We start from the raw sequence: 144,179 nt of genomic DNA, 5'->3' as shown, positions 1-144,179 counted from the left end.
AATATAGCGAGGTAAGGATATTACAACATTACAATGTGTCGAGGTACATAGTTTTGGGTTTTACATGCACACAATATGTTTAAGAGCATGGTTTTGGCTGTTACATGTGGACAGTATGTCGAAGTGCATGCTTTTGAGTTTTACATGAATACAATTTGTCAATGCGCATAGTTTTTTGTATTACATGAGTACAATATGTCGTGGTGCAGGGTTTATGAGTATTGCTCAAGCATAATATAGCGAGGTGCAGGGTTATGAATATTGCATAATTACAATATAGCGAGGTAAGGGTATTACAACAGTACAATATGTCGAGGTGCATGGTCTGTTGTATTATATGAATACGATATGTTGAGGTGCACGGTTTTAGGTATTACATGTGCACAAATGTCGATGTACATGGTTATGGGCATTACATGCGTTCAATTTGTTAAGGTGCATGGGTTTCAGTACTACATGTGCATAATGCATAATATGTTGAGGTGCATGGTTTTGTGTGTTACATGAGTACAATATGTTTGAGGTGCATGGTTTTGTGTGTTACATGAGTACAATATGTTGAGGTGCATGGTTTTGTGTGTTACATGAGTACAATATGTTGAGGTGCATGGTTTTGTGTGTTACATGAGTACAGTATGTTGAGGTGCATGGTTTTGTGTGTTACATGAGTACAATATGTTGAGGTGCATGGTTTTGTGTGTTACATGAGTACAATATGTTGAGGTACATGGTTTTATGTGTTACATGAGTAAAATATGTTGATGTGCATGGTTTTGGGTATTAGATTAATGCAATATGTTGAGGGCATGGCTTTGGGTATTACATGTGCACAATATATCGAGGTGCATGGTTTTGAATTGTACATGATTACAATTTGTAGATGTGCATATTTCTGGGTAATACATGAGTACAGTATGTCAACTTGCATGGTTTGGGGCATAACAATAGTACGATGTCTAGAGGTGCATGCTTTTGGGAATGACATGAGCTAATTATAGCGATTGCCAGGTTTATGGGTATCACAATTAATCAAGAAAGATGGATACATGCTGTTTTCGACCAAATGTTATTCTTACGATGTATTACGATACATGTAATATTTCATATATATTTAGCTATAATACAGCAGGAATATGAGCAAGTATATAAAGAACATGTATGTTTAAACATGTATATCAACGCGTGTACCTATCTAGTTCTCCTAGAAACGAAAGAGAAAATAGGCATCAAATATGCATCAAAATGATTTTTCTTAACCAAATGAAAACAAGTTCTGGTGCAACGCCATTCGAATCATATAACAGAGAGGCTGAATTTGGATGTTTGTGTACTGACATTTGGCCCAATTACATTTAAGGCAGTGGTATATTAAAAACAATGGTTTATTTGGAAACATTCACTGGCAAGCGTGTACGAATAGATTCGTGCGTGTATTTAGTCGTGGCAGTTGCGAAAATAAGTTTGAACTAGCTGTTATATACACATGGTGTTACATCGGTAAATAAATGCATTACATGCAGAAGAACTGCACCTAAGATATATGACCCCCTCCCAACTTTATTTCTACTCATCCTCTGTTTCTGCTACGAATTAATCCCTTCACAAGTATATTCATATTTAAAAATTATGGAGAAATACCAGATATATGCGTGTTGACTGTACCCGACATGAAATTAAATGACGTTCAAAATCCGTGTATATATTTCCTTACCGAATAAGACTGCAAGCGTGCGAATGTCACACAATACAATAATGAATGCATCAACAAGAAAGCTTGCCATAGTCACAACACGTGATTTAATGCAGAAAGAAGCAAACTTACAAGGCCTTATAATACACGATTGAAAGCAGAAATAAACAAGCGTTCCATGTCACATAATGCACAACTGAACACCGAAATAAGCTAATTTACCAAGGTCACACAGTACACGATTTAATGCAGAAGTAAACAAGATTGCCAAGGTCATACAATAAACGATCTTGTACTAAGACGGTCTTAAACTCCGAGATTTCAATTTAATAAAAGATTATCTCAGACCTCCATGTGCCACATGAGCCATCTCTGATGATTGTTCTTATGATGCTATGATGCGACAGCATTGTAAACTTATCATAAAATCATGCAAACATTACGTTAACATTGTTAGTTCTAATGCTGACAGCCGTTAGTATAATACTTGAACTTAAATTGATTAGTTGAACAGAGACGGGACATATATTTAGTCTAAAAAATCCATTACTGTCAAAAGTTATTATAAGTCCCTTAGCAATATCAAGCATTCTTATTTAAGAGTCTTGCACTATATAGGTTTGACATGGAAACCGGCCGAAACAAATACATCCGACAGGCATATGGGAACTTAAGCACGATTCATAGCATGGTTGCGGATATCCCAATGGCTCGAGTCCTTTTAGCATGTTGACCTCTAATCTACTGGCGAGTAACAATTCCATTCACAGTTAGGTATGTAGGTGGCTAGTTTTCTTGCTAGTATATGAATAGATGCATGTAATTAGATTTACTGAGGTTTAAAATTGGTTACTTTTTGTGACCCGTGTTGATACATGTCAAGCCACATTACTGTAGAACCCTCCCATCCACCCACCCTTAATATTAGTTGGGACAAAATAAAAGATGATTCTGTATCAAACAATGTTGGCATAGATAGTGACAAAAGCATTAGACTGAAAGAAGCTAGTGTACCACCAAACTCGTTAAGACAATGTACACACAAGTTTCTTGAATGTCTTTATTTTACACTGTGATCAGAATCTGATTGTCACGTCTTATGACAACTAGCCACCGAAACGTTATCTGGTATTTTCAACTGCATGTTTTGACAGTGCTACGCTTGGTCTATTGTGTACTCTGATATTTAACCAGATATATATTGTCAAACGTTATAAGGTGTACTTGATTCAGGATTGGTCTCCAGAGTCCAAAGTTATAAGCTTATTGAATTCAGGCTTGGACTTCAGAGAGTCCATTTGAAGGTGTAGATTTATTGCTCATCTCATAGTAAATATCATTTTTTTGTTATGAAGGTAAGATGATTCATTTTCAATATAATGAATGTCTTTGGTTTTTATATAGGCTTGGGTAGTAATTAAAGTTTTGAACATTTACTTTCAATTCACACTGTGGAAGTGAGTCCCGTACTTATCATGCATATCATTTTGAAAGGTCATATGACCCATTTTCAACATCTTCAGGAATGTTACTTTTAGTCCATATGTAAATGAGTTCCGTACACAACTGCATTGTGTATGATTATGCTGATATTGTATAAAGGCATTTTATTCCTTTTAAAGGACATACTTACGAAGACATGAAACTGAAGAAAAAACAATTTCCGCAATATCAAGCTTCCACCTCACGCTTTGTATCTATCACTATAATCTAGTTATCTTTCTTGCACACGTAGTGGGCATCCTCTTCCTTGCACTTTGTATATATCACTATGATCGAGATATATTTATACAACACGTAATGGCAATCGTTTACTATACATTCTAGATGAGCACTAATTGTATTATCAAGTCCAGTGTGAGGAAGATGCATTGTGAACAATGTATATTTCTTTTTAATGGACAAAGCCTATACATACTACTGACAATGCATATATATATATATATATATATATATATATATATATATATATATATATATATTTAATATATTGATAGAAAAGTTTTTCTAAATCCTCACTACTGGTTTTACGCCACTGAGCTACGTCTGATAGCTTGTTTCCCCCATATCATTTTGTTGTAATAATGTTTGTCTAACCACTTCTAATAATAATTTTGCAAATTGTAACATAATTTCTTTAATGTTCAACTCAGTATAACATCCGGGTGAGTGTTTGGGCGGGCTGGTCCAATTTAAGTCATCCTGTGCATCAGTAGTATCGCCTTGTTAGCTACATGCCAAGGTTTTTTTTTATTCGCAGGTCCGGGAAACTTCATTTCACCTTTGTTTCGATCTGAAATATTACAAAAATTAAATATGGATAGAAATCATTATTTTATTATAGCCTGAAAGTCAAGCCATATCATAATCACTATACATTAAAATATTTGTATCATTTGTTCTCCTATTGTGATCAAGCAGAGTTTCAAAGGAAATTCATTACTATGTTCATTAGTATAGATATGCTATCTGATCATTTAATAGAAATTCTGTATTACATACACAATTTTTTAAATAATTTCATATGCAGGTTCTGAATGGAATTTAGCTGGCATGAGATACATCATATATCTGATATAACAAAAGATCAGCTGAGTCCATATCCTTAAGATAAAAAGTGCAGAGAATATGAGAAAACAATACAAAGATTTTCATTTTAATGCTGGAAATGTGCAACGTGGTGTAAATTAGTTGTGTATCTCACCCTGGGCCTAAATCCTATATTTATTACGTATGGATGACCTGAAATCTATAGTTATTACTTATTTGCTGGCCCGAATTATATAGTTCTTATTTGTTTGAATACCTTCTATAGTTATTGCTTTTTGATGGCCTGCATTTTATAATTATTATGTATTTGATTGCCTTACTTCCATAGTTATTATTTATTTGATTAGCTTAATGCAATAGTTATTGCTTATTTGATGGCCTGAAATCTATAGTTATTACTTATTCGATGACGAGAATTCAATACTTATTACTAATTAGATCGCCTGAATCATATGTTATTACTTATTTGATGGAATGAATGCAATGATTATTATTTATTTGATCCCCTAAATTCTGTAGTTATTACTAAGTTGATTCCCTAAGATTTTTTTTTTTAATGACCATAAAGACAGGTCACAATAGTATTTTTCCATTTAATCATATCACCTAGCTATCTCAGTCATCCTATTTTGGTAAAAAATATACATACCAGTACCGTCGAACAGAATCCAGAAAGATTTGAACATCATTTGAGAGAGATTTATCCAGAAAAAGAGAAAGTAACAGGCATTTTCATATTATCATCATTGGATTTGTATTATTTTGCACATATTGTGCTGTCTTGATGATAGGCTCCTCTTTAATCAGGGTGATAATATAAGTATTAACTGTAAGTGATTAGCTACTCGGAAAAGAGTGAATCATTGTAATGATTCCAGTGAATTATTCCAGCACTTATCATTAGGCATTTTGATTTGTTTGAAATAGACAATTTACTAATTATTCATTTGTGTAAACGAAATTGGAGTCGAAGCACCTGTACCATTTGAATATGATTTATTAGTCTTGTATTGGCACCTCTAGACCAATATCTACTTTCACTGACCCACATATACGTCGAATGAACAATATCCAGTTATTTACAGGCCAGCACAAACACCTACTAAGTAAGCATAGTAAAGGGTAGAGATATGCACACTTTACCCACAACAAAATGTATAGACTTTTATAAACACAATGGTATTAGTGATCACGCATATCCTAATGTACTATCATCCATGAATAATGTATATGTACTGGTACATACACAAACATCCTATATCAATGAAAATGACATGAGTGCTCACACATACACAGATATAATGTCACCATTTGAAGAAAGTATTGATTGGCAAGAATGGGTAGTAGTTATCATACCCTAACAGAGCGTACCCATTGTACATTTTCTTTATCGCAAATGCAGGTGCTGAATTGTAAATGTAAGCGGGCGTTGGGTTGTATTTGTCAGTGTCCATCTTTATAGATGTGTAATGGTCAATGCCATGTCCTGTTAGTCACTTACATATGAATTTGTATAGCTGGGTGTTGGACCGTAACTAATGTGCGTTGTGCGATTAAGACTTGTGATGGTTAATAAGGGGGGCGTTGGATTGTATAAAATTGTGCGTTATTGACCATTACATACCCTGAACCATCCTTCATTGCTTGGTTTGTAGTGCTGGTTAGATCACCAAGGATATGTGCTGCTCTGTGAAGTTTGATGCTTGTCTGTCATTAGATGGATGTCTGTTTACTTCTGTTTTATACCCATACACGATTATCGTGAAATCATTCATGTTCAGATTTCAACAGCAGGCTAAGACTACCTAAGAATTACTGAAGTTCAAAATATAACAGGAGATGAAATGGTGAGATATGTTAAGACACAAATGAAAATTGAAAAACTAAGACAAATACACGAAGAAGATGAGAATGAGAAGTGAAGAAAGAAGCAGTGAAAGAAACAAGTTAGAAATATGGATGTCTAGTATAGGAAAAGCAAGAAGTGTGAATCCGAGAAACAGGAATAACAGATAATAGCAAATTAGGAATTAAGCAATGTCCCCAGACATTAATACCAACAAATTAGTCAACACCAATGTCAGCTTGATTGATTGTGATAGATTTACAGATCTGTTCGATCAAAGCTATTGTGGCATCACTGCAGATAACGAGGATGTGCGTTCCTTTCTATATTATTTTCTTCAGTCTGCGTGCAATTGATAAACGTGTTCGTTCTTCTCTATACGTTCATATATAATTGAACGTGTAGTTTTGTCCAACAGATCTGATAAGTTTACGTGCTTACAAAAGCTGACATACTCCACACAAAAACATTATTCATATTTATTTGGATATACTAAAAGTGCAGCTCCAAACTGCATGCGGAAACTATGTCAGATACACCCAGTAGATAAGAATCGCTACGAATGTGACTATATATCTCAGCCCGTATAATACGCATCACATTCAGACGTGGTCAGTTACAGATTCGCAACATAAAAAGTTCATTATGAAATCAGGACAGACTTAGTCGGTCCCTACTACCAAAACAATGTCGGGTTCGGCGAAATGTTTGCTGGTTTTATGTGTTCCTTACATTTGGTCTTGCATCATTATAATCGTAACACTCATTGTTACTGAAACAATATATATTTATTATCAAGATGATATTTGCTAATAAAGTAATTAATAATTATGCAAACATTTGTTCAAAACAAATATAATATATAAGGCATTTCTTAGTATCATCAGTGTGATTTAGTATTTTGAACTAATTTGTGTTCTCATGGTGACACATTCCCTAACGATCAGATTCATAATATATGTATTAAAAACTATAGGCCATTAGCTTCCGTTTAGGTAAAAGTAGAATTACTCTTGAATACAAGTAAATTAATGTAACAATTCCAGTCAATAATTCCAGCACTTACTAATAGACACTTTGGATTTTTTTTTAAAGAGACATATTTACTAGTTGTTCAAACATACCAATAAAATAGGGGTCTAAATACTTGTACCTTTGAAATACTAAGTATTAGTCATATACGGGCACCTCTAGACATCTGAAATGATAAATCAAGTTCGTGCTTTTACATTTAGTTTCCACGTTTCACACCCCAAATGTAGTACATTAAATTTACTCCGACACAAATATTTTGGTAATAATGAGGAGGACCTCGCTTAAAAAGTGTAACCATTCAAAACAGAAATAGTATGTCACAAGGATGAAGGTGTAAATTAAGAATGCCAAATAGTACACACTGAATTAATATTTTATATGTACACAAATACAATGCAAGTAAATATATACTCTGTAACATGGATTCGAAAACAGAAAAACATTCATTCATATATTGATAAAACTGTAACCTGAGCAGATAAATGGAATTATAAGTGATTGGAGATTTTGGTAATAAGAAGGATCACCTTGCCTAAAAAGTGAAGCCATTCAAAACAGAAATAGTATAAATCACAGGGATGAAGGTGTAAATTAAGAATACCAAATAGTACACGATGAATAAATATTTTATATGAACACAAATGGAATGAAATTAAATATATAATCTGTAACATGGATTATAAACATAAAAACATTAATTCATCTAATCTGCAATATGGGTTCCACAACATGAAAGCATTCATTCATATATTGATGAAACATTAACCTGAGCAGATAAATGGAATTTGAAGTGATTGGAGATGTATAGAATCATATGTAAAATGGAATATTACAAGGACTTGCATAATACTCTACTGATACAGTCGACATCAGAAGCACAGAAACCCACCCTCCTCTTCCTTTCTCTCTTTCTCTCTCTCTCTCTCTCTTTCTCTCTCTCAGTGGACTGCACTGACAAAATGATTTGCAATATCGATACAGTTGGTGACGCAGGAGGTACTGGTTTACGTCACATTGTCAAACGTGCAAAGTGATGAAAAACGCCATGAAAGACAACATAGAACTAGCACTATGAAATTGGATTCAAATTAGTTTAATACCAATCAACATATTTTAATATTTTATTTGGATACTTGTAATTAATCAGTTGTTCAGAAGTAGTTCTCTTTTCACTATTGCTAGACCTGTACGACGCCTTGAATGAAAATAAGGATGGTAGCCGATTCACGGTTTAATTTAAATGAAGCTAAGGTTGGTGGTTAATTCAAGGGGTAATGTAAATGAAGCTAAGTAGGGTAGTTGACTCATTATTTAATTTAGATAAAGCAAAAGATAGTAATTGATTCAAGGTTTAATTTAAATAAAGCTACGGATAGTAATTGATTCAAGGCTTAATTTAAATGAAGCTAATCAGGTAATTGATCCATGATTCGATTTAAATGAGGCAAATAGGGTTGTTGATTTAAGATTTAATTAAGATGAAGATAAGGCTGGTAGTTGATTCAAGATTTACTTTAAATGAAGCTAAGGTTGGTAGTTTGTCTAAGATTCGATATAAATGAGGGAAAAGAGGGTAGTTAATTCAAGATTTAATTTAATTGAAGCTAAGGCGGGTAGTTGATATAAGACTTACCTAAACTGAAGGTACGTGCGGGGGGTAGTTGATTTAAGATTTAATTTAAATTAACCTAAGGCGGGTAGTTGATTCTAGGCTTAATTTAATGAAGCCAAGGCGGGTAGTTGAGTCAAGATTTACTTTAAATTAAGCTAATTCCGTTAGTTGATTCATGACTTGCTTTAAATGAAGCTATGGCGCGTGGTTGATACAAGATTGAACTTAAATGAAGCTAAGGCGGGTAGTTGATTCAATATTTAATTTAAACGAGGGAAAGATGGGTTGTTGATTCAATATTTACTCTAAATGACGCTTAGGTGGGTAGTTGATTCAAGATTTACTTTAAATGAAACTAAGGCCGGTAGTTGATTCAAGATTGATTTAAATGAATCTAAGGCAGATAGTTTATCTTAGTTGATTCAAGATTTACTTTAAATGAAGCTAAGGTTGGTAGTTTGTCTAAGATTCGATATAAATGATGGAAAAGAGGGTAATTTATTCAATATTTAATTTAAATGAAGCTAAGGCGCGTAGTAGATCCAAGATTTAATTTAAATGAAGCTAACGCGGGTAGTTCAGTCAAATTTACTTTAAATGAAGCTAAGGCGGGTAGTTGATTTAAGATTACTTTCAATAAAGCTACGGGGGTAGTTATGTCAAGATTTAATATAAATGAACGCAAGATGGGTAGTTGATTTAACATTTAAGTGAAGCTAAGGCGGCTAGTTCATTCAAGGTTTAATATAAAAAGCCTTAGGCGCGTAGTTGATCCAAGATTTAATTTAAATGAAACTAAAGCTGCTATTTGATTCAAGATTTACTTTTCATGAAGCTAAGGAGGGTAGTTGATATAATACTTAATTTAAATGAAACTATGGAGGGTAGTTGATTCAAGATTTACATTAATGAAACTAAGGTGGATAGTTGATTTATGATTCGATAAAACTGAAGTTTAAATGAAGCTGAGACGTCTAGTTGATCCGATATTTAATTGAAATGAGGCCAAGGAATGTAATTGATTCAAGGTTTAATCTAAATAAAGCCAATTCGGGATGCTGATTAAAGATTTACTTTTAATGAAGCTAAGACGGGTAGTTGATTGAGGACATGCTTTAAATGAAGCTAAGGCGCGTAGCTGATTCAAGATTTAATTTAAAGGAGGGTAGGATGGGTAGTTGATTCAAGATTTGCTTTAAATGAAGCTAAGGCGGCTTTTTGTATTTAATATTTAATTTAAATAAAGCTAATGTGGGTAGTTGATTCAAGATTTACTTTAAATTAAACTAAGGCGGGTAGTTGATCTATTATTCGATATAAATCAGGGCAAAGATGGTGGGTGATTCAAGGTTTAATTTAAATGAAGGTAAGAATTGTAGTTGTTTCAAGCTTTACTTTAATTGAAGCTAAGGAGGATAGTTGATGAAAGACTCGATATAAATCAGGGAAAAGAGGGGTAGCTGATTCAAGGTGCAATTTAGATCAAGCTAAGACGCGTAGCTGATCCAAGATTTTAGTTAAATGAAGCTAAGGCGGGTAGTTGATTCAAGATTTAATTTAAAAGAAATAAGGCGGGTAGTTGATCTAAGATTTAATTTAAATGAAGGCAAAGAGGATAGATGACTCCAGATTTAATTTGAATGACGGCAAAGAGGGTATTTATTTAAAAAGACTCATTTTCTGAAAGTTTTAAAATCGCAAGAATTATAAATCATATGTTTGTAGAGTTTACATATAGTACATTAAAATATATTTAAATATCAATTTGAAACATTTTCAAATACAAGTTGTGTCCGAGATTGGTATGTCTTCTAAAATGCATTCACGCTGAAAGTTGTGGTTATGTATCTTTAGTCTACTGAGCAACTGCAGGGATTTATTAAATATACCATACCAATGTTATAGCTGTTGATCATAATGACATTGATTAAGTCCTTAATGATTAGTCAACATGAAATTTTAAATCCTTATAATTTTTAAGCTACGCAGCATCTATAATATCAACGAGAAAATTCGGTAACGCCTTTCATGGTTTATAATATCACCAATTATGAAGCAAATAGTTTCGACAGCATTTAAGAATTCAAAGTTTAAAACAATTTTGAATTTCTTCAGGCAATTTCACTCGCTTTTATAATAAATTATCTATAAAGGGATTACGCACAGTCTCCTGATGGAGGTGTGCTTTTTTTTTTCTTCAGGAGTTACAAAAATGCCTAGTTTTGTATTTATATTTGTTATCAAGAAAACCTTGTAAAATAAATACAAATGAGGCATGTCTCGTCTGATGTTTATGGTACAACAGACACAGTCCCTATTTTACAAAGAGAGAATGACCCCACATTATCGTCTTAATATGTATATTTTAAATGTTGAAAACGAATTATCATCGAATATAAGAATAATAAATACATATGTAGTCTAATGAAGTCATCCGCACATCCCTATAAAAATGATACCGAATGTCATTTGTTTACATTTAGTGGTTTGTATCCTGTCGTCATCATTGTGTTTGTAGCAATAAAATTATATTCCAAATATTATTGACAAATGTAGTAAACTAATTAAAAAATTACATGCAGTTTTTATAAATTTTTCATAATTATTAATTTTCTAAATGAACTTAACAGCTTGAGCCAAAATGGATATATGATATAACAATCATAACCAGTTAAATCTATATTTTACAAAACAAACAAGCATAGAGGATATAGAAAACAATTGCAAAGAGTTTGGTATAAATGTTGTAGATATGAGACTTGGTGTATAGTAGTTGCTGTATCTCTCCCAAGGCTTGACTAAAGTTATTACTTATATGATGGCCTGAATCATATAGTTAGCCTATATTTAATGGACAGAATTAAATGTGTATCATTTACTGGATGGTCAGAATTCAATAGTTATATTAGTCGATGGCTTTACCTTTACCATTATTACTTATTAAATGGCATGTACTTATATAACGGGTATAGGTAATGCAGGAAGACCAGTTGAACGATTTTCGTATAAATGTTGTTAATGTTTCACTGATGTGTTGTTGTTGTATTTCTCACTAGGCTTGAATTATATGTTATTATTTATTTGATGGCTTAAATTATGTAGTTATTACTTATTTGATGGCCCCTGTTATACTGCAATTACCTATTTGGTGGCTTAGAAAGTATAAAGAATTTACTTACGTGATAGCTTGAAGTCTAAAGTTATTACCCATTATTTGGTCTGATTTTATTGTTATTATGTATGTTATGGCCTACAAAATAAAACATACAGCATGCCATACTGACTGGCCTCGTCTCTTTACATAGTATTATGGTGTAGAGTATCAGAGTGGATGATGTCAGTAATCTGAAGAATTTAATAGTGTTATTTGTTATAAATATTTGTTGTACTTGTCTAGACCAGACTCTTTCCTTACTTTTCAACATTATGCATGTTTATGGTAACTTTATAGATGAAGTTAATAGTGACAGAGTTGTTGGCATAGAATTCAAATTTCCTGATATGCAAAATGTATATATTTTTTGTGTATATATGCCGACCCTATTATATGGCATAGATTGTTACAAAGCGCAAACTGAGTTGATTCAAAATCTCTATGATCAGTACTCACAGCTGGGGACGTGTATTTTACTGGTGATTTCAATGCAGTAGCTGAACCAGCCACTTTCAGAGATTACAAAGATAGAGTATTTCATGAGTTCTTGCGATATAATAATCTAGTGAGTGCTGGACATTTAATAATATGCACTGGTTCCCGCTATACGTTCACCCCAGCAAGAACGATGATTGATCATTTTGTACTGTCGGATCAATGCATAGGTAGATTACGAAGTGTGCACATTGTTTCAGATCACGAAGAGCACGCGATATCTGACCACCTCCCTATCCTTACTTCCCTTCGTACAGTGACCTGTGGGAGAGACTTCAGACAGTCTATGAAGAGAAACAACATAGCCTGGAATAAATTAAACGCTGATATCTTGAAAAACTATCAATCTGAGCTGGACCTTCGCCTGAAAACTTTAGATATAGATACTATTTCGGACAATGTTGATAGCTTTTACCAGCACATTGTTAATGCAATACAGCAGTCAAGCGACATCGCGCTTCCAAAGTCTAAATTCAATTATCATGCCAAACCATATTGGTCAAATGAACTCAAAGAAGCACATAAACTTCAAAGACAAGCTAGGTATACTTGGATAAATGAGGGAAGACCGAGGGGTAGTCAATTTAATTCTTACAGAGAATATAAAGATAAGAAGAGAGACTTTAGAAACGTTCAAAAACTGGCTGTGGAAAAATATATGGTGGAGGTGTATGAAGAAATTGAAAAAGCACATGAATGCGATGTAAGACACTTTTGGAAAATGATCAACATTAAGAGAGGGAACAATACAAATTTTTGTCAGGAACTATCAACTGATGGAGTTTGTGTCCGTGATGATGATTCCATCGCAAATGGCTTTGCTAGATACTATGAGGACATTCACACGCCGAATTTAAACCATAGTTTTGACGGAAACTTTTATGAATTTGTAGAGAGAGAATTAAATCGGGGTCTACAGGACGAAGTAAGCCATATCGAGGCCTTACAGACCAGTATCAGTTTAAATGAAGTAAGAGAAATCATTAAAGGTCTAAAGAAATCAAAAGCATCGGGCCATGATCAAATTTGCAATGAACATTTGATCTATGGCAGCGACTACCTCATCGAGTGTATGACAATTTTATTTACTCGGATGATTGATCAATCTTACATACCTGTAGATTGCAAAAAAGGGTTAGTAATACCACTGTACAAAGGTAACAGAAAATCAAAGAACTCCCTCGAAAGTTACAGGCCTGTTACTTTACTGCCTGTTATCTACAAAACCTTTGAGAAAATTATTCATGAACGTTTGGTAACTTGGCTCAAAGATACTAATTCTAGTAAACCCAGTTCACAACAACATGGTTACCAAAAAGGTTTAGGCTGCACAACAGCGAGTTTTGTGCTGTTGCAATCAGTACAATATAATGTAAACATGGGTTCACGGGTTTTTGCTGCTTTTCTTGATACAAAAAAGGCATTTGATACCGTGTGGCACGAAGGACTGCTTTTTAAATTATTCACGTTGGGAATTACGGGTAAATCCCTTTTGATATTTTTTAACATGTATACAAATTTACAGAGTAAAGTTCTTGTAAATGGGCAATTTTCAGATTGGTTCTCAATTGGCCAAGGAGTGAGACAAGGGGGTGTTTTGTCAACCTTGATGTACACAATATTTATAAATGACTTGCTGCTACAGTTAGAAAATAGTGGATTTGGAGCAAAGATTGGATCCTTAGCTGTGGGAAATCCAACCCTAGCTGATGATATTTCACTTTTGGCTATATATCCTAGCAATCTACAAAAGCTGTTAGATATAGCATACGACTACAGTAATAAGTGGCGATTCGAGCTTAGTGTTACAAAGTCATACATTATCATTTTCGGACCCCAATACAAGAATTTTATCAATATGAAATGGTATCTTGGCCCGTCATGTTTGCCGGTCACCGATTCGGCAACACACCTGGGTCACCGGATTAACTCAAAGCTGACGTCGCATGACGCAATACTCGATGCATGCAAGAAAGGGAAAAAATCTGTTCACGGTCTGTTTGGTATTGGCATTAAACCGAATGGTTTAAATCCTTTGGTTGCTGCAAATGTAATTAAAAAGGTAATTTTCCCTTCAATGTTTTATGGAAGTGAATTATGGTGTAACATTTCAAAAAGTGACCTCGCTTTATTGGATAAAACTCTGAGGTATTTTGCCAAACATTTACAAGGTTTTCCAATACATACAAGATCAGACATTGCCCTGGGAATGCTAGGATGGACATCAGCGCAGTCCGAAATTGATAGAAGAAAATTGATGTTTTTACACAGATTGTGTTTGATGCCTAACAATGTACATACTAAACGTGTGTTTAACGTTGCGTTATTTCACTTCATTCTGAGCGGATGCATGTCAAGCTGCGGGTTAATTTCAAATTTTTATTATACCGCAAAGAAGTTTGACTTGCTCGGGTATCTAACTGATTATTTACATCATTCTGAAATTCCAGATAAACATAATTGGAAAGAAATTGTAAGGTCAAAAATTGTTGGTCTTGAAAATAGCCTCTGGAGAGTTCGTATGTCTAATCAAGCAGATTTTGATAGATTCTCTTCGATACACGAATACTTACGACCTGCCTCAGTGTGGCAGTCGGCTAAAACTAGACAACACACTAAGGTATTTACATATGTAGCTAAACTATGGGCTGCTGTTCCACAAACACAGCTTGATATGTGTATTAGATGTGGGAATGTTTATACAGACTTGATACTTCATTGTTGTGTTAGTTGTCCTTATATGTCGAACTTTCGAAATTCTTTCTGGGATTTCCTTACTGATAAATTTCCCCAGAGCCCGCACATTACGTTATTTAATGCAGAAGATGAGCTGCAACTACAATATCTTTTAGGTAAAAGGTTACCATCAGGAGTAATCGACAAAGAAAACTCCAAGCTATTCGTCCTGTATGCAGCATACTTTGTCATGCAGTGTGCAGCTATCTTCTGTAAATAAGGTACCGAAACTTGCAACTTATGAGTTGACGAACACTTTGTTGATTGATATTGTGTAAGAATTTGTATTCCAATATAGAATTTTTTTTTTTTTTTTTTTTTTTTTTTTTTTTTATATTTATTGATTGTATTCAGATGATTTATTCTTATATCATGTAATCTTCCATGGAAAGATGATGATAACATTATGCATGTTTATGGTACGTATTGTTTTAATATGTGTTTTTCTTTCTTTATATCCCATAGGTTTCCCTTCGCAAACGTTGCGAGTGTTGGAGTGCAGGAAGGCGTGTGCGATTACATTAATACGACTTCTATAATGCGATTTTAATCCAGGAGTTGTATATTTTGATCGGAAATCATCAGAGTAGGTGGGTGCATCTTGTTTTTATTATCATATCGTAAGGAGGCGACATAGAGTTGCATATAAAATGACTTGGAAACAGGAAACCAAAAGAAGTCCTGAGAAATTACCAATTAAAATCTTCCAAATCAATACGATCACGTGACCGAGTATATCTAATCAGATTGCAGAAATCTCACTCAATTAAAACAACTTGAATTATGTATATATGTATGTATGTGTGTGTATATATATATATATATATATATATATATATATATATATATATATATATATATATATATCTGTGTATGTGTGTGTGTGTGTGTGAAGTCAAGAGAGTTCAAAGTAAAAAGGATTTTTCCCCATGTACGCGTTTTTGTTCACCCCAGAATAAGTATATATCTAGTCTCTAACATACATTGTCTTATAAAGGTTGTCCATTAGTTTTTTATATATCTTAGCGCAGTTTAAAACAAAATAAAATTTGCCGAGTGGAATAGGGGATATAGGTTAGTGGTGGTGACAAACCTTTACTCTTATACATAATTGATTGAACTATTGCTTACCCACATCGATCAATATTGGTGCAATGTCTACGTACTTTCTGTTTCAAAATGTACCAAGTAAAATTGCTTTTTTAAAAAAATATCTTTCAAAACTGAAATTTTGGAATCACAGAGAATAAAGGGTCTTTTTTCTAATTAAAATTTCTTTTCTAATCCTGTTTATATTTTTTCTAAATATATTTGCCACCATCATTATCTCACATTTAAATATACACGTTGGAAGGGGGGTAATTTTTTGCAGAACTGTACACTGACATACCGTCTTCAAACGTAGGAAATACATACAGAAAGCTTTACATTCAATAAAATATAAATAACAAGAATATGAGTATTCTCTATTCATAGGTCACATTTTTCGCTTTGTACAAAAGAAGCTATATGTGCGACACAAGTAGTAAATCTATCTTCGTCAAAAGGTGAAGACCTGGAAATCGAGCCCTAACATGTGACTGAATATGTATTTTAATAACATTAATACGAAAATGCTTCCTTTCGTCTCGGAAATGATATAACGTGTATTTTGACAAGGTCTATAGGCGACTCACTTAGGATATGGCATGTACCTGATCAGGATTTAGGGGGGTCAAGTTCGTACATTTTAAGCACTGGCTAGGTGTTATGATACAATTTCCTACATGTTTATATTTAGGATCCAACCCAGGTCCAACGCATTAAAACCAAAAGATTTTGCAAAAATACAAAGTCATTAAAATACATTTTGTTACAAATATGACACTTTTATTGGCATCAATTAGAAATATCATGAACTCCTGGCTCCGATCGTAAACTGTCAAAGATGTCCCTGATTTCGAAACAAATTTTTAAATAATCAGACAACGCACTTCTAACGTCAGCACATTGTTACGCTCGCGCAGTAACATAAATAATAGTGTAATGGCAGTCTAACTACACAAAACACATTCATATTACCTGTGTTTATAATTGGGAGAGGTGACTACTATCTGGTCGATGTCCTTTTCAGGTATCAATCTGTCTACACAAAAACACATTGATATTGCTTGTTATTGGAATAGCATTTCTTACTTAGCACAGATGCATAACACGGTTGAGCTTAGACTTTACACAATTGTTTAACATGAACGAATTAAGACCTGATACAGGCTGAGCTCAGACTTGACACATATGAATATCATGGTTGAATTAAGACTTCGTAGAAATTCATTTTATGGTTGAGTTTAGACTTTGTACACATTCATAGCATGATCGATTGCAGATATGACACAGATGCATATCATGGTTGAATTCAGACTTGCTAGAAATTCATTTAATGGTTGAGTTTATACTTGGTACATATTCATAGTATGACTGAGTGCAGATTTGACATAGATCTATAAACTACCAATCATTTTTGTAGTGATTTAAATGCAGGAAAATAGTGACTCTTATGAGTACTGTGGTGCATGCATTTTTTTAAAAATTCCATTAATTTAAGGTTTAAAATGTTGGATGCTTCCGATCTGATTATTCAGAAAATTACGATAGACCAGATATTAAGTTGATAAATAAATTAATAGATAATCCGTTCATCAATCAACTTCTTACGCAGGTGTTTAACTAAAACGGTTCCTTGAATTATGGAAACCGCGGTGGCTCTGTGGTTAACGTACTTACATGTATAATATTTGCATAGAATTGTCATATCCAATTTACGTTAATTATCGTGCTATGATAACTGTCATAAGTATTTCCAGAGAATTTTTTCCAATCGATGCTCCTTCACCGGTGAAGGTTTATGAAGAAACTACTCCTGACCCTTACGGTTCATTAGTAATAACAGCATATTCTCCATGTTTCTTATTAATGTTTTGCTTTGCGTAGGTTTTTTCTTCGTACAGTAACAAACTGGTCCTTAGGTCAATTGAAAAGTTAGAGATTTTAAAAAATAACAGAGGAGTGAAAACCCTAGGTGATAAATGTACTTAGCTATTACCCCCTTCCCTGATGTGCTTATTGTGGCCTTTGTACATTGATATGAAATTAAGGCATATATGTGCTAATCATGTCCTTGATCAAACAAATGGTTAACATGACATTAGTACTAATCAAAGACATCCGACGCATTGTTTGGTCAGAATCGTACGATTGTGGAAGCCTGCAAGATAGCCATATAACTGGATGTACTCATACTTACTCCACAATATCCAGCATTTCAAAACAGCCATACAACTCTACGTATTTATACATATTCTAAATCATCCAGACAAGCAAGACAGGCATATATGTGTCCATATATGTTCTAATCAACCAGACGTGTAAGACAGACAAACCAGTTTTTGTGCTAATACATACTCTAAATCGGGGCACCAAGTGATCGAGAGGTCGAAATCTCTCGCTTTTACTAATGACTGCCGTCACACCTCTGTTTGCGTGGGTTCGCGTCTCGAAATCGACTAATTAGGGTCACTGAGAAAGCGGCAAGTAACTGCTCTTGGATCAGTGGTTCATTCCTTGGTTTTCCCCGGATACTTCCTCCACCAGTTATACTAGCCGCCGTATATAGCCTAACTTGAGCTCATCAATGGCATTAGACCTAAAAACTACAACAACATACTCTGAACTATCCAGCCTTACAAAGACAGCCATATAACATGACGTACTCATATATTAAGCCATGCACAACAGCCATATAAATTGATTTACTCATAAATACTCTTATTCAGCCTTGGAAAACAGCTATATAACCTGACGTACTGATACATGCTCTAAATCATCCAGATTTGCAAGACAGCCATACAACATAGTGTGCTCTTATAAACTAGAAAATTATCCAACCTTCCAAGACAGCCTTATAATTTCATGTATTTAGGTGTCATCTAAATAATCTAGAATTGCAATACAGCCATATCACTTCATGTACTCGTACATACTCTAAGTCATGAAAGACAGCCATATAACTTGATGTACTGGTAAATGTTCTAAATCCTCCATGCAAGACAGCCATATCACTTGGTGTACTCATACATATTCTAAATAGTCCAGCCTTGCAAGACAGCTATATAACTTGATGTACTCATAATGCTGTAAATCATCCAAATATAACTTCCTTTACTCAACCATTCTCAAAAGCATCCAGCCATGCATGACAGCCATATCACTTTATTTATTCTCACATACGCAAACAAAATATCCATTCCAAAACATATTATTAGAATTCGCGAGAAAATGAGAATGTAAATAATTTTACAAGAGAGTATGTAGTGATTGTCTTCAGTGAAATTTGTATGCCTTTATTTATGACACAATGGCGTATACTTGGTTTATGACAATAAATGAACACTTAGCCATCCTTATATAGTCCTTTGTTCACAGCTTCATAACAAATATTGGTTCATATTTAAAAATTCTGGAAATGATCAAAGAAATCTTTGTTTTATATCTAGCAACATTTCTGTTCGAACAATCAATTATAGGAATCATTATATATCTGTATATTAAGTTTCATGGGCAATAATTCCTGTTCAAATTGTTTCACAACACCAGGAAATTCCATAAAAGAGGAACACTATTTTTAACTAGGTCTTTAAATAATGAATGGGAGGTGATCAAAATGTAGTTGTGATATATATATTATGTAATTAATGGACATACCATACAAGATAATATCAAGATAGATTTGCATTGCTTCATTGCAAAGTTATTCCTGATTTAGTCTGACAAGCATTTTACTGGCCAAAATTATTATAAGACGCATATTATTGTATTGGTTAAAGTCATTGCACGACCTTTAGAATTGTACTGTTCAAAGTCACTGCCCATTATAAATAAGTCAAATGTATAGACGTGAATGATTAAATATCTTTTTGTGCTCTAATTCAATGTCCACAATCAAGTTTATTCTCTACCTGATATGAATTATTGATTTTGGTTTTGTAGTAAACATGTTTATCTCAACCTGAGCCTTGGACGCTGGAAATTCCTTAAGAATTGCCTGGTCTAAGTGTTCTTCACTACACATTTTATATTATATTATTAAAATAAATCTAAATGTAGCTAAGATTTTTCCTGTAAACATTAAGAGGCTATTTTTTATTAAGTAGTTTTATTGTTTTATTAAACAATATTTATTGTGGCACGAGGTCAGGTGGAAGACAATATAATTTTGTTGCAGGAAATATTATTCATTCGTACATTAAGATTTTAGCATCATCAATTTTATTATGTTGTGTCCAGTAATTCATTTGTGCTGGAATTTATTTCTTCACATATTTGATTCAAGTGATTCTTCTCTGGAAATACGAAGCGCTCAAAAAAGTAAAATTCTTGAAATAAAAATTTGAATTTATACTGAAAGTTTCAAAAAAGAATTTAATTATTTAATTGTATCATTGTGATTAAAAAGACCGTTGACACATCATCATTATACGGGCTACAACTGGCAAATCAACACCTTCAGCTTTAGATTTAATTCGGATTTCCACTAATGTGTATTCAGAACTTTAATTATTAGGACTTATGTCTCTGTGTGTGTGTGTGTGTGTGTGTGTGTGTGTGTGTGTTATTTAGATTTTTAACGTAGCTTTTACAATTTTGTATGTCATATCGCTAGATTATATGTGGTGCGACAGTTTATAGTGATAAACTGGCACTGTGGCACCATGCCGCAGACATGTAGCATGATGTCCCACCCAGTCACATATTCCTGACACCAGGCCGACCAGTACCTAACACTAATCGCTTAATGCTGAGCGAGGCAGGTGCTAGTACTATTTTTAAAATTCTTTGATATGACTCGTCCGGGGTTTGAACTAGCATCCTCCCACATCCGAGGCCGAGTCTCTACCACTAGGCCACCGGAGCGGTCGGACCTGTGTCTGTAATTCTATGTCTATTTGGGATTTAATTTGGAATACTGCAAGTGCCTATTTAAAATGTTCACTTTGTATTTATTCGAAATAATTTATTTTGAATTATGCAAAGCTTGTTGCTTCTAATTCTGTTCTATTACACAGAGTAGTAATACTAGTTGTGTCTTATAGGCAGGCAAACACAGAGAAAAACCAAATAGGTGCAAGTAAAAATTGGAATACCAATATGCAAACTTTAGAGCTTTGCGTTGACAACTTGGCCCTCATTCATTGTTCCCCGATGTCTTGTCTCTTCATTATCTGCCTAGATATGTTCGAACTAGATGAAAGAGGCATATATATTGCAACAGAAGTCATTCGATCCCCAAAAGTCCTTGAAGTAATTCTTTGCAATTAAGTAAATTAGACAGATAAGGTTCATAGCCTAGCTCTCAACTGAATACATCCTTAAACAACAGGATGCGTATGCGCGTGTTGTGAGCGCAAGGTCATGTGGAGTAGAATGATTAGGTACGAAATCTAAAACTCCCATTATTTGTCTACCAATAAGACTGCTCCAATCATTCAGTTCAATACAGCAACTTACGTAGGGGATCTGAAACTTTGACAAATGATATTAAAGTGATACACATTTATAGCCACTAACAAAGGAAACAAAAACTATTTAGATGTGCATTACCTAATAATTGCCCGGTGTATCATAATTTAGTCTGACAAATATTGTACGGTTAAAGTTATTGTACGAAGCTTAGTAGCATAAAACCCATTAGTTAAGGCTGTATATACGGTTACTATGGAAACCGGTGGAGAAAAGCATATCGGTCAAGGAGATGTTAAATACGTTACCACTTTTCAACGTTAGCATACATACGGTTGAACTACACCACCATATTTAATTTACTATATCGTATACAGGTTTCTCGAAAAGCAAATCCCTTCATGGCACGTTGACCGCCTATTTTACTAGTGATTTACACTTCACTGTTAGTTGCAGTGAGTTAGGTATATTGGTATCTGGTTTCAGAACACAACACGCATCTGTACATGCTACTAAATTTACTGCGGTTCTCAATTCGATATATTATTGGGACCATGCTTTAATGTCCCAAGTCAATATACCGCGAAAGGCACCCATCACCGAACATAGCAAGAGCAAAACAGAAGATACATGACACGTTATTTAGTGACAATATAAACTAACTCAGAAGAAGTAGTATACAGCCACAAAAAGATAATATATTGTACAGACGAAGGTAGTCAAGACTTCTATTTTGTGTTATGATCAGGATATATATATTATTCTCAACGACAATTAGCCACCGAGACGTACTCAGTTCTTTTGAGAAACAAGTTTGTAAAGTCTGATAATTCTCTATTGTGCTAGTCCAATATTTCACAGGTATGTGTCGTCCAACATTGCCTGATATCGATTAAGGCAGATACTATGAAGAGGACATCTTAAAGAATTTTATTTATGTGTAATCCTGATGTGATGAGCTGTTTTGTTTCTTAATCTCTGTGTTACATTGGTTCATAGGGCTCAGTCTGAAAAACAATTTGGCTTTTTAAAAAAATGCTTTTAATTGATATCTTTGAAACGAGTTCCGTCCGTGTTAATCATTGCATGTGAATATGTTAACCTTGTATATAGACAAAAGATCAATTCTTTCTTAATGTCTTAATTACTAATTTCTTAAACTGGTACTTTTGTCATGAATATTACATTTGTTATAACTGTATCTAGCAGTAGAATTGATATCCAGTTTATACATCACATAGTCGCAGTCATCTATTATAAATTCTGGATGGAAGAGCACATACCCACATTGGCCGAATTCGGGACTCGAACCTACGCAGACAGAGGTGAGATGGCAGTGATCCGTAACGGATAGCGCTTTAGACCACGTGGCCACTCGGGGCATCGTTAATAAAAGATAACTATGACTCAGTTTAAATAATCATGTCGACTGTCAAAAAATTACTTTTAATTGATTCCTTTCAGCTGAGCTCCGCCCTAATCAATTACTATATTTGATTATATTGACCGTGTGCAAAGGCGAACTATTCATTACTTGTTAAGGACGTAACTAAGAAGTCCACATTTGCCCTAAATATTATGTTTCATATACTTTACATCAAACTGAAGACTATTGTTCTATCTGTAAAGCTCATAGTTACACGCATCTATTTACAATTTGGAAGGATACAGAGGAAATGATTTATACGGACAGTATGATGCAAATGCAGTTGTTGTTATGATGGTGGAGGTTTGTGAATGAGAAGGAAGGAAGAAAAGGGAGATAAAGAGGATTTCAGCCCATACTAGTTGTATCTGATGGACAGACGGAGAGAAAGAAAGATAGGTGAAAGTACTGAGGTCATTAAAATAAATAAAAGACACGTATGCTAACGTTGGAGTTTTGCGGTGACAACTGCGCCATTATTTATTCAGCCTATTTTCTATCCATTATCTGCCTGCATTCTCTAGAACAAACCACATGAAAGAGGTATACATATTGCAAGAGAAACATAAATTAGTCGGGTCGGATAACCTATTGACGACCCACCTCGTTGCTCAATACGTATGACATTCTCTGCTGTGTTTGGTTGGTTTGTTTAAAGCAACGGGATTTTGCACCGGAGCATAGAAGAAATACATGGTATAAATTTAGGATGGCTGGATTGTGAGGGATTTATATAAACTTTGTGAGTATCAGTGTTTTTTATATGATTATAAAATTGCACAATTACACATGTATATTCCCTTCGTTCGCGTGGGGGGGGGGGGCTATTATCTAGTCAATGTTCTGTGCAGGCATCAGTCTATCTAAATTCATACACGTGTTTATAATTGCCTGAATTCTTATATAGTTACTGTATAAAGTGCTATTGGAATTACATTACTGTTGAAGGAATTCATTTTCCGATAATGACACAGATGCATAGAATGTTTAAGTTCAGAAACAATTGAGTGTAGGTCGGTGTCTGATAAATACTCTGGTGATTACATTTGTTGAAATAAAATAATATTTTTAAGGATTTTAATTTTTTAGGGGGGAAACAATGTGAACCAGGGTAGGGACCCCTCCATAAATACCTGAAAATTAAGCCTCTTACATGTAAGTATGCTCATTTCTTCGCCCATAATCGACTACATCTTTTTTCTCAATGAAATAAGTTATGTACCAAGATATATCGGGTTCTGTTCATAAATGAACACTCTAGAATGATTGACAAAGGGCACTTAGGACGACGGAAGACGGACACATATCCATATCATGAACTTACTTGACTTCCACCAGGCAATCTGAAACAAACGCGTGAATACTCTTTCTCACCTTGTTTGCAAAACAATAATACACGGTGTTTATATTTGTGCATGCACCGTGCATATATTCGAGACTTATTTTGGATGGTGTTGGTTTGAAGTTCATTGCCACAATATAACACATTATAGGTTATACATGGCGGCCTGTATAAAGGGTGGAGGAAAATCCTCGGCAAGAACTACCGAACCATTGAATGGTACTGGCAGTTTTCTCGCATATCCACATTAACCAGCCCGACACCTACGCAGAGAAACTTGAGATGGTGGTAATCTATCTATAAAGACGGTCGCTAGTGGACTGTCGTCAACTCGGGACCCCCTATAATGATGATATTCTATAATAGTAAATACTACTTTATGCTTAAGACATTATGTGTTTACACATAAGCTGATATCTCTTCGATAATTTCTAAATTTAACAGTAGACATTCCTTGATATCGACTGGACGTTTTATGTCTATCTTTTGCAGCCCAGGCCTAACTTCGTCACTGTATTAGACTGACAACTCAATTCACCTTACAGTCAATTCGTTGGTATCGACATTCCATTGAAAAGACACGATGGCTACTGTAAGATCACAAGACACTATTTGCAGAATAGTCAAAGATAGGATTCTGGAACTTCAAACGGAAGGTACTTAATAGAATAGTTATAACAACCTAGATGATTTTTACCAACACATCAATACATGTACATAATGTTCTAAAATATACTAAATAGAGTAGATGAAAATTATAGCCAATCATCAAAATGTCAATAAGCATAAATTTAGATAACATAGTTCTATCTGATTTATTAGTTAAGGTCTAATATAGGCAATAGGCAATGAAATTTTTCAGAAAATTTCCATATGCGGTGCATGTTAGTCCAAGTTTCATCTGACCCTTGTCATCCCATATTTGATAATGGGACATTTATGCTGGGGTGTAGGGTCCCTACACCCCAATATAAATGTCCCACTATCAAAAACGGGATGGCACGGGTCAGAGGAAACTCGGACTGGTGCGATGGTAGAATAATATCAGTTGACAACAGTGGTACCACTGTGAGGATGGATGTAAAATGAGGATTATATTCAGCATAACGACAGTGAATATATGATTACTGTTTTAATTGTTTTATATTTTGAGTGTTAAAATGTGCCATACGTAGTTTAATACAAAGCGGTATTAAAAAAAAGAATAAATAACTGATGTATCCTTTACTAAATCTGATTTTCATCATCACTATTATTTTCAGAGTTTGCTTTCAATGATGATAAAGTTATGGTTTTAGTGTGCCCCTTTAATACGCTGCATTAGTTACGAAAAGTAAGATACATTTTCAATATTGATATTTTTAAGAAGGGAAACATTATGACATTGTCTACATTGTTGACAAAGTCAAAGGCATGTTTCCGTTTGCACAAGTAAAATCAGAGGAAAACGATTATAGTTGTGTCAAAATGTCGCTTTTAGCATCAACATAGATATGACATTGAAACCAAATCAGACAGATATTCACTTTATTCAGTGTTGCAGTCCCTTAGTGTCATTTTCCATTCAATCAAGCAACGTGCCAATGTGGTTTATTGGCCTCTGTGACAGGTTTTCATGGGAAACGTGTGTACGATTGTATAAAATTATTTATTATGCATAGTTTTTGTGGGATAATACGATCCACCCTAATGGTTAGACACATATAACATTATCCATCCTAAATTTTAGACACATATAACATGATCCATCTTAATGGTTAGACATGTATAACATAATCCACACTAGTGGTTAGACATAGATAGCATCATCCGCCACAATGGTTAGACATAGATAGATAAAATGATTCACCCTAATGGATAGATTGAGATAACAAGGTCCAGTCTAATGGTTAGCCTCCATGAAGTATCGTTTAGAAGCAACCCTTTATTTCACCACCAGGTCCTTTATAACAACACACATTGAAATTAAACAGCTTGTAAAAAAGAACGAAGCAAAAGAATGTGTTTGCATAATAATATAAAAAATATATTCACACGTGTCTTCCCAATCATACTAGAGATAATACAATAGGGACAAAAATAAATTTTAAAATTAAATAAAATTATCAAATTAGCTAGAAAATAATAAGTCAGGTACATATTGATACTTACATTGTCAAAAACATAACATGTCCAAAAATATAAACATATTGTGCATACTGTAATAAAGTAACTATAGACAATAACAACACCTGTATACTTTTGCTCATGAAGTACAGAATATAATACTCGTCTCTTAGCTTTATTTTGATGTTTGCAAAGTTTTTAAGAGTTTGGAAACGAGATACTCCTTGATATGTTTTATGTTTGTCAATATTAAGAAATAGAAACGTATCATGTAATTCCTGTTTAACTACACATATGGCGTGTAATAATTTGACTTGCAATGTTTCTTTAGGATAGTTTTACCTGTATCCTAGAATAAATCATCCCTTCACCCGTGATGATATTGATTTTCGGGTGAGGGGATGATTACACGTATTCATTAAAAGCTCAAGTATCTGCATACACATTTGGCTGCACACATCGAATTATCTTGTATACACTTACCGGTATTTTTCGTGGCTATGTAGCTACAGTCGATTGAAGGGTTCTTTTGGTGACATGTTTATCACATTTCGTGAGCAAATCATATGTTTGGTGACTTGTAAATCCACCTGGAATAGCACAACCATCTGTCATGTGGCCATTTTGAATTTCGCGCTTGATATGGCTATTACCAATTGCCTGTATGCGTCCAAAGTGTACGCGGCTTTGTTCTGGAATACTTTGCATGCAGCAAAATTGCATATTTTAATGAACAGGTGACATCATACCCACAACATCGTCTATCAGTATCAACACAGATTTGTGGTGTTGATTTATCGGACTAATGTGACTGGGTGGGACATCATGCTACATGTCTGCTGCATGATGCCTAAGTGCTAGACATCACTTTAATCTGGCACACTGCAGACATCGTAGCGATATGACTGAAAAATTGTTAAAGCTACGTTAAAAATCAGAATCACTTCACATCACATAAAAACAGGAGTGAAAATTATAGTGCGTGCTGTTTAAAGTACTGTGTTATCTGATCGTCACTCTCTCAAAAGTACATATTAAATGGTGAGCGTCCCCTATAAAGTGTCAGTGACATGGACATAAGAACTGTATATAAATTGTCAGTTACAGTGGCTTTAGAACTGTTGATAGTGTCAGTGACATGGACTTTAGAACTGTGCACACATGTCCGTGACATGGACTTCATAAATGTGCATAGTGTCAGTGACATGGACTTTAGAACTATATATACAGTAACAGTGACATGGACGTTATAAATGTGCATACATTTCCGTTACATGGACTTAAGAAATATGCATACAGTGTCAGTAACATGGACTTTAGAACTATATATACAGTGTCAGTGACATAGAATTTAGAACTGTGCATACACTGTCAGTGACATGGACCTCAGAACTGTGCATACATGTCCGTGACATGGACTTTGGAACTGTGTATACAATGTCTGTGACATAGACTTTAAGAACCGTGTATACATTGTCAATGACATGGGCTCTAGATCTATGTATACAGTGTCACTGACAAGGACTTTAGAACTGTGTATACAGTGTCATTGACAGGGGTTTTAGAACTGTGCATACAGTGTCATTGACAGGGGCTTTAGAACTGTGCATACAGTGTCAGTGACAGGGGCTTTAGAACTGTGCATACAGTGTCAGTGACAGGGACTTTAGAACTGAAGGCACTTGTCAGCCACATACCTCAATATGTCAAACAATCCTCACCCGTTAGCCTTATATCTCTCATTGCATTGTATGCAGAAAACAGTTCTTTGTAAAACATTTACGAATATTTATGAGTCTGATTTATGAGTCTGTTTGTATACTTAATACTTCCACATCCCATAATACACACTAGTTAATATTTATTGTAAAACATTGTTACATGTTTGCGCAAACAGCTTTCGTTATATTGATTTGACAATAACGATTATTAAATCGTTGAAGCAAAAGAATGACTCATTTTTCCACCCTCCAAACATGCGAATTGATTGTATTAGGGCACGTGGACCCAGATATATTACACACACACACACACACACACGCACACATAGTAAATACCATATTTTAACTCTTGGATCAAATGAAATGTATCTGACAACCCAGTCTAAGAATCACATAGTGGTCATGTCGAAATTAGGCAATCAATAACTAAAAAGACAAGAAGGAAAAATAATCATCGTGTTCTACTGTTGCTGAAATGCAAGCTTAAGGCCATAAAAATAAACAGATTAGTAAACCTATCAATCATGATGTAAGATAGATAAAATATACGTAATGATCATGATGATGATGCTGTTGTCGACGTTTAAAGCAACATTTTCATTATTATTATTATTATTATTTATGAATGGATATTAACAATTATAGTTATAATATAAATTTTACGCAGCAAAATATATGATATACACATCAGTAACATCGATCACAAATAAATATGTCTTTAATGTGTAGTTTGCTAGACGATCGAATTATTGTGCTAAAATTCATAGCTCACATCCTTTTACAACAGTATGACACGGATATGTGTGAAAACGTGTGACTGACTTTCCTAACCTATGGATTAGGGTACACATATGTACAGTAAGGGTTTGTGATAAAATATTAATGTTTAATGTACATACACGGAAACTAATAAACCTTCAAAAGAATCCTTGAACAAACCTTTTTCATTCTCACGTCAAAGAAATCCATTAATTGAAGTCACATATAATATGACATAAAATCTATTTACTAGTTTTACATTCAAGTCCATTATAGCACATATAGTGTTGAATGTATCATCTTATATATTACACTATTTTTAAATTCAAGTTAATTATATTACATATAGTGTTGAATGTATCATAATATAGATTACACTATTTTAAATTCAAGTTAATTATATTACATATAGTGTTGAATTTATCATCTTATATATTACACTATTTTTAAATTCAAGTTAATTATGTCACATATAGTGTTGAATTTAACATAATATACATTACACTATTTTTAAATACAAGTTAATTATAGCATTTAATTAATTAATCACATTTTTTTCCAATTCTAAATTTAAACTCCATCTTTATGAGTACAGTAGCGAAGTGGTGAGAATTGTTCTTTCTATTATCCAGTAATTTTATTGCACTGAATGGATAATGATTATGCATGGGAAACTCCACTCGTAAAGCTATAAATGTATTCCATTTTGATAGTATGCATTACATTTTTCCAATTCCAACTTTAGGTCCATCCTTCGTAAACGCCGCAGCGAGAAAGGTGGGTAGTGTGATTCCCATTACATTTCAGTCTAAAGTTAAGTTTCACTACATGAAAAAATAAACTATATCCAGAATAAGTACATGCAACTGCAACATATTTTTTTAAATACAAATCTAAAACAATTTTCCTAAAATGTAAATGACGGTTTTGCTGCCTATCCAATACATAATATTCCGCAAGGCGCATAATAAGAGCAAAGCACTTCGTGGATTAGACGGGTTTCCTCTGTCTTCGAACTCGTTTTATTATTTGTCTATTGCTTGCCATCTCAAAGAAAATGCGATACACATAAACCACGTGCTGCAGAAAAACTAAAACCTAAAATTTGTTAGTTAAAGTTCTGCAAATAATTGTTCTACTCTACAGCGAATATTTTTACCAAATCGCCTTTCAGTCAATTACCAAAACTATTTTCAGAAATTTAACTACGTTTTAAATCTCGTACTTAACATTCTTAAACTCGAAACTTATCCCATATATGGTACTTCTGTATTCAGTTGTTTACCTGGCCCTAGATTTAAGAGTATTCTTTGTGAGTAGGTAATATTTGAGAGTATCAGACCACTAGTGCAATTAAAAATAGAACACGCATTAAATTAAATGAAAGTAGTCATTAATTAATTCAAATAATACGACTATGATGCAGTACTAGCTGAATGTTGGTTGACGTTCCTGCAACTAGTGATCCGGTCCTCTCATGTATACTGCCAGCTTACGCGGATACTTCAAATAAATATCCCTTGCTTCTTTTAGTTTTCGTTTTCTTGTTTTTTCTACTGGGCGGGGTGGGTGGGTAGGTACAGATTTCATGTGTGTTACATACCTTTAAGCTCTGCAGCTGTCTTTAAAAGCTAATTCTCTGGAGTGGTGAGCCAAATTTAAATGTAGGTTTCATTGAAAGATTTCTTATGATGAATAGATGGTCTCAAATGAAAATGTAGTAATCCGATATCCAATATGGCCGCACCGGTTGTCGTTTTAAAAATATTGTTATTACCAGCTGCCATTTTAAAAAAATATTGGTCATATCAGCATGGGGTTTTCATTGAAAGACTTCTTCTTATGTCTAGTTGGTTCTAAATAAAGATGGTATCGCTTTGATCTTCAATATGTCTTTTTACTGCCCCTCGTTCTAAGCTAAGGAGCCTTTTTACTCCATTTTGGTCCTGAACGAAAACAGTTCCGCTTGCACATAGAGAGAATGACCACCACAGCTGCCATCTTAAAAATATTGCTATCGCCACTCTTTTTGTCATGGCCCATGGTGGCCGAGTGTTCCAAGACGCTTGCATTATAGATAACTCGTATCTAACCTCTGTTCGCGTGGATTTGATTTTCGGATAGGCCAACATGGGTACGTGAGACGGTTTGCCAGCACCTTCCCTTGGGTCGGTTGTCCTTCCCTTGGTCTTCTTTGGTTATTCCTCCACTAAATATACCAGCCACCATATATAGCCTATTATATGCTGAAGAAAAAGAGCGTCATACCCACAAGACCACAAAATCCTCTTTAACAGGTGGTCTTATCTGCAGTGGGATTTTTATCATGAGACTTCTTATGATGTCTATTTAGTATTTAAGAAATGGTGCCTACCTGACTTCTAATATGACCACCACAATTATCATCTTGAAAATTTTGGTATAGTCACTCCTTCCAAATGGACATGGCATTTCCCTAAAATATCTCTTACAATATCCATTCAGACCTGAATGAAAATGGTGGCAATGTATCATTATTACTCCTTCGGAATGAAATATCATCTCAAGTTGGTTTTTTACCAGACGACGTCTTATGTTATCGTGTTGGTCCTAACTGAACATGGTTCCAATCTGACATCAAGTGTGTCCAACATATCAGCTAAATGAAAATCGTTTATCGCCGAGGAATATTGAAGTTAAAAAGAAACGGTTTCTTTAATTCCTGGAAGTATTTTTGACTAGTGAAACGTCTGCCATCCATAAAAAGCCTAGAGATTTAAAGCAGTACCATCCTTTAAGCCTCTAATAACCTATATTTCTCAGTATTGGCTATAATCCTCACCCACCCACCATCAGTATGGGAGGAATATAGTACATGTACATGGTTATCTTGTTGAATATTGATGCAATAGCATGATACACTGTATCATTCAACTGAGATGCAATATCATGAACCACTGTTGCATTTAACTGAGATACTATATCATGGCACACTGTAGCATTCAACTGAGATGCAATATCATGGTGCACTGTAGCATTCAACTGATATACGATAGTATGGCATACCGTAACATTCAACTGAGATGCAAAAGCCTGGTATTCTATAGTAGTCAACTGAAATGCAACAGCATGATACATTGCAGCATTCAAATGACATGCAATAGCATGGTACACTGTATCATTCAAATGAAATGCAATAACATGGTACACTGTAGCATTCAAATGAAATGCAATAACATGGTACACTGTAGCATTCAAATGAAATGCAATAACATTGTACACTGTAGCATTCAACATAGATGCAATAGCATGGTATAGTGTGGCATTCAAATAAGATACAATAACATTGCACACATCAACATTCAAATTAAATGCAATAGGTAGTACAATGTAGCATCCAACTGCAAGGCAATACCAGGGGTATGCACTGGTTAGTTATTTTTTAAAAAGTAAAGTCCATTTTTAAATCACGAAATCCTGGGTTTTACATTGTTCACCTATACTTCCTATGTGAAAATGGCATTACTTTTGTAGATACATTGCTCTTCCATGCATAGATGACTAGGTGCATATCATTACTATATCTACTTAAATGAAGTTTGACTGACATAAAAGTCTCCTCGTGCTTGCAGCAAAATCTATTTGATTTTCATTGCTTTTTGTCTGTTTCAAAATCTGGTACACTTGTTGGTAGTATCTGCCATTGCATTAGTTTATTAGCATCTTTTAATTTTATGTCAATTACTTTTCATGTCACTTATTACCATACAAGGACCTTGCTAACATTGTAGCGGCCTTATCACGTGTTTTGGCGTGTATCACTTTTATGTTTCACTGTCTTGGTCTTTTTATGTGCTGTCATTGTTTTAAATTTGATGTTGATGGGTTTACCTTTTGTTTTCTATCTAGCTTTGTGATCAATACAAATATCCTAACATGCATCTTTTCACATCATTTTGTTCTACATCATCACTCTTTAGAAAAACGTTATCTTTCAAAATCTAGGTCCTTATTACTGCTACCCATATATTTTATTGCCGCAATTTATTTTAAAGGAAATAATGTTTTCCTCTGGGTGGCGAGTTGGTTCTAACTCGACCTTATAAAATGTGTCATGTCCGACTCGGTTACATTATCCTGACACAAGGCCGACCAGTTCTAACACTAACCTCTTAATGCTGAATATCCTGACACCAGGCCGACCAGTCCTAACGCTAACCCCTTAATGCTGAATGCCAAGCAAGCTTGCTGCTAGTACCATTTTTTTTATATAAATCTTTGGTATGGCTCGGCCGCGGTTCGAATCCTTGACCTTCTTCATCTGAAGCGGACGCTCTAACCTTCTAGGCCACCGGAGCTTTCGGTTGGGCACTGATTATTTCAATATTAACAACGGTACTACAAGGGTTGGCGCTGCTTATTTCAATAATAGTAATTGTCCTATACGGAACTAATTTATGTGCGCAAGTTCTATTACCGCTTGTCTGCATTTCTGGGCTAAGCCACCAATAAAACCAAAGCCGATATGATTAATTATCAGTTTTTTAGTGGATTTATTATACTCATACCTAATCCTGACCCTGAGTGAAATCCAGCGAGTCAGTGTAATTAAATTAATAAAAGGAACTTGACCAACATTAGCGCTGGTTTACTTATTGATCTAATCAAATAACAGGAATGATTCTTTAAGTTTTAGTTGATTATACAAAGTAATGTCCACGTGCGATATTGCATTTAAAGCGGAACAATTACGCTGATTAATGATCTGTCTCTTTTCGCTTAAACGACAAAAATTTTTGTTATGATCACAACTTCTGAAGGAGTATTTGTGGGGCAAACTGATATTTACATAGTGGATAAAATAAGTTTATTTAAATTATTTTATCAACGACCGTAATGAGAACGATTCAGAGAAGAAAACTTGAGTGAAAGTGGATAGATAGAATGTAAGAATGCCACGGAGTACGTTTTAACTACTTCTATAAATAAACGTAAGCCTGAATCCATGGAATCAAAAAGTGTCAAATATAATATAACCTAAAAACAGACATTTTCAGCTGCTTTTTGCTGATTGTTTATCCTACATAATTTCTAGACGCTGCATCAAAGCATTTTAAATTTACCTATGGACTAAACCTCGCTTAAAAACACCTTTTTATATATTATCCACAAATCTTAAACCGACAATCAATTTTCTACATACTCATTTTCACTCATTGCTTAATATCAAACGGAGCTCTGGGTGACGACAAAGATTTAGATGAATATATTTTGGAAACTGCAATCTTCACAGAGGTTCCAGGAACAATCCTTTTGATCTGAAAATGGAGGCGTTTAGGACCTTTAAATCACAGGAACAGGTCAATGTGCTCTTCACATACAAAACATCTACGGTTACACATATTAACAATTTAATCGGCGTACCTATAATTTCTAGGTTAGGTGTTAATATCGAAATTACATATGTCATTAGTGAAAATATTTTATAGCAAATAATGCTGAATATAAGAAAATTAAAAATTCCAACTTGTGGTATCGTAGATATTTTTCAATTTGTGATAATATAAATTAAAAATTACAAGAATATGTCATGACTGGTAAATGAAAGTAAATGGCAGAGAAACTGTAACTAGCACAAGGAATGACAAAAAACTTGTCCAATTATTTGCAACATCAGCATACATTTTAATAATTATGGAGAATATTATATCTTGTTTTTAAGTGGATATAGAAGAAAAGAGAAAAATTACATTCTGTTGGAAAATAAATAAAATGAAATTAAAGTGTACTCGACAGAAAAATCACCAGCTATGGAATGTTGTGAATATTTATGAAGTATCCAGGTATTGTACGTTACCATGTAACGAGTTCTGTAACGACATACATTAGGCTATTTTCCTCCATTTTACATATCAGCGCAAGTTTGAGCACAAAAAGTTGCCAAGTTTAAAGCGTAAGAAAACCTTTCGCTTTCTAAAATCATAGCTTTTAGAAAATGTCGTACGTCTGAGAAAAGAATTTGCGTAATCTGCTCTTTTGTCTGGAGACTATGGAAATAAGTATACGCACGGAACAGTTGTTGTTTTTTCTTTCTTTCTTCTGTAACTCAGATTACCCCACTACATTTAATTACAATATATCTGATAGTTCTTGTGGAACAAAAGCTGGTCAAGTTATCGGAGGATTATATAACCACAATCGGTAGGTGTATATGGAATTTACATTACATATCCACACTCCCACCCCCGTCCTCTCTTAACTATTTTATGAATTTAGGTTACAATAACAAGCGACTGACGTATAGACGAAGATCAATCAGAATACATCCGATGGTTTATTTTACTTGTAACTGCAGGGCCTTATAGCTATATAACACCAAATCAACATAAACCAAGTATTTAGCAAAATGTACAGATGGTTTTGTAAACAGAAAGCGTACTGACCTTTAATTCGCAAAAAAAATATCATTTTCTAGAAACAAACAAATATGCTTAATATGATAAAGAAGAATGAGAGGAACATTGCTTTTCACGCATATTTTTATTTTTAAAAAAATGCAAAGGACGAATCATGCCCTCTGCGCACATGACATATCTGAAAACACTTTCCAACTGCATAATAAATACAGTCAATGCCCTCTCCCTTACCGAAAGTAAAATGGGAAAGACAGGAAGGATACGACTAACAGTAACAATAATAACAACATCTGCAAGAAAAACAACTGGAACTATCATCCACATCATCATCACAACTGCAACATTACGAAAAAAACAGAACTAACGATCATCGTACATGACTGAGATAACAACGATGATGACGACGACGATGATGATAATCAGTCGTTGGTAATGACCATATGTCGTGCCGCTTGTTACCGTTATGTTGATAAATATCTAGATGTTGTTGAAAATAACGATGATGCTGTAATTTATTTAAAATGATCCTCAACTATTTTTTCGATACCCACACGTAAATCTAAAATTCCAATTACTTGTTCTTGTTCAAATGTACAATCCATCCTATGAATAAACAGTCACTGTAAGTTACACTGACGACCCCATGGCCTTGGCCTTCGATCATCCAAAGGATAACACAGTAAAGCAGTAATATGCCACTAGACAAAATCAAACCTTTGATAAATGCAACACACTCAGCTTAGAACTTTAAATTGCGTTGTGTGCATACCGTAGCGTCTTTTGCATAAACGGAAGATTTTTTACAATACGTTACTTCAAAAACCCAAGAATTCTTTTCTTGTGGCGATGGAACACAGGCCTTTAGACCTTATAATGGTGAATGCTCACACGTCACTATCAACCGATGACGTCACAATGCAGCCAAAACATAGAATGGTCCACTGTCGTACATTTACATGATATTGCGAACGCAACGAAATCGTGACCTTTCCTAATTCAAACGGTAACGGATAATGTAACTAATGAAAAACAAAATGGCCGATGTGCGCAATTCTATCGGATTTTCTATGTACATACTGATTTAAATCAAATATTTCTTTATTATTAAAAAAATAACAAGAGAGACTCTAAATGTAATATTGCACAGTTCAATGTTTTAACTGTTTTACTTAGGGAATGTGTTTAAAAAGGCATGCAGCTTTGGAACACTTGATAAAAAAATTACGGTCTGGTTGGAAATAAAATGGTTATGCGATAATTATCTGATGACAAGAGCTTGTTAACACATTGGTAGTGCTACATTTATACTGTTATGTATTGCAACACACACAATGTTTTACGTAATAACTTCCTTTTATTTTATACAACCACCCACCCCTAAATCTGCAAGCAATGAACATATGCAATGACTTTTACGAAGAGACACGTATAATTTTCAAAAATCGCTTGGAGTCACAAGGTCAAGGGAAAAAGAATGGATGCTTTACACAGTTTGTTGCTGTTGTGCACAAAAGATAATATTCCAAAGTTGTCCTGACAAAATGATATTTAAGTGTAAAAGTCCATATTGCCTTTGCTAGGTTTAGCTTTGAAAACATACTTTGATAATACTTTACATGAATTATTGTGATATGGATTTCAAGATGAAGGCTTGATCATTTTTTCTTAAATTTTTTGCAAAATTAACTAATAAACAAATAGAAGCTTTAAATAATCACAAACAACGAAAAGTAACTCCAAGTGACTGTAAGCAGACATCGGACCACCTTAATGAGATACAGCTAGCACCAAACGATAGACAAACATGGTAAGTGAAATGTAGACCCTAGTGATCGTGCAGTTATATTACCGGTGATGGGGAAGCATACCACATTATAAATGTATTCTCTGTGAAGGGGATGGGAGTGGGTTGCATACTGCAGTGTAACAGGTCTCTATTCAAGCACAGTCAGTTATATCCCCTGTGATGGAGGGAGGGCAAACTACAGCGTAACATTGCTCTATTCAAGATGTCATATTTATGTTACATGTGAAGATGGGTGGGGTACATACTACAGTGTAACAGGACTATATTCAAACACAGTCACAGAGTTATATTCCCTGTCAAGGTGAAAGTATACTACAGTGGAACAGCACTCTGTTCAAACACAGTCACAGAGGCATGAGAAGTAAATCTAGTTTTCATTTTAAGAAACATAAACCATAGTGATGATACAGTCGTATTCCCTGGGAAGGTGGAGCACATTACAATAAATCAGCACTCCATACAAACCTTGGAAAATCACATGGGCATTAAAAGTCAATGTAAGGTTAATTTAATATAAACAGGGTTTTGGTCGAGATATTCAAGTTATATTTTGAAAAATGGAACACAATACTATAATGGCTTGAATTATAATCTGATCATCTATATATTACAAATATGTCTACTAAATTTAAAATGTCTACTTCAAGTGCTTTTAGATACATTTTCATCACAAGTTTTATCTCAAACGATTCCAGACCCTAAATGTTTACAAATGTGTAAACAATGAAAACTGATCAAAAGGGCATGACAGTCTAATTGGGTTACTTCAATATAATAATAAAATGTCTGTCAAATTCCATTGGTCAGTCTGAAGTGATTTTATTAACGTTGCTTACAAGAATTTTGCAAAATGAGACAAAAGCTTAAGACCTATGTACAAATAATTAAAAAGTAAGGTCACTTACCTGAACCAAATATAATGTTTGAAATTAAGTGTTCATTTTATGGGGAGAAAAACAACAACTAGTATTTTTAAATAGTATACAAGTTCCTCAATGTCAGTGTATCAGAATATTAACACAAGTTGTCCCCCATCAATTATAAGTTAACAATTATAATTATTTTTAAGAAGCATGTTACATATTTCCTGGAATGGGAAAGTGATCATTGTAATTATAGTATGGTGAACAAATATCGTTTTTTTGGTTGGAAAAACATTTTATTGAAAAGTCGAGGAATAAAACAAGAGAAATTCATTTATGAAAATAGCATGTTCCTATATTTAGATTGAATTTGGCAATGCAAGTGTATTTATCAGATGTTATCTGAAACTGTTAGATACTTTTAGAACAGTATGGACTAGGGATGGGGTCTTTAGAATGTGCCCTTCTTTGCTAAAATATGTACATTTAGTCCAATGTAGCAGACAAAACAATGGATACATCCGTAAATTCCTTGTATGAGATGTTGTTCTTGTCGATTTAACATCATGAATATGAAAATGCATTAAGTACTTTCTTTCTAACAAGACTGTATAGCTCCTCTGGAACAAAATATAACAAATGCACTGCACAATATTGACAAAGGTTTCAAAAAAGTACCATTTAACATAGTAACTCATACAATTATCATAACATAGCACATGGCGTAAAGATATTGCCACAGTTGTGCTCATCCTAGTCACTAAATTGTTAAATGCATTTAATACATGCAAAATTGTCCAATGGTTATACAAATCTAAGCCCATCAAATAAATTCCACAAAATAAATAAAACAATGCTTGAAAATCATTCTTAAAGTTACTCTTATTATGAATAGCTTTGTTCTGATATCCCCTTATAGTTTCTGCTGCCATGGAGATGTGGTGTCTTTTCTTGCATCTAAGATAAGGCACAATCCCTTTTTCCCGATTCTTGTTTTCAGCCTTGGCCCATTGAATGGGTTTCTTAACATATGATTCCAGTGTCAAACAGTCACTAGTTTTTTTATTACCAGAGGTAAATCTGTACCCACTCGAGGACTTTCACCAAATTGTTGGCCATGCTCAACACTACTTCCGGGTCCTGAAAATATGCAAGGAGATGTTTCCCATAAATTTATCTTTTTATTGATAGAAATGAGTGCTCGTACCGAATACTGGTTGGGTAGACTTTATTTTCTATCTCTTTCTCCATCCCGTTTGTGTTGCTACTGTAATGTAACTTTTTAAATCGTTTATAGTTTAAAAAGGAAATGTTGGAGGAATTTTTTGTGTGCATAGAATTAGACAACGAATTTACATTTACTGTCTTACCATGTGCATCATCTGATTCGATTATTTTTATTTAAATTATGTGTCTGATTATTTTCACTTGAAGTATGAGTATGTACAACATCTGTCTCTGTGTCTTCCAATTTTGACTCAACATCCCTGACATTTTAGCCTAATTTGGGTAAGTCCTGGTCGTGTAAATAAGGACCGCCTTAGAGGCCAAAATCACTTGTTATATGTTCATTTATCTTTATTATTGTCACCTAGCACATATGTCAGAAGTGCGTAGTTATATGGAGCGGACAGCGTTCGATTTCAATGAATGACTCGGGAGCTTGCTCCATTGTGGAGCTAAAAATGAACCCAGAGGCCTATTTTGGTTGCATATATTAATTTGTACAGTAGGCGTATGTATGGTTATATGGCTGAGATCTCAAAGATTTCCGAGTCCTGATGCAGTGTGCAAAAGGTCATTAGAGTTGGGGTGGTTCCTCTGGTGATAATAAGTTGCATACATTAATTAATTTGTCTTTTTTCCATCAGTTGTTTATATGGTTATAGGGTGATAATCTCAAAAGTTTCAAAATTGTGATACAGGGGTAGGGATTGAATTTCATGTAAGTGCCAGTTACGTATATAATTTTCGTTTGCATGTCGAGTATGTCTGTGTTATGGTTGATAATTGGTGATCTTAACAATTTATATGATATCACCCAGATGATAAGTTTTTGAGGGTGGGGATAACACTCGGGCTATCACCCTATGTAGTTAGTATTAATATGTGGTCAACAGATCACATATGGCAATTATCGTTAGTTACTTGAAATGTATGTCAAATCACGGCTACACCATTATCCCTACTTTGTTCTGAGCAATTTAATTTTATTATATTTTGCAACGTGTTAGTTAGCAGTAGCAGCAATATACTATACAAGAAAATGATATCATTTTGATACTATTTTATACTATTCCTATTTGTAGTAGTTACAAAACAAAATGAAATATCAACTGTACTAGTAGTAGCATTAATAATAATAATTACGATCATTGTGTCAGTGGCTATATTTCGACAGTGGACTATTGGTTTAGGTCAGAAAGTGATATATAAATGTTTTGCATTGTTTACTAAAAGTATATATGTATTTTGTGTATTTCGTATCCTGATGTAAATCATTTTTCATCCACAGACGGCCGTAGACCCCTCTACAATGGCATTCTGGTGATCGATGATACGTTGCTGATCATAGATTTCCATGCATATAATCTCCAGCTTTACAATCGTCATGACGGTAAACTGCTTTCTACATCAGACAGACTTGGGTCTCGTCCCATGGGTTTCTGCCGTTTTAGCGAGACGGAAGTTTCTGTGTGTCTTTTAGACAGTACGATTGTAAACCTATCATTTAAATCTATAGATCACGTAAAACTGGTCAAAACATTAAAGGTAAGCATAGGACTTAATGAATGTCATTCAGTGGCAAAATTGAATTCAAGTGACAAACTCGTTTTCAGCGGTCAGAAGAAGTCCGAGGGCATGTTGTGTTGGGGCGTTGTATCTATTACAGAAGGACTTCTAGACTCAATTCACAACATCTGTAAAGGGTATCGTAGTCACGTGGCCATACAAGAGAACACAATTTACGTCTCGTGTCGTACTGATGAACCCACTACCAATGGTGTGTATGCATATGATATGTTTAATCCACACACACACAAGTTTCTGTATCAACATCAGGAGTTAATAACACCGTTTTCAATAACGGTTGAAAGGAATTCCATTTACGTGAGTGATGAGAACTCTAAGAAAATTCATCAGCTGACAGACAGCGGTCAGCTAGTGACCATACACACAGTGTCATCAAGTGTGTACAAAATATTCTATGACGACCGGCATGGAGTTCTTTGCACCACAAGCATTGGAAGTAATGTGATAACTCTATACAAACTGGAATATTTACATCAACCAGGTAATTCTATTTTATTTTACATCAACTTTTAGAACACACGACAACGATAACTACACACTTCATTTATTTACATTTCCTAATTCACCTTTATAACACAACACAAATAATATTTATGAATATTAAAGTCATAACTTTATTGTAAGACAAAAATGTGTAATAGATGTAAAATAAAATAAAAGTGGACTAAATATTCGTTTTCTTATCCTGCGTATACGTAAATGTCGTCATTTTTGTCTTGTTTAAACATCTTTATTCATTTAAGTTTAAATAAAATATTTTTCTGTGTTACAATATAATACAAATATTTATATATCCAATTATATTCATTAGAGATAAATCATCTGCACGTTGATTGTCACGACACAAATTTCATATAAAATTAGTAACTCTGTATGAACTATCACAAAACATTCCAGGGGAATGCACATTTGTTCACAAAAGGTGGCTCTTCTATTGATAAAGCGACATGTTATTGCTCGCGACATTAAAATCCAGTTGCAACTGGATCTCATTCATGGGTTAGCAGCGTCTAAAATTCCCACGGTCTTTGTATTGATAACATTAATGTTTATATATCTGTTCTATGTTGATCTTGCAGGTTGATTTATCAACGACCAAAACACTAATCAAATAATAAGATATTAGAGGTAATTAGCTTGACAAATAAGATTGTTTTGTATACCATGGTGGATATTCTACGATGTGTTATTCAATGCGCACCATATTTACTGCGGTTAGTTTACGTTTTCATTGCAGCACAGGAGTTTGATGTTTTATCAATAGAGTAGAAAGAACTCTCTGACAAACAAAATCACATTATCGGTAATATAAAGATGATTTCGTATTGTCAGAGGTTTCATCCTACTTTATTGATGAAACGTCAGACTCATGTGATGGAAGGTCGCAAAAACCTATATGGCGAACCAAAAAGACGAGGCTGAAAATAGAAATAGTTCTTACATGAATGAATACGGCAGAAGATTATAGAACAAATATTGCAAATTAATATGGTAAAATAAGGCCAATATTTTATTATAATTTTAAAATTAGGAAGTTAAATATTGAAATAATAGGAGTTATTGATATTGTTTCTCGCACATTTACATGTAAACATGGTATTTATTTAAATTTGCAACATCGATGTGAAATATATTAATAATAACTACATCACATATTCATTGTTAAATTGTTGTCATGATATAGGCCATTGAAAAATGAGTTCAAAATATTTTTTATGTTGAAGACATTTCTGTACATGACAAATACATATAGGAACATTTCAGTACCCTGCTCACGAATTAGGGGTACTGCTACAGGGTTCATATAGTTGTTTACAATCTGACCATAAATTATACATGTACTGTATAATATTATTACAGCATAATAGTAATATATAGTATGTGTTTTAATAGTAAATTGTAAGCAAGAGTATGATCATCTGTGGCATCTGGATATAACTAATTTCATAAATATTTAATTGAGATCTAACTGTATATCAGTTGGGAACACAGAGTTCAGAAAAGTTGGATGTAACAGTTGTATGTAACAACTGACTTCTACAAACTAGATTTTTGTTCTAGGACATGATTTATCCAGAGCAAATTTGACAGTCTTGATGTCTTCGTACTTTAACTGGGATATTGCTGTTGCAGTCAATAGTCTGTATGTATGTCCATCCTTCTGTGACAAATCAAGTCATTATTTATCATTCACAATACTGGAAGCATTTAAATGAATCTTTTTTATATGTAAAGGGTAGATATGTGATTCTTGTTGATCTGAGGCAACGTTTAACTTGGGGACTGACTCCATCATAATTTAATTTTATGAGGAGGGCCTAAAAAATACCCCCCCCTCCGACAAATGTACGGCTTTTATTTTCTTTAGACCATTTAGCAGGAAATGTATGGAAAATTAAATGAAGTTAAAGATGTATCACATTTGATTTAAATTGATCTGCAGAGGACATTCTTAGAGTTCCTGTTCCAAATGTGAGACGGAATGATGATGTAGGTTTGTTTGCCAGCATTTTTTTAAACTAAGGTGAGCATGTTACTGGTGTACAGATATGCATGCATGTGACTGTATTTGCAACAAATATTATAAATTGATTGAAGGATGCAATGCAATGTCCTTGTATGGCCAATAGAAAAGACGAGGCTGAAAAAGGAGATAGATCTTAGATGAAAGAATTCAGCGGAAGATTATATAAATAATATTGCAAAGTAATATTGTAAAATAACGCAAATACTGCTATTATAATTTTAAAATTAAGAAGTTAGATGTTGAACTAATAGAAGTTTTTGATATTGTTTGTCACACATTTACATGTAGACATGGCAATTATTTACATCGATTTGAAATTCATGCCATAGCTGGCCTTGCACTGTATTCATTCAGATTCCGGTGCAAATTCATGACGGTAACTGGCCTTGCACTGTATACATTCAGATTGCTGTGCAAATTCATGCCGTAACTGGCCTTGTATACATTCAGATTCCGGTGAAAATCATGCCGTAACTGGCCTTGTATACATTCAGATTCCTGTGCAAAATCATGCCGTAAATGGCCATGTATACATTCGGATTCCGGTGTAAATTTATGCCGTAACTGTCCTTGTATACCTTCAGATTCCGGTACAAATTCATGCTGTAACTGGCCTTGTATACATTCAGATTGAGATATAAATGTTTCGAGTGCATGACATATCCAGATCTACTTTGACAGTTTTGTTGTCTCCGTACTTTAAATGGAATTTTGCTGTTGCAGTCAATAGTTTGCATGTCTGTCCATCCTTCTGCTACAAAACTAGCCATTACTTATCATTCACAATTAATTTTATGAGGAGGGCCTAAACAATAATCTGCCTCATCCCTCCAAATACATGTTCAGCTTTTATTTTCTTTGAGAGTAAATGTATGACAAATTAAATTCAGAAAAAGATGTATCACATTTTTTTAATTGATCTGCAGACGACATTCTTGGATTTCATGTTCCAAATGTGAGAGGAAGTGATTATGTAAGTTTGTTTGCTAGAAAACAAGTAACCTATTAATGATAGACTGTTACAGGTGTAGGGATATACGTCTGCCACTGTGCTTGCAATTAATATATTATATATTATTAAATATAATGTATTATTGACTTATCTGTAATGCGTAAGAAAGAAATTAAAAGTTTGTAATCTCTGCAAACTGATATTAATATTTTACTTGGTTCCTTTAGCGCAGTGTTGCATCTTCAGTTGTATGGATATGAAAGAAACTGACATTAGGTCATGTTCTATTGACCTTTTAATTAACAAAGCAGTGCGTTCAAATATATAGGACTGAAACAGTACATTTAGAAAGCTAACATAATGTTCCGCTATTTAAAATGCATTGCTTAATCTGACAGAGCATTCGCCTTGGATGCGGGAGGTCGTAGGTTCGATCCCCGACTGAGTCATATCATGGACACATACAAATTGTACTAATAGCTGCCTCGCTTGGCGCTCAGCATTAAGAGGTTAGTTTAGGACTGATCGGCCTGGTGTCAGGATAATGTGACTGTGTGTGACATCATGCTACATGTCTGGGGCACGATTTCCCAGTTCTAGATATCGCTATAAACTACCACACTATAGAAATCGTAGCAATATGATTGAAACATTATAAAAGCTACGTTACAAATCCAAATCACACACACACACACACACACACACACACATGTATTCGAATAGTCTACTGTCAACTAATGGGAGAGACCTGTATATCCTAAATGTTGGCAGTCCAGGAACCTTTATTGGTGCCTGTCTAGTCTATAGGGAATATTCAGGTTTTTCCCTTCGGTTTTGTCATGACTGTCGAGTTTGATTGATAAAGAAATTGTAGTCCTAGCTATTACAAAAGGCATTATATATTATAGGAAATATTTAATTAAACTTTAAATTATTTAAATAAATTTTATTTCCTTGTCTTTTGATCTATGAGTCATGGGTATAATTTGTGATGGTCAAGATACAGATTGGTTGTGCTTGCTCTTCTTTGTCATGTTCACTTACTAGACAGCAAACGTAATTTGGAAATTAATTAAAAACACGAATTTGTTTTAAGAATAATACACACACACACACACACAGATATATATATATATATATATATATATATATATATATATATATATATATATATATATATATATATATTCTAATTTATTACACTTTCAGACGCATGTACTGTGACACATGTCACTGTCCCTATTTTAAAATTAGTCAAATGAAGTGCAATTTGATCTAATTGTACATTTTTTGATCAGCTGTTGACTTAGATGGTGCCTGATTTTGCAGTATTACCACGTATATAGCCACAGGAAAGTATCATAAAGTTATGCAAACATTTCTCACAATTATGCATGTTGCAGATGCAAAATAATTTCACTTTAATACCTGCCCCTTTTTCAGAAGCACATATTAACTGTAGAGTAGAAATCTTATTAGTGCCTGTCGAATCTACTACAGTGTACATATCAGTAGATCTCTATTTTATTGAGATTGTAGATTTAACATTTGTGGTTTATTTTCTGTTTTATTTGTGCATAATTGAACACTAATAAATTGCATATGGTGAGTTTTATTGGCAAAGGATTTATAAATGTTGACTACTAACATGAATAAAAATGATATTGATAGAAAACTCAGATTTAGTTCTCTAAATTTTCAAGTCCATACTTTTTAAAATCTGCCTCATTGTTTATATATATATATATATATATATATATATATATATATATATATATATATATATATATATATATATATATATAGGTGTTCCAATAGAAATTCTGAAAATGGATGACAGATCAATCCAACTTTTTGAAGAGGCTCTGAAGGATGGAAAGGAAACTGTACACAGCATACGTATCATGGTTGTCGGACACATGGGTGGAGGCAAAACAACCCTGGTCAAGCGTCTTCTTGGAGAGGAGGTAAACATTTCCCAGAGACGTAGTACGGAAGGCATAGATGTCTATGTCAATTGCTGTGATGTTTCTTTGTCAACCCATAAATGGATAAGGCGAACAAAAGGTATGTGGGCATAAATAACAATAATCATACAAGATTTACCTCTCGGTATTTATACAAATGCCATGAAGTGAAAAGTATCATGTTATACTGTTATCTGTTTATCCGTCTCTATTTCACTTCTTCACAATGACAAAGGATACCACACTTTGTAAATATTTTGCATTTGGGTCAAGGAACAGACCTAGATGTGTCAGTTTCTTGCTTAAAAGGTCTAGCATCAGGGTCAAGGTCACTGTGGCTAATGGAGGGAAACTTCACACACGATAAGCAATGACAAATTTTCAAACTATTGTGTACTTGAAGTAACTGTTACTGCTTCTAGATATACACAGATAAGGGGGGTTGTTTATGTCATGATATTTACCTTTTACTACAGGTATTTAGTACTGAATGTTAGTACATTGCCTAAGTTGTGTGTATAATTATTATACTGCTAAAATTTGCATTTTTCTTCTACATCATTTGTCTGAATGTATATGCTGCTTGCTTTTAATCACCCTCTGTTGCATTCTAACCTGCTTTGTAACATAGCTACACGGTGAGTGATATCTGTACTAACACCATATAAGCCATTAACCAGGCAGTCTTGGTAGAAGTGCCTGGGGGTTCAGGTTAGAAGGATGACTATTCCCTTGTATAGGAATGCAACAATTTGACCATGAAAATGGGTGGGGTGGGGTGTGTGTATGCCAGTCATGGGTTGATTATTAGCACGCATTCTTTGTGCACATGAGGATTTTTATAAATAGATTGAATATCATTAAAGAACATGTGAATTTTTACACCCGTATACAAAATTGGTAATCAGGTTTACTGCATCGTTATGTTGCTTATATATATATATATATATATATATATATATATATATATATATATATATATATATATATATATATATACATACATACATATATATATATATATATATATATATATATATATATATATATATATATATATATATATATATATATACGTGTGTGTGTGTATATGTGTGTGTTTATTCTGGTTATGCAAGGAATCACACACTCTATATAATATTGTAGGAATCACAGAGGCTTGTATCATTGCTTAAATTGAATTATCTTTTATACAGGTAGATATAGTAATATTTATTATAATAGTACATATATGACATGTATACTGTAAGCAACAATATGAGCCCCTGTGTATGAATACAATTTAGTATTACAAAATGGCAATGGTCAGCATGCCATCACAGGGTCTCATATCGTTGTTTACAATTCAACTATCAATCATACATATAGTATAAAATAATTCAAAGGAGGACACTTCTATCCTTTCTCGTATGATCTATTTAAAAATCAATGCTGGTATTTCAAGCTACATTTTACATAGCGTAATTTTGTACAGATGTTTAGCTCAGGCTTTTCACTTTGTATGCCATCCAAGTTTTGGCTCACTATCTTATCTTTAAGGAATGCCAGACCATTTTTGCACGCTACTTCTTGACATGGCCATGATTATGCCTGCTTGAGATGCAAGTGGAATGCTGCTGAATGGAATACTGTCCTCTTATTGGTTAAAAGAAAATTATATACTGCATTTGTTGTACGGTCTAACACCATTTTTCAGCACACGATAGGCTATATATGGCGGCCAGTATTAATGGTGGAAGAAGAACCTGGGAAAACCCCAGAAAGAACCACCAATCCACGAGAAGCTACTGGCATGCTTTCTCACATACCCACATTAGCCGAATCCGAGACATGAACCCACGCACACAGAGGGGTGATGGCACTGATCCATAACGGAGAGCGCTTTATACCACTCGACCACTCGGGGCCCCCTATCATGCATTTATTTATAAATTGTTTTCAATTGGCCAATGAGAAGACATGTAACAGGCATTTGATAGTTCTGCAAGTTCATCCTAAAGTGAAAATTTATGGATATGAGATGTTTTGTTTTCAAATACTTGGAGAAGTCTTGTGTTTTGGCATTTTGATATGAATAAAGGCATTTATCAAATAACTTTAATTATTACTCTATAAGCAATACAATGTGAGCAATGTAATAACAATTGAACAATATAAAAATTTAATGGTCACCCTATTTTTGTTAAAAGACTTGGAGGTCATTATTGACTGCCACGAATCCCTCTATTACTTATATCTTGGCATCCGTCCGTCTACGAGAGACGATGGCATAGCTCCAAAGTACGCTTTTGCTTATCCTTCTTTTTAGCTCTCTTTTCAGCTTGCTTTATTCTTCTCTTTTCCTCTGCGTTTTGAACTCCCTGCCTGACAGCTAGACGCCAGCTGGAACGGTTGTTTGCACAGCTCTCCCAGTCGTTGGCATTGATGTTTGCTGTCTTCATATCCTTCTTGCAAACATCTTTGTAGCGCAGATGTGGTCGTCCAGTTGGTCGTGCACCTTCTGCTAACTCCCCATATAACAGGTCCTTGGGAATGCGACCTAGGTCCATTCTCTTGACATGGCCGAGCCAGCGAAGGCGCCTCCCGCTGAGTATGGAGAACATGCTGTTCATGTTGGCGCGTTCTAGAACCTCTGTGTTGGGTACTTTGTCCTGCCACTGGATGTGCAGAATGCGCCGCAGACATCTCAGGTGGAAGCTGTTGAGTTTCCTCTCGTGTCTTGCATAGGTGGTCCATGTTTCGCTGCTGTAGAGAAGTGAGCTGAGCACGCACGCTTGGTAGACACGCAGTTTGGTCTTCTCTGTGAGGTTGGGGTTGTTCCAGACCCTCTGGTTAAGTCTGGCCATCACTGCTGCTGCCTTGGCAATCCTGCCGCCCACCTCAGAATCAATGGAGAGTGAGCTGGAGATGTTAGACCCGAGGTATGTGAAGTTCTCGACAACTTCCAAATTGTATCCATCGATGGAGACAGAGGGAGGGGAGTCTGTGTCCTGTGCCATGACATTTGTTTTCTTCAAACTGATGGTCAGTCCAAATTCCTTACATGCATGGGAGAGGCAGCATACCAGCTGCTGAAGTCCATCTTCCGTGTGTGATGTCAAGGCTGCATCGTCGGCAAAGAGCAATTCACGGATGAGTACCTCTGTGACTTTAGTCTTAGCACGGAGACAGGCGATGTTGAACAGCTTGCCGTCAGCCCTGGTATGGATGTACACTCCCTCGCTGCAGTCCTTGAATGCGTACTGGAGAAGCATGGAGAAGAAGATGGCAAAGAGCGTCGGTGCAAGGACACAGCCTTGTTTGACTCCGCTAACGACTGGGAATGCTTCAGATGTTGCGCCATTGAAGCACACTGTGCTGTGCATGTTCTCGTGGAACGACATAATGACAGCAAGCAGACGTGGGGGGCAGCCGATCTTCTGCAGAAGTCTGAAGAGTCCACTCCGACTAACCATGTCAAACGCCTTCGTCAGGTCTATGAAGGCAACGTAGAGGGGCATGCGCTGCTCGCGACACTTCTCCTGCAGCTGACGTAGTGAGAAGATCATGTCTACAGTTGACCTGCCGGCTCGAAATCCACACTGGGATTCTGGGTAGACGCGGGAGGCTAGGATCTGCAAGCCTGCCAAGGCAACACGGGCGAAGGCCTTTCCGACGACGCTGAGGAGGGAGATGCCCCGATAGTTGTTGCAGTTGCTACGGTCTCCTTTGTTTTTGTACAAACTGACGATGTTGGCATCACGCATGTCCTGTGGGATGTATCCCTGTTCCCAGCAAAGGCAGAGGAGTGTGTGTAGGGGCTGGAGCAGTGCTGGTTTTCCGCTCTTGAGGACTTCAGGCGGAATGCCGTCGCCTCCGGGAGCCTTCCCACAGGCAAGGCAATCGATGGCTTTTCCGAGCTCTTCCAGGGTGGGCTGTGTGTCTAGCTCCTCCATGACAGGCAGGTCTGGAATGGCGTCCAGGGCAGTTCCAGTGACATTGTTTTGGGTTGCATAAAGCTCGAGATAGTGCTCAACCCATCGCTGCAGTTGTTTCCCCTGGTCTGTGATGACTTCGCCCGTCTTGGACTTGAGGGGGGCGGTCTTGTAGCCGGTGGGGCCTGTCGCTTGTTTGATACCCTCATACATTCCTCTTGTATCCCCGGTGTCAGCAGCTGTCTGTATACTGTTGCAAAGGTTCAGCCAGTAGGTGTTGGCACAGCGGCGGGCGGTCTTCTGGGCGTTATTCCTTGCAATCCTGAGGGCTTGTAGTGTTCTGGGGCTAGGTGCAGCCTTGTATGCCAGGAGGGCTTTCCTCTTTGCCTCAGTCACGGGCTCCATCTCCTCCCAGTTTGCCTCATACCAGTCGACATTCTTTCGCTCCCTCTTCCCGTAAGCTGTGATGGCTGAATTGTACACAGAGTCACGGATATGGGACCACTTGGAATCAATGGTGTCATCAGGTGTCACTTTGGTGAGGGCTTCCTTCAGTTTGCTGATGAACTGCTGTGTTTTCTCTGGGTTGCTTGCACAGCAGGTGTTGATACGTGGGTGACCCTTCTTCTTGGCGTGGTGCAGCTTCTTGGGTAATATTCGTACCTTGCTGGCCACGAGGGAATGGTCCGTGTCACAATCGGCACTGTGGTAGCTGCGGGTAAGAAGGACACTGGCCAGTTCTGCACGCCTGGTGATGACGAGGTCAAGCTGGTGCCAGTGGCGTGAACGTAGGTGTCTCCACGACACCTGGTGGATCTCCTTGCATTTGAAGAAAGTGTTTGTCACACATAGGCTGTGGGAGCAGCACATCTCCAGCAGTCGCTGACCATTCTCGTTGATCTTGCCCCTTCCGTAAAAGCCGAGACAGGTGGACCAGGCCTCATGGTCAGCTCCCACTCTAGCATTGAAGTCTCCTAGTAAGTAAAGGCTTTCATTGTTGGGGATACTGGATATTGCCTGATCCAGAGCCTCATAAAACTTGTCTTTCTCCTCGTAGGTGGAGTAGAGGGTTGGAGCGTACACACTGAAGATGTTGACCGGGCCTAAGGATGTTGACAGCCGGAGGGCAAAGATTCTCTCAGTACCTGATGATGGAGGTTCAATGAAGGCGATTAGCGTGTTCTTGACGGCAAAGCCTACACCATGCTGCCTAGGTTCATCCAAGGGCTTCCCCTGCCAAAAGAATGTGTAATTGGCTTCCCTGATGGTGCCGCTGTCAGCCAGTCGGGTCTCCTGGAGGCAGGCAATGTCGATGTTCAGTCGGGAGAGTTCTCTATCAATGACGGCAGTCTTCCGTGCATCGTCGATCTGCTGTAGGTCAGTGGTCAATCCAGGACACATGGTCCTGATGTTCCAGGTTGCAAAACGAAGAGTTGGAGTCTTTTTATTTCTTCTTTTAGTCTTTCCTGGTGCAGAGTTTTGTGGCCCACTTGTCGAGATGGTTCTCTAAGCTCCACGCACCCAGTGAAGCAGGCAGGCCATGGCGGGCAGCACCTTACTGACTGGGGGCTGCCCAGCTTGAGGCGGGCGGTAGCTGTCCAGTGAGACCTGATGATCTCTCCCACCGTCAGAAGTAACCCCTGGCGCCAAGCTCTACGCCAATCGAGCTTTGACTTAGAACCGGTAAACTGCTACTTCTCGTGTTGTGCCGACGCCGTACGACGACGCTGGAGTGTCCTCTCCAGTGTTGCTATGAAGCCTGGGCAGGGTGGTATGGAGAATCAGCTGTTGCCCATGCAGCAGATCCCCCCTCTCCACGCAGCTGGTGTGCCCAAGGGAACGACGAATGCCGATACAACTTGGCACCAACGGCGTCGCAGGAGTTGCCGGAATGACGTTGGAGTCAGTGTCATACCGCCTTAGGGACTCCATCTCCGGATTTTCTGTCGGGGTTTACTCCCTTAGCCTTTCCCATGAGTGGGTATAGCCACAAGGCAGCAGAGGTTTGGAATCGGAGTTTTCCTTCTCCTAGATGAGCTACCATCCAAGGTTTACGAGTCCCATCTACCCGAAGCAACTGGTTTTAAGGCGCCAGTGGGCCGCCTTCACCCCTTCTCCTGTTAGTAGAAAACATGGTCTGCCGGGCTTCAAATCTAAGCCACTCGCGAAGGCCAGGAGCTGGATTTTAGTTGACAGAGGCAGTAAGAGACACAGGCCGTATGGGGCATTTTGGAGGATTGGGGCGCTTGTCTCCCACTCCCACCCCGGGCAATGTCAACCTTAGACCACTCTATTACTTATAACACCTCATAAAACATCCAACATTTGGCCTTAAAATGTCCAGGGTACAACACCAAGGTAATCAATTGGCAACTTGCTGCATATAACTGTCTGCATTTGTACCCTGATTACCACGTATCATGGCACTGATATTACATTTCTTGTCTCTTTTGAACTGGTTTCAACTGGTTACTGTTAGCTTGTCATGATGCACACAGATACACAATTGTTTTTCTCTGAAAACAAAAACAAGAAAAAGCTCTTTTTGTTTTTCAAAGGCCATTGATTCCACCCATAAAATCGTATTTGTAGTTGACTGCATTTAAATTGTCTATTTGTCCTACAATAAAATCAAAGAAACTCCAATATTTGATTTAAAAGTTGATCCACTCAAGTCATAATTGATTCCCTCTTCCTCTGTCTTAAACACCAAAATTAATCTCAAAACCTAACGGATTTTGCAGATAGTACAAAGCCCACATAGATCTGGTAAGGTCACGGATTTGAGTCCTTGTATAAAAAAAATCCCATGTATAATGTAACATCCTTGGGTAGCATGTGTATATGTGACTGTTAACAGTGTGTGTGTATGTAGTTTACCTGTAACTGTATTGCAAACAAATTAATGTATGTGTGCATATTTATCTTAAAATTAACTAAATAACCAAACTCTGAGTTTAGATTCCTCAGTTTATCGCAAAAATAATTTCATCAAACTCAACAATAACATGTAACTATTTAGCTAAAGAATAAACATAAGAATTAAAATAATTTAAGCTATCATCGTATTTAATGATACTGGCACAGTCATGAATATCACAGTAAAATACACAAAATAAAACTTGGTTTGATGACTAAAATCTCAGTGACAACAGTTAAAATGAATATTGAAATGGAATTATAATGAAAATTTCTGATCACCAAACATTCTTATAAAAATTAATCCTTTATGCTTATAATGTTAAAGAAATAATTTATGTGCAATAATTGTACTTATTACTTCCCCCTCCCTTATCTGATATAGACCATACTCAAATCAGCTTTATTTAAGTACAAGTTGAAATACTAATAAATTTAATATAAGAACCTATAATGTTGATTTCTGACCTAAAATAGGATAGATCCTTAATATAAATTTTTGACCATTCCTCCACATTCCGACAGGCTTCTGTTTTTTTTTTATATCCTATGAAATCCGGTAAGGCGTACGGAATTCTATGGATAACAGCTGCAGAAAATCTTACCCCCACTACGGAATATATTCAAGAAAATTAGAATATTCAGTGAAAAATAACTAATTTTTACAGTATCTTGATAGATATTCAATTAAATAATAATTACCTCACACGGAACACAATACCTTTGTGAAGAAATATAAAATCAAACTTTTCGACAAAACTTCTGAAATTTTTCAAGCGCGATTCAAAACTAGTGATGACCCGGAAGTGAGCATTAACAAGGTCACCGCAATGAGGTCAAACACCGCATCAGACTTAGAAGTAACAGCAACGAAAACAATTGACAACCGCAGGCTCAAAACAATGGACGGGAAGAAAATTATATAACAGGTACAGTATTTATAACATAAGAGTTGGTTGCATTCACTGCCAACCATTTGATTGCTGATTGTTCTTGAAAACATGGTTATCAGTCATCGACGTGACCCCCCCCCCCCCCATATACACTACTGTAAACAAGCTAAATCTCACATTACCCTCTGCTTAATGTGAAGTGTCCTCACAAACATAAAAGAATTACAATATGATATATTTGGCCTGATTAGACAAATAAACCTTTTTAACAAATATATGATTGATTCCTGCATATTCAATAAAAAAATAACAACAAAAACATTCTCAGTCTGCAATAAATAAAACATTCTGTAAAATATCCTCAGAGTTATGCATATTGAATGTGCCTTGAGAACTCAAATCATGCATAAATATAACTATAGTGTAGAAATTTAAAAATGTACAGAACACTCTATACAACAAATGTAATTGCTTAATACGATATGAATACACCATAATAACTACAACACAACTGTTAATTTGCTAACATAGCAGTTACATGAAAGAGTCAGTCAGTATAAATCATATACAGATACGATTAAATGACCTTAGATGACAGTAAGAGTGACTTTATAACTCATATATGACACACATATAATTTAAGTGCTATAAATAGAAACTGAACATATAACTCGTAACACTTATTACGTCAACTGGACCTGTGTACAACATGAACACCATAACTATTCCATAAATCAATTAAATTTGAACTTGACATTGAATATCATCATCCAAAATGCATAGAGAATTAAAATATCATTTTTTCTGGAATATATTGCTTGGGAATAAATACTTAATTCAGTTACATAGCAAAGGCACTAAATACTAATTCTTTAAAGTTTATTTATATACAAATTTCTATATCTCCAAGATAAAATCATTGATATAGTTATTTTTAATATGAACCAAATTAATAAGTCAAATACTTAAAATGTAACTGAATTTTAGTTTAAGATCCAGCATATAGAACAAAAACAAATTGTTCTTCCTCAATCAATTGTTCTTCCTCAATCTATATGTAACAATATTGCTATGTTAATTTAATATGTATGATGTCACCTTTCATTTATCCTCTTCTCTCAATCTCTCTCAACTACTCTATCACCTCTCCTTCTCTCTTCCTCGCTTCTTGATCTCTTCCCCACCAGGTACTTCCTGTCTACCAGTCCATCACTCTCACATGGTTTCCCCTTGATGATTTGTAACACCACTTGTATGGCTTGCCTTCATTTTATTGAACATTTTTGTTTTCTCCCTTTGAACTTCTCCCTCTTACAACGTCTTGGCTAAATGTTGTAACTAATCTCTTAATGCATACAAAATATATGCAAACTATAACTGACTTGCTTGTCAAACATACATCAAGCACCCTATCTGTCAGCCTTATCTCAGACCTCTAAGATGCTGATTCAGCAGTGGGAAAGTCTATATTACCAATAGCACTGCTTTTAGAACACTAAATCTAGGTCCTTCGATGTGTAACAGTCCTGGGAGGGTGTCTTCATTATGCTTTTCTAACAGTCACGTTGCATTCATGGCCTCCTCCAGCACATCATCTGGAAAATTGATTTTAATGGGTCTTGCCTTTCAGTGTTCACTCTTCCTTGCCCATGAATAGAATAAACTGTGGTTCTCCATTTTTTCAGCCTCTTCATATCTCTGGCTAGTATCACATATGGGTGTGGGTTTTGGAGTAGGATGGCCATTTACAATCTCACCCAAGATTCTAATTCCTGTATATTTGCTTGCTGCTTTGGATAGTGTTCAACATTCTGTTCCATGTCACTTTGTTTCGAACAGGTAAACATAAACAAATTATGCAATAACATGGTACTACATCCGGAGTAAATATATTTACTATAAATGTGTTCAATAATTCTGATGCGTTCTCCTATGTGATTTTGACATCTCAGACACTGGTAGTCCCTTCCCTTTGTATTAATGAAATTTGACACTTCAATCATTTGGCAGCCATGCTATAACTGTATTAAAAAAACATTTAAAGCATTTTGTAATAAATGGATATTTTGCATTACTCTTACAACACTGTACAAGTCAATATGACTCTTGACAGCTACAATTGAGAGAGAGAGAGAGAACTGTTTACTGAAAATCTAACACAGCTTTGACCCATCCAAGAGGATAGTTTCCTCTACATGGTTTCATTTTGTCATGAGGAATGACCTCTTTGCCATGAACATCAAACTGGATCAGGTAATCTTCACCACTCATCTTCTTATTGACCAAAACATGTCCATCGTATGATTTCTGAAACTTTGGACAAACTGCTTCACTGCTTGTTGTGGAGATACTACACCAAATCACCAGGCTGGTAAACTTGGCGTGCTTGATTCACATCATAATTGTCCTTCTATCGCTTGTCTGCAGCCTGAAGGTGTTCACGAGCTAGGATGTGACCTCTCTGTATCTTCTCCTTCATCAGTTCCAAATAGACTCCATAGGAAGATAGAGTTTCATTGAAACGGTTTGCGCAACTCTCAAATACGATCTCTGCAGGTAATCTTACTTCACGGTTCAACATCAACAATTTAGGAGTCATCCCAGTACTCCCTTGTGGTGATGCTCTATATGCACCAGAAATGCAACCTAGGTTAAAATCCCATTAATTTTGCTGTATGGATAGATATGCCCTTAACATCTGGACTAGCATCTTGTTAAATCGCTCCACTTGACCATTGCCATGGGGATTTCTTGGTGTTGTCTTGGTGTTCAGAAAGATCACAAAGTTCTGCAAAAGCCCTACTTTACTAATTTGGACCCTGGTCACTTTACATATTAGCAGGATAGCCATAACGACTTATAACTTCATTCAGAATAACTTGGGTTGTAGTCTCAACTGTTTGATCAGGCACAGGAAATACTTCCACCCATTTGATAAAATGGTCTGTGACAACTAATATGAATGTTTCCTTTTGGTGTTCTAAGAAATGGTCCAATAATTTTCATCATCATCTTATAGGGCTAAATTTAGTTATTTCAGTTGCTATGGTATTTATATAAGTTTTGGAAGAGAAAATATTTTTGTGCATAAATGTTCTAAATTTTCTCCATAAAATTAATAACAGTATGTCTATAATAGAGAAGTAATTCTACAGTCTGCTGTTGGATTTAGAGGCAGAGATTTGGCGTCAATGCTATTCAAATGATATGGTGTAAAGTTACAGTCTTGAGAAATTGAAACAATGGACAGTATGATTATGTGTTTGTAAAGCTAATTAAAATCAATTATAGCAAGTTTGCCTTAATACTTAAACATTAAAATTAGTGACCATTTGAAGGGAAATTTTAATCTCTTTTATTAAGTATAAAGTGCTTAAAATAGAGTTGGGTAGTTGTAGTTTAAATTTGAATTAATTTGCTCATAAAGGATAAAGTTGCAAGTAATTTTCTACTGAAAACAATATTTTTGGAAATTCTAACATACAGTATCAGTGGGAAAAGAGTGTATATGGAGACTACATATATGGCTTTATTTTGGATTACATAAGTTAGATTATATGCATTTTGATATGTAGATTAGAGTTAGATAAAGGGTCTGCACCTAACACAATCAGACCAGAAGTTTAGTTTTAGAATAGGTCTTCAGGGAATGTTCACTATGAAGTCCACTAAATTCTTCTCTTTAGTTTTTTTTTCTCCAATATATGCCCAGAGAGTGACCCATTATGCATCTGGTACATCACTTCTCTCTGCAAAGAGCTAAGAATGAGTAATTCAGGATATGAAACTAAGCCATCCCTTTTATCAAACTTTCTGAAGACAACACCTTGTTTCAAAATAAGGTCATTCCACTGGAGTACGTAATGGCATATAGCTGGACTTGATGTGGCAAGTTCTTGTGCACATTTTCTTTTGTCCTTTTGAAGCCATTTTAAAACTGGACCCATGTCAGAGTCTTCTTGCTGTAATTGCTTCATATGAAATGCAATGAAATTGTTTGACCATTGAACATAAGATCCAATAAAGCTGGTATCACTGTGAGTAGCTACTCCAATAAAGCTGGTATCACTGTGAGTAGCTGCTCTACTAAATCCATGTATGCTCCACATAAAGTTAAACCTAAAGCAACAAAGGACATGCATGATATTTTCTTGTATTTTCTCTTCAACTTTTAAAGCCCATCTTCAGTCACAGCAGACTAGACAACTTTATAACTCTGAAGAAGGTCAGAATGTCCTGTAGTTTTGATCTCAACATATGAATCTTTTGCCTTTTTTCACTGGAATTACACTTTGACTTTTGCTGCGGTTGACTGACGTAGGTCTTTTCTCATCTGACCAGCCTGTAACCCTGGTCTCAACTGACCAGCTTTTAACCCTGGTCTCAACTGACCAGCTTTTAACCTCAGCAGTGTCTGGCTGACCTTTAACCCTGGTCTCACCTGACCAGTCCATATTCCTAACCTAACTTGGCTGCCTTTTAAACTTGGTCTCACCTGACCAGTATGCCTCAGATGATGATTGTGATATGATTCCTTTCTGACCCTGACATGGAAAACATGGAAGATTCACCAAGTTGAGAACTGCCATGATCAATACTAGAACTTGACTGAAGAGTTGACAAAAATGTTGTAGTTTGATCTGTACTTTATCCACAACTCTGTTCCATATTTGATCATTCAGCTCAATTATTTTCACTCTACAGGTGCTTGCTGCAGATGATAATGGGCCACTCTGCATATCTTTTACCCTCACCTGACATTTCTTACATGGTCCACATTTCATTCTTTTCTGTCTGCATCAGAACAACTGCATTCCTTTTGATTACAATAGTGGGATAAGCCATCTGTATTCCCATTTCTGGAACCTGGTCTATGCTGTCAATTCATACCCAGACTATTTATAGCCATCTAGCTATTCAACCCATTGGATCTTTGAGACTAAACAACCACTTTAGATATTGGTGATCACTTCTTACTTTTAATTTTCTTCCCATCAGGTAATATTTTAAATATTCAACAAAGTACCACACAGCCAGCAACTCCTTATCTGTAACACAGTAGTTTCATTCAGACTTGTTCAGTGACCTATATGCACAAGCAATGACCCTTTCTTGACCATTTTGAATCTGGGACAGGACTGTACCTATTCCAGCATCACATGCATATGTGTCAAGGATGAAGGTTCCTTCAACTCTTGGAAAAGACATTACTTCCATACGAGATAGAGCCCTTTTCAACCGATTTAAAGTTGCTTGCCACTCTTTCATCCATTCCAATGAGTTGCTCTTCTTGGTTAAGTCAAACAATGGCTTGTCTATCTTTGAAAGGTCTCAAATAAAGCATCTGTAGTAAGAACACAGGTACCCAAGAAGTGACGGAGTTCAGTCACATTTTCTTGATCCTTCCACTGGAGTATTTTCACAACATTATTTGGATCAGGGTTAACTCCATTCTTTTAGACTCTATGTCCTAGGAAGCCAACTTCATCCTTTAAAAGTTCACAAGTCTCAGCTTCAAATTGGCCATCTGTATACATTGCAACATAGCTTTGAGTCCTTGCATATATTCACAGAATGTAGTTTCATACACTATGATACCATCTGTATAGATGCTACAGGAAAAATACTGCAATCCTTCAATGCAAGTTCATCCTTTCATTGAAAAAGTGTGGGATTGTTGGTAAAACCCTGTGGCATTACTGTAAACTCAAATAAACCATGCTTAGTCATAAATGCTGTCTTAGAGATGCCTTCATCCTAACTCGGACTTGAAAGTATCCTGATGTAAGATCTAATGTACTGAAAATTTTTGCACCTGCAACTGTATCAAGGTATTCATTGACTCTTGGTTATAGGAAACACATCCACTTTTGCCACAGTATTCAATTTCCTATAATCTATACATGGACTGACAGTACCATTTTTCTTTCTGGCCAACACAGTTAGAGATGCCCATCACCAGGAGAGTTGGGTTCTTTAATTACACCTTGTGTTTTCAGTTTATCTATACTTTTTTGTTTCTTGATTAGCAAAATACCATCAATACTCTTCTGAAGAGCTGCTTTATGAGTTTTGCATTATCTGTGTCAATTGTGTGTTCTGCAAGATTCTTAAGTCCTAAATCATTCTCATCTTGAGAGAAAATATCTTGGAAATCAGTGAGCAGTTTGGCTAATTCTTTCTGTTGCTGAAACTTCTTCTTATTTGATGATTCTCTAAAAAGGGCTTTTAAATGTTCAGGTATATCTTTTTGACCGCTCCAGTGGCCTAGTGGTTAGAGCGTCCGCCTCGGATGAGGGAGGTCGTGTGTTCGATCCCTGGTCGAGTCATACCAAAGACTTACAAAAATGGTACTAACAGCTGCCTCGCCTGGCGCACAGCATTAAGAGGTTAGTGTTAGGACTGGTCGGCCCGGTGTCAGGATAATATGACTGGGTGGGACATCATGCCGCATGTCTGCGGCATGATGCCCCATTGCTAGACATCACTAAAAGCTGCCACACTGTAGACATCGTAGCGATATGACTGAAAAACTGTTAAAGCTATGTTAAAAAATCCAAATCACACACACAGGTATATCTTTTTCTAGGTTTTTCTTTTGTGTACTTCCTTGACCTTGCTTTGCTTTCTTGGTTAGAAATTTCCCTTCTTGACAAGTATTTTTTTATATAGCCTGGAAGTTTGCTTGGAGTGATATATGTTGTTTCTCTCCATTATCTTGATACATCTGGTGGCAATGTCATTCTCTTTCTCACTTTCATCATCCTCTATAACTAACACCTTTACAACCGATCCAGGTGTAACTTTCTCAGCAGTACCTATCACAGCTCCTTGTTTCAGTGAGACTGATGATAGAAAATGATTCATGACCCTCACCTTTATTGTAGTGGTAGCATTAATATCAAAAAGACTGGAAGCCATAACAAGGGGATAACTTTCTTTAAATGGCAATGTTGGTTCAATCAAAACATAACATGCACCTTCCTGAACATCATTATTATGACGATAATGAAACACATCTACAATCTGTTCACTCAAACCAATTATCAGCTAAATGAACTCTTCTGGTATGATTGTTAACAATCTGTTGACACTTATCTCTTTGGCATCATGGATGCTTTTATTCTTAATGAAAATAATGTCTGCTAGCTTCCCATCAGACCCTTTCAATGCAATGGTACCAAGCAAAACTTCATCTTTTGATTTCAGCAACAATGACTTCTTCATCCATCTTGACAGTGTATAGTTCTAAAGTGACTTTACCTTTCCCATAATCCAGAAGTGGTTCTCCTCCTGCATGCACAAAACATCCTCTGCTCCTTAATGCTGGTCTTTCAGACTCCTCTATTTTCTTGTATACATGTTCAGCTAGAACAGTTTTATCAGCACCAGTATCTACTACAAAGGTAACTGGGACTCCCTATACAGAACCCTTAACATACATGCACTTTGACTTTGTTATACCTCTATGAACAGGTATATTAATGATAGTATGTTCATTGGACAATTGCTGAATCTGATCACTAATGAGACTATTTTCCTTTAAAACCTGGATTGTCTCCAATGGCTGATGGAGTCAGTCCCCATTAGTTTAAACATTTTCGTGTGCTGAATGCCCTTAATTCGGAGCTGTTTCTGAGGTTTTCTCGGTTGTGGGCTTTCTATCATATCTGCTCTGGTTCCTTGAACATTCACATCTGAAATGAAAAGGATCACCACAAACAGAACAGGCTTTATTGAATGACTGGTAACTCTGCCTTGCACCATATGACCCATCTTGGTAACTTAGATTACCTTTGTGGACATTATCAAACCTGATGTAAGTTGGTTTCCATGAGTTTGGTTGAGAACACTATGTTAAATTAGTGGTCTGTTTCTTTATCTCTTCTTGTAGAACCTCTCTCAGCTAATCCAAATCAATTGAATCTGTCTTTGAATCTTTCTTCTACTGTTGCCTTTGTTAACTCTTGCAGATTCCTGCACTTATTTATTAAAGACTTTACTCTTATTCTTTCCTGGCACTGCCCTTGCTATCTATTCTCAGTAGACTGATTTTCATGTTCAGTCACTAGGCCATCATCTTCATCAGTGTCTGAACAGATATATTCTTTGACTGCTTGTGTTTCACTCTTCTTTATTATTACATGTTTCTTGGAAGGTCACTACTAGAAAGACAGCATCGTCTATTTATTTCGGTTCTTTAACACTCAACCTAAAAGTGAGCTTTATCATCTATCAACCCATCAAGGAACCTCCTCAGTAAATCTTCTTGTCTTGTCCCTTCATCACACTAGCATACACCTTGTAATATAACCTCTTTAATTTAGCTGCATACTCTTAATCACTCTCATCATGTTTCTGGTCTCTGTGACTAAACTGAGTGCCTTATGTTTTTGCAGTTTCAATAATCCTAAATCGACTGGCAAATTCATAATTTGCATGTACTCTATGAGACAATTGTCCATACACAAATTCACCTGCAGCACCTTGTAACCACTAACCTAATTTCTCATCCAGTGTCCACCTCTGATGATTGGTATCTTGTTCAAGTCTATTGAACCACATCTTCCAACTCTCTTTTCCAATAAAGGGTGGTAACTTGGGGCTTGCTGCTTTGATAAATTGCACTAGCTGTGTAGACTGATTCACTATCGTTCTCTGATGACAGACTTCCCATTTGCATATTTCTTTGAACAGATCCTGACATTTTATTCCTTTTCTATGAGGATTGAATTGCATCCCTTGTTTCAGAGAGATTACTGTCATCACCTTTTCCAATATTCTCAACAGTTCTATTATATGCAATGTTCTGATCTCTTTGAACTTTACTTCAGTCAGCATTAATTGTCTGCAAGCTGCTTGCAGCTTATCTGCAATGCCCATAGGTGTTTTCTAATTTCTGTATCTTTTCCATTGCTTTCATAGTTTTGGCTAGGTCCACATCCTGTGTAGGTTGGTTCCATATACTATCAGGAATGGCCTTAGCAAATGCATGACCCAATTTGGATCATTTAGCGCGGCCCTCTGGATTTATGCATGGTTCCCTCTGTGAGCACGGCATTTGGAAACAAACTTTTAAACAAGCTTTATATGATATTGAACTTAATATTTTCTTCCATTGCTTTAAAATTACTTTCTCTCTATAGATGTATGATATATATTTTTTAAATTACTGATGCACAGAGCCCCTTATTTCCTTATTTATAACCTATTGTTACGAGTCTATGCTCTTAAGTTACAGAAAAGAGTGGAAGTCAACTTGCTTTGTAAAATTTAACAAATATATTTATTTCCGTAGAATAAAAAGTGAAAATGAAAAAAAAAAAAAAACTTATGGTAATGCGAATTAAATCCCAAAATAATCCAAAAATTACTAACAAAAGTCCTAGTAATTTAAAGTCCTGAATAAAGCTCAGTAAAAGTCCAGAAAAAGAATCCCAAAACTGAAGTTGATGACATATCTGTGATAGCTATTGAAGTGTTGATGTGTCAGCAGTATTTTGTTGAATCACAGAAATATAATTCCAGCTTTGAATATACTTTAAATTCCAGTGAATGTCACTATCCAAGAATTTTATAAAATCACTTTTGTATTTGCAGAAAAAAAAATCACTTGAATTCAGTAATTTGAACAAAAAAGATTCCAGCCAAAATAAATAAAAATACTGCCCACAACATATAATATAACTTGAAAGTGCTAGATGTTAAATCATGAATGACCAAGTCCTCATAATCACAAGTTATATAATTCTGTACTTGACCTCAGGTCACAAATAGCATTTGCAAAAAAAACATTAGCTAATGGAAAATAATTTCTTAAATGATCCTGATGTATACAAAATTAAAACCATAACCTGTAAAATTCGCTTAGGAAAGTTGAAAACCCTGACCCAAATAAACATATTTACTTCTATTAATAATGATCCAGATATTAAGCCCATAAACATAGAGAAAACATTAGCTACGTATTCGTTGTTTACATAAAATTAAATTTTAAAAAAAAGTTACTCAGGTCAAGCAGAAATGAACTCAATTTAAGACAAGGCCAGGTCCAGCATACATTACAATATCATGTGATGAAAGAAAACCTAACTGACAATTAAGTTAAATATACAGTGTACATAACACTTTATATGTTCTATCCTATCCTACCATGTACACTTTTATTCTAATCCTAAATCTTGGAGACATAAATCATATCACTGAATTTGAATCAAAGTGTCAAATCCTGCAGGTGCCACCAAAACAATGTCACGTCGTGCAGTAATGTGTGTATAAGTGACTGTCAACATTGTGGTTGCATGTAGTTAACTGTAATTGTATTGCAAACAAATTACTTGCATGTGTGTATATGTATCTTAAATTTAATGAATAACCAAACTCTGAGTTTAGGCTCCTCAGTTTATTGCAAAAATAATTTAATCAAACTCAACAATAACATGTAAATATTTAGCTAAAGAATAAACTTAAGAATTAAAATAATTTAAGCTATCATTGTATTTAATGATACTGACACAGTCGTCAGCATCACAGTAAAATACACAAAATAAAAATTTGGTTGATGACTAAAATCTCAGTGACAACAGTTGAAATGAATATTGAAATGGAATTATAATGAAAATTTCAAATCACTAAACCATATAAAAATTAAAGCTTTATACTTATAATGTCAAAGAAATAATTTATGTGCAATGATTTTACTTATTACTCCTCCCCTCCCTTATATGAAATAGACCACAATCAAATCAACTTTAATTAGTTCAAGATGACATGCTAGTAAATTTAATATATGTATCCATAATTTGTTATTTCTGACATAAAATGGGATGGATCCCTAAGATAAACGTTTGACCATTTCTTCCTATTCTGCCAGGCTTCTGGATTTTATACCCTACGAAATCCCGTAGGGCATACGGAATTCGGCGGAAAACCACCGCAGAAAATCTTATCCCCATTATGAAATATATTCAAGAAAATAAGACTAGTAACTGAAAAACAACGTAATTTTACAGGAACTTGATAAATATTTATTAAATAATCATTACCACACACTGAACACAATTTCTTTGTGGACAAATAATAAAAGAAAGTTTTCTACAAAACTTCTGGAATGTTTCAAACATGCGATGACCTGGAAGTGAACCCTGGCGAGGTCACTGCCATGAGGTCAAACACTGGATTTGACTGAGAAGTAACAGCGACCAAAATGATTGACAGCAGCAGGCACAAAACATTAAACACGAAAACAATTATATAACAGATACAGTTATTTTTAACATTAGAGTTGGTTGCATTCACTGCCAACCAATTTCATTGCTGATTGTCCTTAAAAAGCATGCTTGTCACACATCGACGTGACCCCCATTACATGGAACACTGCTGTAAACACGCTAAATCCATACAACACTTCAAGAGCAGGAATGGCACTCGTATCCTGCATTTGTATCAAAACCCATATGGAAATCTACATGTACCTTCTAAAGAGTGTTTTCATGATTTTTTTTATCACTTTCTTTTTCTTTTTTTCTTTTGACTTTTTTTATACAGGATCACCTATATTCCATTTGCCTACCAGACTTTACCATTGTGTCTAAATCCAAGACAAGTCTTACTTAATTAGTATAATTTTGTTAAAGTCTATGTAACACTTTAAAAAGAGCTGCTGGTGAGTCAGTATATCTATGAGACTGTAAAGCTTCTTGCAATGGCCAATAAGAAATACATGTGGTTTCATAACCCATTCTACCCAATTTGGATTGTACTGACCCTGTAAACGCTTTCCATCTATACACAAAATAATCAGCACTGGTCATGACCTGTGTTTCACATACAAACGGGTAACTATATATTGGAAACTGTGATGTGAAGTATAATCTAGATAAATAAGTAATAAAGACCTTACTGTACTCTTGTTTTCACGCCATTATCATAACCACATAGTTTTGTAATTTAGCATAATTTAAATTTTCATTGAAAGTTTGATAGGTGAATACAAATAAGAATTCAGTTGTATGTCCTGCTTCTTTTGTTTTCAGATTCAGGACAGGATTATTGCCTGCAGCGCATTGCCAAAGTCCTGAATGAGCAACAATCAGTGAAGGGCAAGGTTGCTGATAAACAGGTCATAGTCCCTCCTAAAGGAGACAGAACAGAGAGTCTTGAAGAGAATCATGTTGCTGTTGAAGACCAGGATGCAGAAGTACTATACCACCATTCTTCAGAACAAGACATTGTCGAAGATCTTTCATCTACCACTAGTGATCAAGAAGAATCCCCTGCTCCTCAGCAAGAAGAATCCTCTTCAGTTGTAGTTCATAAGAAGCCCACCCAGTCTGAAACAAACACGATAGCCATATTAAAATTGTTGAAAGAAAATGTTAATAAATTAGAAGGTACTGGCAAAAACTCACTTCTGACAATTTGGGACTTTGCAGGCCAGTATGCATTCTACACGACACATCAGACATTCCTGACAAGACGAGCCATATATCTCTTGGTTTCTGATGTCAGTGGACAGGTTACTGATCTTGTTGATGATCAGTGTTATTTTGATAGTGAAGGGATAATGAAGTGCAAGGTTTATGGTGAGTTCTGTTCAACTATTTCACTGCCAAAATGAAACAAATTAACCCATTGTTCATATTAGTTACTTTCTATAATAATGCAGTTCAAAGTTACTTTCTACAATAATGCAGTTCATAGTTATTTTCTACAGTTATGCAGTCGGAGCACATATTTATTCCACACTGGAAGCATACATCATTACATGCCAACTATTATGCTTTTTTTCACTATATTATTCCTTACACACCACTGTATTCAGATTACGTGTTTTCGGTATATTCCCTCCCCAAAAAATTAATATTTTGTTTTCTCATTTTGACATCCCATTAATCCCATAGACCGTATTCTAGAAAAGATGGCTTCTATGAAACTACAGCATAAGAGTACGCTTGTCCAAAGACTTGCATACACTTTCCTCACAGTATTATGTTCTATTTATAGCAGTTGCCCTATTTCCAAGAAACATGCTGGTTTCTACTTTCGACTTGTGATATCGGTTTCTATTTATAGCAGCTGTATGGCTTAGTTAGGAGAGAACAGACTGGTTTTTTAACTTACTCTTTGTGTGCACAGTCTTTGTTCTAATTCATATCTGGTAAAGAACCAGTCTGTAGGTATTTGGCACTATACGTCAAGCCAGATTTATTTCTAGTAGATGCACGTGTTAGAGGAAAATTATTTTTCAAAATAATTTTAAGATGGATTAGGAAAAGACGAAAAACCGATTCAGAGATGAATACATGAATTACACAATACAGCGTTCCATTCTAGGGCAGCTTCATGCCCCTTTCAGACTGCATGGAAAGGATTTTAATATTGGTCATGGTCGTAAAACAAAAGAAACCTTGAAATAGCTCGTTTTACTAACTCCAATACTATGGTAACTTCTTTATTACAGCAGAACATAATTATGGATATGAATTTTATAAATGCAGAGGCGTGATCTACCAAGTTCATAATAGAACACGGACTACCCCTAGTGGTAGAAGACTGCATTGGTCCTTTGTTCAAACGGATGTTTCCTGATTCCAAAATTGCAGAAAATATGAATGTTCACGAACAAAATCATCTACTATTGTTAGGTGTTTAGCAGAAGATACTTCACTTAAAATTGTGGAAGCCATGAAAATCGGGCCGTTTAGTATTGCAACAGAGAGGAGTAGTGATTATGTCAAAAAGTTGTACCCAGTCTGTGTAAGAGACTTTGACAATGAAAAGGGCAAAGTTAGAGTGCTCTTTCTTCATTACCAGAATTAACAGTAGATTCTACTGGAGAAAATATTTTTTTATTTGCTTGATAATACTTTGAATAAACATAACTTGACAGAACTGTATGGGGTTTTCAGCTGGTAATGCATCAGTAATAACTGGAATTCATAAAGGAGTTGCATTCTGTATTTTGAAAAATGTCTCCATCATTGTACATGTCAGGTTGTCTCTGTCACATGATGCACCATGCTGCAGGAAAGGCTGCTGATAAATTAGAAGGAGAACTCCTGAAGTATCAAGTTGGTACTCTACCTGACAATGTACTTCATGTGGACAGAGCTGATTCTGTTCATCTTTTTTCTCAGATAAAAGACGCAATAACTGTAAGATATAAACTTCTTCTTTGTCAGGTTACAAAAATAATATTGGTTCTTTACCAGTGTAATGCTGACTGTGAGAGATTGTTCAGTATTGTTAACAAACATAAAACTGGATTCAGATCTAAGCTCTGTAACCCAGCACATAGTGCTCTACTGGTGTGCAAAACATTCATAGTCTCAGCAGGTACAAAGTGTTTTGAAATGCAGTATGAGAGTCTATTGATTTTTAGAGCTCAAAGTGTTATGTACAAAAACTTGAAGTAGTAATTGAAGTTTAAAGTCTAGAGGGATAAATAAATCATTTTGTACATATGCTTAATGAATTTTTATCTTGTTATATGTGGATTACTATTTTTCTGCTAGGATTACTCTTTTTGTCCACTTGGATTACACTTTTTTCTCGCCAGGGGTTGGCATGTTTATGGAAGGAAGAGATGATAGAAATAAAAAATTGCATTTAGAAACACGTTGTTTTGCCTGAAAATTGAGTGAACATTGACATAACAATTGCATGTACCTTGGAATCCAGGTGCATGCATGTATGCCTTTCGACATCCAAGATTAATCGTAGTATTATTATTATTTTTCTTCTTTTAATTCAGCATGATTTTATTTTGGGGTCTTTGAATTTGGAATGTGACTTCATTTTGCATCTATCTTTATGCATCTAATAAATGATCTCAGTTCTGTGTTGCATATCTCAATCAAAATTTGTATATGGCTCACAGCTTGTTACAGTTTGGATAACAAACATCCCTGTTGATTTTGGAATCAAAAGGTCAAAGTTTGCAGTCACTTTGACCACACACAAAAAAAATGGTTTCTGAACAGCATTCATTCTGCAATGCAGACTTGGACCAATCTTAAGTTTGTGGATTGCTTGCGATTGGGATAAGAAGAAACCATAACAATATTAGGATTAAAATATTCAAATTTAAGGTGGCTGTTACTGAAGGAAGAAAATGGTTTTTGCACAGCTATTTTATTTACTTACATAAACAGCTATATGCAGTGGAGCAGACATATAATGTGCCATTCACACTACTCTTGTGTATGATTTATTTTCAGAGCTAAATGAGGTTTGGCTAAACTCAATACATTCATGTGCATCATCTCCTGAAGCCAGCAGCCCCCCTGTGATTTTGGTTGGAACACATGTGGATAAAATTTCACAGGTACAGATTAAGGCCAGTAATGTCAGTGTTTCAAATTTTTCTTTTAGGTATCTTCAGCTTTGCTTGCTGTTGACCAGAGTAGCTTATGGGATAGACTTTTGTCCATTGTCCATCTGTTAGTAAGCTTGCTATCATTGCTGTTCCTGAACTACTTGGAAGAGTCCTGTGAAACACTATATACACATTCCTTCCATGGACTAGTTTTTCTTAAATTCTGCTGCTCAGACATCCAGTATGGTTGCCACATTGGCCATCCTGAAAACCTTGTTATTGCTATTTTTCCTGATTGGATGTTCATATCAACATGATGTTGCAGCTAAACGATTTCTGAAGTTATGTATGGCTAACACTTTAGCTATCTTTTAAATTTTGTTATCACAAATCTTCTGAATGGAAAGTAAGATAAACTGAGAATTTTCACCAAAATTATTTTTATGCAGTATAGTTGGTCCTAAATGAAATGGTACTGTTCTGACATCCGGCATGACTGCTGTGGCAGCCATCTTGAACTTCTTGTTGTTTCAATAATCAACATTGTAACTGGATATAGGAGTCACAGGTCATGTGACCCTCGACTGTTTTGTTATGAAATTAGGGCAAAGGATTATCAATTGCATGGGGAATCAATCCACCATTCGGTGGAAGGATACTTGAAGTACAGGTCAGATGCTCTGCATTTCCACCTTCCATTACCCATTATCCTAACTATTTTCAGCATGTTTTTTATGTTTTCTAATTTCATGGTGTTTGCTTTTTGTAATCATATCATTATATATGTTTTTTATGTTATAGGTGTTGTCTAATGTTGTAAAGCACTTAGAGCTTCTAAAGATTTGGCACTATACAAAGTCCTCATTATTATTATTATTATCCACTATTTCTAGGTGGATTATGATTAAGAGGGCTTGTCAGTCCATTACTGAGACGAGCCTTTCATTCATGAAGATTAATGCCCATGAGGTTGGTGCCCTTGCTGCCTCATAGATGTATGGAACACATTCATCATTAGAGGATGACATGAAAGCCACATTTTGGTGGTCAAACATTGCCTTATCCTTTCTTCTTTCGTTTTGCACACCAGAAGTTATCATAGCAATTAGTCCAACAAATCAGCCCCCCCCCCCCCCCCCGAAAAAAAAACAATCTTTGTTGATACAGATATGAAGTGTTGATGCTGATGTATGAAGACTATACAAATGGTTTTAGCAGCTGTCTCATTTGGCACTTAGCATTAGTGTTAGGACTGGTTGGCCTGATGTCAGGATAACATGACTTGGTTGGGATATGATGCCCCTGGGCTAGAAATCACTATAAACTGCCACATTGCAGACATCGTAGCAATATGACTAAAATTGTTAAAGCTAAGTTAATAATCTAAATTTCGTACACACGCATAAAAAATCTAAAACACACAAGTGCACACACATACATAAAAATCTAAATCACACAAGTGCATACACATACATATAAAATCCAAATCTAACACACACATACCTGCATATTTGTAATTTTCATATATAACGTATACCTATATAATCAGATATTTGCACTACACAAATACCTGGACACATACACATTTGTTTCTTGCATAGCTAATTACTGAGTAGCTGTCTCTGCTTTAATTTTTTTTACCGTCCTCTTGTTAACGCTATGTTAAAAATCTAAGTCACACATGTACACACACACACTCTCTTCTCATATATTGTCTTGATGCTATAATGATGTAATTCAAGTCTTGACTATGTATTGTGAAGACGAAATGTTACAGCATGTACCTCGACTTTGACCTGGTTATTTCAGTCATCATGACTGATATAATCTTGAAAAATATCTACCAATATCTGCAAAGCATAACTAAACATAAAAAACAACTGCCACCTAAGTACATAAAGAGTGCATGCACTTTAAAAAATAATCTTATTTGTTGGGAATGGAGAGGTTGTTATACTTGCAAACAAATTTAGCATGCAAAATGGTCATTCTTGGATTTAACCTAAATGGAGTGTATATGGAAATAACTATTGTGTTTATTTAAAATGGTATGCATTTTCATAGTTTATTTTTTTAATTTATTAAAGTTTTCTCTCTTTGACAAAAGCTTCAGTTAAACAGGGGCAGTAAGGTATAAAAAAAAACATGAAGAGCTGTAATCTTTCTCTCTCATATATATTAGCCATATTTAGTTTTGATCATGAGGTGCAAGAAGAAAAATGCAATTGAATACAAATACATCTCTCACTGTATCTCTCTTCCAGAAAAAAAGAACCATGGAAAAAGCATTTTAGCATTAATAATGCAATTTCCCTGTTGTTGTTAATCTGCAATTATTATTCGGTGATACTTTCATATCTATGAAACCGGAAGTTAGTGTAGTTTAATTCCACACAGCATCGTACATTTTAATCCTACTTGTAACTCAATAAATTTTCAGGTCAGCGTCATTATATGTAGCTAAAAGTACATAATACATTTAAAACACTTCAGATGAAGCCGATGTATTGATCTGTCCTTGTCTTCTACTCAGCATTGACTTATAATGTGGATAAAGGATGGAAAATTTAAAATATTTGCTCATTCATCTTATACTACACAAAGCTGGCAAATACGGCAGTTTATCTTGCTGAGTAGGGCAACCAGTCAAGTACTTCATGTACTGGGAATGTTTATTATAAATTAAATACTTACCAAACGGTTTTTGTAAATATGAAAAGGCCCATGTAAGTACAACTTATGTTTCAAAACTGGATGTCTGTAAACTGCTCTAGTGGCAAATTGTTCTAAGTCTTGGACTGTTCTATATATATATATATATATATATATATATATATATATATATATATATATATATATATATATCATGCTGTGGCGTTTCACTAGTCTTGTTCGATTTCTTCTTTAATATAGAAACTATCACTAGCAAAAGGTAAAGCATCTGAGAGACAGATTGCAACATCTGAAGCAACAGAATTTACCCTGCCTACCACATCAACACCTGCTGACACTTCTGCCAGTGAACAACCCAGAGCCTCGACTATCTTTGGGCCGGTGAAGAAGTTTGTTCATCCACGGAAAACAGAAAGAATATTAGAAGTGACCCCTGTCACAAGCATGGCAGGTAGTTCATGAAATCTATGAATAATTATTTACAATATGTGAAATGTATCGTTCCACTAATCACTTACTATCCTGTGATTAAATCGATTACGTCATTTATTTCAATCAAACTTGAGAAAATGGAATCTTGAAATGGATAGTTGATTAACAGTGCCACTTTATACAATGATTTTGTTTAGAGAACCACTAAAACTTGTCTGTTGAAGGTAGGTAATCAATACATGCTGGTGTGGTTTCTACAATAACTCTGTTTTTGTTTTGTGGCTGTTTAAAATAGGTGATCAGTTAATGCAGACTCGACTTGTACAATAATTCTATTTAAGGTTCTGGTAAAGTGTGGCTCTGTAAGGCATTTACCCACTTAATGCAGATGTAATTTCTACATTAATTATGTTTATTATTTAGACTGTACAATACTTATGTTCATTGGATTCCTAGAACATTTTTGTGTATGGCAGGTGATTGCTTAAAATAGGTGTACCATTTACAATAATTCAGTCTATGTAACCACTAACATGTATCTTTAAGGCAGGTAATCATTTCGTACAAGTGAACTTTAAGACTGGTTTCATTGTATTTTCAGTAGTAGTGATTTCCACTGTAGATTAGCAATGTTCATAGAATCAGTTGCATTTTTCCATCAGCCTGAGGGCAGTACACAATACTAGGTGTAGAGGGGTGAAACTTCACTTTTAGATGCCTGACTTTGCCATGTTTTATTGCTTTATGAAAACATAGTCATTTTCATTTTAGCTGCCTTTGCCATTCTATTGCTTATGACAAATATAGTCATGCTAATTATGATTGATGCATAGAATGATCAAGGGAGAAAATTATGCATGTTCTCATACCCGTGTTTTCACTTCATGTTTATTTGTCAATGTAATTTGTATGTGTCATTCAGAATCATGAGCAAAAAGGGTTGGTTCAGGTTTTGTTTAGACCCAGAAATGTATGAATTTTAAATACTTTTAGAATACCACATGGGCATTAAATTGATCAGCAATTAAAATACTCGTATCTAAAAGTATGCCAACATAACAGCTGTATTTGTTATTGCTACTTCCCCGAAATGGAAAGCCATAGTGACACAGGGTTTTCACTAAAAGCCTTCTTATGGTGTCCAGTTGGTCCTGTATGAAAATAATGCTGATTTGATGTACAATATGACCACCATACTGGCCATCTTTAAAATCTTTTCATTACCACTCTTTCTAAAGATATGGTCATATCAACATGGGGGTTTCATTAGAAGACTCCTTTCACAGTCTAGTTGATCCTATATGAACATGTTGCCTTTCTGATGTCTAATACAACTGTCAGTGACCATCTCGTCAATCTTGTTATTGTCACTTCTTCTGAATGGTCACATATGTACGGGTTTTCACAGCTTGATATATTGTTGGCCCCAAATTACAATGGTGCTTATCTGATGTCCATTATGGCCACCATGATGGACATCTTGAAAATCGTACAATTTTGACAAGGGGCATTCATCAAATGAGTTCTTATGGTGTCTAGCTTTTCCTTAATGAAAATAATTGGCTCTCAAATATATCCACAATGGTCACTGTCTTGAGAATTGTTATTTCTCCTCTCAAATGGATGGTTCGGTCATTATGGGGTTTCCACCATTGAATTTCTTCTGATATCTGGTTGGTTTTAAAATGGTTCCAGTCATACATCTGATATGGCTGATATGAGTGTCTTGGAAATCTTGTTGTCACTACTCCCCTTGAGATAATGGTCATATTGACGTGGGGATTTCACCAAACAACTTCGAATGATGTATGGTTGGTCCTAAATGAATCTGACATCCAATATATCCACCACATTCAATGGTGTTCCATACCTTCTGGCAACACTGAAAATATAAAATAAAAATGTCCAGCGATAAGAGTCAGGAACACATACCGTGATGATTGGACTTTTGGCTTTTGACAGTGTTCTCTTGATATGTATACATATGAATAGCAGCAGTCGCAATTTATTAACCAACATATAAACAGTCTTTTTCCAGTGTCTTATATGCAAGCATTTAGTTATGAATACATGCAATTAGCCCTAAAATCTGGTTCGTCTGTGTGGTGCAAAGACTTAAGATTGGCCCACTGTTGGCGTTAATGTTTGTTGGCACATGTGTCTAGTATTATTTGTCATCTTGTAAACATGGGGCATTTTCCAGGGTTTTGTCTCAAGAACAGACCACTTTGGTATCTATTAACTGTAATTAATCGTTTCCAGCATGTTTCAGGAATTCAGCAGCTAAGATATATTTCCAAGCTTCAGTTGAGTTTCAGTGTTATGTGTTTTTAAAAATGTAAAATTCAAATTTTAATGTGATCAGAATTTGGTTCCGTATTCATAGCTGATGAGTTTCAGTTTACCTGGGAAAATATAATGATTTTAAACAAGGAGCAATTTGGGATTAAAAAATCTTCATTCTACAGGCAATTCCATTATACTGTCATTTTAGTTTTGAGGATTTTCACTGTAGATGTCCATTTCTGTCCTTTGCGATCCTAAATGTTTAGCATAGAACTGGTTTCCTTCGGTAGCTCCACGCTATTGATTCAGTCGTATCTGTGCTAGGGATGATTAGAGTAAGCTTCCCTGCCCAAGTAGTGGTTTACAATTTAATTTGGCCACTTTAAAATGGAGGTAGAAAGGCCAACATCATCATTTCCTACTGATCATGTTCTCTGCTGATATTCACTACATCCACTGGTGGATTGACCAAAGAGGTTATCCAAAATACATCAGTTCTATGCCACTTTATTGATGCCATCAGCCTGTTTCCTAACTGACAAATTCAGCGAGACATATTGACAAATGTGTTACTGATATTAAAATGGGGGGGGTAGAACTAGTTTTAATCAAAGACGTGTAGTTTGTACCTGTCACTATTACAAGATTCCCTCTTCCCATTCAGCTTTGATGTCCTAAGTGTAGTCTTGATCACTTCTGGAGGATGAGGATTCACAAGGACCCTATGAAGTGGGTCTCAGACTAGGTCTGTTCATTATATTCTAGGTGTTCTATACTTTTCCTTAAATAGAAGGAACGAACTGTGATTTTGGATGAGGGAACTTGTCTCCCAGAGGAGGCAGGCAAGGCTGTTGTGACAGGTATTACATAAAGAAAATTGGCTTGTATTATCTGCAATCTATTAACTATGGCTATTGCAGATCTTACCTTTTCCAGGATGTAATTAACCCTCCATATAATAAAAAATATTTATCCTCCCATACATGAACATTCTAGTATGTTCTGGAAGGTTCTAGACTAGGACAACACAAAGCAAGTCTGCTACCCAGTTATCCTTTTCTCAGGTAAGACCAGTTGCAATGGTTTATTGCAAAAAAGTTTTCCTTTGCTCATGTCTGCTTCATGAATTAAGCATTTTGTTTTCCAAGAATGTTTATCCCCCAAATACAGTGTTGATTCCTTTGTTGGATTAGCTCTCTTGAGAATTTATAGATATTTGATGTTACGATTTTCAGATGTTCCTTTTTTATTGTTACCACAAGGCATTATGGTAACTTGTACTGTTTCATTCAAATAGGTTGTTAGTATTCCACTTATCTCCCTTTATATTGAAATAGGAAATTTGGTTTGATGATTTACGCATTAAAAACCACTTTTACGTGACGTTTCTACATTGAATTGTATCTAAATGTGAAAGCTATACTACCGGTGTGTCATGCAGTGAAGTATATTACATTGAACTTTCATTGGTGGTTATTGTTTGTTCTGGTCCAAGTTAAACAAAAACTACCTATCAGAAAATAATGTAGCTTATTCTCTGCATGACAAACAGGAAGTGTTGGCAAAACAGAAACGTCTTGCAAAAGTCATTAATCAATACATAAAGTACTTAAACAGAGATCCTTGTCAGGATGCATCATTGCATGAATCATGCAACATTTGTACAAATTTGTTCATTTAGATACCAGTTTTGCATGAGAACTCCCACACATTAGTTGAAAGTCCCACGTATGAAAATATGCATTGTGAAGTATAGAATTTTTATTTAACCGTTCTTGTCATGACATTTGTTTTTGAGGTAGGCAACTGTTTACACGTTTGGCAGGGTTCGCACTGTCATTAAAGCTCATTAAAAAAAAAAAACACCTCAATTCAAGGCCTTGAAAGTCATTGCTATTTCACATAGGTCATTGAAAGTCATTGCATTTTAGAGATTTTGCTCAAAAAATAAAAAGTGATTAAAAATTTTGCTTTTGAATCATTTATTTTACGATGTGTGATGATTGGCAGTATGGTTTGTTGTAGTGTCATTTAGCTAGCAATTCCACTATTATCGTAATCCATGTGATGTAATCGGATATCATGCATAGCACCCGTCATGCCTGTCTTGGAGTGTTGGTAGACCCAGGTCAGTTAACATTTTGGTGAAACGTCCTGCTTCTTTGGTTTTGTAGTCAACGTATATAAATCTTGCTGCTTGGTGTTGAACCTTCTCGATTCTATCAAAATCCTTAATGTAGTATGGATCCCAGACAACACAACCATATTTTAACATGGATCTGACTAGTGCTAGATAGGCAGTTTGTCTACATGTCTGCGGACAGTGTCTGAGGTTTCTTTCGTCGATTTAATAATATGTGATTCCCACCTGAAATCCTCAGATAGTTTTAGTCTTGGATTTCAATAAGTTTAATTAATTCGTTCCTGGACAAGATATTCCGTCAAGGTTTGAACAATGCATGTGAGGAAAGTTTTACAAAGGCATGTTTGAAATACGGGCTACCTAGACAATCTGATAGGGCTGAATCCCAGCGCGGTTCGTCTCACAGGGGCTCGCATTGCTGCTTACAGTTTACCTGTCATACATGCACATACAATAACTACTTTAAATAGTACTTGTATGACAGGTAAATTGTAATGATACGACAATCTTTGGTTCATCTTATAGTACAAGTCACATGGGTCATGTATGCACATTTACCCATTTTAAATTAAATATAAACTGTTCTTTTAAAATTTAGAACTAATTTTCTTTAACCAAAGTCTATACAGCCCTGACTATTGAATGCTCTGCGCCTTAACTGTCACCAAAAAACGTCCAAACAAAAATTATCTATCACTTTAGACTTTTATAGTGGTGGCCATGTACCAAACTTTGGTCAAAATAAGAGCGTGTCGATTGGATTCATCACAATCGAGGGTAGTACAAATTTGTTTATCAATATACATAGCTTTCATTGTGACATAGTGTGGTTCGTCCATCTGTAACATGTCCTTTATTTCTTTCATTACAAAGTAATGTGTCCATAAATATTCTGGTACTGGATCTTTTGAGTTTCCATTGGGGGGAGGCTAAACCAGGAAATGTGTCAATGTATTATACAGCCTCCAGTGCTGTCCTCATCAATGGCATCAGGGGGCCCAGAGTGGCCGAGTGGTCTATAGCGCGCACCGTTCCGGATCACTGCCATCTCACCTCCGTCTGCGTGGGTTCCAGTCCAAAGCTCAGCTAGCGTGGGTACATGGGAAAGCCTGCCAGTAGCTTCTCGTGGGTCGGTGGTTCTTCCCGGGGTTTTCCAGGGTTCTTCCTCCACCAGTTATACTGGCCGCCATGTATAGCCTATCTTGTGCTGAAAAATGGCGTTAAACCCTAGAACAACAGCAACAACAACATCAATGGCATCAGAGGAGATTGGTTTTCGATCAACATTTGAAGTCGGACTGGAATGTATACTGTTACATACACTCTTCAACATTTTCCTGGAAAGGATCATGGAAGATGCCTTGCATGACCACAAGGGCGCTGTCAGCATGGGAGGAAGAACAATCACCAACTTTCGCTTCACAACATCTGACTCCACATGATACAAATATCTGGATCAGAAACTTTTACACTTCTACCCTGCATGATTCTTTTGTACGGTTCTGAGGACATCTCTGGGTGCAGATGTGGTGGATATTATGAACGTATTGGCATGTTTATTGCTGAACATGGGGCATACATATTTGCCATTACAGAATGCAAATTGATGACAATGCCATGATGAACAAATTGTGAATAACTGCTTGTTCCAATTATATTATCAGAAAACAAGTCAATGCATGTAAACTATAGTCACCGTTTTTCATTTTAAGCTGTTTTGTTAAAAATCATTTCAGATGCCATCATCAACCTTAGTAGTTTGTGAAAATGTTTGGAGCCAGAATGGCTAGGGATGCTGCTCTATACAAACAGTTGCCGTATCCAACTACAGACAGGGGTCTGTTATGTGTTTCAAACACCAGATGGAACTTTCAGAGAAAATCAGGTGCTTCTAGGTCACGGCTGCTGCGCGGGTGTTGTCGCTCTGTGCCATAAGCCCGATTTTGTGAGTGTGTAGGAGTTTCTTCTCTGAACTGGCTGCGTTAATAAGGATTCATATCAATTTGAGCACTTGTTGGCAGTAAATATGTTTCCCTTTATGCACATTTGTGCGTCAGGGACGCACGCTGGAGAAAATCGAGGCACACATTTTGTTGCCATGCATTTTTTTGACGCAAAGGATTTTCAGAATGTGATCAGGATTTATTTAATACCCAATGCACTGGATGATGGCATCATATTTACTTCGAGCATAGGCATTGACTGGTTCCCGGCTTTGTTTGCTCCTCACCTTGCGCTCCTCTATTCATATAGCAGAATGCAACTCAGGGAACATTCGAAACAATGAACCAGACTAGCATAGGCAATGTTATGACGGAGTAGCTTCCCCATGTCTCGCGAACTCTCACGCGATTTCCATTAAGCTCAGCAAGTTGTCATCTGGTATCATGGTACCAATTGTTTTTCCATATACCTCAATGCTAATGTTTTGTGAAATATATATGCTTTCTGTCCTACTTGGGCATGCATGTCACACACTGTCATATAGAACAATGCTAGATTGTCAATTTGACAATGACATAACCAGGTTCTCCATTGCATTTAAGAGAGATAACTCTACTGGAACTAGATAGGGGTAAGAGTTATCTAGTCACAACAATCACGTTTTCAGCCATGTGTACCATGTTTTAAAAAAAAAAAAAAAATACAAAATATGATCTAGATAGAAATTAACACACACTCACATGTTGCCAAGAGGCTCAACTATTTTTTAAGCCAAACAGAAAGTACAACTCTTACATAATGCACCATTCACAACTAGTGTTGTTCTTTAATTCTGAATACAATGTTCCCTACACATTAAGCTCCGCCCACCTGGACTAGCGCAATTGGTACCATTATACCTATAGCAAACCTTACTTTTTCCAATAATCTGTGAAATAGTTCGGGACTGTATAAGTAACAAATATACTTAGTCTCACTTGTGAAAAACAGTTTGATGAGGTACTAATCTATGTCTTATATGAATGTGTATAGAAATGTCATTGAGCTGTTTGAACTATTGTTTTCATACTTTTGCTTCACTATCAAAATCATCTTTTGAAATAAAATGAATTCTTTCAACTATGAGTTGTATGCTATTCATATCAGCACTTATTGATCTTCACATAGATGATATGGGATAAATCACATTATGTCATATTATGTAATAACTAGGTCAAAGGTCAATGTACCAAATAGTATGTACCTGTCCTACTTCAAAATGTACAATTCAACTAAAAGAAAGGAATTTATATTTGTTTGGTAGGTGCAGAACTTAACATCAGATACAGGTGGACATGACCCAATCTTATTATAAAGTATAAGCTTTGACCACTTAACACTGCCTGCAGATACAAGAGGTCACTAACCACCAGTCCTCACACAAAGGTCCACCTACCCATCCTCTTTGTAACACAAATAGTATGCTTTCCTCCTTTGTAATGTGAATAAAATTGTCTCAATAAGCCAATCAGTCACCAAATATAGTAAATCACAGCTTCTAAGTGGTTATGCTGGACACACAGCAGACACCGTAGCGATATGACTGAACAAATGTTAAAGCTACATTATAAATCCAAATCACACACACACATTACACACACATTAGTCAAATCGATTATAAGTTGATTACACCCTCACCCCACCCACATATTTTTAAGACTACACAAGCAAATTTCTTTTTGACCTTTCTATATGTCATGGTGTATTTTACTTTGCAAGTCAGATCTGTCTGAAGGGGTGACTTGTCATAGGTTAGAGATGCAGTTTGGAAAAATAAAGAAGCCTAATTAGATAGATAGATAGATAGATAGATAGATAGATAGATAGATAGATAGATAAAGAGAAAACCAGTATAAAATGCAATTGTATTATTTAGTGGAATTTGTCACTAATAAATGGACAATTTAAGATTCGTTCTTGACACATACAGGTATAAAAATAGTTCAGAATCATCCAGTTCACAAAATCATATGTTAGGTTAAGTCCATGCATATTACAAACAACTTGTTAAGTCTGCTTTTTGTGCTTCACAATGTCCTACAAATGTCACTGTCTAATGCCGTCTTCTACAGAGTCTGTGAATTAATCCTTATTGTCTGATAAAGTTCTGAAATTATCCCATGTCATCAAGTCATTGTAAATCATCATAATTTAGTCCTTATAAGTATCATCCAATTCAGTTTCCTTAGTTTTACTGTTATATGTGGGTGTTCATGAGCATCTGAGCTTGGACTCTCTCAGTAACACTTTTATCATGCAATGTAAGAAATCTATCTTGATTTGTAAAATTGCTGAAGCTTACTGAATGAGTTTCTAAGAGACAATAATTATTTAAATAATCATAAATTTATTGTCAAGCCTGCTGGGCATTATCATGACATATTAGTCATATTGGCATCCAGTGCATGCCTGTACATAGATTTCTGCTAATTAATGTGTCATTTAAATGATCGTCAGATTATTGTCATGTCTGCCTTGGCACTAGCATGACCTATAAATTATATTGGCATCCATTGTATGCCTGTACATAAATTTCTGCCAATAAATGTGTCATTTAAATGATCATCAGATTATTGTCATGTCTGCCTAATGGCAGTAGCATGACCTTTAAATCGTATTGTCATTAATTTGCATGCCTGTACATTGATTGATTGTCAAACATGCCTTGGCAGTAGCCTGAAATAGCAATTATATTGTTAACCATGTGTGTGCCTGTACATAGATTTCTGCCAATTAATGTGTCATTTAAATGATCATCAGATTATTGTCATGTCTGCCTTGGCAATAGCATGACACAGTAATCATATTGGCATTCATTTGCATGCCTGTACACTGATTTATTGTCAAGCATGTCTTGGCAGTAGCCTGACAGCAATCATATTGGCATCGATGTGCAAGCTTGTATATTGATTTCTGCCTAAGAAATGTCATGGATATGGTCCAGTACAAGTACAGTTTGCCTTTGTCATGTTACTTGGTATGTGGATACAGTTTGATGTGTTGAACACTTTTGTGCCAAATATACAAGTTAGCTGAAAGCTTGGTGTGAATCTCTTCAAGGTAGCCATTGCCAGCTTGTATTTTACAGAGGCATGATTCAGTTAAGACATGTGCAGACTGCATCTGTATGGAACAATTTGTATAGTGGTGAAACCTAATGAAGGCAGGATCACTATGTCCCTCTTTGATAAAATCAAATTTGTATAGAGGTGAAACCTAATTTAGGCAGGATCACTATGTCCCTCTTTGATAAAATCAAATTTGTATAGATGTGAAAACTAATCAAGTCAGGATCATTATATGTCTCCTTTTCACCTTGGTAAAATATATCTTCACAGATCAGATCAATTGCATTTATAGATCTTGGGTTGCAGTAAACTGTTCCTTTTGCAGGTGCCCATGCTATCCCTGCTGAAGACCATCTCAAGAAACACAAAAAGTGGAGTTGGTTACCAGGGAGAAAAAAGAAGAAAGTAAAAACAACTGTAATGTCTGCTCCATCAACTAAAGAACATGTTGGAGAAACAATTACGGGTGTGGGTGCAGAAGAGGTAAGTATTCAGTCACAGGACAAGTTTGGTTTCACATTGGTTGGCAGTTCTTACTGTGGGGGGGGGGGTAGGTTCTGGATTCTTCCATCAGTTATACTGGGCGCCATGTATATACTATCATGCACTGAAAAATGAACTTAAACCCAAAACAACAACAAAACAAGTAGATTTTGTCAAGGCTTGAAGAAAGGAGGAAAAGAAATCTTGATTTGCTTTCATTACATTATTAATTGTTACTGAGTGCAACAGTTTCTAAAAACTTGATGGATGACCAGAAAATGCCATTAATAAGGTTTTGCTATTTAAAAAAAATTGATACTTACGGTGTCCAGTTAAAAGTGCCCAATGTATATCCATGTATATTCAAATATATTCATCAAGTTGGCTCGTAGTATAATTTGTTTTAATTTTATATACAGGATACAAATCTAATTGTAAATGATCACATTTTATTATCGTAAATCATAAATTTTCATTTACAACACAGCTGGGATATATTTGAAATAAATAATGCTGTTACAGTATATAATGCCACCAATGTAATGTTTCTATATTTAAATCCTGAAAAAGATACCCTCATCTGAAAAACTTCCCTTCATGTCAGTGTTGAAAAAGATGGTTTATCTGTTGATTATGAGTTTGTGTGATAAGGTTTTTGTCTGGCTGTTTTCATAGGAGTCAGCATCCAAAGCAGTGTTTGTGTGATAGGAATTTTGTCTGGCTGTTTTCATAGAGGTTAGCATCCATAGCAGAGTTTGTGTGATAGGGAATGATTCTGTCTGGCTGTTTTCATAGGAGCCAGCATCCATAGCAGTGTTTGTGTGATAGGAATTTTGATTGGCTGTTTTCATAGGAGCCAGCATCCATAGCATTGTTTGTGTGATAGGGTTTTTGTCTGGCTATTTTCATAGGAACCGTCGTCCATAGTAGTATTTGCTGAAGGTATGTCTAAACCACTAGAAGGAATTTTCATCATGAGGTCTTGTTGTTCCAGAATTATTATGATCCCTCTTGACCATTAAATTTGCCCACCAGGTCTGCCATTTTTAAAATGTCTTTAAAACCCTGCCAGTTTGGAATAATTGTCATGAAACTTGCCAGGAACATACACCCCAGGGTCTAAAGTATATGTCAACATGGCCAGGTAGGCATCTTTATTCATCTGATATTAAATATTAATTATTGTTCTAAAATTTAATACTAAAATTTAGTTTAACCATGATTATATGATAATTGCTGTCTGCAAATTAACTCTCATGAAAAGACTTACAGATGAAAATTATTGATTACATTAGACTTTTACAGTGGTGGATAGGCATTATACTTTAACATCATGTTATCGATTACTTTAGACTTTTGTAGTGGTGGATAGTTATTATACTCCTACATCATGTCAGTGACACACTTTGTTGATGAATAAATGCCTTGAAGAAACTACATATTTTAGTTTGGCATTATTAGGGACATAAAAGTGGTACATAATAAACACTATATTTTATTATGACACTTGATCTTATTCTGAATCTGAATTTCCTGAGTTAAAATGTATTTCTAAATATATGTACCTTTTTCTGACTGAAAAGTTAGTCATGTACTAATCATGCTTATGACATCTAATAATAAATTCCTATATTTTATCTGTAATAACAAATTCCTATATTTTATGATTAATAATACATTTTTATAGTTTTTATGTAATAAAAAATTCTTATAGTTTGATGATTGAAAACATTTATTTATTCTCATTCTCCTATAGTTTTCTTATGTCACCAGCTCTGATCCTAGTATTATAACAACAATCAAGTGTCCCCAATAATTCAGCTGTATGATAGGACCAAATTCAGTCATTATAACACCAATCATGTGTGCTCAATAATTCAACTGTATGATAGGACTAGATTCAGTCATTATAATACAAATTATGTATCGCCAGTAACTCGACTATGTGACAGGACTAGATTCAGTCATTATAATACCAGTTATGTATCGCCAGTAACTCGACTATGTAACATGACTAGATTCAGTCATTATAATACCAATCATGTCTCCCCAATAATTGAACTGTATGATAGGACTAGATTCAGTCATTATAATACCAGGTATGTATCGCCAGTAACTCGACTATGTGACAGGACTAGATTCAGTCATTATAATACCAGTTATGTATCACCAGTAACTTGATTATGTGATAGGACTAGATTCAGTCTTTATAATAACAAGTATGTATCACCAGTAAATCAACTATATGACAGGACTAGATTCAGTCATTATAATACCAATTATGTATCACCAGTAACTCGACTATATGACAGGACTTGATTAAGTTATTATAATACCAATTATTTATCACCAGTAACTGAACTATGTGACAGGACTAGATTCAATCATTATAATACCAATTATGTATCACCAGTAACTCGACTATATGACAGGACTAGATTCAGTTATTATAATACCAATTATGTATCACTAGTAACTGAACTGTGTGACAGGACTAGATTCAGTCAGACTAAAGTAGTTTTGAATTTTCTGTTGCATACATTAAAAACGAGAAGTTATAATTCTGCATGTGTAACTAGATTATGTGGGTGAATGTTTAAGAGAGAATATTGATTTGAGAAGATTGCACATTGGACATTTTATTTTAATAAAATAGAGATCCACATGAATTATTATAATGTTATTTGAATATTGATACAGGAATACAATGAGGAAAGTGAAGCTTCTCTTGTCTGTCTAGGTTATTAGCTCATTTGTCCACAAGGTCATTGACTCAAGTTAGCCTATGGTATGATTCTGCATTGGTCATCCATCAATAAGGTCAAGTTAGCCTCTGGAATGACTGAGACTCCATTGGTCATCCATCAGTAAGGTCATGTTAACTTATGGTATGATCCTGCATTGGTCATCCATCAATAAGGTCAAGTTACCTTATGGTATTATTCTGCATTGGTCATCCATCAATAAGGTCAAATTAGCCTCTGGAATGAGTCTCAATTTGTCATCCATCAATACGGTCAAGTTAGCCTCAGGAATGGCTCTCCATTGGCCATTCATCAATAAGGTCAATTTAATTTATGGTATGCTTCTGCATTGGTCTTCTATCAATAAGGTCAAGTTAACTTATGGTATTACTCTGCATTGGTCATCCATCAATAAGGTCAAATTGGCCTATGAAATGACTCTCTATGGTATGATTCTGCATTAGTCATCCATCCATAAGGTCAAGATAGCCTCTGGAATGACTCTCTATTGGTCATTCATTTGGCTATCAGCAGTTGCTTGTGACAGTTCTCTAGGCCGTCCTTCTAATCTGATTTTGATAAAACTTAGAATTTTGGCTTATATCACTAAGATCTCAGACATGATCTGATAACCAATGAAAAGTATGCATCTTAATATGGTTATCTTGCATCAGATTACTGGAGCTTGTTAAACTCTGAAGCCCATATTTCTGCTCATCTGATTCTGAATTTGATATTAAATGAAATCAATGAGTATTAATTAGGTGATATTGCATCTGATTGGTTCAGCTCATACAATTTCATTTAAAATCCACCCAAGATCAAATTGTGTTCCTGCATCCAATCAGTTGACCTTGTCAGTTACTTAGTGACTCTATCTATGATTAAGATTTTACACCAATTTTATTTTGATACTGATGAATATTGATGAGGTCTTCCTGCACTTGATTCAAAGCTTTTTTAAATCACTTTAAAGATGGTATGTTATATAGGATTTTGATCAAACTTGTTAAGTAGGTATATATTATAAAAACCTTAAAATGCCCTTTATCATGAGTGAAATTATCATTGTAAATCTATGAAGTCATGGAGAACAATATTAGACCTTCTTTGGTCTCTTGCATATCTGCAAGCAAAGGTGATTAATTAATTTTTTCCCACTTTGCCCATTAATATAAATGATTTCTGTCAAAATGTATTTCTTTATATCTGCAATGGCGCTTGTACTTTTTACCTCTGTGAAACGTCACACGCAGTGTATCAGTTTCTAAAAATAGCCATTCGGACAAAGCGAACAGGTGTAATGACATTCAGTGTTTTCTGTGATATTGTTCGTATTATTGTTCTTACTGAAAACCATGTGCCAGACATTAAATTTGTTCATCTGAATACAGATGTGCAATCCAATATTTTGTTACAGTGGTGCTTAAGCCTGCAGACATGTATAAATCATATAATCAAATTTGAGGAATCCTTTTAGAACACTATAATACACAAATCGCTTGCATTTGATCACCAATAGATATACCCTGAATATTCTGAGATGAAAATTCCAAGGGAACTGCCAACCCCACCCCCACCCCATTAAATAAAGCCGATGAAGTATTCTTATATTTTGTTTAGCGCACAAAATTACACTCTGCTTAGTTGATGTGATATAATGCATGTAGAATCTAGAAATGTTTAATATGTATTCCATAAGTTTAAAAACAATATATCGATGTTTTCTTCGGGGTTGTTTTTTTTGGTGGGGTGTGTGTGTGTTGTATCATGCATTAGTGACTGTATTAACTTTTTCTGATTCTGAAGTGTTAATCGGTAACAAAGCTAAGAAAACAGGAGAGAAAATTTATGTTTATTTCAATGTCCGTTTTACAAAAAAATCTTAATTTTGAATGGTAGTTTAGAACATATAAGAATGGATTATGTTCATTAGAGTCATGTTGTTGAAAGGAACAGTACTGGTTAATTATATTTATACTATGTGAATAATACATTTCCTTAATTAAAAGCTATATACAGTTACATTTTCCAAGGAAACTGCAAGCCCCCCACCCATTAAATAATGTCGATAAGTATTCTTATGTGATTCATGTTTTAAATAGAGAGGGGTGTATATAATTCGTGACCATTTCTGACATTTTGTTTTGCACATAAAATTACACTCTGCTTATTTGATGTGATAATCTAGAAATGTTGTAGACTGGTTTAGAGAGAAATCAGTCCAGAGGGTTGTATTGTATACACATTTTTAATTTGGAATGTTGTGAAATTTAATTAGCTCACGTTTAAATTTAGATGCACATAATGAGTGAATGAAGAAACACAAGTATAGTCAGATATAAAAGAAAATAACTTTAAAAGAGATAGTTTGCATGATTTTGTTTCCTGCCTTACAGATAAATTAAAGACAGTTAATATCGCCTGGCTGAAAACAAAAAACTTCTGATGAATACTCATATAAATTCTATAAATATTGCAGTCAGTGAAAAATAGGTGCATTTGTTTTCATTCATCTTTTGGCATTATTCATTTTCATTTTAGGGCAACCATTATGAGATCTGTAAGAGATACTTTAGAGAGATCCGCTCCTATCTAAAAGACAAACCTACCAGGTTTCACTTGATAGATGAGGACTTTGCCATTGACAACACTATTGTAGACAGTAAATTGGAAGATTTGAAGAGGAAAATTGTAGAGGTAGCATCACAACAGCCATACTGGGGTGAAGAGATACCTGCACGGTGGCTTCCTCTGGAACAGGAGCTGATGAGGCAAAAGGCCACTGGAGTGAAGGTAACACATTTATATAATTTAAATTATCTGTGACAAATGTTTAATTTTAGCTTTTAGCTACAGCGGAAGGATTTGTAAGGTAATCAATGAAACAGATCGCCGGAACATTCCTAGAACACAGGACTCTCAGAAGCAGGCCTATGAAATTGACACTGTTGCAGACCATGGTTTTCCCAAAATACAGTGGACATTGTCTAGGGACAGGGTGATTGCTTTTGTCACCATTTCTCTCCATGAAAGCCTCCCTGTCTCAAAAAGGCATCTACATTCCACTAATATCACAGATCATAGTAGGGAAAGGTTCCAGTCAATCACTTATGAATGGGAAAAATTGCCATGACCATATATGAACCCTACATGTCGTTTCCATGGGACTTTCAGTGCCAAATCTCCTTCATCCAGGGTTCCTTCAGCTACAAATGTGGCACTCCAGTCATCTCACGCCACTCATATCTTCCGGGAAGTTCAGGCGCTTCTCTACAAAGAATACATTCTACCAAAACAGCAGGTGAGTTTTACCTTGGACCAAGATATTATATCCCATTTTATTCTTCTGTGCAACCTCAGTTTCATTGTCAGCAAAGACATCTCTGACCTCATACCATCTAAAGATTTCAGTCGTCTTTTTCTGGAGTTGATCATGCAAGTAACCAGAGTTTACCTCCCCCAGGAACAAATATTGAATTAGTACAATGGGGAATTCCTTGCTTGTATGAGACAATCCATCTGCCAGAGAATTCTTTCACTGAGTTTTCTCAGTGCAGCAGCAAATGTCCAAATAGAGGCTGAGTCTTTGCCCAATGGACCAACTTCATACAATCTGTATAATATAAAGCTCCTGCTCCACTTTAAATAATTGAGATATACCTGCAAGTCTTACTGCCAGAAATAACATTCTGTATGGATGCAAGTATAAACAGGGTCTGCACGGTGTTTGAAAGTCACTGAGAAATGCTGCTAGGCACTTCCTGTGGATGACAACCCATCTATGCAGGCACAGGTGGAAAAATGATACTGTGCTCACTATCTCCATCTTAGAGTCCAATCATGGCTCAAGATACGCTTGCAACTATCACCATCTGTTCTCCAATTTAATGGTCAGGTTGATGGATTTCACAGCAAGGCACCACCTTCTCAGTCTCAGCTACAGCAGTGTGATTTACAAGGGAAGCAACAAGGTCGCAGGGATGTCCGTAGAGCACATGCCACTGGGAAACAGTCCTACCACTCCCAAACTAAGTGAAAGAATCAGAGGGAGGTCAATCATTTTCATGAACATTCCATGAGACAATTCTTATCTCAATGACATACCTACAGGTCCCCCTTCCCACCCTAATCACAGATCCCAGTAGGGAAAAGTCTGCAGTCAGACATATGGCTGAATGTTGAAAGTTTACCATGACAACAATAAGACACAACAATAGTTTCTGGATGCTCAGTATCACATTTGACTTAATTATTACAGTTCCAACCAAGTTATGCTTTATGCTCGCATGCATATATATATATATATATATATATATATATATATATATGTTACACATTTCGGGTTCGTTACAAAATTGTAAAGAAATCAATTTTAAAAATTAGTTATTTTTCTTACTTTTATTATCGTTTCAATGATTCCACTCATAACAAATTAGAAAATATTCTTAAAAAGATGACAGCTGCATAAAAAAAATGTTAAAGCTGATGGATCTTTTCAAACTTGAAAACTGTCAGATCAGAAAAAAGGACAGATCAACACCACTTTTCAAACCTTGAAAGAAGTATATGAGTAATGTATTACAGCACTTTGAGCACATGATTGTGCTCATTGCAACATCTCATTTCACAATGATTCAGCAAAACTTACTTGGACTAGTTCAGGTGCATGGTAAACATAAATTATTTTTCTGTATATTTTGTTTTTGTATTCTAGTTCTATTCAATATGGATTTTTCCCATTGTGACAAGAATGTTGACCAGCAGTAGATCCATATTATTAGCAAACATAAATATATATTTTTCATATGTGCTGCAATTATGGCATGTAATATATAGTTTACACTTTTTGCACCTAAATTATTCTTTTTTTTTCAATTTGTAATAGCAATAATTACACTTATACCTCTTGTGACCGTTCCGGTGGCCTAGTGGTTAGAGCGTCCGACACGGATGCGGGAGGTCGTGGGTTCGATCCCCGGCCATGTCATACCAAGAGACTTACAAAAATGGTACTAATAGCTGCCTCGCTTGGAGTTCAGCATTAAGAGGTTAGTGTTAGGACTGGTCGGCCTGGTGTCAGGATAATGTGACTGGGTGGGACATCATGCTACATGTCTGCGGCATGATGCCCCAGTGCTAGACATCACTATAAACTGTCACGTTGCAGACATCGTAGCGATATTACTGAAAAATTGTTAAAGCTACGTTAAAAATCAAGATTACATCACACATCACATATACCTCTTGTGGGGTTGGCATGCATTAATAAGCCTTTGGCCAGAGTTCTTCCAGCTACTATGCAGCACTTACTAGTTTGTCCTCAACATAAGAACTTTCATTGCCAAAAATAGGTTTTCTTTTGAGTAATCATACTGGTAATAAGTCTCATCTCTAAGTCAGAGACAGGGCCCAGTGCCAGCATTGAAGTGGTATTTTAGGAATATCTAATTGTTTATGAAGGAAGATCATGCCTCATTATGCCATCACGAAGGGAAGGATGATATAATAGACATTTTCAGCCTGTATAATGGTGGGCTATCTGTCCCTTTTATTGGACTATACTCACACCAATGAATTGGCTTCACATATTGACTCATCAGGTTAGGACAATCACCACAATTATTGCATAAGAGTGAAACTGTTTCCTAACTATCAATATGCATGCCATGAGATGAAGATCTTAGTACACTTCGCTGATTTTATCAGAGATCTGTCATCCAAAAAACTCAGGCTGATCTGAAGGAACCTTTTCATCTGTTGACAAGGTTACCCTTCCAGATCGTTTGAATGCTTCATACAAATTTTGCTTCACGACTTCCACTGGATTTGCAGGAGGGAAATGTTTCTTTCCTAAGCAGCTCACCAACAGATGAAATCTTTTTCCAGTTTAGTTATCTAGGAGCTGTCTCACATACTGTAGGAAACTAGAGATGGTCTCTCTGAAGTGAGGGGAGGTATCCTTATCCACCTTTTCCTAAGATATTTTAATTGGGTATTGTATTGAACAAAATACGCATTTTTTATAGTAAAATGTTTCTTCGAGATTACTTATCCAATCATAATACAAGTACACCCTCCCAGCCACCCCCTAGTTACAATCATATAGACAGCATGCCTTCCCCTCCAGTAGTAGCTGTCGATTTCATGGGCTTTGGTGCCAATCCCTGTGCCATGGGGAGTTCTCTGCCTGACCGCCACCTAGGTTGGCAGATAACTTCTAGCATTGTAGCTAAAGGTTTTCATCTTGGGAAGGTAGAATTTGTAAGGTGGTAGTAGCAGCACTCCTAAGATATATTTTCCTTTAAAAAAATTGGTTTCTTAATATAAGGAAATGTGTTATATATATATATATATATATATATATATATATATATATATATATATATAATGGAGAAGAGAAAAAAAAATACAGTTTGAAGGATATAATGTTCCTTTTGTATGTTCATCAGATCAATCCAACCAAAGGCTTTGTGAACTTTCAATTGCAGGTTATTTCTCGGGAAGATGTGGAAAGAATAAACATGGAAGGAACTGTCAAAATAGAAAGCAGTGAAGAACTGGATCTGTTTCTTAGATATTTGCATGAAACAGGCACAATCATCTATTTCAGGTAAGAGTTGCTTTGCTAAAGTGATAAAATGGTCCTGTATTTTATGAGTTGTTAGTGTTTCCAAGAGTGAATATTTATGCTTAGTGAAAATTATTCTGGCACATGAATGTAATCTTTATCCATCGAGATGTTATACAGTTTATTGGAACATCAGCGCCATCCTGGCTTTATAGTGCTGAGACAGTTGAGGTATGAAGATGTACAAAGCAAAGTTGAAGGTAGCAAGGGTCAAATCAAGATAATACATTGTCAGATATTTTTGTATAAACTACACTAAGTTCAAGCTCGTCTTAGCTGCAGCAGTGTATCATCGCAGGATGCAATCCATGGCATAAAGGTTACCTCTGTTAGTCAACTCTTACTGTATGACATACTGGAGGTTGCATCAGGGCTAGTTTTCATGATACAGCCTACAACACCTAAAATGTTAACATATTTAGTTAATTGCTCCAGAATTAATATAGAGTTTTGTACATCTGTATGTAAATAATGATCATTCTCTTTTTTTGCATCTAGAATACGCAACATAGAAACAAAAGGCCAAAACTTATGAACGTTAGTGTATATAACAGAAATATTACTTGACTCCAAATCTTGAAAATTACTGTTATTTATATATCACTTATGAGTCATTACTTAATTTCCAAATTCATTGAAATACTGCTACTTTTCAGCATTGAAGTATTGAAGGACAACATAGTGTTGGACCCAACATGGTTGATTGATGCCCTGAAGTCCCTGATTAATGCTCAGCCAGACCTGCCAACAAGATCTGCTGACAATGGCACTCAACCAAGCAGCCCTCCCGACAATGTTGTCACACAGAAGTGGTCTGACTTCAAGGGAAAAGGAATCCTTAGTTCAGAACTTGTCGGTTTGTACATGTCTTAATTTTGGCCAGTTTTAAAAAATGTCTTCTTTTCCTACAGCAACAAAGTTGGGAGGGAGATAAGTTTTTGCCAGTTCATTTATTTGTCAATATCTTAGACCTTATATTACCTAAACTACGAAAAATGTGTAGGTGGATGGATACATCTTAACAATGTAAAGTAAGCAAGCAAAAACAATATCTTTGTGACCTAATTTTCACACTACTCCGTTAGCCTAGTGGTTAAAGTGTCCTCCTCGGATGCGGGAGGTCGTGGGTTAGATCCCCGGCCAAGTCATACCAAATACTTACAAAAATGATACTAACAAATGTCTCGCTTGGCTCTCAGCATTAAGAGGTTAGTGTTAGGACTGGTTGGCCTAGTGTCAGGATAATGTGACTGGGTGGGACATCATGCTGCATGCCTGCATCATGATGCCCCAGTGCTTGACATCACTATAAACTGTCACACTGCAGACATCCTAGCAATATGACTGACAAATTGTTAAAGCTACATTAAAAATCCAAATCACACACACACACCTAACTTACATCGTCATGTGAATTGTATTTTCAGAATTTTACTTCTTATACCCTATCTTGAATGATATTTCATCAGTACATCTGACAATTTTGTGGCACTAAGTCAGCTCTGGAGAAAGGCAATCCGTACATATCAGTTCATGTCTTAAGTTTTCTTGCCAGCTTTCAATATTTGTGTTATCGCTTCATCCCCTCACCAACAAAGATTAGATGGGATATTGCATTTTGTCCATTCTTTTCTTCATTACCAGTTCCATATTTTGGATCTTATTTCACTTACACTTTTAAATATTAGCATGTGGATGGCATCTCAGACACATAATAAGACTAGGTCACTGTGACCTGAGTGCAGTCTTGATTGCCATTTGCATGTTCTGTTGTTAATTGTACTCTAAATGTATTTGACACTATTTCATCTACACACAGAAAAATTCATTGCAGCCTAATTTGCATAATTGAGTTACATGTACTTGTATTTTCAACTGTTTGCTTATTATACCCTGAATATTATGAACAAGACTTCACTACCACAATGCAAATTGGTACATATATACATATTAACAAAAGATATATTGTAAACTACATATCTGAGTAAACTTAAGCAAACTTAGGATTGTAAAACTTAATGGATTCACTTTGTTGAATTTTGAGGGCTTTGTTCCTGTTGGTTTTAATATAGGATTAAATGATCATGGTTGGGTATTGATTGATGTGTACATTTTACCTAATCACTCACAAAGTAAATAAAGTCTGAAGGACTTTATGTAAACTTTGTGAGTGATTAGGTAAAATTTACACATCGATAAATACCCAACCATGATCATTTAATCCTTATAATTCCAATTTACATACTCTGTAACATCAGATCAGCAGATTTAACCAACAAAACATTCACTTTTATGTACATCAAAGTTTTCGTTCATTAGCCTCTTAACTGCGAATGGATGCATAGTCCTATCTTCGCTAGCCAAGATACATTGAATCTTTATACAGTGTTACGAGGCAGATTGTCATAGTGGGTCATGCCAGTGATATACTGTTATTATCATTATGTTGATATATAAAAAATGGTTGCTGCGGTTAAACTAGGAATATTCTGTTTTTGGAAAATTACTCTTGCATATGGCACATGTTGTTATAGCAACGTCGTTACTTTCTACGTATTTCGATCTTTCAAAAGCAAAATCGTGTCCATTTTTAGTGACATCCTTTGGTGGACTCATGTCCCGGACCTTTAATAACCACTGCTGTAACATGTTGTCTAGGTGAAATGCAATAATTTCCAAAGATTGGCTTCTAAAGCCTGCCATATGCCTTCTTTGGCAAAAGGCGTGAGTGTTGGAGTGCAGAAAGTTCTGTACATTTACATTGTTTTAACTTCTAATGTTTGATTTTAAGCTTGGCTTGTCATTTGTTATCGGAAATCACAGGAGTGGGTGGGTGGGAGCTTGTTATTATTATTAGGGTATAAGGTGTTGGTATAGATAAAACTTCACATCAAACGATCTGGTAACAGGGAACCAAAAGTAGTCCGGAGAATTTATCAATGTGTAATAAATTCCTGATCAGTATCACATGGCCGTTTACATCCAATCAAAGCGTAGAAAATGCAGTCATAAAAATTGGAATTATTGGTTTGTTAAAGATCTATTTTATTCATATTTAAATTAAATTTAACAACTGCAGTTCCAAATTTGTGAATATTAATCTGTTTTTGATGCTTTGAATGAGTATAGTTTCAAAAATATATCACAAATGATTTATTATTGCACCTTTTCCATTGGATTTAAAATCAGTTCCTTTTCTTTTACAGATGCTGTCTGGACAAAAGAGAAATATCCAGAACTACATGCTCACAAAGATCACATGTTGCTGATAATGGAGCAACTAAACATCATTGCCAAGCCAAGGGCATTCAGTGAGATTGGGGAGAAGGTCAGTTAATATAGGTGTTAAAAGTACAAAGCATTTGAATAAAAACATTACTGTTTTATAAATAAATATCCTAAATAATATATTGTAATCATAATTAGATGGAAATTGGAAAACATGTAATCATAAAACTCCATATTTATTACTTGAAAAATATATTTTTACAGCATATAAATGGCCTGGATATATATATATATATATATATATATATATATATATATATATATATATATATATATACAATTGTGTCCATGTTTTTATATTTTAAAATACCAAAGGATGCATTGTTGGAAACTTATATACTCAATGTACCATATTTAGAGTCTTGCTACAAATGTAGAAGGGGCATATGACTAATTCCATGTCAGTCTATCCATGCTTTTGTCTGTATATTTGTCATTCCTTTCCTCTATACATCCTTACATACATAAAAGAGCAAATTTCATGTTACAGTCAGTCTCTTTTACTCATTTGTCCATGGCCAGGTCATGCATTGTTGTGTTAAAGTAAAACACAATTTATTGGACAATAGCTCATGTTTTATAAAGTTATTCTTGAAGACATTTGGGGCATTTTTTTTTAAAATGTTTTATTTCAAGCACCTTTTAAAGAATTTTAGCATTTTTAAAGTCTTTTTTTCTGCTCGTACATCAGGTTTACTTTCATTTGCATGGATTTATTTCCCTTATTTTTTTTTTTACATTTTAACATTTACATTATAATAACATAACTTTTAAGTGGCACCATTTATCCAGGATTGTGCCGATGTGATGTTAAACCCTGTACATACATACATACATACATACATACATACATACATACATACATGCATGCATACATAGACACACACACACACACATGCATACATACCTACATACATACATATGTTGTGACAGTTGAAAGAGAAAATATTTATTATAGCTAAAAATACAATAACCCCCCATCTGACAAAATTGTTGGGAATAAATTTTAACAAGTTATTAAAAAGGTTATAAAATAAAAATAAAAATGCGTATCTGTCAATCTTTTTTCTATCCATTGTGATGCAGTGCTAGAGCACAACATGAGTGCCCTAACAGTTTCTAGGGTTATCCTTTTGTTTATTTTTTATTTCTATGTTTACTAATTTTTCTTGTGATAAAATGTTGCAATGATATAATGAAGTATGATGAAGTGACGGGCAAATGTAAAAGGGAAGAAAGAAATACAATCATGAAAGAATGAAAGGGAGAATGAAGAAAGGCAGAATTAACTAACCAGTAGAGAAGAAGCAGAAAGATAGGAGAAAAGAGGAAGGAAGGAAGAAAGAAGAACAAAACAATCAAAATGAATAAGTAAAGAGAGAGGAAGAGAGATCAGTTGAATCATCTTTTTGTGTTTGTTTTGTTCTAACCCCATCTGAACAGAAACGTATATGAGATTTTTTGTGCGAAATTTTGTGCCTACTGAACACCGGTATTTATCTGACACCATGGATTCTAATTGTTTCTAATTGCAACTGCAGTATGTTCATAAGATATAGGCTAATCTGTCTAAGCTACCACCTTTCACATGTTATCCTAGGCTTCCGCATCCACGTGGATCTGTTCCGTAGGATCACCCCAAATAACCGCATGACATTTGTTAATGACCCAAAACTCTGGTTTACCAACCGAACCTTCTTAGGGAGTCGCAGTCTGTATCTAATAGTTTTGCCTCAGATACCTGAGGCTCAAGACTTCTTGCTAGAAACACTCACTGGATCAGACTATTAAATCTCATGCCAATTGCCTGTGATCTCAGATAGTCTCAGGACCCATAACCAGGCCTACTCATGTACTCCTTGCTAGACCTATACACGTTGGATATCTACTCTGACCACAATAATATGATCTGTCAATCCCATGCAAAACTAGCATTATTTGTCATTTCAGTTATTAATATATGTGTATATATATATATATATATATATATATATATATATATATATATATATATATATATATATATATATATATATACACAATAATTGGGGGCTGCACATGACCTTGATGGAGCCCACCAAACTGATCTCAGAACAAGAGTGGTTATTGTTCATTTGATACATGTTTGGTCACTGATAACTTCATTTCCTTTTTAAAGTTTAGGCACAAATATTCAGGCTTTTGCTGTTAAAGAAATTATTGCCAACAGTGGACAAGACTTATGAAATATTTTAAAACCCAAGTTAAAGAATGCTCACATAATTCATAAACTGACCAAAATAATGAATGTAAAGTCTTCACATCTTCACAGCGTAACATTACTAAAGGCAAGTATCTTCATTACCAAAACCCTATACTGTTTGAATGGACACATTACAATCAGGGTTCAGTTAAGACGTGAAGAATGGCTGTTCAACACCAAAGTTTATTAAATGTTAGAGATAATGCAAAGTCATTGCAAAACAGCAACTAAACAAATCCTTGAGTAAATTAACATAATATTCACATATGACAATCTTTATAACTCTACAGTTTACATCTTCACTTTTGCTAGATTCCTACACAAAAACTCAATTTATATACATAAAGAATTCTAAACTTTAAACATTACTGTTATCAATACAGCAGTTTTATGGTGAGTATTAACAATTAATTACAGTATCATCAATTCCAGATTCTGGACAATTACTGCTGATTATCAGAGAATGCTAACCACTGGGAAAATCTGTGCCATTTGATATACAGTCATAGAAAACAAGAAGTTTAATATTAATATTTATAAACCTCAGCATTATTTCCAGAAACGCTCACATCTGGAAATGTAAATTCAAAATTATTTTCTTTCCGCTTACATGACAAGGTTAGTTCCACTGTTTCAAGTTTAATTCAGACAGGCTGTCAAAGATCAATCAAAATATTGCAGTTGCCATATTTATAGCAATTTAAATTCTCCAAAGGAAATTACACTGTATCATTTTACACTGGTTTGATTCAATATTTATAAGCTACTGCATTTGTATGGGAAAATATGAATGAGTTTTTCGGATGGAATAATGCACGATCTTGGGAGCGAACTATATCCATCCGAAAAATCTAGTTCATAATTTCCCATACAAATGCAGTAACCTTTTTATTATATGCTCATTTCCTTATTCTAACTAAGGCTTAATTATATAAACGAAATACAATACAAGAAACAAAGTAACCGAATTTATGCCATATTCCAAACTAAATACACAAGTGCAATTAATCATTAAACAACAACACCACAACATTATTAATGAGCACATAACTCCGCCCAGATAATTTTGAACCTAGTTTGAAATTGGGAGTCATATTGTTTATATAGTAGCTGTTTATATATTTCCACTACATAGTGGCAGTTATTACAGTCTGGTTGCTGAATAGTAGATGTTTATATATTTCCACTGCAGAATGGCTGTTATTATAGTCTGGTTGTTGAATAGTAGCCTTGTATATATTTCCACTGCAGAATGGCTGTTATTACAGTCTGGCTGTTAAATAGTAGCTTTGTATATATTTCCACTGCAGAATGGCTGTTATATCAGTCTGGCTGTTGAATAGTTTCCTTGTATATATTTCCACTGCAGAATGGCTGTTATTACAGTATGGCTGTTGAATAGTAGCCTTGTTTATATTTTCACTATAGAATGGCAGTTATTACAGTTTGGCCATTGTATAGCCTTGTATATATTTTCACTACAGAATGGCAGTTATTACAGTCTGCGGTTGTATAGCAGCCTTGTAAATATTTCCACTACGGAATGGCAGTTATTACAGTCTGGCTGTTGAATAGTAGATGTTTATATATTTATATTTGGTCTTATTGTCAAAAACTGGTCAACCAAAACAAATTTGACAAAACGCATCCTAGTGGAGAGAGCTTTCAGCTTTATACAGAAAATGCCAGATTATAACCCGCTACTTAAATCTAAACCTTTTCCTTCTGTTATGCTACTTCCAAAATAAATACAGCAGTGTTTTCACACAGGATCTCAACAAAATTTGCAAAAGTATTCAGACAGTTAGCTTTTTCAAATTTATACAATTATTTTTTTTTTCTCAGAAATTGCATAATTGAAAAAAAAGAATTCTGCCATTATCTAATTGAGGATTTTTGTATGCATTTGCTGGAATACTGGCATAAAGGACTTTGACAACCAGATTTGGTAGAATTCAGACATAAATGGCTTTTGTTACCAAATTTGATAGAATTCTGGCATAAAGGGTGTTTGTAACCAACGTTGCTACAATTCTGACATACTCTTTGGCTCTTGTAACCAAATTTGATTGAATTAATTATTATACAGATGTCATGCAACTGAACCATTTCAGTTTTGCTTGAAAGTCTTTATGATGTATATGAGTAATGCTGATTAGCATTCAGATATTCCTGTCATTACTCCAAATGTAAATTAAAGCATGCACAGCTTTATTTTTGTTTAAATCTCTGAATAGAATTTAGCCAACATTGATAGAAAGCAGTATGGTATAGACATGATATAGATGTTCCATCAAATAGGGATGAATATACATAAACTATCCAAACTTTGAAAGAATTGTTTTGATACCAACAATCATGTATTGGATGAAATTTGTACAACCTTCCCATGACCCAGATTTCTTTCCACCTGCTCTTGCATTTGGCTATTGAGCAGATGTCAACCACATGAGTGATCTTAGACACATATTAACTTCTTTCTCTATTTTGGAAGCCAGTATATTGAAAATGGTTCGACAAATTTTTAACTCTGCTGGTCATAGACCAGGATAGTTTATGGAAATGGCTGCTGTCTGTAGTCCATACATTTTCCATTGGCTCATGTTTGCTGTCTATCATCCATACATTGTCCATTCCATTGGCACAAGTTTGCTGTCTGTCATCCATACATTGTCCATTGGCACAAGTTTGCTGTCTGCCATCCATACATTGTCCATTGGCACAAGTATGTTATCAGTCTTTCTACTAAACTATATCTGCTGGTCATAGATCAGGATAGCTAATGGAAATGGCTGCTGTCCATCATCCATACATTGTCCATTGGCACAAGTTTGCTGTCTGCCATCCATACATTGTCCATTGGCACAAGTTTGTTATCAATCCTCCTACTAAACTACTTGGATAATTGCCATCACACTTTGCACACATATATATCCCATGGTCTAGTTGGTCTTAAATGAAAATGGCATTGATCTGACTAATAATATTGCCGTCATGGCAGTCATCTCTGTGTCAATACATAAAATATCATGGTACAGTATACACAATCTATGATATCATAATGCACAATGTACTTGTACCCTGTATCAATACATGTGATTATACACAATTTACCTATGGCCTCTATCAATACATATCATGATACACAATGTGCCTATGCCCTGTATCAATACATATCTTGATACACAATGTGCCTATGTCCTGTATTAATACATATCATCATACACTGTATGCCTATGCTCCATATCAATACATATTTTGATACACAATCTATTATATGGCACACAACACCTAATAGCTTTTCCCATTCCTTGAAGATCAAAAGTGACTTATGTATGATAAGTGTCATTTTTAATCAATACCTAAGTATTTATGTGCATATCAAAATGGCAGAATTATTCCTACATCATTGACTAGTTTCAACAATTATTTATGTGTTTATGCGCATGGTATAATTATTCACACATTGGTGAATAGTTTCAACTTTAATGTTTGTGCATGCTTGAAATAATGGTACCTGAACACTATGAAAATACCAGTGTTTGTGTATACTTGAAATAATAGTACATGGACACTATAAAAATGTCAATGTTTGTGTATACTTGAAATAATAGTACCTGAACACTATGAAAATACCAGCGTTTGTGTATACTTGAAATAATAGTACATGGACACTATGAAAATACCAGTGTTTGTGTATACTTGAAATAATAGTACATGGACACTATAAAAATGTCAATGTTTGTGTATACTTGAAATAATAGTACATGGACACTATAAAAATGTCAATGTTTGTGTATACTTGAAATAATAGTACCTGAACACTATAAAAATGCCAATGTTTGTGTATACTTGAAATAATAGCACCTGAACACTATGAAAATACCAGTGTTTGTGTATACTTGAAATAATAGTACATGGACACTATAAAAATGTCAATGTTTGTGTATACTTGAAATAATAGTACCTGAACACTATGAAAATACCAGCGTTTGTTTATACTTGAAATAATAGTACATGGACACTATAAAAATGTCAATGTTTGTGTATACTTGAAATAATAGTACCTGAACACTATAAAAATGTCAATGTTTGTGTATACTTGAAATAATAGTACCTGAACACTATAACAATGCCAATGTCTATGTATACTTGAAATAATAGCACCTGAATACCATAAAAATGACAATGTTTGTGTATACTTGAAATAATAATACATGAACACTAAAAAATGCCATTGTTTGTGTATACTTGAAATAATAGTACCTGAACACAATGAAAGTGCCAGTGTTTATGTATACTTGAAAAATTAGTACCTGAACACTACGAAAATGCTAATATTTGTGTATACTTGAAATAATAGTACATGAACACTACACAAATGCTAATATTTGTGTATACTTGAAATAACAGTACCTGGACACTATACAAATTCCATTACCTGTGTATACTTTATATAATAGTACCTAGACAATATCAAAATGCTAATGTGTGTGTGTGTGTATAAGTGAAATAATAGTACCTGGACACAATAAAAATACTAATATTTGTATATGCATGAAATAATAATACCTGAATGCAATGAAAATACCAATATTTGTGTATACTTGAAATAATAGTACATGAACACTATGAAAATATCAATGTTTGTGTATACTTGAAATAATAGTACCTGAACACTATGAAAATACCAGTGTTTGTGTATACTTGAAATAATAATACCTGGACACGTTAAAAATGCTAATATATGTGTATACTTGAAATAATAGTACCTGAACTCTATAAAAATGCCAATGTTTGTGTATACTAGAAATAATAATACCTGAACACTATAAAAAATGCTAATGTTTGTGTATACTTGAACTAGTAGTACATGTTCACTGTACAAATGCTGGTGCTTGTGTATACTTGAAATAATAGTACCTGAACACAATGAAAATGCCAGTGTGTGTGTGTATACTTGAAATAATGGTACCTGAACACTATGACAATGCTAAGGTTTGTGTAAACCTGAAATAATAGTACCAGAACACTATGAATATGCCAGTGTTTGTGTATACTTGAAATACTAGTACCTGAACTATACAAGTGCGCACTGAATCAGAATCATATAATCAAATGCACTTTTAATTAGTCTTCAGCATTCAGCCATTTAACCATTTAATACATTCAGTAGGTAGCCATTTATGTCTCGAGACTCAGTCAAGGAAAGTAAGTTTGTGGTTTGCTAAAATCTCAGTGACAAGCTAATGGATTTTGCTTTAATTCATCATGTCTGCTTGATATGGAGGGGGAAGCTACTACAAGTTAACTAATTTTCTCTCTCATTCTCATTCTGTGTGTTGTGTATGTATATATATATATATATATATATATATATATATACATATATATTCTTATTTCAGATTGAGAACTATTTCCTTACACCATGTATGCTTCGCCAAGAATCTCCAAGAGAAATTATCTCCCCTGAACCAGATCCACGTATGGTCAGCACACCTGTCCTGTGCTGTGTCTTTACAGGAAGGTTCTTGCCACCACCCATCTTCCACAGGCTTATTGCTGCCTGTGTAACCCGCTGGCCTGTCGCCAAGAAGAAGGAGACATCAGAAAATCTCATTTTCTGTGGTTGTTGCATTTTTGACCTTGACCTTTTCCACAGACTGACCTTGCACTGTAAGAACCATATTGTTTTTGCAAGAATAACAAGGCTGGTGGTTGATGAAGTCAATACCCCTGATGCAAAGTTGTGTACCAGAGTTAGAAAGTTCATTACAATGAATCTCTCCAAGATTACCTCATACCTAGGCCAGAATTTAAAATATGAGTTGTGTACTTGGTGGTCACCATCCCAAGTTGTCTCTGAAGATGGCAGTGCACCACCATTTCAGATGTGGCTTGCAGATGAGGTGAGTTGCTGATCAATATTACTGTATATATATATATATATATATATATATATATATATATATATATATATATATATATATATATATGTGTGTGTGTGTGTGTGTGTGTGTGTGTGCAAGGAAAGTTCTTCATTTAGTTTGCATTAGCACAAGATTGTTATTGCTGCTTGTTCTAAACTTCCAGGAGTATTGCCACAAAACTTTAAAAGCACATTCTCCCCAGGATCTAGTTGGTTCTAAATGAAATGGTGCCCTTAGAGAGCTAACCTAGCCACCATGGAAGCCACTTTGATAATTTTGTTGTCACTACTACTCATAAATTGAGAGTCGTGGTTAGATCAGGTTTTCACCAAACTAACTAGCGATAATGTCTTTTTAGTCTGAATGAAAACAGAATCAGATGTCCAATATGTCCTTCATGGCCGATATTTTGAAAGCATTGCTATCAATACCACTCCTAAGTATATTGTCATATTGCATGGACTTTTCACTAAAAGATTTCCTATGATGTCTAGTCAGTCCTAAATAAAAATGGTGCTGGTAAACTTCACATTTTGCTAATATGGTGCTTCAAGTTTGACTGTCATGGTGGACATCTTGACACTATTGTTATTGCAACTCCTTCTGAATGGATATTTGTATATCACAGGAAGAAATGATCTCTGCCATTATTTTGCCTTTGATTCCCTGTCACACTGGTTGTATATTACATCAAGGAATGCTTTATGACAAGTTTTTCCTTTAATGCCCTGTCACATTGGTTGTATGTTACATAAATGATTGCTCTGTGCCATTGTTTGCCTTTTAAAGTTTAATGCCTTGTCACATTAGCCAGTATTTCATTTATAAGATCACTGTTTGAATTTATTTCTGCATGGTAATCAATGTTTGCAATGGCTGCAGGAGATTCAAAGGTCTTGTTAACATGTCGCTCTAAGGCAAATAATGTAGTTTTAAAGATACTTTTGTAAGTATGACAAGTGAATCAAACTGATGAATGATACTGTTTAGTGTGCAGTATGACATATTCCCATCAGCTTTGGCTTTCTCCCAGTGATACCGCATTCCATGCAAAAATCATTCATACTTTAAGAAAATGAAATGACAGAAAGATTTTAATAAGTAGCCATCTTAGCAGAAATCTGGAAATATATTGGAATGGATTTTTATTGGAACAATAACAGCTGCATGTTCATTGATGTGTTTATCAGTTTTGAAAGTGTTTATGAGCTATAATCATAACTTGGACACTTAAATGTTGCCACCTTAGATCTGAGTCTATATGTTATGTCATCCTATTTCAATTAATATTAATAATAAAAATATCTTGTACACCTATTATATTAGTGTGATGATGATATAAACTTTTTAGTCATTGAATGAAAGGATGTTGTAATAATATTAGTTTTCCTTCCTCTTTAGGGACATGATTCTGATGCTCCCATAATGCCAGAACACATGAATCATGCTCGTCTGTGTGTTGCTCTTGTGACTGTTTGTACAAATGCCCTAAGAGAAATCCTCCTCACACATGTTCCTGCACCACATACAAGCATCTACCAGGCAATCCGGGCCAACAAAGCCGACTTGGCCAACAAAACTCAGACTAGACGAGGACAATGGCAGAATGCTCGTCTTATTCCTGATCAATGTCATGTGGTCTTCCCAGATCCCTTTGATCGGTATGTGGCAAGTGTAGACCAATTTGACATATCTTTATTGTATATTCTGATCAGAAATGTCAGCACAGTTCCAGCTTCATTGTTAGACTGGGGAAATGATCCAATAGATCAGCCATTCAGGGACAGATCTCTAGGAGCTAGTGTGGAGCGAATTCGTTCATATAGAAACCAGATTGGTCATTCCATAGATGGAAAGATTAGCCAACATGACTTTGATGATTACTGGAACAAAATTGATGCTGTGCTTGATGACATTGAACAGGCACTTGGTAGACAGGGATACAGGGCACAGTTAGAGAAGCAAAAGAGACAGGTGATCTCGATCTATGAAGCCTGTTAGGTACAAATGAAGTTCATGCAGCATAACCAAACGATACAAGTGAGTATTACACTGACAAAATATGATGTCATTTTTTATAAAGAAAGAATGTGTAGTTACCATCTTTTTCAACTTGGTGAATGTGTCCGTAATTTGGATTTTTACTGTAGCTTTAACAATATTTCAGTCACATCGTTATGATGTCTGCAGTGTGGTAGTTTATAGAGATGTCTAGCACTGGGGCATCATGCCACAGGCATGTAGCATCATGCCCCACCCAGTCACATTATCCTGACACCAGGCTGACCTGTCCTGGCACTAACATCTTAATGCTGAGTGCCAATTGAGGCTATTGCTAGTACCATTTGTACAAGTCTTTGGCATGATGTGGCTGGGGTTCAAACCCATTACATCCCGCATCCAAGGTAGATGCTCTAACCACTTAATGGTATTACGATATTGTTTTAATTGCATATTAGATACATATACCTGACTCATGCACATTTCCTAAAGGGTGAACCGCAGCCAGAGTACATAACCTTCTACTTTACAGTTCAACACATTCTTCTCGTGTGTGTGTTAAGTTCCCCCTATGAGGACTAAGTATTTGATGTGCATGCAATTTTAATATGAACCACCAGAGAACATTTTAAAATTCGTGATGGAAAATTATTAATATTGGAAATATTGACTTGATGTTTTACATATGCTTAAGCTTAATATTTTACCATTTTTATAATTTTAACATCTTTACCTTATTAGTCATACTTAAACTTTTGGAAGGGTTTATATTAGTGAACTTTTGTGCAATTCAATTGTTTTTAACTTTTGGAACCAGACAAGAAATATTGAGGTGAGGTACCACACACACACACACACACACAAATATATGCATGCTTAGTTTGAAGTGACTCATTTATAGATTGCATAAATATTTTATTGACATACACATGTAAACCTAGATAGAAAAGAACATATCTCTTCATACATCATATAAAATAGTTTTAATTACACACTTGTAAATTACATTGTAGCCAGATTCTTGTGCTTTGGTGATATTAAAGATTCATGCTCCTTTTATTCTACTAAATTCTTTCAGTCCATGGAAATTGTTTAAACAATGGAAACTACAGCAAGAACTGTGCTTTTTTCAGATTTAACCCATCAGAGGTTACTGGCCTTGTGGAAGAAGAATGCTTGGCTGGTTCCAGTGCACCAGCAAAATTGTCCTAAGAATACATGATCTCATGCTAAATGTCACTACTGCATGTGGCCATAATGTGTACCCAGCATCATGCATGCCAAGTGACACAACTGTATGTGGCCATAATTAGGACACACCCTGATACACAATCCCATGCCAGGAGTTCCTGTGTTTGGATATAATTGCTACTGGATGTGTGCACAATTCAGACCTGGCAAAATCAAGATGTGTGAGCCCTGAAGGATGAATTGAGAAATACATTATGTAATTATCTGAATTATCATTTGGATGTGAAAGCAGAAATACAAAATATTTATACTGTTGCACGTGGAGTTAGTTGTCATTTTGGATGTGTAAGCAGAAACACAAAACATATATAGTGTCAACTTATAGTCATTTGGATTCTTAAGCAGAAACAAAAACCAGTTATAATGTTGCCAGTGGAGTCAGTTGTCATTTTGGATGTGTAAGCAGGAACACAAAACATGTTTGGTCTTGATTGTTGTAATAGTTGTCATTTGCATGTGCAATGTGAAACACAGAATCGTTAGAATGTTGGCTATGGAGTTATGTGAATTGTAATTTGCATGTGTAAGCAGAAACACAAAACATTATTGACTATGGATATAGTTGTCATTTGTTTGTAGAAGCAGAAACACAAAACAGTTATAGCACTGGCTCGTTAGAGATAGTTGTTGTTTGTATGTGTAAGCAAAATCACAAAACAGTTAGTGTTGACTATGCATATGGTTGTCATTTGGAAGTTTAAGAAAAAAGATAGCACAGTTATAGTGTTGATTATGGTGATAGGTACTGTTTTTATAATGTTTGTACTTTAACAGTATTTAAGCTTCATTTCTAAAATATTAAGTAATGTAGATTGAATGATTTTATTAGTTGTAAATTTCTGAACATTTTATATTAATGAGGTTTAGAACCCGCTAAACATATAATGTGAAAACCATTGTAGTAGCACAGCATGGATTTTGTGATGTCTGAATACAATCACTCCTGTAGTAATCACATTTAGGTGTACACGATAAGTATGATGGCCATGTGATAGATGACTCATTGATTGCTTTCATGAGCTATACAGCCAGAAAATCCATGAAGAGGCTTCAAGTGAAACCTGAACAAAGTACAAGAACTGTATGCTGACCTGAACTTAACAGGGTGTAATCAAACTTTATAATAATGTACATATTTATACACCAGAACAGCTTTTGAGACAGTCTTCATGAATAGTCTAGTGTTGGGTAACTGTTTTCTATTGTCAGTTACACAAGGTTTTTGTCGCTTTACTTTCTATGAAATAACTACAGTGAAGCATAACATAAACAGTTACTGCAAGGTCTGCCTGGTTCTATATCAAAATGGTGGACCTCAGACACAGACACGCGGTATGACCAGCATGGAAGCCATCTGAAGCAGTTTGTCATCACTACTAATCCTGAATGGATAGACACAGCAATCTGCTATTTTAACTGAAAGACATTTTGCATTATTCTGTTGGATCCAAATTAAATTGATGTTAATCTGATGTCAGTTATAGCTGACATGAAAATCGTATTAGAACTCCCCCTGAACTTGTATGGTAATACTGATATGAGAGTTTTATTAAAAGACTTCTTATGATGTCTAGTCACTAAAAGAGATGGTCATACTGATATGGGATCTTTATTCAAAGACTTCTTTTGATGTCTACTTACTAACAGAGATGGACGTGCTGTTATGCCGTTTTTATTACAAGATTTCTTGTGATGTCTGCTTACTATCAAGAAAGGTGCTGATCTGACCTGCCACCAAATAGTGTAACAACTTCAAAATGGATGACAGTAGCAAAATGGGGCCTTCACTCAAAGACTGCTTATTATGTCTGGTTTGTTCTAAATGAAAATGATGCTACATACAATATAATCACCATGGTGACCATCTTAAAAATCATCTACTTCTGATGAATATACACTGTCATAGTGGAATGGGGTTTAATCTGATGTACTTAGTCACAGCTGCATGGGGTTTTAACTAAAATGTTTGTTAGGATATATTGTTAACCATAATATACAGTCAATGGGACAATGGGGTTTTTGATAAAAAGTAACATTTATGCCATCTAGTTAAAGATATTAACTCAAACATAAGAAAAAGTTTTTATTTTAACTAAATTTGATAATATTTACTTTCTGGAGAATATCAGCGATGGGCCCTATAGCCTCCACATAATTTTGAGCACAGGTCACCTATGGAATTCTTATCATGTTTGGAAAAATATGTTTGAGAAATTTACAAATATGTTGCTTGAATGTTTTAAAACATTTTTAATAATCATATCGTTAGATTTGCAATTGTAGTTACACTGGAATTTTGTATCAGTACAGTGATACATGTATGTGACTTGAAATTCTAGGGCTCTTTTTGCTCTAATAAAGAAAAAAAAAAACTCCAAGCTGGAAATGTTGAATACATGTACCATTTCAGTGATACAATATACAGTGTAACTGAATCATAAGTGTAAATATATGTATCACTGTACTGATAAAATATACACTACAACTACAGTTACAAGTCTAAATATACCGTTCCGGAGGCCTAGTTTTTAGACTGTCAGCCTCTGAAGTGGAAGGTCATGGGTTAGAACTCCAGACTAGTCATACCAAAGACTTTTAAGAATGGTGCTGGCAGCTGCCTCGCTTGCCACTCGGCATTAAGAGGTTAGTGTTAGGATTGGTCAGCCTGGTGTCTGGATAATATGTCCGGGTGGGAAATGATGCTATATATTTGTGACACCCACCCAGTCACATTATTCGGACACTAGGCTAACCAGTCATAATACTCGCCTCCAGTTTATGTTTTGCTGTTTAGTTGAGGGGAAAAATAAGCCAAATGAAAGCCAAAAAGATTGTCTTTGTGTAAAATATAAATCGTTTTGTTTCAAACATGCCTAAATACATTTCTTTGATTAAATTTGCTAATTTCTCCATCAGATACATTATTCAATTTACATTGATGTTAGGGAATTACTTCTAGTACCTCCAGAATTCATCCCTTGCATAGACTTGAAAAGTCTTGGTCTCTCTCTCTCTCTCTCTCTCTGCATTTGTATACACAATGGGAAGTAACTCTTACCGATTTCTTCCCCTTAACCCACAAGTTAGCTATCTGGTATAACGGTACCAATTGCGCAAGTCCAGGTGGGCGGAGCTTAAGGTGTATGGAACATTGTATTCAGAATTAAAGAACAAAACTAGCTGTGATTGGTGCATTATGTAAGACTTGTACTTTCTGTTTGGCTTAAAAAAAAGTTGAGCCTCTTGGCAACATGTGAGTTTGTGTTAATTTCTATCTAGATCATATTTTGTATTTTTTATGATTTTTTTAAAATATGGTACACATGACTGAAAATGTGCTTGTTGTGACTAGATAACTCTTACCCCTGTCTAGTTCCAGTAGAGTTATCTCTCTTAAATGCAATGGAGTACCTGGTTATGTCATTGTCAAATTGACAATCTAGCATTGTTCTATATGACAGCGTGTGACATGCATGCCCAAGTAGGACAGAAAGTATATTTATTTCACAAAACATTAGCATTGAGGTATATGGAAAAACAATTGGTACCGTGATACCTAAAGGAAAGAATAGCCTCACAGTGTTTCCATAGAAACGCATACATGTGGGCGGCATTTATGAACTATACTAGTTTGATGTAGGAAAACAAATGTATGCTGAACACTTTTGGTCAAATATTGAAAGTTCTTTAAGAATAAAATGTATGAAATCTTTAGAAAATAGCACAAGATGGCTTTGGATGGGGACTTTTGATAACTATAGCTATGATAGATATAGACTTGTGTTACCTGATGCCTTTATGTATGTGCTGTTACCTCCTAGATTGGAATGCATGCAACAAAATAAGTTATGTAAACATAATATAGTTGATTTTGGCCAAATATTGGCTATTGTACCTGCAAAAGATGAAAAATCATGTGTACAAAAACAACTATCTTGTTCTTGTAAGGCATGCCATAAACCAGGATAGAGAACATTCTAAGTACACTTGTAGATAGATCACTTGTACCATGTGGGATGTTCTGGCATGAGTAATTTTTAGGTAATTTATTAAGGATTTGGTATTCCTTCCCATTTTGATTTGAATTGTCCTGCTCTAATTGTCCCTTTTTTTTTTTACACTCTCCTGCTTTGAAATTGTTCATGTAGTTAGTTCAATTCTCTTGCATTCCCTTTTGTTGAAGTAGCAGTGAATACCAACAAACAAGAACAGTTTCCTTAAGTCAGCATTTCCCATTGGCACTTGTATAAGCCCAATTATAATCTACTACTGACTTTCAATTAATCCTATTTCTTTCTGTCAAGCTGCTCTTGTGGAATTTCCATGTTTGGTCCAACATTACAGAATGATAACCATTTTAGTCACACAGTGCGTATTCATTCCATTCAAATCCACACTGTTCTTGAAACTTTGCATCCCATCGCAAGAATCCAAATTGGCATGAGATGATATCTGCATGGTTATGGAAGGCTGCACTCTACATGCCGGCATTGTAGAAAATATGAACTATGTGATATGAAAGAGCTGCGTCATCTTAGAAATTAAAATTACATGACTCTTGAGGTCTCCACTAAACATAGGAGTCTAAATGTTAGGTTCTCACTTTGTCAGTAATGTATTTTGAGATAATTTAATTGCAATGAAGTTAATACAGGTTGTTGATGAACTCATCTATATTACATGGATAATGTATTCAAGGTTACCACACCTTATGTATATCATTCAGTTATCTCCCTTACACCAGTCATAACATTTCAAGGAAATAAAATCTCACATTTTCAGTGACTGATTATGAAAATAAAGAGAAGATTTGTGAAGTATTATATTAGCCCTCAATCTTGATGCAAATGTAAGTAGAAGCAATTTGATAATTTCTCACAGTAAAGTTTACAAGTTAAAAAACTGATAAGGTATGTTCTGCTTGGCTCTGAGATAAGTTTCTCTCTATCTTATACCAATTATTATTAAATTCTTATGTAGAAGAAATATACTTTATATGTATCTATATTATCTAAATTATTCACCCTTTTATATTAGATGGAAATGAACACAACTTCACTTGAAATTTGGGTCCTGTAAGGGATGTTATAGCACAGTTGCCTTTGGGCTGTCCTTGGACCTGTTGGGCCCTGCCCCATATATTTGTCCAAGGTAAGGTCATCAAACTTTCACTTCTCATTTTTCGCATTGCTGATTTTGCCACCTTTAATTCCTTTATCATAAGCTACCTCTCCCTTTTAGATAAACACTTTCCTCCTGTTTTTAACTCCATTTGATGTGCTATACTTAGTGTTTATATTTGGCATTTTTCTGTATTTTATTCCCCTAATTTCATCTCCCAATCCAAACATAACCACTTAGAAGCTGCGATTTACTATATTTGGTGACTGACTGGCTTATTGAAACAATTTTATTCACATTACAAAGGAGGAAAGCTTACTATTTGTGTTACAAAGAGGATGGGTAGGTGGACCTTTGTGTGAGGACTGGTGGTTAGTGACCTCTTGTATCTGTAGATAGTGTAAAGTGGTCAAAGCTTATACTTTATAATAAGATTGGGTCATGTCCACCTGTCTCTGATGTTAAGTTCTGCACCTACCAAACAAATATAAATTCCTTTCTTTTAGGTGAATTGTACATTTTGAAGTAGGACAGGTGCATACTATTTGGTACATTGACCTTTGACCTAGTTATTACATAATATGATATAATGTGATTTATCCCATATCACCTATGTGAAGTTCAATAATTGCTGATATGAATAAGATACAACTCATAGTTGAAAGAATTCATTTTATTTCAAAAGATGATTTTGATGGTGAAGCAAAAGTATGAAAACAATAGTTCAAACAGCTCAATGACATTTCTATACACATTCATATAAGACATAGGTTATTACCTCATCAAATTGTTTTTCACAAGTGAGACTAAGTATATTTGTTACTTATACAGTCCTGAACTATTTCACAGATTATTGGAAAAATTAAGGTTTGCTATAGGTATAACGGTACCAATTGCGCAAGTCCAGGTGGGCGGAGCTTAAGGTGTATGGAACATTGTATTCAGAATTAAAGAACAAAACTAGCTGTGATTGGTGCATTATGTAAGACTTGTACTTTCTGTTTGGCTTAAAAAAAAGTTGAGCCTCTTGGCAACATGTGAGTTTGTGTTAATTTCTATCTAGATCATATTTTGTATTTTTTATGATTTTTTTAAAATATGGTACACATGACTGAAAATGTGCTTGTTGTGACTAGATAACTCTTACCCCTGTCTAGTTCCAGTAGAGTTATCTCTCTTAAATGCAATGGAGTACCTGGTTATGTCATTGTCAAATTGACAATCTAGCATTGTTCTATATGACAGCGTGTGACATGCATGCCCAAGTAGGACAGAAAGTATATTTATTTCACAAAACATTAGCATTGAGGTATATGGAAAAACAATTGGTACCGTGATACCATCTGTATACAGAATATAATCAGTTTAACATTTGCTGCCAACAGTCAACAGGCCTCTGAGTTATCCAATAGTCTTTTTATTGGTACAGTGAGTAAAACAATCATACTACATAGTATAACTTAGTGAAATTTAAACCATTTTATATGAATTTGTTATTGTTTCATCAGACATATTTATATGGGTAATGTGTTGTAAAGCTGTGGTAATGCAGTGCCACTCGTCTCGTGCAAATGTTGGCTTGGTGACAAACATATTTCTATATATATATATATATATATATATATATATATATATATATATATATATATATATACATATCCATGTCAATCAATTCTGCGCATCTAGTAATTGCGTAGCATTACGTCATTTCTGTAAACATTGGATCACATGCTATTCTGGGTCAAAAATCCATTTCGTATCAAGAAAGCACAATCGTGCTTTAACTAAGAAGTGTGATACACATAAAGTGTGCAAAAATATGCCACATTTCTACTTGAAAGGCATATGCAAAATATGGTTTCTAAATGTCAACATAAAGACACACTCCATGGCCTTTTTAAACCTGTAACCCAGAAAATCCTTTTTACTATGTTTCTTGAGAATCATTCAAATAAATACATTATATAAAAGATGGAAATGTATGCCTTAAAAAATTATGCATGTTAATCCATGTTTCCAATTTGCAAGAAGTTTTCCCACACGTGCAATATCGTCTGCTACACAATGTGTCAACTTGCCGCTAGAACGGCATTCCCAAGAATGTCCCCAGCATATAGTCTGTTTTTAAATTCTTTAGTAATTCTTCCCCATAAACAAGTAAACACATTACATCTTATTAATTATTGTTTCTCTTTAAAATAATGGCGGATTTTTTATAAAATGTTGAACTTTACTAATTTTTTTTACAAGATCGGTTTAGTTTGCTTAATTTATCTTGCCATTTATTGGCATTTTTACGTTTAATTTTGTAAAACTAGCAATAAACTTGACCTTTCCTCGACTGAAAATGCTAACAAAAACAGTAGAAAGTAATGTATTTCATTTCTAAAGCCCGATAGATAAACATTAAACATTTTCAAAGCTGTGCTCAGAATATGCTGACATAACTCGAGTCATAAAAACATAGGGGTGATATCCTGTGTGTCCCAAATTAATATTATTCTGAAGAGAATATTCTGGGCACAATTGCCACTTGTCAAATGCTAAGCATTGCAGTATTTTATTTTTCATCAATCGGTTGAATTCAATAAACGTTTTGCTTCAATATTGGAGACAGAAACCTTAGGTGCAAGAATGCCTGACTGCATTATATATATATATATATATATATATATATATATATATATATATATATATATATATATATATATATATATATATATATAATCAGTATATATTTAATTATCATTTCATTTTATCCTTGTAATTGGATCAGTAACTGTTTTCTTTATCCTTTGACCAACTATTTCTAATTTAAGACATCTAATGGAAATATACATTCATATTTTGAAATTTGATTGGAACTGAAATCTTGAAATGAGGGTGATTAATATCACAAAGCTTTGTCAGCAAGAATGTTGACAAGCAAATACGATGAAACTGGGTGTAAATCCAACTCTGCACCCAGATATGATATAGGCTATTAATGACTTATTTCTCACTCCAGTTGTTAACCAACCCATGGAACCAACTGGACAACAACCTGACCACAGCAATATATTTTCAGCACCAACTACTGACAGAATCATAAAGTCATTCAGAGACGATATATATGATACAGGTTCAGTGAACATTTTATTCTCTGTAGTGGCCAAGTCAGCGTGCCAACACTCCAGCTGTCCTTTTTTGTCATAAAACCAGTGAGGCCACACCCATAATACTGTTCCATGCAAGGTGGAAAGGTGATACGTTATGGGTCACTGATCTGTTCAGTTGGACAACAGATCTGCCCAAGAAAAATCATAGTGACCGCAAAGCATCAAAAGCAGTTTTGGTGTCTAATGTTTTTGCCCATGTCTGGAGAACTTTGAATTGATGCATACATCTTGTTTAGCAGACTATGTGCAGAAGAAAACTCAAATGATTTCAGTTCTTTCAAGGATCACATCAGCTTGATAGTGATCAACATTTAAAGAATAAAGTATGAAATTATCATACAAGACATGCTTTCTGATAACTTGACTTCGACACAGAGTAAGTGGTCTGCATGCTCTGAATGTTGGCCTCAACTACTGACAGATTTATTCAGAAGGTTCATAGGTTTCATGACATAACCAATTTTATCACTGTGAACAGGTTTCCATCTACTGGCAGCCATAAAATAATGTTATCACCCATCTCATATATCCGTCATTCGATAGAGGCAAGGACCTGATACATGCTCTCCAAAGAGACTGAATTACATCTGGTTTGGATATCAAGGGCTTTTCTTCCCACTAAAACCACGGAGAAAGGACATAATCCCACAAGCATTCGCATCCTAGCTAAAGGGAGTCGCCAAAACAGAATATTTTCTAGTATAGTACTTTAGTAGTCAGTAGAGTCCTTACAAAATCCTAATACAGCATTATGGAATAGTAAATCTAGCATAGTACTTTAGTAGTCAGTCGAGTGCTTACACAATCCTAATACAACATTATGGAATAGTAAATTTAGCATGGTACTTTAGTAGTCAGTTGTTGTTGTTGTAGGTTTTAATGCCATTTTTCAGCACATGATAGGCTATACATCGCAGCCAGTATTAATGGTGGAGGAAGAACCCGGGAAAACCCTGGAAAGAACCACCGGCCCACAAGAAGCTACTGGCATGCTTTCTCATATACCCATATTAGCCAAATCCAAGACTTGAACCCACGCAGACAGGGGTGAGATGGCAGTGATCGTTAACAGAGAGCGCATTAGACCACTCGGCCACTCTGGGCCCCTTAGTAGTCAGTAGAGTACTTACAGAATCCTAATACAGCATTATGGAATAGTATATCTAGCATGGTACTTTAGTAGTCAGTAGAGTGCTTACAAAATCCTAATACAGCATTATGGAATAGTAAAGCTAGAATGGTTATTTAGTAATAATATTAATAATAATGAAGATTTTGTATCGCGCCTAATCTTTAGAAGCTCTAAGTACTTTACAACATTACATTAAACACCTATAACATAAAATGAATATATAATGATATGATTACAAAAAACAAACACCATGAAATTAGAAAACAAAAAACATGCTGAATATATTTAAGGTAGGAAACATTATTAGGTCTGTAAGTTTGTTCTTGCAGTCGAAATAAGTGAGTTTTAAGAGCACTCTTGAATGTGATCACTGTGTCTTTGTGTCTAAGTTCAGTGGGTAATTCATTCCACGTTACTGAGTCCTGGTATGCAAAAGATCGTTGTCCATATGACTTCGTTTTCATGGTGGGAATAATGAGTATACAATTGTCAGAATAGGAGCAATAGTATTTTGCTGGAGTGTACACATGGGTAAGGTCGGATAGATTTGTTTTGACTGGAGTCCGTCAGTGAAACGTAGCACAGAGAACAAATTTTGTGTTTGATTCTGAATCGAATGGATAGCCAGTGTAAGGTACAGATCAGCAGGGAGGTGTGCTCTGATCGTGGTACTCTAAGTATGATCCGAGCAGCTGTGTTTTGAACTGTTTGAAGTTCCTGGAGTAGATATTGAGATGAACCCGATAGAATTGAGTTACAGTAGTCTAGTCTTGAAATTACAATGAACACATAAGTGTTTTTGTGGCATCAACTGAAACATATTTGCGAATGGAGCTGATGCCTCTCTGCTCAAGGTATGCAGCCTTCATATGTTCATAACATGTTGGTGCAGTGTGAGAGTATTCTCCAGAGTAACACCTAGGTTTCGTACTGACTGTGTGAATTTAATGTTGGTGTTGCTGATATTTATTGTTTGAGGTAAAGGATGTGAATGAGAAAGTCTTTGTGTTGTGATCAGAATGGTCTCAGTTTTATAGTCATTTGTCTGCAGCCTGTTACGTGTCATCCATGATTTCACATCACAAATGCACCTCTCTACACCTTGGATTGTAGAATCAACTTCAGTTGGGTGGCTATATTTGTATAGTTGGGTGTTATTAGCGTACAGGTGGTGATACACTGGATGATGATCTATGACACTTGAGAGCGGCTGAGTGTAGAAAATGAAGTGAACAGGTCAAAGAACAGACCCCTGTTGAACTCCACAACATAGATTAACTGGGCTGGAGTGTATTCCATTTGAAGACACAATTTGTGTCCTGTTAACCAAGTAGGACATGAACCACAGTAAGGCTGTATCATGCTTGCCAATTACATGCTGAAGATGGTGAAGTAATATATCATGGTCTATTGTGTCAAATGCGGCAGTCAAATCAAGGAGGGTGAGAATTGTAATCTTTCCGCTATACAAAGCAGAGATTATGTCATTACCTACTTTCAGAAGAGTAGGTTTAGTAATATGCAAGGGCGACATGCAGATTGAACATTGTTACAAAGACTGTGAATTCAGATGAGATACAAGCTGTGATGGAACAACCTTTTCTAAGACTTTTTATATGAATGGGGGATTAGAAACTGGGCAGTAGTTCTTTAAATTGTTATGGTCGAGTGTTGGTTTCTTCAGCAGAGGCTTTACAATGGCAGTTTTGAAAAATGATGGGAATTCGCCGGATGAGAGGTATTAATAACATCAGTTATTGAAGGCAATACTGGATATAAGCACTGAAGCAGCAATGATGTTGGAATTGGATTAAGTTCACATGACTTTGGTTCACTCTTCATCACGATTGTACGTACTAAATCCATAGAGACAGGTTCAGATGTTCACATGACTTTGGTGCACCCTTCATCATGATTGTATGTACTAAATCCATAGAGAGAGGTTCAGATGGTGCTAGTAGTCAGTAGATTGCTTACAAAATCCTAATACAGCATTATGGAATGGTACTTTAGTAGTTAGTGGATCGCTAATTCAAGTAAGTTAAATTTTGCATAGCATATGTTAGTGAAAAATCTTATTCTGTAGCAGATTTATCCAAAAAACAGTGTGTGAGCTGTCACAGATAAGGAACTATTTAAGTCGAGAAACAAGGTACGAATTAATGTTTATAAAGCAAGAGGCAGCATGTTTTTTTTTTTAAAGATTTATTTCAGTAAGCAAGGTTTAATAGACAATAGGTACATTTATATAATAGAAAGTAGGTATATTTGTATAATATATTATAATGTATATTTGCATAATAGACAATAGAAGTGGTTGTATAATAGAACATGCTACATTTGTATAATAAACTTCAGGTATTTTTGTTTAACAGACTTTATGTATATTTTCATAATATAATTTTTTTGTATCACAAGATCAAGTACGTTTATGGTATGGCTCTGAATACGTTGTCCATCTGTCACAAATTGTTTGTAGCCATCCCTTGTATATTCATTATTGTATGGCATTTAATTTAATTATGCAGAGATAGTATATGTGTATCAAACTGTCATAAATCAATGAGTTGCTGAGTAATACTGAGATTTTATTCTAAAAAAAGAATACAATTGGGTCCTTCAATCATGATTCACTTTTGGTAAATCGAGTGCGATAAGCAGGTTTATAAAATTTTATTCTGACCAACCAATCCATTTATTTCTTTAACATGTAACTGGAAACACTCATTTTGTGTTATGTCTAATAAACATTATGGCCACTTAGTGTTCAAAACATTAATACACCCCATAATTTCACTACTTATTTGGATATGCTTTCACAAGTTTATATTTGCCAGTCACTTAGGTGAGTGATGTCAGACTCACTTGGGCATCTTGTTCAAAGATGATTTACTCATTCTTTTTGGACTGATACAACATGGAAATGAAACTATTCGGTAAGCAGGTTGCTATATTGTACTACCACAAGATGGATTATTTACAGTTGTATGGAGAATGTGAGGTTCCATTGCATGTATGGTTATACATCATTAATATCAGTTGGATTTTCTACTGCCGATATATTTTGTCATTTATCCATTCGATATCACATTCCATATGGTTGCTATTTCTACCATTTATTTCAACATTCAGTGAGAGATTATGTAAAAGGCTGTAAAACTCAATGTTTCAACAAATGATAAAGCTTCATGACACTTCTTGATATTTTTATTCCTAAACTCAAAGGTGCATCAAATACTTGATGTTTGATACAGACACGTAGTTGTCTCATTATTTTAGTTTTCAAGATAAAATTAAATGAATATGTAAAAAAATAAAGAAATGAAGATTATACGGTTTAGAACTTTAATTATGAGTGGAGATTTATGCCTACAAGATTGTGTACAGGATACAAATCAATAGTCGCAGCCGATGATTCCCATTCACTGTAGTCATCATCATCATCATTGGTATTATTAGATAATTTTGGTTGTTGTTGTTGCTTATGATTGGTCCTTGTATATTACAGTGGAATAAAACGAGGATTTTTTTTCTTCTTCAAAATAGAGTAATACTGCCAAGTATATTCAGCCATCATCTTCACAGTTATAGGTACTAATACAGGATTTTCGTTAGTAGTAGGATTAGTAGTAGAAGTAGTAGTAGTAGTTCAGGATTGTTTCATTGCCCCTCATCAGCTGGATATACATTAGAAGATTAAAGAAGTTTTATAACGAGATCTTCTGACATTTTATTATCACATTAATTTTTACAAATAACACGTTCTGCATTAGCTGCAAGGATTCTACTAAAGGCACAGAAAAACACTATAGGCAACAGTGGGAATTTAATATTATTGCTGCCATGTCCTGTCCATACTATTTTTTCAACAAATGACTGCATGCAAAGGGAATTTTACATCTGCTATTAGGGTACACATTAAATACCAAATTAACAGAACATTTCCAGTTGGTCACCAACTAATAGTGGACAAACATTTTTTTTTTCATTCTTTCTTGAAGAGGATAGACAAATGTCACAACGGGCACCGAGGAACACTAATATTAAAAATACCTATTGGTTGACCAGTACTCACACTAACCGATACTAACATATGCTGACCAACACATGCCTAATGACCAGTGCCTACACTAAGTCCAGATGTAATAGATGGTGTAAGGCTGAAAGAGATATAAAACCCATATAAGCAGAATTAAACTACTCCAATACAATCCCCTTATAACAAAATTAACAATTCTCTGCTATCTCTATAACCAATATAACAAAATATAGCAGAATGCTGGATGTAAAGAATGAGAACAGTAGAAATATTTATACACAACCATGCCATCTCTCATATGTACCTATTCAAAGATGGAGTAATGGGGAAAAGGGTGGAATTATTAACATACAAACATACCATCACTCTCTTGCACCTATGCAGAAATGAAGTGATGGGGTAAATGGCGAGAATGTTCACACATGCTTACAGAAACATGTGAGTGATATAGTATAGGTGTGGTGTAAGAAAAGAAAAGGATACAAATGTACACTTACATATAACTGTATTTATAAACTGTCACATATGGGGTGTAACATACATACATACATACATACACAAAATGGAGAGAAATCGATAAAATGGTATAGATGATTATGCACCAAATAACAACATTGGAACAAAAAAATAGAACGTTTTTTGTCAGTTGTATTGTCACTAAAATGATCATCAGTAAATAATTTACTTGCAAAACTGCAAAACAAATATTGCATAGTAGAACAAATATTGAAATAAATAATTTTTAAGACATTTTACTTTCCAGTTTAAAATGAATTAGGCACATTTAGATGTACTTAAAATATTAAAAAATTTAAAACTGTGACAAGCTTACAGAATACATTTTTGGACTAGAATGTGTGTTTTGCGCTTATAATACCATGTACGTGAATTATTTCTTAACAGTATAAAAATTTGCTGAGGATTTTGGTTTCTAATTGAAATTTGTATGACTTGATTATATTCGGCCTAACTTTAGTGCTTTTGAAAGTTTGAAAGCTCCTTATATCATGATGTATTGTAGAACATTTCTGTTCAGCTTTTTTATCGGGGGGGGGGGGGGGGAAGGGTGCATGGAGAAAAAAAAAATGTCTGATTGTTTGTGGAATTGGGTGTCAAATGTATTGCTGTTTCGTATTATTTGTAGATAAACTTACACATTCTTCATGATGGGATGACTTCTGAGTATTAAGTAAAATTCGATTCAACGGTGTTAGAAACGTTACAGATTTCTACAGTTTTAGTAAATCCTCGGCTTTTGTGAAAAATTTGTTGTTGTTATTAATGGCAACCATATTTGATAACACATCTACTCGAGTTGTACAAGTTCGAAAGCTCTCAATGCCAAGACGTATTTGTATAATTTGATCAGTTTCTGTTATGCGAATTTTATATGATGGGGTGGGTTTAAAGTTTGTGTGGTTTTAACAATATGATCTTATTTTGATTGCAATTCAGGATTATTTGTATGTTACGTTACATGCCAGGATGATGTATGTCCATTCGTCAAATTCTGCTCAGCAGTATACTTTTCAAACTTTTGTGCAACGACTGCCATAGGAAGATCGGCTAAATTTTAACACAAAACTCTTAAGGTTTCCGTGCCGGGATGCTTTCTGTCAATTTGGTCAAATTCTTTTTCAACCGTTTTTGAAAAGAAGTCACTGATGGGTTCATTATAGAGTGTTTCTCATGACGAAGACTATTTGAATTTCGGATACAAAGCATCTGTCCCGCTATTTAGCTACACCTTGTTTGGTTGCGACAGTCATTTATATATCAATACTCTTTTAAAGATTGACATAAATAAGGTGGACTTAACGATGCAAACTATTCGTTCCATTCAGCAACAATTTCTTTCTTGATAGGGCCATGACGGATAGTAAGGACATTGCTGTGTAATGACATTGCTGTGTAAGGACATTTCTGTGTAAGGACATTGCTGTGTAAGGACATGACTGTGTAAGGGCATTGCTGTGTAAGGGCATTGCTGTGTAAGGACATTACTGTGTGAGGACATTACTGTAAAAAGAAAGATTTTATTTCTGGATTCCTTCAGGTATTTGGACCGACATGTCTAAGAATCATTTCAATATATGTCAAAAAGGGGTGGGGATCGGGGTAGAATAAAACCAGTGAAATATTCCCATCGGCATAATCGGGTTTTGTGATGTAGCTAATGCCCATAATTAGGACTGATTCTTCCCTTCCTTGTACCATTACTTGGCAATAATATTAGTCTTAGATATTCTCCAAATCATAATACACTATAATAATAATAATAATAATAATAATATTATTATTATTATTATTATTATTATTATTATTATTGTTGTTGTTGTTGGATGGTAATGATGATGGTGGTAGTGCTGCTGTTGATAATTGTATTGGCGGTGGTGGTAATAATAATAGTGATGGTGGTGGTATAATAATTTGTTCTGGTTTTGTTTTGTTGTTGTAGTTATTTTTTTGTATTTCTTGCTGAGGTATCCATTTTCAAGAATTTGCCTGTTTTTTCTTCTTCTTTATATCCGCATCATGAAGAATAAAGACCACAATTAATTGTGTTAAATACCTTTATAAGTACGAACAATATAAGGAAGAGTAACTCTGAACATTACATTACAAGGAGTATCAATAACGTCATACACATCTGACGTCATGACCTTCATAAGGGCAACGTCCCTGGTTACTGTTACACTGGTCAACAGTGAAATCATTACTGACTTGAAAAGGCCCTAATCTGTAGTATTTTGGTGTGCCGAACACGAATATAACCGTGAAAAATTTGTATTGGCTCTCGTTTTGAAGATATTCATATACCTCATTTTCTATGTTTCACTGTGTAAATTTCTCCAGTAGGACTGCAGCAACATCCGGAATAATGATGTAACATTGCATAATACCATCATGCTCACATCATCCACAGTTGATTGCATCATTTTCTGATGCAATGCAATACTAATGCCATGCGGCTGCTGAAGTAAGTTGACGTCAGCAGTGTACTATACATGTGTAGGCCTATTATACTAATGCCAGGCAGCTGCTGAAGCTGACGTAAGCAGTGTACTATATAAAGCCCAATCAGATAGGTTCAGCATTTAAAATATTTTAGACGTTGTGCGAGACAGTTCAAGCTACTGTTACATAAAACTTATTATTTTATCCATTTACGTACAATAAAGAACAGTAATGCCTCGAAAGTGTGTTAATACCGCGGACAATTTTTGCTATATTTGTGGGGAAGTGACATTTGCCAACCAGAAGAAAAGTATCAATTCTCAAGTGAAGAAGGCATATCATCTTTACTTCGGATGCAAGGTTGGTGACCAAGACAAGCCTTGGGCTCCGCATATATGCTGTGCTACATGTACAACACAGCTTTCACAGTGGTTGAATTGCAAAAGGTCATCAATGCCGTTTGCAGTCCCAATGGTGTGGAGAGAGCCAAGCAACCACCTAAATGACTGTTACTTCTGCTTGGTTCCTCCTCTTTCCAGCGGAATAACGAAGCGAAAGAAGTCGAGAATAGTCTACCCAAACATTCCGTCTGCATTGAGACCAGTTCCACATGGTGAGGGACTTCCTATTCCAGAACCTCCAGCAGAATATTCTCTTGATTCATCTGACGAAGACAAAGGTGAGTCGACCTGTTCTTCTCCTGGTCCATCAGCATGCAGTGATCCAGATTTTCACTGTGGTGCATCATCAGCCCCACACAGAATAACACAGGAAGAACTAAATGACCTGATTCGTGATTTGGACTTATCAAAGAACAAGGCAGAATTGCTAGGATCAAGACTCCAACAATGGAATCTTCTAGAAGAAGATGTCACAATTACTGCATATCGAAAGCGCCACCAGCAATTGGAGCCTTTCTTCAGAAAGGAAAGTAATCTGATATTCTGTTCCGATATTGAGGGCCTCATGAATGCTTTAAAAATCACTCATGACCCACAAGAATGGAGACTATTTGTGGACTCTTCGAAACTGAGTCTCAAGGCTGTGCTTTTGCACAATGGAAACATTCTTCCATCTATTCCAGTAGCGTATGCTGTCCACATGAAAGAGACATACGATAACTTAAGGCAGCTACTGAATTCCATTGAGTATAACAAGTACAGCTGGCACCTCTGTGGTGATTTGAAGGTAGTTGCCCTTTTAATGGGACTGCAGCAAGGATATACAAAATACATGTGTTTCTTATGCGAGTGGGATAGCCGAGCAAGGGAAATGCACTACATGAGGAAGGAATGGACTCACAGGCAGAATGTAGCCATTGGAGAGAAGAATATCCAACACCCAGCTCTGGTTGAGGCTCAGAAAATCTTGCTACCACCCCTTCACATCAAACTAGGTTTGATGAAGAACTTCGTGAAAGCCATTGACCGGACTTTGCCAGCATTCCGATACCTGCATGAAAAATTCCCTCGACTCAGCGAAGCAAAGATTAAAGAGGGAGTTTTTGTGGGTCCTCAGATTCGAGAGCTTTTCAAAGATGACCGGTTCAACAACTTGCTGGAAGGTGACGCGAAACAAGCATGGAATGCTTTTCGCCTAGTTTCTACAAACTTCCTCGGAAATGTTAGGGCAGAAAACTATAAGGAACTAGTAGAAGACATGTTGATGAAGTATAAGAAACTTGGCTGCAATATGTCTCTAAAGATTCACTTCCTTCATTCCCATTTGGATTTCTTTCCTAGCAACTGTGGTATTGTTAGTGATGAACACGGCGAACGTTTTCATCAAGATATCGCAACAATGGAACAAAGATACCAGGGAAAATGGTCCACTACAATGCTGGCTGACTACTGCTGGACACTCCTCAGAGATGCTCCCGAACAGCTGTACAAGAGACAGGCGAAGAAATCTAAGATGTAGTCAATGACTTGATTTTTTATAGGTAGGCTATTACAGTTGACCTTTTACTATTGGAATGCATTTCGTTATGTAAACATTAATTTCTTGCAGATTACAAAAAAACTAGAGCCAATTTTGCAATTTGACTGTCATATTCGTGTTCAGCACATAAAAATTGATAAGAATTGACTAATTTTATTTCAGTAACATGACTTTTGTAAAAATTTGTTGTCCAGTGTTATCATTTCATATGTGTCATTCGCAGCGAAGGAACGTGTATTGTTTGTTCCGATAATTTTTGCTGATCTTATTGAACATAATTCATAAATGGACACAGTTCTAGTACAGAATATTACACCATGCTGTTTGAATTCCTTCATAAATGGACACAGTTCTATTACTTAGTATTACACCATGCTGTTTGAATTCCTTCATATGTGGATACAGTTCTGTTACTTAGTATTACACCATGCTGTTTGTATTCCTTCATATATGGATACAGTTCTGGAACTTAGTATTACACCAGGCTGCCGGGAGAGAAATGTGTAAGTTTTTGACGTTTGGTTTAATTTAGTTCGAAAATAAACAGAAGTACAAAAACAATCTCTAATTATTATATGTAAACTAAGGTATTGTAATGGGGCGGGTTGGGGCGTTAATTGACAATATCACTTTGGTAAGGATATGTAACTATGTATAGGGTTCACAACACGCACACGCCAACACAATACTGGAGATATAGAAATGAATACAATTAAAAAGACACAGATCAAGAATAGTAACGTACATCAAGTAAGATGAACCCTTGCATGTAAATGAAAACTGTAAACAATCTAAAATGTGAGCAAGATAAGAAGCAAATAGGCAAACAAATCTGTAAATGGTATATCAAATAAAAGGTAAAGGACAAATCTTTAACATACACATTATTAGTCACGTTTTTATGCCTGCATACAAATTGCAAGTTATCATTTGGAATATTCAATCACACCCCTCAGTCGTGCATTTTAATTTAAATTCAGTGATGTTACAACGAATTAATAAGTCATAGAAGACCCAACTACTGCAGAGTTGATCGCGAGTAAGTAACCAAATGTTGGCCGATCAGCAAGGATTTTACAAAAATTAAACCTCTCGTTGTTAATGTACTCTCTGTCTATTACTCGCAAACTCGAATCAGCGATTGACGAGAAAAGCCGTTTTAAGCGCTCTATATCTGCGTAACGACGGCCATATTGGATGGCAGCATATTGGATGGTGGATCATCATCATTTATAACAACTTGAGAGGTCTCTATGCCAGATTGTTTTTCCCTCGCAAGTTTGGTCAAATTCAACTCAGTAGTTTTGGATGAACAAGCTGAAAAAATATTTTACTTCTATTTTTTGTAACAGTGGCTTTCCAATTTTGTAACAGCGGTCATACTTTAAGGTTGTTAATGTTGTGGGGATTGACGCCATTTTTCAAAGCATGATAGGCTATCATGACGGCCGGTATAACTTGTGGCTGAAAAACTTTGGGAAGAACCACGGACCCATGGGAAGCTACTGGCAAACTTTCTCATGTACTCATATCGGCTGAGCCCGAGACTCGAACCCACGCAGACAGAGGTAAGAAATCAGTGATCCGTAACGGTGAGCTCTTTAGTTACGTCGGCATCCCGTGGTCCCTACTTTAAGTGGTGAGGTATCTTGTTTAAACTGATAATCATATAATAATGCTTTCTGTCACAATATATGGTGCGTATTTGAGCATAATGCGTTAAGTAATTTAATAACTTTAGTAACGGATCACATATTTGATGACGGATCTAGTACAGGATTATATGTACCAAACTGGATTACAAAACAGCAGGTTTTTTTTGAAGACGTTTATAATAGTAATTTAAACATTTTAATAATAAGATAGCTTGACATATGTGAGAGAAAAAATATTAAGACAAAAAGGCCATAATTTCTTAACAGACAAGCACAGAGGTGATCATAAAAAGAATTATTTGTTTTGTGGATAATTTCGGTTGACGGGCATGTCTCGACAATAGTTGGATAAAAAGTTAATGTCAAGCTTGAGTGAATTTTACAAAATAAATGTTGTTATAACATACCATTAAGCGGATATTTTTAAAGAATCCAGGTGTCCATTATGCAAATGAAACCTCATACTTGCAAGGAAATCCAAGTTTACAATGCATTAAGCTCAAGTAGTGTATCTTGTATATGCACCGAACTTGATTGTATGAAACCTGCACTTTTTAAAAATGACATCTGCCTACACGAATATAAGGATTGCTTCAATTGATTCCGTGAATCATCCATACAACTAAAAGAAAATATTTTCTTATCCATTCATGATTCAAACTTAACAAAATATCATTACAAATATGTGACACGTGCCTGTTGTGACGTCTCTCACTTTAATATGAGCACACACACACACACACATATATATATATATATATATATTGAAAATATATGACGAGAATAGTATAATGTCTTTGTTTTGCACGTACATTAAGGACCATGACAACCACCAGATCACAAAAAACATACAGTAGCGAAAGTTAAATATCTTTACAAAATGAAGGTTTACTGAGGATCTGAAGATACATGATAGATTTAAGATATTCATTATCTAATTTTTTCTTGTAGTTATAAAAGGTATGTAATGTAATTTATCAACCAGCTATAATTGTACGGATCTTTAATCTAGGGGAAGATCTGACTGCGAGGCACACGCTTTATATGGAATGCGACTCAGGATTTTATCGTATATATCCGTTGATCGGGACGCTTTAATTATTACCCTTACGATCTCATCTAGTTGCTTTTGACTGTTTGATTTTAATATCGCTGATCGATAATAAACCTCGTATCAAATGTAAATAATCTTGCATATAATCTTTTCTATGCGGCTGAAAGTCATACACTGCTGGTGCGCCGTAAACCACAATCAATCAAGCATCTTATATAAATAGAATAATATCGCTCAAGATATTGTGATGACATTTACCAACCTATCTGGCTTGTCCGGATTCTTTAGTGTAGTGGTATGTGTGACTGGATACAAAAAAATAAAGTACTTGGTTAGATACCCGGCAGTGGCTTTTGCTGCCTCCTTCTGCAATTTTATGGTGGAGACTCGACCATCAGCACTGTCATGAAAGCAACAGAGGTGGGTTTGTACAAACCGTTGTCATTTCAGTATTTTCGTAATTCTCGTTGACCTTGTTGATATTTATTATCGTAATAATTATCATCATAGTCGTCTTTGTCGTAATCATTGCAATGGCATCATAAACTGACACTACTGTTAATACTAGTACTACTCACATTCACGTTATCTGAGTAAACATTTCGCGTTCCATTTTTTTCCCTGGGCTGATCTTTCCTAAATGCTTTCAGGGTTTAGAATATATATGTTGCATCATCAGGGATAGCATGTACATTTAGAGACTGAAAGTCATAGATAAGCCAAGAATTAAGAGAATTTAGGTTATAGTTAGGTCTTAGGCTAAGATAATGTGTGTCAGAGATAGGCCTTAGATTAGGAGAATACGTGTCAGAGAAAGGGCGTCAACTAAGAAAATGAGTGAAAGAGACAGTCCATAGATTGGAAGAATGTGTGAAACACAGACCTTAGATTAAGAAAATGTGCATCTGAGAAGGACTGTAACATATGAGAATGCGTTCCGGAGATACACAATATCTAGGTTGAAGATAGTCCATTAAATAAACCCCAGATATACTCAAGATATATGATAGTTTCAAACGATGCGCACTAATCTCTAACAATGAAACTGAATTCAGATTCCTAGCGTCCAAACTCTAATCATGTCATATACAGAAGTCAAATAAACCATTGTATTAACGCTAGGCTTGTGTTAATACTGGTATGGTCATCTCGCAAGGTTATACCATATATTTACTCAACAATAGTTCCAGTCATTTTGTTTTTGTTTGCTTGTTAAATTCCTGACAATATGGCCAAGCATGGGCATATTATGTGCAGTCAAATTATCGGCAAGTGCTTCTATTGCAAAACTGAACTGTGGTCATAAATGTATACTGACCTCAGTCACTGCCTTGCTCTCTCAACCATGTGGTAATTATACAACTGTATAAACATTTTTGCCATAGTTTTCCAGTTAGTCTACCAAAATAACACAGTTAAGTTTATGAGTCAATTGCAATAATTGGCATCGTATGCGCTCTAAAGTAGCGGCAGTCTATGTGTTCATAACTCCTGGCATCCTTTTTCTATTTTTTATATAGCATTGTGATATTTTATCAAGATATCGTTTTATAGATTATTTTAGTTTGGGTTACATCAACCAAGAGACAGTTTTGAATTTATGCCTCTAATGAAGCATATTTAAAGCGCTGTTCCAAAGACAATACAGCTCAAAATTTATATCATTAGTGTGTGTGGCATTGGGTCTGGGGTATGGAGTTAGGATAGTGTGAGGTGATTTGGTGGTAATGCAATGTGTGACATATGTTCAAAATTATTTGGAAACGGGGTGCCACTACTAAATCTGTCATATGATACACTACCGATAATTGGGGCCCCGAGTGGCCGAGTGGTCTAAAGCGCTCTCCGTTACGGATCACTGCCATCTCACCTCTGTCTGCGCCGGTTCGAGTCTCATATTCAGACAATGTGTATATGTGAGAAAGCTTGCCAGTAGCTTCTCATGAGTTGGTGGTTCTTTCCGGTGTTTTCCCGGGTTCTTCCTTCACCATTAATACTGGCCGACATGTACAGCCTATCGTGTGCTGAACAATTGGCGTTAAACCCCACAACCACAAACCACCACCACTACCGATATTTTATTAATAATTGTGTTTTTCAAATCCACTTGCCCAACATCGGGCAAGCTCGTATTTATAAGGTACTTGACCATAAAAGTGTCTACAAAATTAATATAGAGAGAAAAATGTAATCTTTAGTTGTAATGCTTAATTGTCGTCACTTTATTAGCTCTGCGATCTCATCATATAAACATATATCAGTATCTTATTTCAGTCAAAGATTGTTTGGATGGATGTAGCCATATGACATAAAAACAGAAGCATGTAAGTCAGATGACAACACTCCGTGAAAAGAAAAGGGTTCACTAATTGATATCGAAATATTTCTGCAATGTTCTTAGCTCTTTACTGTTATGTCATATTGGATTTGATTTTTTTTTAAAATCTGCATGATTAATTAAACTTTAAGTGGTTATGCAGATGAAAGTTTGATATATTTACAACTTTATTAAAAATAAATAAGTACCATTACTTCTTGACTGTTAAGTATCTGAGTTTAAGATCTTTTACCTTAATATCTCTTTCTCTTTCTCTCTCTTGCAAATTTCTTGCTATTTCCATAATCCTTACCTGCTGTTAATATTTACTTTTCGAGCATTTGCTTTACCGCTTCATCTACATATATCTTTATGTCCTATTAATATATCATTTTGGTTATTTTAATTATGTACATATTGGTTTTAGTTGAAAAGAAACATACAAATACAAAAAAATGTTGTATTATTGCAAAATAAATAGAACATGATTCGAAAAGAAAAAATAAATCACTTGATATACCGATTAACTCAGGCATGCGGTCGAGTTTGAATACCTTCTACTGAAGATATTAATGAAAATTACATTTGGTTTATTTTAACAGAAACGACAAGATTTTATTTTTGTATCTACAAAGCCTATTCAAACATAAAATGTTCCGAACACATGTGAAGCTCCAAATCAGTATCATCATAGAAAGTGGCATATAAGGCTAGAATGGGATAAAGTCGGGTGGTGTTGTGTCAATAGCGAAACCAGCATGATGTTCATATATGTTTGTACACTCTGCGACACGAACTAATTTGTCTATATTTTATCATTCTGGAACAAATAATACACTCTATCATCTGTCTATAAATTCAAGATGAAATTCGGCCTAGGCAAGCTCATGCATGCAAGTAGCATGCCAATGGCCAAATTTTGCAACATAATTAAAAGATAGAGACATACATTATTTTCAGTTCGTAATGCTCTATGTTCTGCCACTTTTATGATCTGTGTTCACACACCAGCACATGCAAAGATTGTTTAGAAGCTTTTCATCAATTTTAAGATGAAATTTAATTACATATATATAGAAGGAGATAAGTCAGTAGACAACACAAAATCTGCATTATGCAAATGAGCCTGAAATAGAAATGCAGCTGAACAATTTATGATGTACTTACACCGTTATTAAAAGAAAGGAAGGAGAGTTGTTTAAGGCCATTGAATGGTTCCATTTAATGTCTATTTCATCAACACTACTCTCTCTTAAAATTACTAAGAATTTATAAATGTAGTGTTAGGTATATTGTATTTGTATTGTGTGCTTGAATTTTGTCTGATATTGATGGATGACAACAAAGATTTTGCCTCCTTGACTCTCGTCATGATTCGATAATTGTGTGGATTGTTTTTATCTTATGCACTGTAAGTTATAAGCAAGATGTTTACTAGAATCTGACTTCTAGGTGTGTCCTAGTTTACAAGTTAATGTAATTTCCCACTCAAATTAAGCAACTTTCTATTGCTTAGTATACCATCTGGGGATGTGTACATATATAGTCAAAAAAGGAATTCATTTCTTATATGATCATTCATATGGATCTATTGATTTTAAAGTTCTTTTCAATCAAAAATCATTCGAGATGAATTATTTATTTAAATTATTTATAAGATCTACTAAAGTGCTCATTGACTTTCTTTGGATTATTCCATTCATTTGCAGCTTGTGAATTCATTGACATACATTCTGTTCTATTGTGTTGCCATATCAGGATATATACTACCAATGTTATGCCAGGACACTCAAGGAATATTATCTATTCGTGACAGTTTATATTCTTGAATATTTTCAAAGGAAATATTGATTATTTGAATTTAATTAACAACAGTTTCTTTTAAAATGTCACTTTATATTCCGCTGAAATATATTCTATGTTGAGATTTATGTTGGTTTCACTTCCTTCCTGTTATATATTTTAAGACCCACAATCGTAGCGCAACTTGTGAAATCATCTAGACCAGAATTGTATTAGAATGTTTCGGGGATACTAAAAATTTGTCTTAAAGATTGATGTTGATTTTATTTTTGGTACAGAGCTTTATTTTCATTATATTAGGTAAAGCCAAAAAACATTCACATTGTCATTTAAGTCGATAACATCATTTTAAATTCTACCCAATAAAAACAAGAGTCTATAGAAAAGGATGGGCTGCTTCAGCTTACCCGACATGATGATATTTTTTTTTAAGCGAAAGCTTCTTGGACAAAACACGTGATAAAGAAAAGCTTGAATCAGTATTTGGTGGAAAATAATATTTGGATTATATTATTTTGGGTTTATTAAGTAAGTGCTTTTGATAGGAAATTAAAGAAATTACAGATGAACAAATATATAGAATTAAAACAAAGAACGTTTCAGCTTCGGAGACGGTAAATTCAAGACAGCGAAATAGAGAGAAAATGAAAATGCAAAATCAGACAGAGGAAAGGGGGTACTACAAAGCAGATGCAGGAATAATAAATGGATATGCAATTGAGATTGCAATAATTAGAACTGGCAGGCGGGGTGCAATCTAAGGACAACTTTATACATAACTCCTGTATGTGATGTGACCAGAGATATTAATTGTTAGGTTAGAACTCCCTGTGCTAGTACAAATATACTTTTTAAGAAAGAAAGTTAATATACACTTTCTTAAGTTTGATAGTATTGCAGAAAATTTGAATTGGACAAGAGAATATTGGACCTTATTATGACAAACTTTACTAACACACACACACACACACACACACACACACATATATATATATATATATATATATATATATATATATATATATATATATATATATATGGTAGTTTATTATGGTGGTGGGATATAATTATCAGCATGAAATTTGCTGGGATGGGTTCAGAGTTCAACTGTTTGAGTCATTTTGTATTTGTTAATTTGTTGGTGGAGTGTAGATCATGCCAGTATGTTTTCCTTTGCTACTGATAAAAATATGTGCATGTGTCTGCTATTGCAGTCTCAATTAATCTCCTAATTTAGAGAAAATGAAGGCAAATGACTAAAAATTATTCATGACTGCTGACGATTAAATGAATTTTAAAATGGCAAGCAATGTGTTGTATGATTGTTCACCTCTTATATTAATATGGTTATAGATGTGGATTAAGTAACGATACATAAATCTCTCTCTCTCTCTCTCTCTATATATATATATATATATATATCTCTATATATATATATATATATATATATATATATATATATATATATATATATATATATTACACGTTTCACTCCGATAAACCAGTAAAAAATACGGTGTCAAAACAACCTCGTCACCACTTTGATACCTAACAGATATTAACAAGTCCTTTGAAAATATTCATCTGATATACGTGTGTATCTGCAAAATTCTCCTTTCAAATAAGGATCTTTACACTTTTTTGCTCATCTCAATGCCGTGTTATTTGAATGTTTGAATTGATATCAATTGTATCTTTACATTTCATTATGGGAATATGTAGCATAGACACGAGCTATGATTATATGTGGCATGTACTCTAAGCATCGGGTGAAGATATAGAGTAACTAAAGAGATTAAGCGGATCCAAGGACATAACATCAATCTTGGTCTCCATTGTCAACATAACATCGATCATCACGTTTACATTAACGTTTAAATTAGATTTCATTATTGTTCACGGTAACATCAATATTTACTCTAGCTGGTTGTTCTTCTCCTATTTTCATTTCCATCAATCTTCACGGTAACATCAATATTTACTCTAGCTGGTTGTTCTTCTCCTATTTTCAGTTCCATCAATCTTCACGGTAACATCAATATTTACTCTAGCTGGTTGTTCTTCTCCTATTTTCAGTTCCATCAATCTTCATGGTAACATCAATATTTACTCTAGCTGGTTGTTCTTCTCCTATTTTCGTATCTAGATTAGAGCAAAGAAATACATATTAGGTTTGATGAAAGACAAACATATTAACATGCAGATATAAAACTTAAGAATACATCTTTAAAAGAAAGACAAAAAAGCCATAAAACTGTTTCTGTCAAAGTTTGAAAAGCACTGGCGACAAGCTTAAGTACTACCTGTAGTACTGAGTTTTATTCTAAGGTGTATATATAGTCTGTGATAAGCTTGCAAATGCATACCAGACCTATATTAGCAAAACTATGTAAGCGTTTTTCCTGCCCAACCCAAACATTTGTTTGAAATTTAATAGCAAAATAAACAGGCCATGTAATATCGCAATCAATAGAAGTGATCTCCCTTGGTGTAACCCGTATGTAGCTTCGGTAAGTAAAGGCGTTATTAAAAGGTAGAGGCCCCACGTTCTTATTTCACGTTATTGCTTGTAAGTGATTTTATCTGACAGAAGCTAACAACTAATATATACCCAAGGTATGTAATATTTTTACCTCTAAGATTGCTTTCATTTCAAGTATAACGTGTATTATAACAAATTGATGTGTTTATTGTTTCTCCTCAACCGTCTTCATTGTGGGTAATTTACATTTGTCGCAGACATAACTAAAGAAATAAATTTGATTCCATGCTACGTATCCGATCTTCACTGTGTCTAACTTTGATACAGTTACCAAACTGTATTCAAGCCAATCTCAATGCTATAATCCAAATTACAACTTTAGTTTCTGTGAGAATATATGAATCCGTAGATCATGTGTATTGGTCTCATGCGATCCTCCTTACAAATAAAGGGGAAAGGAAATTACAAATTTAGACAAAGACTTGCATGTACGAACAGAGAAAGAACTCACAGATTAAAACAAATGGGCAGTGCGGAATTAAATGCGATCCTATTTAAATTTAAAATCAGAAATGGTTTATTCTTATAGTTATTTCCCTTTCCCAAGTAAAGGTAGCCGGAAAATGCAAATCTCTAAAGTGCTAGTATTAATGATATAAAATAATAGCAAATATCATATTTGTACATGGCTGTGATGTTCACCTCCGCATGCTTACGTTTTAAAACATTGTATTTGATTCATAAATGAATGGGACCGTGCATATTTCATTCTGCCACAGGTGGCAAATATGTGCATTTTAAAGATGATTCCATTACGATGATGGATGGTGCGTAGTACGTTGTATTTGTTTCACCTTTAAAATGTGTGAGGATCATTCGTTAATCTTCTGAAGTCTTGGGTCCGAACCAAATTGAGCATATTCCCATTGTGATTGTTTTCGTAACTGACATGGCTTGAACTTGTTGCTTTTTAACAATTTTAATAGTGTATAGATCTAAGATATGATAATCTAGCTTTATGTAAACATAACGAACTCTATTTAGATAAATATGTGAATATTAACATATTGAATATCGAAGTAAATTAAATCAGGTAAAACACATTAATGACATATTTACATAGTTCAGTAGCAGAATGTGACACGAGTTAACTCGGATAGTATAAAGTCATCACACTTCTTCAGGTATGATTTATTAGTATAAACTTTGTATGAAGTTTGTGTTTAGAATACACCATTATCAGATTCAAGACAAGGGACACATTTTCCTGAAATATTGCTGGATGATGGAAACTTGCAGAAAACCTATGAGAATACTTATCCTTTAAATATACAAATGACAACGAAGCAATGATTTATGTTTTATGGAGAGCTTACTTGTATCATTTTATTAATGTATTCGGGATACTTTCTTGTACAAAGAGAACTTTAATGCTGAAATGACACTAAACCATACTGCTCTTGTATTGTATTTATGTCAGACAGTCAGTGGCTATTTTCAACATTGTTATAGGACAATTCCCAAATAAATCTTAAAGGCCTTCAGCATGACTAGTTTTTGCTGTCATTAAAACATATTGTAGAGCTTTTCAGTACCCCTCAACCGTACAAATTTTGAGCCATGTCTGTAAAAGAAACAGGCATAACTAAGAAAACTAAGTTCACATTTCATTTGAAACTGAAGCTACAAGCATCATCTCATCTACAACGTCTAACTTTAGAAGTCAGTCATGAAAGGAGCTAATTCATATCGAACAATAAGATAAACTAAATGTAAACCAAATTAGATTCAGTTCGTTTGCATTTATAACGATTAGGTTATGCTAAAACATTTAAGCCAACAAGACATTAATACATTTCGGTTAAATCTGATAGACAAGTTAATGAATAAAGTTATTTGAAGTATATCCTCAAATGCCAGCGATATATAATATATTAGATTTCAATCGATAACAACGTATGTATGATGATTTGTATTATATCGTGATTAATAAGAAAGTCCCAACAGGTGCAATATACTTACTTTTCCATTTGTATTCATCTACATCAGTTGTACATGTGATATATTGGTCATGATAAGTTATTAAACGAGTTCACCAAAGTGCTACGTATTCCTACGTATTCGTGATGTCCGCCTGCAGACAATATAAAAAAGAAAGTCATATTAAAGTGGCAATATAGAGCACATCAAAAGTATGATATTCTTTATTTTCTTAGAAAGGTCTGGAAGTGTAAAAGGGAACAAATTTGTCGGAAATTTTCAACATTAGTCTCGTAATTTCATTAAGATCTCCCCATGCCTAATTTGAAGTAAATCCATTAAATGATTACAAGTTGTGATTGTATTAAGTTAATTTACATAACACATAGCAGTTAACCCCAACCCCGTACACGTTATTTGTTTTCTCCATATCTTGAAAGCACCGTTTGTGAATTTTAGGGGATGACAAATTTCATTGATTTTATATATACTTCTAAGTTAATTACCTAACTGATACAAAACTGACAAGTGTGTCAATACACTGTTAGTGGGACCCCACATGTTAGATAAAAGCAAACAAACATTATAATAGCTTAATTCATATCACCATTTATGTATGCATTGTTTCTACTGAATGAAAAGTACAAAAAGGCGATTCGATCTGGATATGGTATAAATGAGATTTGATAACTTTCTTATCTGTGTCTTTGAAATGGAAATCTAAGTTTCATTTTGTCACTATAACTTGAGTATTTCTTTCAACGGTTAGGCTTGGCGACTTAGTGGACGTCTGGAGTATGCATGATGAGTCATGACAAGTTATTTGATATTCATTACTTGAGGAAATACCTGCTTACAATTCATGTTATGGTATTAATTTTGATCGGTAATACAGCCTACTTATATTATTGCGCCGCGCTGTGTCAATCTTAACAGAGCGATCGTTTCAAATAAATGTGAACCTACTAATTTTTTAATTAGTTTTTTAAAACATTCTGACGCTACTAATTTTTTTAAGTTTACTATTGGGTTTTATGCGAATTCAGCATATTTGTTTCAAGAAATTCCAGGCTTTATTTATGGGCAGAGGAACAGGCTGATGTTGTAACTATATTATAATTGATAGGTTTCTTCCTGTTGATTGCTAAATTTTCTCATTGGTTTTATTAAATTGTGACAAGGTAATTTGCTTTGATATAGCTTTGTAGAAAGAAATTAATTCATTTTCCAGTCTATATATTTAATTAATTTAGGAAAGCTTATTCAATATTGAGTTTATACCTCCTGTGGTATAGTCATAAATGAATGCAACAGTCCAAGGTCCTTTATTAAATTTCATCATTTAAAACACCGGAATGGATGTCCCAAGTATATTAAGCATATTCTAAAATAAACCCTGCTAAACCCTTGGACTCTACTGATTATGCATTTTGTAGGCAAGATGGCGGGCTGAGTCTTAATGAGCAAAAAGTATGATGTACTTTGGTGCATAAAAGTTGAATGTAAATGTTTCCTTTCAGAGGACCAGTAACTCTGCATCCTGTAAATTTTGTTCGATTGACATTTTCTGAAGAAAGTCTCTTCCGATGAATATGGCATTTTTCCTTTTGTCATTTTGCATTATGTTGCATTGTTTTAGGGGGGAATCAGGCTAGAAACGGGGACAAGTCAGATATTTCTTAAAATGTTTTATTGATTCACCTGGCATGATACCATTACCATGTGCATATCGTCTTGTGTTTGACAAATGTAACTTATTTTGAATATGGAGTGAATGATCTGACATCTTTTGGATGGGGATATTGTAATCATCTGTATAGCATAAGAGGACATGCCTGTATTACTCTTGTCATGTGTTTGAATACTCCAGCATGTTACGATAGAATGATATGTGTTTGGGGACATCAAATACTACTAACTTTGAATGAACAAATTGTTCGCATCTATAGAGAATGAGATGATAGGCTTGTATTAGTCTTGTCATGTGTTTGAATGATCAAACATGTTTGAATGTGAATCACTGATCGTACGCATTTTGAATGGAAAGTGTGTTGAATGAAGAGATTGTAATCATCTGCACAGCTTGAGGCGATATAACTTTGTTAGTTTTGTCTTGTATTTAAGTAATGTAACGTGTTTTGAATGGAAAGATGGAACACCTATATATTGTAAAACGACGTTACTTCAATTTTAAATGGAAGGAGGAACGTTGATGTGTATATGTAATACTGAATGTAGCAACAATACTGCTAGCATCATTGGAGACAATGACATGCAAGTTAAAAAGCAACGTATGTGCTTCACATTCAGGTAAGTTCCAGACGCATACAAATATAGTCATCGTTGCTAATGCTGCACACATTATACCTTTCATAGACGATCTGAACTAGTTTATTATTTTAAATTACCTTAAGGTAACTATCCTTTTTGTAATTAGTGAAGCTAAACAAAACTGAATACTATATTTCAATGTTTTAGATGTCAATGTATTGTAATAGGAATACAAACGGTTTCTGTCTCTAAGAAGCATTATTTTATCAAATATCTTAACATACAAATCTATGATTATAGCAGCACTCATTTTAGAGTACTAACAGTATGGGTACAAGCATTAGAGATATAGTAACAACTCTCCACAACAATTATGCTGATACAGAACATGTGTGTAGCTCAAAATCTTTGACACAGTATCTGGAAACCTTTTTAAATAGGTGTAACCAACTTTTTTCATGGGTATACTAGACAGTAACTAGTAGTACATTAGACGTAGTCATATTCACCCAATCCTTGAGCTGATAAATGAAATGTATGATTTAAACAATTTCGTAGCACCTTAAGATGTTTGCACTTGACGTCACCAGATTTTTGAACATATGGTTGTTCCAATTTTTCAGTTGAATACAGCAAGTGATGCTGTAGATCTGAAACTTTGAGAAACGTTAATACGGGTCTTTATCAAAATCTAATTCATCGATATATCACAAGCACCGATTACTATTTAGAAGCTAAAGCTTTGTTGTATCCTGGTTTATTCCGTCAAATATTGTACAGTTAACTTTACTGTACGTCGATTAGCAGCATAAGGCCATATTATTTAAGGCAGTTGCTCAGGAAACCAGTGAAGAAATCAACACAGATCAGAGAGTTGGCATTTACCAAGCCACATTCAAAAATCAACACGCGTCCAACGCTCCTACCACACCTAAATTGTTCTGAAATCCCATATGTAGGATTGTCTCAAAATTAAGAACCATTTGGCATCTTGACCTCTTTTCCGTTACCAACTTGGACTTCACGGGTACAGTGAGTTAAGTGTACTGGCATGTAGTTTCTGTCTAGTAAATGAATCGGTACATACGATTGAATTTACAGAGGTTCGTGATTGGATATATATTTGGGACACTGGTTTACTATTCCTAGCCAAAATACCGCTTATGCTGCTGTTACAACTGTATGGTCTTAAACTTAAGAACAGATCAGGAGCGAAAACAAACAAGTTTTACAAAATTCAAAACATTGTTTACTTCCCTAAAATAGGAAATGAACAGTCTTCTTGAGACACTTATTTCTGCTAAAACAACGATGATAGAAAACAGATGTACGTTAATTAGAACCAATATTTTTAAACACACCCCTGACATATTCATCGCCTGAGATAAACGTTATACTCTTATATTGTTACAAAATTCACAGTAAACTAATGCACCGAATGACATAGTGGTCTAAAGGGCTCACCGTTACGGATCATTGCCATATCATCTCTGTCTGCGTGGGTTCGGCCAATGTGGGTATGAGATAAAGCTTGCTAGCTTCTCTTGGGTCGGTGGTTCTTTCCTGGACGTTTCGAGGTTCTTCCTCCACCATTTATACTGGCCACTATATATAGTCTATCTTGTGCTGAAAAAGGCGTTAAATCCTATGACAACAACAACAGCAACGACAAATGCTATCTGTTATCATCACCGTTTTCTTTCCACCCAGTATATATTCCAAGAACTTTGGACAAGGATACGAAGATTTGTTTGTATCCTTGCTTGTTTGTCGCTGTTTTGTTACTTTCATGGCTTGCAATTTGTTCTATTCATCTTATCCTAACACACAAAAAACATAGTATGTAAACAACACTACATACTTCTAAAAATACATTCACTAATTCTAGCAAAACAAGGGTTTAACCCATGTACTGATTGGTTGATACTGTTCAGTGTGATGTACACTGAGTAGAGAGAAAACAACAGGAAAATAATTGAAAGCGTAAAAAACTGATTGTTAAATAAACAAACTTAAAGTAGAATATTTAAGAGCACTAAGTCTTTTTCACTTTTGATTTAATGTCTAGTCATACTAATCATAGAGCTAATCAGAAAATGTCATGTCTGTGAATGACTACGATGAGTATATGTTGATGATAATTTTCAAACATGCTTGTTAAAGGCATACAAACTTTTAACTGAGTAACTAATTTGAGTACCTCGGCAATTTACCTTTGATATGGAAGTGTTTCTTTTGAAGGTTTAGCATCACATGACTGTAGAATTGTGCTCAATAGCAAGATGTGTTTTACATTTTGTCACATTCTCTTTGTAATGTTTAAACTGTCCGAGGGGCGTGCTGTGTGACGGTTGTAAGCGTAAGGCTTCAGCACTATATAACGTTAAAACCCAATTTTTCATTATATAAATAGCGAACTTTAACGATTTTTTATATGGCTGAAGGACATTCTTTGAGTTCGCACACAACTCATATGGCAAGATAATGAGAACATAGTTATTGACCAATTGCTTAACTACTAAAGTCAAGCTAATTTACATGCATACAGAACTGTACGAAAAACAAACATTTCTTATTAAAAACTTGTAATTTTATCTGTATCTTGGAAAAGAAGTGTACCTATAGCATAAAATTGATTCCTTGTCATCCATATGCATTTGGCATTATTAGTCATTATACATTATCATTCTTTATGATGCATTGCATATACATCAAAATTGTTGTTCTCGCTAAGCGACACTATTCACATTTAATGGACGGAAATTATAAAACGACGAAAAAATAAAAACGAATACGACACTTTCCAATGGATACAATATTTGTATTCTTTACTTTAAAATGGAATACTTGAATGCATGAGTGAAAAAGTTGATATTGCCACGGTGGCGATAAGAGTGTTATGTAAGGAATGAAAAGGTGCTATGAAATGTGCATACTTCAAACTCCAAACAACATATAGGTTTTAAATAATGGATTATTTAGAGACAATCGATACATTCGGGTTGGAGTGTGTGTGCGTGTATATTGCAATTCGTCTGCAGTGGCTGCTACATAATTAGATCGGAAGCTCGCCAAGACCAAAGACTTTACGTCTGAATTAAGAGAAACAATATCACAAAGCGATACGCTAATCGTAAAGATCACCATCTTTATGATATGATAATTGTTACATTCTGAAGGATATCAAATATGACCACTGTCTTAATCCGAGCATAACATGTATTAATGCAAAATTATATCGTTTCTATTTTCGTATGAAAGCAGCTACTAATGACACACGGGCACAATTTAAAGCATTGTACGTAGGAGATACATTTTTTTAAAGTCACTGTCATAAATTACTGTAAAGTTTCGGAAATAATTTGTATAGATCTATGGTGTTAACCGCATTGTCACATAAAAGTTTTATAGCTTTGAAAAATGAAAATGAAGCAGAAACTCCTTTTATTATGAAAAATATAAAGACAAAGTTCTGTCGTGAAGTGGAAATCGTTGGTGGAGTTACTCCTGGGTTCTCCAATAGCGACAATCCACTCCACGTCTCTACTAAAGTATTTCCTGCTGTGTACTCACAAGAGAAGATATTTTCTTTATCTGTGGCGTACCTAATATATTTAAACATGTTTCCGGAAAACACTCTTATTCGATCACATGTATTGCAAAAATAATTGAACGTTCAAAACGCTTGAAAGGTAAGTTGCAACATAACTGACATGCATACAGTGCATGTTTAAATGCCTTAGAAATATATTCAAATGCGTTTAGTGTATGTTGACATGCATTACTTATAAATTTTGACACGTTAGTTAATCAAGTTTTATAACAACAATGGCCTCTGATATACCCCACTCACCGGGAATAAATAGCCTCAGTTACGTTGGAAACGCTATATTTTTGCTAAGCGTGGTGCTGTTCTACACACGATGGATATATCTGGAAAATATTTGGTCAATGAACATAAACCATTACAAGATTGTAACTTAGTGCTACACATTAATCAGCAGACAACTTACACGTGTGAAACACAAGCGAGAACATCAACATGAATCTTGTAATTATAAATATTAGTAGTACAAAAACGAAGTTAGTATCAATATCAGTAGCAGACGTATTGTTAGTACGAGTGATAATCCCATCAGTAACTGTACTTCTAATAGTAGATGTAGCAGTAGCATTGGTAGAAGACGAAGTTAGTAGCAGTAGTACTAGTTAAAATGAGTTATATTAGTAGTAATATCAGCAGTAATGACAGTGTTAACAGAAGACAACGTGATATCATTAATAGCAGACGTATTTGTGCAAGCAGACGAGGCAATTAGATATGTGAGCCCACATAACCAACAAATGCAAAATTTATAAGATATTTATGCAAATGTTGCATGTTGCCGTCACAGTACTGTATTATTTATGTTTGTTACTACCTTCTACTATTGTGCCTTATCACGTACAAGACCAATATCCTTGCACTAGATACAGCTCTCCCAGTTGGACGCTTTTTCGTTGGCATTGCAATCCCTCTTCTGATTAGGATAAAATCTTCCTCGGTTAGGTAAACTTTTTTATGATGTAGTTCGCTGATATGTATTTGCAAAATTATCTGCAGTGATTTGTCCTTTTGTTTATAACTACATGATTCACATTACCTGTGCTCACAAATATGTTAATTTCCATAAGGTCAGTGAACGAAATTAAATTTAAATGCCTTTGTATTAAGTAGGTAGAGTTAAACCCTAAAATTATATGGTGAGCGGGACTCTTGTTTTATATTATCTGAATAGCGTATTTAAAGGGCATCTTTATTTTGAAACATAGCAGTCGTGATAATGATACAAGATGACTCAGGGTATCAGACTCTTCATCAAAAAAGAGCAGACTGGAATCATTCCTATACCAAGCCTGGAAAAACGTCCTTGTTTCTTTGGAAATAGACTTTTCCTGTGCTGATGTGGTGCTAAACGCGAAATAGCATATTGTATTGCAGAACGATCAGATTAAATTTAATAATAAATTTACTTTTTTTTATACCTTAAAAAGTAATTAATAAAGGTGTACAAAAAAGCAGACAATTCTGGACTAGGCTTCTGGTGATCATTTCCCTGCAATATGGTAACATTTCAGACGATATAGTAACGATTCTGACATTTCAGTACTTGTAGCAACGGTAGAAGAAGAAATTAGTAGTAATATAAGAATTGACACAAACGGTAACGGCAGCAACAGTAGTAGCAGTAGAATACGGAGTTAGCAATAGTACCAACATAAGGAATAATAGTAATAATAGTAATCTCGGTAATATTTTTGTACTGTAATTTATGTGAAATAAATTACTTTTGCCATGTAATATGTTCTGGAGAAAAACATTTGACCTTCGAACTTCTGGAGATGAACTTTATGACCTTCATCCCGGTTCTCATATTGTGTTTTTGTTTTCAATATTAAAGTTGTTTATATCAAAATTATTTATTCATATTTTAGCATCTGAAGAGGAATCAGTCCTTAAATTACTCATTGGAAATTAAAGTTAATTAATACTTATGGACCAAGTCAGTATTGTGTGATTAGTGTAAATTCATGCAGACATTTTGGATTATATCAATGCGTTACATCAGGCTTCTTAGCACATCAACATATTATATACTATTCGCAAATCAGCACATTCAAGACTGGAATTCATCCATACCACCACTGGAATTAATTTGGAACACTTTACACTTTTAGACTTGTGACGGAACTTGTAAGACTATTTGGGATTGAATTTACATTACGGCATGTTCTT

General features: G+C 35.0%; 1 protein-coding gene across 1 annotated transcript; it reads left to right on the top strand.

Annotated features, from left to right (window-relative positions):
- The first annotated feature begins 46,154 nt into the window (after window positions 1-46,154).
- LOC149784579 (uncharacterized) lies at window positions 46,155-106,747 on the top strand. The gene is made up of 12 exons (XM_089933009.1): window positions 46,155-46,392; window positions 66,054-66,602; window positions 69,240-69,346; window positions 72,251-72,461; window positions 82,248-82,405; window positions 87,694-87,945; window positions 91,641-91,762; window positions 92,437-92,636; window positions 94,987-95,108; window positions 102,716-103,219; window positions 104,642-105,280; window positions 106,375-106,747. The coding sequence occupies exons 1-11, from the start codon at window positions 46,155-46,157 to the stop codon at window positions 105,239-105,241; spliced, it is 3,063 nt and encodes a 1,020-aa protein (XP_089789135.1). The 3' UTR covers window positions 105,242-105,280; window positions 106,375-106,747.
- The last annotated feature ends 37,432 nt before the right edge of the window (window positions 106,748-144,179 follow it).

Source organism: Sinohyriopsis cumingii, chromosome 14 (genome assembly GCF_028554795.1).
Source record: "Sinohyriopsis cumingii isolate HCF-2022 chromosome 14, ASM2855479v2, whole genome shotgun sequence".
Classification (NCBI taxonomy): Eukaryota; Metazoa; Mollusca; class Bivalvia; order Unionida; family Unionidae; genus Sinohyriopsis; species Sinohyriopsis cumingii.
The sequence above is the reverse complement of the archived record's forward strand: the minus strand, read 5'-3'. Positions and strand labels throughout refer to the sequence as shown.

Coding starts and splice junctions, on each gene's coding strand:
- LOC149784579 (XM_089933009.1), top strand. CDS start 46,155: ATGGATGACAGATCAATCCAACTTTTTGAAGAGGCTCTGAAGGATGGA. Junction 46,393..66,053: donor ATGGATAAGGCGAACAAAAG/GTATGTGGGCAT, acceptor TTTTGTTTTCAG/ATTCAGGACAGGATTATTGC. Junction 91,763..92,436: donor GGCACAATCATCTATTTCAG/GTAAGAGTTGCT, acceptor GCTACTTTTCAG/CATTGAAGTATTGAAGGACA.